This window comes from Pongo abelii, chromosome 7 (assembly GCF_028885655.2).
Source record: "Pongo abelii isolate AG06213 chromosome 7, NHGRI_mPonAbe1-v2.0_pri, whole genome shotgun sequence".
Classification (NCBI taxonomy): domain Eukaryota; kingdom Metazoa; phylum Chordata; class Mammalia; order Primates; family Hominidae; genus Pongo; species Pongo abelii.
This window is the reverse complement of record NC_071992.2, coordinates 1,835,766-1,949,289: the sequence shown is the minus strand read 5'-3', so window position 1 is coordinate 1,949,289 and position 113,524 is coordinate 1,835,766. Positions and strand designations below refer to the sequence as shown.

The following is a 113,524-nucleotide window of genomic DNA, read 5'->3' as shown; positions in this document are numbered from 1 at the left end:
AGTCATTGTGTAGGATCTCACCAGGGCACTAGCTTCTATGTGCTCATTTCTTAACTGTCCATCTTTGTTTTCTCTTTGACTTCACTTTCCTATGCCTTATGTTACTGTACTACACACATTATTTGAAAATTTGCCTCTGAACAGTTTTGAAATGAGGGAGAACATAGATTGACTGGGTGGTTGAATCATATATTATAGCTGATATAGATAGACAGATCAATAGATAGATGATAGATAGTAGTTAGATAGATAAGATGATAGATAGTAGATAGATGGATGGATAAATGGATGGATGAATGGATGGATAATAGACAGATGGATAGGTGGATGGATGGTAGATTAGATAGATAGATAATAGAATATTTAAGATGTTATTAATCATCTACACCTAAGTTGAAAAATATAAACCAATTTTTTACCATTGGTTACCAAGTTTGAGTTGAGGAAGAGAGTACGAGAGAGAATTGGAATAAAATTAAGCAGGAAATTAATCTTTATCACTCTCTAAAAATTTTTTTACAATAAGCACATGGTACCAGTACCATGCTGTTTTGGTTACTGTAGCCTTGTAGTATACTTTGAAGTCAGGTAGTGTGATGCCTCCAAGCTTTGTTCTTTTGGCTTAGGATTGACTTGGTGATGCGGGCTCTTTTTTGGTTCCATATGAACTTTAAAGTAGTTTTTTCCAATTCTGTGAAGAAAGTCATTGGTAGCTTGATGGGGATGGCATTGAATCTGTAAATTACCTTGGGCAGTATGGCCATTTTCATGATATTGATTCTTCCTAGCCATGAGCATGGAATATTCTTCCATTTGTTTGTATCCTCTTTTATTTCCTTGAGCAGTGGTTTGTAGTTCTCCTTGAAGAGGTCCTTCACATCCCTTATAAGTTGGATTCCTAGGTATTTTATTCTCTTTGAAGCAATTGTGAATGGGAGTTCACTCATGATTTGGCTCTCTGTTTGTCTGTTGTTGGTGTATAAGAATGCTTGTGATTTTTGTACATTGATTTTGTATCCTGAGACTTTGCTGAAGTTGCTTATCAGCTTAAGGAGATTTTGGGCTGAGATAATGGGGTTTTCTAGATATACAATCATGTCATCTGCAAACAGGGACAATTTGACTTCCTCTTTTCCTAATTGAATACCCTTTATTTCCTTCTCCTGCCTCATTGCCCTGGCCAGAACTTCCAACACTATGTTGAATAGAAGTGGTGAGAGAGGGCATCCCTGTCTTGTGCCAGTTTTCAAAGGGAATGCTTCCAGTTCTTGCCCATCCAGTATGATATTGGCTGTGGGTCTGTCATAGATAGCTCTTATTATTTTGAGATACGTCCCATCAATACCTAATTTATTGAGAGTTTTTAGCATGAAGGGTTGTCGAATTTTGTCAAAGGCCTTTTCTGCATCTATTGAGATAATCATGTGGTTTTTGTCTTTGGTTCTGTTTATATGCTGGATTACATTTATTGATTTGCATATATTGAACCAGGCTTGCATCCCAGGGATGAAGCCCACTCGATCATGGTGGATAAGCTTTTTGATGTGCTGCTGGATTCGGTTTGCCAGTATTTTATTGAGGATTTTTGCATCAATGTTCATCAAGGATATTGGTCTAAAATTCTCTTTTTTTGTTGTGTCTCTGCCAGGCTTTGGTATCAGGATGATGCTGGCCTCATAAAATGAGTCAGGGAGAATTCTCTCTTTTTCTATTGATTGGAATAGTTTCAGAAGGAATGGTACCAGTTCCTCCTTGTACCTCTGGTAGAATTCGGCTGTGAATCCATCTGGTCCTGGACTCTTTTTGGTTGGTAAGCTATTGATTATTGCCACAATTTCAGCTCCTGTTATTGGTCTATTCAGAGATTCAACTTCTTCCTGGTTTAGTCTTGGGAGAGTGTATGTGTCGAGGAATTTATCCATTTATTCTAGATTTTCTAGTTTATTTGCATAGAGGTGTTTGTAGTATTCTCTGAAAATCCTAGAAGAAAACCTAGGCATTACCATTCAGGACATAGGCATGGGCAAGGACTTCATGTCTAAAACACCAAAAGCAATGGCAACAAAAGCCAAAATTGACAAATGGGATCTAATTAAACTCAAGAGCTTCTGCACAGCAAAAGAAACTACCATCAGAGTGAACAGGCAACCTACAAAATGGGAGAAAATTTTCCCAACCTACTCATCTGACAAAGGGCTAATATCCAGAATCTACAATGAACTCCAACAAATTTACAAGAAAAAAACAAACCACCCCATCAAAAAGTGGGCAAAGGACATGAACAGACACTTCTCAAAAGAAGACATTTATGCAGCCAAAAAACACATGAAAAAATGCTCACCATCACTGGCCATCAGAGAAATGCAAATCAAAACCACAATGAGATACCATCTCACACCAGTTAGAATGGCAATCATTAAAAAGTCAGGAAACAACAGGTGCTGGAGAGGATGTGGAGAAATAGGAACACTTCTACACTGTTGGTGGGACTGTAAACTAGTTCAACCATTGTGGAAGTCAGTGTGGCGATTCCTCAGGGATCTAGAACTAGAAATTCCATTTGACCCAGCCATCCCATTACTGGGTATATACCCAAAGGACTATAAATCATGCTGCTATAAAGACACATGCACACGTATGTTTACTGAGGCATTATTCACAATAGCAAAAACTTGGAACCAACCCAAATGTCCAACAATGGTAGACTGGATTAAGAAAATGTGGCACATATACACCATGAAATACTATGCAGCCATAAAAAATGATGAGTTCATGTCCTTTGTAGGGACATGGATGAAATTGGAAATCATCATTCTCAGTAAACTATCGCAAGAACAAAAAACCAAACACCGCATATTCTCACTCATAGGTGGGAACTGAACAATGAGAACACATGGACACAGGAAGGGGAACATCACACTCTGGGGACTGTTGTGGGGTGGGGGGAGGGGGGAGGGATAGCACTGGGAGATATACCTAAGGCTAGATGACAAGTTAGTGGGTGCAGCACACCAGCATGGCACATGTATACATATGTAACTAACCTGCACATTGCGCACATGTACCCTAAAACCTAATGTATAATAATAATTAATTAATTAATTTTAAAAAAATCAAGAACAAAAACACGTAAAGTTTCTTATCCCATAGACCCTTTTACAAATAATGATGTTTCAGTGCATACAATAAATACTAAATTTATATGGAAAACACACACACACATTAAATATTTAAAAGAAGAGACAATGATTCAACAAAAAGAGATCTTGCCATGGCCAGGTGATGGTGGATGGCTTTGTGACAGGGCTAGATCCTGAACAGGCAGGTGCAGAAATTCCTCAGAATGCCAAAAAATACTGCATCTGCCCATGATTACAGCCAGTTTCCAGAGGCAAGGCACTGCATAGCCTTAACAGTTCCTCAGTGAGTGTAGGTACTCAGAAAATAACACTTTTTTAACCCACTGTTGTCAAATAATGTGCAAACATTTATTAAACTGAAATTGTGGGAACTTGACAAAAAATGACCTGTTCAATGGAACTATGAATTAAATTGTCATAATTGACATGTAAATAATACTGTAACTTTGACAAAGCTCTTCCACGAATATTTTTCTTATTCTAGATGCCAAATGCATTGAAGGGAATATAAATAAACTTGCTGAGACTTAGCCCAGATCTCTGCTACCCTGGTGGGATTTTTCTGTCTTTGAATAGATATGATAGTATTTGATGTATTCTTTCATCCCTTTGACCTTGCAAGTAATATTAGGTAACAACCACACCTTTGTCATGCATTGACAATTTTGCTCAAACATAATTATGTATGTAAATAAGAGTCTAAGTCCATCCTTTCTTTGGGAAGTCCTCATTTTACTTAGATTACTCAAGCAACCATCAAGTTCCACCTATTGGACATGGCAAACAATCTTGTCAAACTCTGGAGTGGCTAAGTTTACCATCCTGCGGATGAGAAAATGAGAGTCCCTGGCTCATACCTGACATTGCTGCCGTCTTTGAAACTCAAGACTTTCTGCTTCCAAAACCTCTGGACTTTGTCCTTGCCTTCACATTGGATGGCACCCAAACAGAAAAAATATTAAAATGTTGCAAAATGTTAATTTATACCACTCCTTAAGCTATTCTTATAAGGCAGGTCTAGTGGTGATAAGCTTCCTTAGGTTTTGTTTATCTGAGAAAGTCTTTATCTTTCATTTTTAAATGGCAGAATTGCTAAGCATACTATTCTTGAACAGAAGGTATTTTTTCTTTCATCACTTTGATTATATCATCACACTAACTTCTAGCCTGCAGAGTTTCTCCTTATAGTCTTATGAGAGTTCCTTTGTACACAGCAAGTCACTTTTTCTCACTGCTTTGAAAATTCTCCCTGTCTATTGGCAATTTGATTATAATATGTCTCAGTGTGGATCTCTGTATTCATCTGATTTGCTGTTTGACTTCTCAGATTGAGGTTTCTATTTCTTTCTCCATGTCTCAGAAGTGTTCAGCCATTGTTTTTGTGAATCTGCTTCCTGCCCTGTTCTCTTCTCCTTCTTGAACTCCAGTAATGTGTGCAACAACTTGATGGTGTCCCACAGGTCCCTTAAACTATCTCCACTCTTATTCCTTATTATTTTTTTCTCCTCAGATTGATTTCCAATGCACTCTCTTCAAGTTTGCTGATTCTCTCTTCTGATTGATATCATTTGCTGTTGAAGCCCTCTATCGAATATTTTAGTTCAGTTGTATTTTTAGCTCTATGATTTCCATTTGGCACTTTTTAATATTTCCTCTTTGTTGAAATTCTCACTTCGTGCATGCATTGCCCTCCTGACCCCAGTGAGCATTTTTATCACTGTTATTTCAAATTCTCTATTGGGTAAATCACTTGAGATAAGTGATTAGGCCTCATATCCTCATATCCTATAGCCACATAACCACCTCCTATAACCTATAACCACATAACCACTTGAGATTAGTGATTTACCCAACAGAGAATTTGAAATAAGTGATAAAAATGGAGATCATTTCATAAGGGTCAGTTTCTAAAAATGTATCTTGTTCTTTTATTTGGAACATATTTCCCTGTCTCTTTATTTTCCTCAACTCTCAGTGTTGGTTTCTGTGCATTGGATAAGGCAACTACCTCTCCCATTCTTGTCAGAATGGCCTTTTGTAGAAGATGGACCTCACCAATCAGCCTGATCAGAGATTCTATGTGCCTTTCAAAACTTTGTGCTTGTCTAGCTGCTCTCTTTGTTCATAATGGCCCTTATGAGATTAGTGTGTGCAACATCCTGTCAACCCCACAATAGGCAGGATAGAAGCTGGTCCCTCAAGACGCAGCTGGGAAAGCTAGAGTGGTAGATGTGTGCTCCAGTACTTTTGATCCTCAGGGAGAAGCTGAGAGCTGGAGTTTATCTCCCACTTATTCTGCATTAAGCCTGGAAGAGGATCTGTGGCCAATGGCTGCACACTCATTCACACCACACACTCTGATCCTAGGTGGTGTAGCCACTGGACATGCTTGCACACCTCTTTAAAACTCACACGTTTGTTCTCTGTGATCTAGGGAGACTTGCGAATTCAAGGTCCCTTTTGCTTGCAAAGCTAGGCAATTTAGGAGGCAGTTCCTCAGGTGGGAGCTGTAAAACTTAGGATAATCAATCTGTGAAGAAAAAAAAACTTCCACGGAGAATCTGAATTTATCACTAGAATGAGCCAGGGAAGAAGATGTAAAAGTTCACCCATTCCTGTTCAGGCTCCTTCACATCCTATTGTCTATCTGCCCTGTAGACTCTCAGATGCAGGCTACTGAAAGCCTGACCCTCAGGTATGTGCAGACAAGCCCCTCCCAGGAAGAAAATGGGAGTCGTGTATTTTAGTCTCTTCTCTGCACTAATTCTGGGGTGCATTGTCACTGAAAGTCCTCAAATGCTCACTTAAAACCACCTCTTTGCTCTCTGTGGTCTAGGAACGCTCACAAACGCCCAGTCCCTTTTGCTTTTAGAGCTAGGTGACTTATGAAACAAAGTCTCCAGGTGAACCATAAAAGCTAGAGCACCATATCTGTAGTGGAAGCCTTTCACTCCTCAGGCAGTAGTTGGGAGCTGGGGGTTCCTTTTTGATTATATTGCACAGTGCTTGGGGAGGGACTTGTGCCTAATACGGCTCAGCTTTTCCTACATGTTTTGATACAGATGTTTTCTCAGTGACTCATGGTGTAGGAGTATCTCAGCCAGTTTCTGAATTTTCTCAGAGGAAATGTTCCACATGTAGATGTTTATTCAGTGCACTCATGGGAGGAGGTAAAGCCAAGAGCCTCATTCTGCAATTCTCCTGACACCCTTCCTCCTGCTATATTTTTCAATTAGTGGAATTAGAGGCCTCTAAGCAGCATTTTTGTCTGTCTGTGTGGTTTGTTGTTGATGCTGTTGTTTGTTTTTGCTTTCTTTCTGATAAGACAGGTGATCCAGCCCCAGCAAACATTTAGGCAATGCCTACAGTGTGCCAAAGACCGCACTAAGCCCTCATATGCTTCTTCAGCAATAGTATCTCTTTAGTATAGAAAAAGACAAGATTCAGCTGATCATTTTTTTTTTCCTGTTGGGCAAGAAAATATTTAAGGCTTTATCTTCAGCTTACTCATATCTGGGAAGAGCGTTATCTTAAATCTTTCTTTTCTCTAGTTGAAAAAAAAATAGCCATGAAAAAGATTTCAATAACCCTTAGGTTTAATTTGTTCCCAGGTTAGTAATAGGTGTTCTATTGAGAATCCCCTTACTACAGTCTACCAAAAGAAACACTATTTATTATTTTCCTTCTATGTCTACGGTCAGCAAATTGGTGTTAAGAGTACCATATATATTTGCATTAATTTTAAAAAGCTATCCAACCTCAATGCAAATATCTGCAATAACCCGTTCCTATGGCATGGAGGTGGTTATGTGGTTATAGGACATGAGGATATGTGGCCTAATTTTCAGTCCTCACACAACTGACACGGAGCTGGCTCTGCGTTTGTGTAAAAGGGAGCTGACGGGAGATTGAGGAAGGTGGACCCCAGGCCTGCTCAAGGAAGCACACGCTTCCCCAGAGAAGTGCCTGGACATACAACTGATCCACTTCCACTTTCTCAGAGTTTAAATGGGAGAACAGGCCCCATCTCATGCAGTCATGAACCCCAACCACAGAGGTGACTTAAGGCTTCCACGGCCAGCCTGTCAGTGATGCAGCCCCTCCCGGGAGTCCTTCTGCTCTGCTGACCACTGGACATTACCTCCCGTGAGCAAGGGAGGTTCTCTCGGGTTGGCCTACTCTTTCCTTCCCTTTCTTCCCTTTCTTGCTCCTATTTTCATAAGGAGCAAGTTCAACCACACACCCAGGTAAACTTGTAGTAAGCATCAACCAAATATCCTGAATCTAAAATAAAAGTATGAATATATCTAAATATTTCAGTTCTCAAGTTTCCATTCACTTTTAGCAACTGGTGACTTGTTTCTTCTAACGTAGAGAATGTCTGATATTCCAATCGGGATAATTATTTAAAAGCAATGTTTATGGGATCCTATCATGTGACACACCCCAAGTTAAGTATTTTACAAATACAATCTCATATATTCCTCATGGAAATCAGAGGAAAAGGTGACATCAGCCCCTGTGTACAGTTAGGAGCCCGAGGCCAAAGAAAGAGGCCCGCAGCCCTGTTCACAAAGCCAACCAGATCAAAGCCAGCCTTGTCAACATGAATATCCACACGCTTTCACTGAAAAGTTTTGTTTTCTCACAGATCCAACTTCCCTGATTCATATTATTGTTTTGTGCTGGGTACCTAAATCACATTTCTTCTTTGCCAAGGCAAGAGTGAATTTTCACTGAAAATAAAGACAAGCTGACTTGAGGGCAAATCTTGAATCAGGCTAAGGGAAATACTGACCACCTATTATGGTCAAAACCTTAAATACATACAATTTTTATTTTTCAATTATACCTCAACAGAGCTGGAAAAATAAGATTACTACAACCTCAGCATCAATGTTTTACCCAATTCCAGTGAAGAACACATGATCCTTTAGACAGATAGATGGGGCACTAACTTTCTCTCTAGTAACGTTCATTTTTCTTCTGTATTTTTCCTTTATCTCAGTTTTGTTTACTTTTATGTAATTTTTATAATAACAGGAGCTCTTCTTGGAATAAATACATATGACAGATATGATAGCAACAACTTCTGGGAAGCTGCTTGCTGATCAAATGACTTATATTTATAGAATTCTGTTCAATTAATGCCATTTTGGTGCTTAATGTGTCACAGAAATATTTGAGGAAAGATAGCTGAATATCAAGGCATTTATGTTTTCTAAAGCTCCACAGTAAATAATGAACTCATAAATTAAAGCCACCTAAGGGGAATATTTGAGTCTGAACTGAAGGCAAATGACATGTTGATTGAGAGCACCTCCAATAAAAATCAATGAGAACAAATGTGTTCAAGGGAGCAGAAAACTCAATTGATCCCTGGAGGACCACACCCTCCAGCTCCCTCGGAGACGGATCATTTAGCTCAAACTTCTTATTTTCAATTACTGAGTAGTGTCATTGAGATACACTAAGTTACAATTTCTGTCTGCTACATGAAGTATTAATGTCCCCGCCCAAATCTCATGTCAAATTGTAATCCCTAATGTTGGAAGACGGGCCTGCTGGGAGGTGATTGAAACACAGGGGCAGATTTTTCCTTGCTGTTCTCGTGATAGTGAGTTCTCAGAAGAGCTGGTAGTTTAAAAGTGTGTAGCACCCTCCCCTGCCTTCACTCTCTTCCTCCTGCTCCAGCCATGTAGGACGTGCCTGCTTCCCCTTTGCCTTCTGCCATGATTGTAAGTTTCCTGAGGCCTCCCCAGCCATGCTTCCTGTACAACCTGAGGAACCGTGAGCCAATTAAACCTCTTTTCTTTATCAATTACCCAGTTTGGGGCATTTCTTGAGAGCAGTGTGAGAAAGGACTAATACAACACCTTTCATCCACCAGGTCAGCACCATTATCCAGTAGATACTTGGGACCAGCTGATGTAGTTCATTTGTGGGATTATCACTGGGTCTTTATTTTCTATCTTCACAAACTATAATAAGATTTAGTCAAATGTTATATATATTACATATATTTATATAATTAATAAATATTTTTATATTATTATATATATTTTATAAATATATAAATTATATTTCTATAATTTTTGAAATAGATGCACTTATTGGAATATGTATATACACAACAGTGCCTATTATTTCAAAAATTATGTAAAAGTAAACAAGAAAACAGATAAAGGGAAAACAGGATAGAAGAAAAATGAACAGTACTAGGGAGACAGTTAGTGCCCCACATATCTGTCTAAAGGATGTGTTCTTCACTGGAATTGGGTAGAAACATTGATGCTGAGGTTATAGTAACCAAATCTTATTTTTCCAGCTTTGTTGAAGTATAATTGTATAATTGAAAAATAAAAATTATATATATTTAAGGTGAACAACTTTACATTTTATGTGCATGTACTCCGTGAGGTAATTACCATGCTCAAGCCAATTAACATATCCATCCCCTCACATGGTCACCATTTCCTGGTTTTTAGGGTGAATAATTAAGTTTTAAATGGCCATTTGTTTGTAAAGAAAGCAATTACTGTGTTAGCATATTGATAGACCTCAATGGAATCCATGATTACAATTTTGAAAAGAAACCCCATTTTCTTTATCAGATTAACTTGAGACAACATCACCTTGGAAAAGCTGCTGGTTGGCTTGAACATAGAAATCAGAAGTATGTTCCCAGAAAAAAAAAATAAAGGAGATAGCAGTGAAACCTCAGGAAAATAGATTCAAAACATGGGGAAAAAAGCACATATATGAAAAAAATTAGTCTTCCCCAGCCCTAAATGTGGGCAGGGCATGAATGAGATAAGCAAGACAGATGGAGATGGATTTGAATTCTAAGACTTTTCAGCTTCTTCGTGTTGTCCTCTAAATAGGGATCTTTTCAGGTGACAGACCCAGTAAAATCTGGCAGATGGCATTCCAAAGACACGTGGTTCTGTGAAAGCAGTTACATGAGGAACCAACAGTGAGCTGAGAGCCAGGTTCTCCTGGTCTGACTGACCCCTCCCAGAGGCTACGATCCTGCCACCCTGAGGCACAGAGGATGCTCAGACAGGTCCCAGAACCTCTCCTGAACTGAGTCAAGGGGAACGGGTCTTAACATCGGGCAGGTCCCCAGAAGCTCTCCTGAACTGAGTTGAGGGGAGCGGGGCTTAACATCGGACAGGTCCCAGAACCTCTCCTGAACTGAGTTGAGGGGAGTGGGGCTTAACATCGGACAGGTCCCCAGAACCTCTCCTGAACTGAGTTGAGGGGAGCGGAGGATAACGTACAAAGTACAGAAAAGATACAGAATGGCGAAAAGAAGTGGGAAGATCACAGAAGTCTGTCTCATCTGAGGTCTTCCATGCTGCTCCGTCTCGTGTCCCCTTAGAAAACGCAGCTCTCCTTTCAGAAATAGCACAGCTTCAGGGAACAGACGTCCCTTTGAAGGATAGCATTATCAACATAGGAGGGAAATTGCCTAACAAGTAGAATCCTATAGTTCAATAACATACACTTTGATAGCTTAGAAAGTAAGCTCCGTACAGAAACTGATGCTCATCTTTGGGGAGTGTCTTGGACACATATCAGGGTTAAAGAACACATATGCCAGACATTGCTACTAGAAACCATGTCTTCAGCCTAGAAAATAGAACTAACTGGACTGCTGCAAGCACCATGTCCCCCCATGAAGGAGTCTGGATGTATGAATAAAGATGCCTCTGCCTCACCCTTCAAAAACCCACTACTTAATGAAAGACACACATTCACACATCCCTTTCCCATAAACATTCCCGATGCTTCCCCTTTGAGGAAAATGGCAGACAAGGATAGTATAGAAAAATTCTTCCTACAAACAGCTAGAAATGCTATTACTTCAGTGGTTTGGTTTTTGTTTGCTTGTTTTGTGATACTTGAAAGACTGAAGTTCTCAGTGGTAGGAGAGAGGGTTGGAGCAGGAAGAGCTGAGAATGTCAGCTGAGCCAAGCTCGCTGGGCTACGTGGCCGACCAAGATATGCTAACAGGATCCTATGGCCAAAAAGGGCAGGTCAGCATTACATGCCAATTAGAAGGGGGCCAAAGTCCAGACACTGGCAACCCCTACTGCTGGCGGGGATGTGGAGCAGCAGGAGCTCTCACCCACTGCCATGGGAATGCAAAATGGGGCGGCCACTGTGGAAGACAGTATGGCTTCTTACAAATCTAAATAGACTTATACCATACAATCCAGCAGTCCCACCATACACTCTGGCAATCACACCATTCAATCCGGCAGTCACACCATACAATCTGGCAGTCGCACCACACACTCTGGCAATTACACCATTCAATCCGGGAATCACACCACACACTCCGGCAGTCACACCACACACTCTGGCAATTACACCATTCAATCCGGGAATCACACCACACACTCTGGCAGTCACACCACACACTCCGGCAGTCACACCACACACTCCGGCAGTCCCACCACACACTCCAGCAGTCACACCACACACTCCGGCAGTCACACCACACACTCCAGCAGTCACACCACACACTCCGGCAGTCACATCATTCAATCTGGCAGTCACACCACACACTCCAGCAGTCACACCACACACTCCAGCAGTCCCACCACACACTCCGGCAGTCACACCACACACTCCAGCAGTCACACCACACACTCCAGCAGTCACACCATTCAATCTGGCAGTCACACCACACACTCCAGCAGTCCCACCACACACTCCGGCAGTCACACCACACACTCCGGCAGTCACACCACACACTCCAGCAGTCCCACCATACACTCCGGCAGTCCCACCACACACTCTGGCAGTCCCACCACACACTCCGGCAGTCGCACCATACAATCTGGCAGTCACACCACACACTCCGGCAGTCACACGCCTTGGTGTTTACCCAAAGGAAGTGAAACATATTAACACAAAAACCTGCCCATGGATGTTTCTATGCGTATTTAGAATTATGACAGTTTCCTGTTGGAATAGTCCTTTTACCATTGTATAATATCCCTCTTTGTCTTTCTTAACTGTTGTTGCTTTAAAGGTTGTCTGATATAAGAATAGCTGCTTCTACTTGCTTTTGGTGTCCATTTGCATAGAATATCTTTTTCCATCCCTTTTAAGTGTATGTGAGTCCTATGTGTTAGGTGAGTCTCCTGAAGACAGCAGAAAGAATATAAAATTTTTAAATCACAAGACAATACTATGGAAATTCAATTGTAATGAGTTGGGTAAACCTATACAAAATGATCATTTTAAAAATATATTATAATTGTCTCAAAATAAATAAAAAGAATAACTAGTCCTATAACCTTTTGTGAAAGCAAACCACAAAACAACATAAGCCCTAGATCACATTACAAGTGATTTCCACCAAACTTTCAAGGAAGACCTAATCTATGATTGATGCCAAAACCAGAAACGGTAGAACTTTAATTACAGGAAAGATAAATGCAAACATTTCCAATAAAACATTTGCAAATATGTCAGCAACATTTATACATACATCATGAGCCCAATAGTTTAACAAGAGTATCCATGAATATAATTTAATACATTAACCAGACTAAAAGAGAAAATAGGAAGATAAGTATTGCAGTAGCTCTGATAAAATATTGAAGAAATTTAATGACCATTTGCCACTTTTAAATGAACACAAGCAACTCTTAGCCACTAGGAGCAGGAAGGAACTCAATTATCCTAACGAGTGGAACCACCAAAAGCTTACCAGGAGCCTCACTCTAGCTAAACGTCAGAAACATCCCCCAGGTGTGCTTGGTGCAATATTCTCTCCTTTTGGAGGTTGCCAAGCTTACCAAAAGCTTACCAGGAGCCTCCCTCTAGCCAAATGTCAAAAACATCCCCCAGGTATGCTTGCTGCAATGCTGTCTCCCATTGGCTGTTACCAAGCTTACCAAAAGCTTACCAGGAGCCTCCCTCTAGCCAAACATCATCAGAAACATCCCCCAGGTGTGCTTGCTGCAACACTCTCTCCTCTTGGCTGTTACCAAGCTTATCAAAAGCTTACCAGGAGCCTCACTGTAGCCAAACACCAGAAACATCCCCCAGCTGTGCTTGCTACAATACTCTCTCCTCTTGGCTGTTACCAAGCTTATCAAAAGCTTACCAGGAGCCTCCCTCTAGCCAAACATCATCAGAAACATCCCCCAGGTATGCTTGCTGCAACACTCTCTCCTCTTGGCTGTTACCAAGCTTATCAAAAGCTTACCAGGAGCCTCACTGTAGCCAAACATCAGAAACATCCCCCAGGTGTGCTTGCTGCAACACTGTCTCCTCTTGGCTGTTGCCAAGCTTACCAAAAGCTTACCAGGAGCCTCCCACTAGCCAAACATCATCAGAAACATCCACCAGGTGTGCTTGCTGCAATACTCTGTCCTCTTGGCTGTTGCACTGGACATTTAACCTGAGAATGTAACACAAAAAATAAAACTCAGGAGAATTGTAAAGAAAGAAAGGAAATTGTTATTTGCAGTCGATATGGTCATCGACATAGAAAAGCAAAGCAGATCAAAAGTCATTAGCCCTAACGACAGAGTAAAGCAACGACAAGGACAACGCCATCCCAGAGTCATCACCCGAGTCACACGCGTCCACTGTGTTCAAAAATGCAGAGACCTCTGTTGCACACAGAGCAGCACAGGGGCCACAGGAGAAACTTCACAGCCTTTCCAGAGAGCAATTCGGCAATCCCTGCTGAAGCTGGCGCATCATTTCTTCCACCCAGCAGTTCCGCGTTTACACTTAGAAAACTCTCATAAATATTCACAAAGAGGTGTTAATAAAGATGTTTGCTGAATTCTACTTACGGTATCAAAATTAGAAACAACCTAATTATTTCTCAGTAGAAAAATATAGAACTACTTAGGCGGATAAAGAATAAAAAGAGGGCTGGGCGTGGTGGCTCACGCCTGTAATCCCAGCACTTTGGGAGGCCAAGGCGGGCAGATCACCTGAGGTCAGGAGTTTGAGACCAGCCTGGCCAACTTGGCAAAACCCCGTCTCTACTAAAAATACAAAAATTAGCATGGTGTGGTGGCGGTCGCCTGTAATCCCAGCTACGCAGGAGACTGAGGCAGGAGTATCGCTTAAACCCAGGAGACAGAGGTTACAGTGAGCCAAAATCTTGCAACTGCACTTCAGCCTGGGCAACAGAGCGAGAATCTGTCAGGAAGGGAAGGGAAGGCGGGGCCAGGGGCCGGGGGCAGAGAAGGAAGAGGCAAGAGAATGTTATGTACCAACTTCAAGCAAGACAGTGGTAAATTCTGGAGTGGAAGAGGGAAAGGATAGGCGTCCAGGTTTAACGACTTCGAATATTTAAGTGTGAACACACGTGCCTGTGCATTTCCCTGTCACGTTTTTCTGAAGTGTTCTAAGTGTTTTTAAATTTTTAATTATAAAACTATCAAACTAAAATAGATCAATGCATAGCAAACACGGATGGGAGAGAAGGAGAAATGGAGGGAAGAAAAACAAAGAGAAGAGAGTACCCCAGCAAAAATTTCCAAAATTATCCTTTAGAATTTACAAAGTGGCACAGTTGTTCTTGATTTGGTTATATACAGACAGAACAAGCTCATCTGGGTTGATAAATTATAATATATGCAGCAGTGTTTGCTTTAATATGTACCAGGGCTGATTTACAGGTTATTTTTAACTAGATATTTCCTCAAATGTCTCTAGTCCTGCCAGGTGGGCTAATAAGAACGAATCTAGCAGAGGCTCTGACGTGATTTGCTTCGATTTGTTTATACTTTAGGTAATATTGATGAAGCACCTGTCGTGGGCCAGGCAGAACTCTCAGAGCAAAGATGCAGCCGTGAAGAACACAGGTGTGCTGCCCTCATGGAGCCACGGTGCATAAATAGTAAGGATGGTGTGTGTTAACTGCCTGCATGTTTGCAATAGTGCTGTAAGCTAACTGGAAAACAGAGTTAGTCAGTGTAAACATTTCTTCTATGACCTTGTTCACATTCACTCTTTTGCTCAGTAAATCCTTTGCTCATTAATAATTCTAAACAAAATTTACCTTGGTGCCAAACTAAGTTATCTCACATTTCACATTAAAGGGCCCAAAGAAAGTGAGATTGTGCCAGCATTGTGCATATCAGTTAATAACGTGAACTCTTGCTGTAATAACGCAGTGTCCACCCACTGATGTATTGCTTGATTCCAACCCCTAGTGAGCAGCTATTCTGTGCACTGGTAGCACTAAGAGGCAGAGGAGCCCAGGGCTGGGTGGCCTCAAATGCTCAGGGAATGAGCGATGGAATGAATGAATGGTGTCACTGCTTGGATAGAGGTAGGAAGTATTTTCTCAAAACACTGTAAAGCAGGTAGCAATGGTGTAGACATGGAACATTTTTTACAAGCAAGACATCTTTTACAAGACATGGAACATTTTTTACATGGAACATTTTTTACAACATTTCTAAAAGCAGCACATCTTTCTCTCCAGCCCTCCACCCACTGCTTTCCCCTGGCTGTTCTCTGTCTGTCTTTGAGCAGGCTCTGGCTCCGGGGTAACGTGGGGTGTGCATCTCTGAGGGTGGTTGTGAGGTTTAAATGCACTAATTCTGGCCGGGTGTAGACATGGAACATTTTTTACAAGCTTGCTTATGGCCAGGCGGGGTGGCTAACACCTGTAATCCCAGCACCTTGAGAGGTCGAGGCCAGCAGATGGCTTCAGCCCAGGAGAGACCAGCCTGGGAAACATGGTGAAACCCTATCTTTACTAAAAATACAAGAACTAGCCGGGCATGGTGGTGCGTGCCGGTAATCCCAGCTACTCTGGAGGCTGAGGCATGAGGATGGCTTAAGCCTGGGAGGCAGAGGTTGCAGGGAGCCCAGACTGAGCCCCTGCACTCCAGCCTGGGCAACAGAGGGAGACTCTGTCTCAAAATAAACAAATAAATTTAAAAATAAAAGCCTCCTTGTACTCAGGTAGCCTAGTTGACAGATAAATAGAAGGACTTGGGTTTTTTTCCTCTTTGTTTCAATGTTTAAAAGAAAAACATGGAAATACATACCTGCAAGTTTTCCTCTATTTGGGCAAAAGAACTGAAGCCATACTGAAAACAGCCACTCTGTGACAGCAAACGGCAGCCTGGAGGTGGGGTTGGAAGGTTCCCACTTCCGGAGCGGGCTCTGCCCATTTGATGGAGCAGGCTCTGCTGATGCAGGCCCCACCCACCTGGTGGAGCTTGCCACGCCCACCCAACAGAGGGCCACGCCCACCCGCTGAGGCAAGTTTCTAGGTTCCCTGTCCCTCTGGCTGGCTGCAGCCTGCCTTAGGCTACCACAACAAGCATACAATCCCTTTCCCAGCAAGAAGGTCTGTACTGGGCCCAGGCTCCCTTCTGTGCCTCCAGGGAGCTTTGAGGTCGCTGGTGCCAGAGCTCCAGAAGATTTAGTCTTATTTTGCTCCTAGGTCTACACCCTGTTGCTGTCCCCACTGTCCTGACATCCAGTCTGGCACTTCCTCAGCACCTGGCTGGGAGGCACTCTCTGCCTCATTAGCGAGCTCACCTGGGCTGGGTCCTGGGTGCTTCTCCCTCTTGTCTGGGCCTGATTTCTGCCGGTTGCAGGTGAGTCCTGCAATATTAGGATTTACCTGCTCAAATACCACCACTTCTTAGTTTCTCACTGAGTGGGGGCTCCAAGACCAGCCATCCTCATTAGTATGGTGACCTGTTGCTTTAAACGTTGTTAATGATTTGACTAGGATATGGGAATGAAGAGGAAACAGACAAATGGTGAGGGCTGCTGTTACAGTCGTGTGTCTGAACTGATGGTGCAGCCTCTGTTACCACTGAACCAAGAGAAGATCTCTAATGGACTTGAGAGTTCTGCAAACTGATTTGGACAAGGAGCCATGAGTGGTCAGTGCAGAAGACCAAGGGCATGGGGTGTGTTTATTCCCAGACACCTACCTGATGGGCACAGCTGCGTTCAGCCCTCAGCACATCTAAAGGTTAGGAGCAGAGACTTTGAATTAGCTAGTCATCAAAATGAGAAAGACAAATTATAATGCCTTAAAATTTTAGATCTGAGAAGTAGCTTAGAAAACCTTTGAACCACGTGATTCTACCTGAAAAACAAAGACCCGAGAACCTTTGGGAGAGGACTCTTGTGGGAAAGAGCAACATACAAGCCGAAACCCGAGCCTGTGACCAAGAGGTGTGACCGGGGGCTGTGACTGGGGAGTGTGACCGAGGGGTGTGGGGGGTTGGGGGCCACAGCGGGGGAAAGCAGAGTTCCCTTGGGCACATGAATGGAGCTCAATTTGAGAACTGCTGACCCAACTTTTACAGAGAAGAAAACTGAGGCACAGAAAAAGAAAAGCAATTTGTCCAAGGGTGTGGTATTTGTCTGTTTTCATACTGCTATGAGGACTGCCTGAGACTGGGTAATTTATAAAGGAAAATGGTTGAATTGCCTCACAGTTCATCATGGCTGGGGAGGCCTCAGGACACTTACAATCATGGCAGAAGGCAAAGGGGAAGCAAGGTGCCTTCTTCACAAGGCAGCAGGAAGGAGAAGTGCTGAGTGAAGGGGGAAGAGCCCCTTGTAAAATCATCAGATCTCATGAGAACTCACTATCAGGAGAACAGCATGGGGGAAACCAACCCCATGATTCAATCACCTCCACCTGGTCCCTCCCTTGACACGTGGGGACTATGGGGATTCTGGGGATGACAATTCAAGATGAGATTTGGGTGGGGACACAAAGCTGAACCCTATCAGGTGCACAGCCAAGCCTCCAACAGAGCCAGGACCAAAGCTGGATTCTGTGTTCTTCCTGGTGCAGTCTGGGTTCATTGCTTTTTGACAGCAATATATTAAAAGAAATTATGTTTGTGTTACTGGGAAGTAGACTCACATCTTACTAACATAAAAGCAGGTATGAATGAATGTGAATGATGAACCAGACTGGAAGCAAAGAATTAAAGCAGCACGGAGGCAGTGAGGGGCTGGGTGTTTCTTTTGGTGTCATAAAGTTCAATCAGTTTGGGATCGTGTATTTTAATTTTCATTCTAATGTACCTTTTAAATATTCCCTTTTATTATTCCCCTTCAATACACCTTTTAAATATGACCCCTTTAAGAAATATGGTCATGATCCTACAGGTAAAATGATGTCTAAATAAGATATTCATCTATTTTTAAGCCAGTGAAAAATGAGACTATTATATGCAATCTTTCCCTCCATTCATTATTTAACTGCAGCTCAAAAAGGCAATTAAAAAAATAAAGATCATAAGTGTTGACCATGTTTAGCCTCTACAAAACAAAGGATAAGAGAAGTTTCTAATGGCTCCCAACCACTGCTTTTTCCCAAACATGAGAAAGTCTTTATGAAAATTGAGAGGCAGAACCACCACGGAGAAAATGCCCAAGGACAGATCAGGACACCGGGGTGAACACAGCTCCCTGAAGACCCAGAAACTCCTGACTCAGGTCCTGCCTCACCCTGTGATAGCTTTGCAGTATCATATGCTTAATGTGAAATATTTCAATGCTGTAATTTACTGCTTTGAAAAATGAGTGAGCCCGCTCCCTTTGACATGCCTCTTTGAAACATGGAATATTTAAAATTCATACCCAAACTTAATGTATAGATAGATCACGCATTTTTATGACTTTACTGATGTAATAAGAGCCTTGTAATATCTCAAAAGATATGTTTTATCCCTCCTAATGTGTATCATGTGCAGATTAAGAATCTATATTATTGCCTTCAAAATGACCTGCTATTTCCTGGAAACTGTAATTTGCTGGACCTGTCCTTGTCACTGGGGTAAGTATAATGCCTTTAATAATCTCCCACTCACTAAGTGATGTGTTTGCATCAAAAAGACGGATCTGGCTTGGCGGCGGGGCAGGCGCTCCGTGTCTGTTCTCCCAGTGACATCTAGAGGCTTCACAGAGCCTGGAGCAGAGTGCAGCAGGTTAGAGGACTTTTCTCCAGGTTCACTGAATTTAGTCATAAGAATGTTTTAAAGGCTGAGAATGAGAGCATTTCAGGGCATGATTGCCCTATAGCATGACTCCCAAGGGGGGCAGACAGAAACCGGGTGAGAGGCAGCATCCACAGGAAAGGGTCTGGCCGAATCCTATGAAGACACAGAGAAGCCACTGAGAGCTTTCCCATAAACTACCACCCTCAGTTGAGCTCAAAACTCCAAGCCACTGCGAACCAGCCTCGGGAAGGCTTTTATACAGAGTTCCTTTTCTAACAAGGTAGGCATCAAAGGTGATCTAAGAGAAGCAAGTGTGTTTTAAAAAACACCCTCATGCCTGTAATCCCAGCACTTTGGGAGCTGTAGGCAGGTGGATCACCTGAGGTCAGGAGTTGAAGACCAGCCTGGCCAACGTGGTGAAACCCCATCTCTACTAAAAATGCAAAAAATTAGCCAGGTGTGGGGGCGGGCCCCTGTAATCCCAGCTACTTGGGAAGCTGAGGCAGAAGAATCACTTGAACCCAGGAGGCAGAGGTTGCAGTGAGCCGAGATCATGCACTCCAGCCTAGGCGACAGAGTGAGACTGTCAAAAAAAGAAAAAACAACAAAACAACAACAACAACAACAAAAAACCCACCCCAGGTGGCCCATGCTTTCAGCCCGAGAGTCTCAGAAGAAAGCGCAGAGGCCTGTGTGATTGGCCAACATCCAGCCCACCTGCCCCAGGCCACACTGTGCTTGAGAGAGAGAGCCGGAGCGGCCGGCAGGGGCATCTCAGCACCAGGGGCATCAGCTGCAGTTGACTCGACAGACTGCACACTGCCAGCCGAGGGCTCCACATTGAGTCACCTCCTGTGTGTTGTGGTGCGCATGTGCCCCTGATAGACAAAGGTAAACCTGGGTGTTGGTGATTTACTTTATATGGGAATCACAAATGCCATCTATAGTTTTATCTAGACATATGTGATGGAGATACATACTTTGACCAGTTGTGTTAATTATTGCCAGCAATGTATGCAAAAGTCAACTTTCTACTCCTAGGGGGACAAAACAATTTTGAAAGCAATGAGGAACAAGCCCAACTTTCCAACAGCCTCATTTTAAAAAGTGAATGTGGAGAGGAGGCCTAAAGACAGAACAGATATATCCCTCAACATCTATAAGACCACATACAAGTGGGACAGGAGGAGAGACCCGCACTCCACATAAAAACTTCCATGAAGATAAACGGTAAACAGCGAAACAGGAGAGGGAGCCCAGAAACACACCCGTGCACGTATGGTTGACGGTGTTTGACAAAGGTGCTGAAAACACACAATGGAGAAAGGACAGTGTCCTCAATCAACGGTGTTGGGGAAACTGGATCTCCACAGGCAGAGGGTGAAATTGTCCGTTCTCAGACACCATATTCAAAAATCAACTCAAAATAGATTAAAGACTTCAACGTAAGACCTGAAACTTACATTTCAGGTACAGCTTATGTGAAGCTCTAAAAAGAAAACAGGGGAAAGCTCCATGACACTGGTCCAGGCAAAGATGTTTTTGGATATGACCCCAAAAGCACAGGAAACAAAAGCAAACATAAACAAATGAGATTACATCAAACGGAAAAGCTTCTGCACAGCAAAGGAAACAACAGAACAAAGAGGCTGAGGTGGGTGGATCACCTGAGATCAGGAGTTAAAGACCAGCCTGGCCAATATGGTGAAACCCCGTCTCTGCTAAAAATACAAAATTTAGCTGAGCATGGTGGCAGGTGCCTGTAGTCCCAGCTACTTGGGAGGCTGAGACAGAAGAATCACTTGAACCTGGGAGGTGGAGGTTGCAGTGAGACATCATAGTGCCACTGCACTCCAGCCTGGGTGACAGAGTGAGACTCTATCTCAAAAAAAAGGAAAAAATATTATCCAAAAATACATAAGGAACTCAAACACCTCAATAACAATAAAAGAAATAACTCAATTAAAAACTGGGGCAAAGGCTCAGAACAGACATATCTCAAAAGAAGATATCAGAATGGCCAATCTGAAAAAATGCTCAACATCACTAATCATCAGGGAAATGCAAATTAAAACCATAATGCACTGTCACACACACCTGTTCAGACGCTGTTGTCGAAAAGAGATGCCACGTGTTGGTGAGGGTGTGCAAAAGAGGAACCCCTTGTGCTTTGTTAGCAGGGATGTAAATTAATACAGCCATCCTGAGGAGCAGTGTGGAAATTCCTCAAAACACTACAAATAGGATTACCATACAACCCAGCAACCCCACCTCTGGCTATGTACCCAAAGGAAATAAAATGAGTGACTGGAAAAGAACCTGCACCCCCGTGTTCATGGAGTGCTGTTCACAGTACCCAAGATAGAAAAATCAACCTCAGTGTCTATCAAGGGATGAAAGGATAATGGAAATGTAGAAATGGAATACCAAAGTGAGCCTTAAAAAAGAAGGAACTCCTGTCCTTTGCGGCAACATGGATAAGCCTGGAAGACATTCTGCTAAGTGAAATAAGTCAGGCTGAGAAAGACAAATACCACATCTTCTCATTCATATGTGGAATCTAAAAAAAGTCAGACTCATACAAGTAGAGGGTATAATGGTGGTTAAATGGTGGTTACTAGAGGCTGGAGCGAGGGCTGGATGGAGAAAGGAGAGATGACGGTCACAGGGTACAAAGTTTCAGTAGGACAGGAGGGCTAAGCTTAGAGATTGATCTCACAGAGTGGTCAGTATAAGAGATAATAATGCATTGTGTATTTCAAAATTGCTGAAAGAGCAGAATTTCAGTGTTTTCACCACAAAAAAAAGGTCAGTATGTGAGGTGATGGATGTGTGAATTAGCCTGATTTAGTCATTCCACATTGTAAACATATAGCAAAACTTCACAGTTCACCCTATAAATATATACTAGTTATTATTTGTCAATTAAAAATAAAATATTAAAAAATAATCATGTAGACAAACACGCACAAAGAGGAATGGTAAAGAATGGCCTAAAATTGGGAGGCTGAGGTGGATGGATCACTTGAAGTCAGGAGTTCGAGACCAGCCTGGCCAGCATGGTGAAACCCTGTCTCTACTAAAAATACAAAAATTAGCCGGGCATGGTGGTAGATGCCTGTAATCCCAGACACTTGGCAGGCTGAGGCAGGAGTATCGCTTGAACCCGGGAGACAGAGGTTGCAGTGAGCTGAGATTATACTACTGCACTCCTGCCTGGGTGACAAAGTAAGAATTTGTCTTAAAAAAAAAAAAAGAAAAAAAAAGTTCTGTTCCTTTGTTGAATGTTGAATGTCATCATTACTGTAAGTGTACTTTTATGAAATTTAATTTCTAAATCTGCTTATGGTTTTTAATTTTCTAAGTCCTTAAAGTTCCCATGATGACTCCTACTGTACTCCTGGGTTAAAGGTTTTGTGGGAAAAAAAAAAAAAAAATGCAAGCTTGGCCAGGCACAGTGGCTCACATCTGTAATCCCAGCACTTTGGGAGGCCGAGGTGAGCAGATCATTTGAGGTCAGGAGTTCGAGACCAGCCTGGCCAGCACAGCAAAACCCCGTCTCTACTAAAAACATGAAAATCAGCTAGGCATGGTGGTGCTACCTGGGAGGCTGAGGCAGGAAAATGGCTTGAACCCAGGAGGCACAGATTGCAGTGAGCCCAGATCAATCATGCCATTGCACTCCAGCCTGGGCGACAGAGTGAGACACCATCTCACACACACACACACACACACACACACACACACACACACAAAGAAACAAAGAAAGAAAAAAGAAAAAAAAATTCACACTCTGCCATCAGCCACATATTTGTCACCCATGGAGTGAGGCTGGCGTGGTCCATACAAGCCCTGTCCATGGTGCATGTTTTCACTCTCAGCCATCGAAACACATACAGAATGATCCTCCTTTTCCGAAAATGTAAGTGCAGTTGTGATACAGCATAAGGAATAGGTCTTGGCTTAATGTTTGTACAGTAAAGAAACCTTGTGTGAATCCTTTAGAAAGTAGCCAATTTTAAAATAAATGGTATAAATGCCTCTTCGTTTATCTGCGGTACATCTCCCTGTTCCATATCCATCTAACATAAAGTGAGGTCTACTTAATCTTACAAAATAAATGGTGCCTCTGTTCCTGGGTCTCTCTCGGCACAAAGCAGCACTTCCTTCAACATGTCCTTCTGAGGCTTGAAAAACAACGTGGTTCCCAGTAAGGGATCTTGGGGTCATTTTCTAACCTTGCACAATTTCATTCTGGCCTGAGAAGGTCGAGTTGAAACAAATTAATTGGCTTCAAAATTATTCCTTAAAAATGGGATATGATCACTTCTCTGCCTTTGACTAAAATCAAGCATAAAAATTAGTCCATGAGCAGTCTTACTTTTATAAAATGCAAAATCCTTCTATTTCTCACATGAGCTGAACACACTAGCACATTCTCCAGGTAATAAGCAGGAATGAGTTAGTCTGCAAAAAATGTTTGTCTCACTCGTTAGCCCTCGCCTCCACTTTGGAAGCCAATGACTCCTAACATTGTTAGTTTGATGAACTATTGTTTTTTTTCATGCTGAGTCAAATTTCCACCATTTACACTCCCACAGACACAACCTTTACTCTCTTGGGCTCAGCATCTCCCAGGAAGATAACTTCTTCAGCTGGGCGCCAGCAATTTTTATCTAACAATTCTCAAGAGGTGGCCACAGAAGCTGTTGAACTGATAGACATTTTTCACAGATATTTGATTTATTTAAAAAGCCTCACTTCCACCCCCATGCCCCATATTTCATAATCCTGTGAATGCCGAACTCGTTCTTTCTGTAACTGAGCTCTCAGCATACACGTGCAGTCACACACCCGGGATGTGCAGTCACACCCCCAGACACAAAGTCACACCCCCAGGACGCGCAGCACCGATGGAGTCAGGAGAGCCCTCAGCAGGCCCCCAAAGGAGAACTGCTCCGTGGAACAGCTGGCCTGCGCTCTCCAAAATTACCCGCATCACTAATGACAAAGAAGGGTCTTCCAGAGAAGTAAAGCTGTGGCAACTACCCACCCAACACGTGAGCCCAAACCGCATCCTGGACTCCAGCTGGGGAACCCCTCCAGGGACATTATCGGGATGACTGGCAAGGTTAGCATATGGACTGCAGATCACGCCGCTGTGTGACGGTCGGGTCCCTCAACTTTAAGAGCTGTGCTGTGGAAACACAAGGGAACACTCTGCTCCTTGTTCTCGGGAAACAACCAAAGCACTAAGGGACAGAGAAGTGCGATGCCGACAACGTATGAAATGTATTTCCAAATGGCTCTAGGAAAATTTAATTTTTTCACAGAATCAATACCTCGGCAAATGACTGTGTACCCTCCCGGTGTCTTCCCGTTCCTTGCTTTGTGTCATCCTCACAGCTGTCAAATGAAACGACTCAGGCGACGAGCTCCGACCACCGCCCGCCCCATGCTGGGCGTTCGCTGCCTCCACTGCCACACGCACAGATTCTTAAAAAGCGATGAAAGGGCGGAACACTTCCTCCGAGAGAGGTAAGCCCGTTACTTCCAGGGAGAGGCAGTGGGCGACCTAGATGTCTTCCCAGGTGCTCAGTTCTCTGCATTCTGCCCTGAGGGAGCCAGGGGTGATCCAACTGGCATCACATATCTTGAGACATTCATTTGCATAAACACAGCGGCACCCAGATCTCGGCTTCTAATCCCGCCCTGCAGTAAAAGGAACCAGGGTCCTTGGAGAAATGGGTCTAGGACTGGGGCAGGGAACACACAGATGAGCCTGGGTGTCCTGCAGCGCCAGAAAATCAGGCTGTGCCCAAAGAGGCAGCTGTGAACAGACACAGGAGGCCGGCAGAAAGGGCTCCCTGTGGCCAACACTGGAAAAACCTGAGCAAGAAAGTAGGCCGGGCGCAGTGGCTCACGCCTGTAATCCCAGCACTTTGGGAGGCCGAGGCAGGTGGATCACCTGAGGTCAGGAGTTAAAGAACAGCCTGGCCAACATGGTGAAACCCCGTCTCTACTAAATATACACAAATTAGCTGGGCATGGTGGCAGGTGCCTGTAATCCCAGGTACTGAGGAGCCTGAGGCAGGAGAATTGCTTGAACCTGGGAGGCAGAGGTTGCAGTAAGCCGAGATTGCGCCACTGCACTTCAGCCTCAGCAACAAAGGGAGACTCTGTCTCAAATAAAAAAGAAAGAAAGAAAGAAAGAAAATGCACGGCGGAACGTGGGTCACATCCCAGAGATGAAATAGAGCACGAGAGTCCATGCAGATGTCAGTAAATGATGGGATAAATAAATAAATAGGGAGAGGAGACAATCTTTCTTGCAGAAGAATTACAAATAGCAGAGGTAGATGCTCCTGCTCCGAGAGGTGAACGTGATTCCACGCTCTTGCTTCTTTGAGGGTGGCCTGGGCTGAGACAGGCTCCCAAGGAACAGAAGGAGAAGAGGAAAAAGCAGGCATTTCATGGGAGACAGCAGGCAGACATCACCTGAGCAAGTGATGAAGGTTAGCCGATGTCGGGCACCCCACGTGACTCCTCTTCCCAAAAGCACACACCCCCAATCTCATCGCAGGAAGATCGTCTTCCCTGGACTGGGGACCTGGATTGGGGAACATCCTACAAGATAACCAGCAAGCCTCTTCAAAGCCACTCAGGTCATGAAAGGCAAGGACAGACAGAAACTGTCGCAGGCTGGAGGGGCTGGGAGACGTGAACAGCAAATGCATCTGGTGTCCTCGATGGGTCCTGGGACACAGAGAGGGCACTGGGGGAAACCCAGCAAGGTCTGAAGTCCACCTGGAGGTGAGGCCATCGTCTCGCCCCACAGCAACATGAGAGGTGAACACACAGTCTTGTGTGGAGTCCACTGGGGCTCTCTGCGCTGTTGTAAAGACACTTTGCTGCATGTCTAAGACTATTTCATTATTTAAAAAAAAAAAACTTCTTTTAAAAAAATTATAACTCAAAACCAGGGAGGCAGTAAAATGCTCAGCGGTTGAAGGGAAGATTTTTAGGGCAGAGAAAAGACTGTGCATGATGCAACAATAGTGGACCTGAGTCCTGATCACCTGACCAAACCCACAGAGCCAACAGCACCAGGAGTGAGCCCAGGGTAAACTCCAGCCCCTGGCAATGGTGACACGTCAGTGTGTGTGCAGTGATTGTAACAAGCGCCAGAAGCGAGCCCAGGGTAAACTCCAGCCTGTGGCGATGGTGACGTGTCAGTGTGGGTGCAGTGATTGTAACAAGCGCCAGAAGCGAGCCCAGGGTAAACTCCAGCCTGTGGCGATGGTGACGTGTCAGTGTGGGTGCAGCGGTTGTAACAAGTGCTGGGGGTGAGCCCAGGGTAAACTCCAGGCTGTGGCGATGGTGACATGTCAGTGTGGGTGCAGCGGTTGTAACAAGTGCTGGGGGTGAGCCCAGGGTAAACTCCAGCCTGTGGCGATGGTGATGTGTCAGTGTGGGTGCAGTGGTTGTAACAAGCGCCGGGGGTGAGCCCAGGGTAAACTCCAGCCTGCGGCAATGGTGACGTGTCAGTGTGGGTGCAGCGGTTGTAACAAGCACCGGGGGTGAGCCCAGGGTAAACTGTGGCCCCTGGCGATGGTGGCACTTCAGTGTGGGTGCAGCAGTTGTAACAAGCACCAAGAGCAAGCCCAGGATAAACTGGCTTGCAGCGACGGTGACGTGTCAGTGTGGGTGCAGCGGTTGTAACAAGCCCACCCCTCTGGTGGGAGGTGTTGGTAGTGGGGGAAGCTGTGGTGGGGTAGGGGTTGGAGTGGAGATCTCTACCTTCCTTTTAACTTTGCTGTGAACCCAAAACTGCTCAAAAAGGGGGTCTATTAAAAATAGTACATACGGCTTCAAGAAATTCACAACCATTTGAATTCTTTCCCATGAACCACGACTGCTAAACAAAAATGACTGTTTAAACTGGAAAATAAACAAAATCTGTTTAACTAAATCAAGGTCAAATTGAGACTGTCTGTGCCTACCCTTGCCAAGCTTTGGAAAATGCGGCTCCACCACGCAATAAGAACAAACTCCGCTAAAGTTCACCTGCACGACAGACAAGGGAGAAATAATAAAAATAAAATTCTTGCTGATACTCACTTTACTGCCATGGAAACCAGCTCAGCCAGCTTTATGTTATTGAGGACACATTTAATTCTCAGGATTTGTATTATTACCTTAGAAAAATATAACAAAATCTCATAAAATTTGGATTGCCCTTAATGACACAGAAAGGTAAAACATTCTTAATTATCAAAGCTTTTTCTGTTATAAAGCAACAATAAAACCAAAATATTGAAATGGGATTTTTATGCCAGAAGAATTTCAGCCTCTTTCCAAACAAAGGAAGAAAAAGTTCAAAGAGAGGGTATGTTCCTCCTAAGCATGTTTTTTAACTTCACCAAGAGGCCTTGTGTAGGCAGCCAAGTTTTTATTTTTCCTCCATGACTACTACAGTGATCATTCCAAATGAGTGCCTTCTTTCTTTTGAAATCCCTTCCTAATTCATTAGCACACTAAAAAAGAACAGAGCCATCTATGCATTTTGTTTTCCTCTACAGAGACTTTTAGATGCATGGTATTTCTAAGCCTTGCACAAAACGCACACTTCTTAGGACTGGCATGTCTTGGGTGCCGCTGGGGGCCGACAGCCCAGCCTCGTGGGTCGGAGGGGCTTTGGGGGTGTGATTCACCATGCCCTGCTCTCTGGAGTGTGAGTGCGCTGTCTGCACCTCACCAGCCGTGAAAGTGCATGATAACCCATAATTAAACAAGCCAGGAGGGTGAGCAGGTGCAGGTAGGTGTGATTTGGTACAGGAAAACCACAACAAGGTGATTTTTAAAGTTTTATTTGCCTAAAGCAAGAGAAAACAAGCTTAACCAGGTAACACATGCTTCAAAGGCTCCACAGCCAGGATTTCAGAGATGCTAGATCTCGCGGCCCCCAAAGAGAAGCACGGTAGCTTCACACAGACCGCCACATGCTGCACACGTCCGGGTGCCACGCCCATGTGCCCACACCCGTGAAAACGCTAGTGTGTTGTCTGCCAACCCATTCTGTCAGGCATCTGCCATCCACCCTCGTGTAAATACACGTTGTTCAGTCTTGTGGAAAACATTAGCTTTCTCCCTTAGACGGGTATAAAATATTCATCACCAAATGCAAAAATCAAAAGCACAATGTGTGATCAACTATCAGCCCATACAGGACGCCACTGGGACGCCGGCCGCTCCTTTGGAACAAGCACACAGCATTCCTGTCTCTGCCAAGCATATTTTCCCATCTCCAGGCTAGGAAAATGCCTTCACTGGCCTGGCGCTGAGGCAGACGCCGGGATGAGCTTGGGCTTGGCTTGCTGGGGCGGGGCCATGTCTGGGATCTTCTCCCCGTATTTGTACACGCTCACCGTCACGTCAATCTTCTCCCCGCCATACTTGTTCTTGATGTTGATGCTGTACTTGCCCGAGTCCTCGGAGGTCACGCCTTTGATGGTCATGCTGACGTACTTGGCCTGCTCCACCTTCACTGAGAAGTGCTCACTGAGCTGGATGTCCTGGTCGTTCTTGAACCAAACCACTTCGGGGTCAGGGTTTCCAAACACCGTGCAGGTTAGATTCAAGGTCTTTGGAAGGAAGAGGTTGGTGGAGAAGGAAGAGTTAGAAAAAGGAAAGTCATATCACCCCCTCAGACGGTGCGCTCCAGGTCACACTCAGTTATATTTATTGGTCCTTCAATCATTTGTTCAGCAACAAGGCTTTATGTACATGACAGCCGCTCTAGACAGAACAGCCAGAGGACAGCAGCGAACAGGTTCACCACTTCACAGGGGAGCTCATAAAAAAATCAGTGAGCATGTGTCCTATTCTTAGCTTTTATCCATAGCCCAAGTCAGCTAAAGAATTCGAAAGTAATTTAATTAAGCTCTATGTTTTATAGCAGATATATCCAGTCCGCTCCCAAATTTCCTTTCTATTTAGACTTATGGATCCCTCTTACCAGTTCCTCTGGCAAACCCAATGAATATATTGTTTTATAACCGGTAAATTGGAGGCAAAAAAAATGCATTCTTGAAGCTTAGTTAAAACATGCCTAGGATAAAGTAAAACGATTGCTAATTTCTCAATTACATCCTTAAGATGAGATCTCAAGAGCTCTCTAGGCTTCCTTTAGCTACTAAAGAAGAGGTCTATAAATTTTTGTCTTTTGGCCTAATAAAATTCTCTGAAGTATCTCTGTCCCTGTGACATTGAGTTAGACCCACTGAAGCAACCAGAGAAGTATCAATTAGATATCAATAATTCTCCTGACAGGCAACAAATTAAACTCCAATAAGTGGCTTCCACGATGTGTTCCACAATGACCTTGAGAATAGGAACAGAGATTTTTTTTCCTTCGTGTTGTAAAAGCTGTGCTGTTTCACACTGGAAGCGGGGGCTTGCACCTTCACACAGGCAGGCAGGTCATGGCGGGTGTGGCCACCTCATCCTGCAGTTGCTCCTCTGGGTGAATGGCCACAGGGGCAGGTGGCACTAGACCCTGGCAGACCCTGAGGGCCTAGAAACACCCACAGCCACAGCGCCTGCCTTGAGGTGCCTGAGTGGCACAATGTGTTCCTGTGAACACAGGTTTGTGGATTCGGAATGTTATGTGATTCCTTCCTTTGAGAATACAGGGGTTATTCCAAGCCATCCAGGAGAGGCAGGAAAGTTGGGGGGACTCTGGGTTCCCTGCAGGCTGAGTGAGGACACAGAAGCCCCTTACTGGGTTCCCTCTGCTGCGCCCCAAGTGGAAGGGTTGCGTCCATCGCACCGTGCTGACACCCCCACCCCGGCCGAGTTTAGAATCCTCACCTTCCCCTCCATGATGGTCACCACGTCAGGCAAGCCGCCAATCAACCTGCCCCGATCTGCAACAGGAAAGCACCTCGGTTAGGAAAACATCTGCGGGACGTTCCCGCGGAGCAGGGGCCATGTAAGCAGCAGTGGGTACCAAGGTGAACGTAGGGAGGAGCTTATGCTCAGGAGAGAGCGAGCACCAAAGAAAACGATGTATATGTTTACAGTTGAGGGATAAACCAAAGCCAAGGGAAGGTAGATGAGGAGAAAATAGACTCTGTGAAGGGGGGGGGGGGGTGAAACACTCCAGAGGAAATGTGAGATGGGGGCTGGGCTTGAAGGGTGAAGAATTCACCAAGCACAGATTCACCAAGGACAGAAGGCCTGGAGAGCCGCGTGTGTCCCTGAGTTGGGCAGAAAGTGACGGGGTCCTGGCCAGGTGCAGTGGCTCACGCCTGTAATCCCAACACTTTGGGAGGCCGAGGCAGGCAGATCATCTGAGGTCAGGAGTTAGAGACCAGCCTGGCCAACATGGTGAAACCCTGTCTCTACTAAAAATACAAAAATTAGCCGGGCATGATGGCGGGTTCCTGTAATCCCAGCTACTCAGGAAGTTGAGGCAGGAGAATCGCTTGAACCCAGGAGGCAGAGGTTGCAGTGGGCCGAGATCATGCCATTGCACTCTAGCCTGGGTGACAGAGCAAGACTCTGTCAAAAAAAAAAAAAGAATAAAGGAAGAAAGGGAGGGAGGGAGGGGAGGGGAGGCGAGGGACAAAGGGAGGGAAAGAAACTGAACAGGCCCTGGGTGTCTGGGCTGCAGGTTCTGCAAGGGAGGATGGAGGACAGGAGGGAGGGAGGGTGTCTGAGAGGTGACGGGGCTAAGGCTGAAAGCAGTGCAGGGACCAGTGGTGCAGGACATGGGGCTGCAGGACACGGTGCGGTGTTGGTGGCGTTGTTACTTCAGGGTGGGGGATTGCTGGTTATTATTTAATACACAAAGTTGGTACTCCAAAATATGGACCCTTTTGCCCCACCCAAAATAATTCACCATCCTGGTTACAATCTAACAAGTACTTACTCTTCTCTGCAAAAGCAGCAGCTCTAAAAGTTAAAGGAGGCAGAAAGGAGAGAATGAAAAGAGAGTATGAGAAAGTGCTTCCAACAAAATGCACAGCTGAGAGGCTCACTAGTGATGAGAGCAAAAGAAGAAGGAAATACGTTTGCATTCTCTTAGAAGAACATGTTCAGGTCACAGGATCCCAGGATGGATATCATCGATTTTTCCTCATGTTTCCCACTGCCCATTTGAGGTGGAAAATGCCCTATTATCCAGATGCTAAAACCCACAGAAAAGTTTAGCATTCCAGCTCACAGGTTGAAGAGATTTTTTTTTTCCACAAATTCACTAGATTGCACTGGAGACTTGAGATATTTTCGGAATTTGTCAGTTTCGCATCTATCTTGCTCGTCCCTGCACCCAGTCAACAAATCTTTATTAAATAAGCTAGCATGGGCCAAGGACTGCGGTCAGCTTCGGATATGCGAAAACTCGATGGTGCATTTGAAAACCCCAAATTTTCCTTAAAAAGTTGCTCTGTGTGATGTGCTGCTCTGATGATAATTGACAGAGCAGCAGCATCGCCATCTTTGACTAGCATCGCCATTTTAAGTTTTCCTTGATTAGAAACCGCCTAAGTCCAGCCCAAAAACATCAGCTTAAGGGCTAAGGTCAGCATGATCATAAACCACAAATGACACCTCCAACCAGAAACATACCAACCCTGGGATAACCTACCCTCCAATCAAAAACATTCCAACCCTGAGATAAGCTCCCCTCCAACCAGAGGCATTCCAACCTCACAATAAAACTCTCCTCCACACAGAAACATTCCCAGCCTGAGCCAGAACCCTTAAATACCCTTAGTCTGTAAGAGAAAGTGCTCCTGACCGAAATCGGCCAGAAGCCCCACTCAGGTTTATTCTCCAAAATAAACCTGTCTTTGACTGTTAATCTGCTTTGCGTGTTTCTTTCCTCTTTCTTCAACTCTCACAATAATGATTTCTGAAATTCATCCAGGGTTCCGATGACTCTGGACAGTCCGTTTATAAATGCATTTCTGGTTTAGGAGAATGCCCATCCCTCCACATACTGCACTGCTTAAACTTCTGTCCCAGGAACGGCTCTTTCTTTGGGTCACCCAGGCTTCCATACAGATTCCCACATGCAGCCAAAACGACTGGGACCCAACTGCCCCCAGGATGATACCATAGTAACTAAATACACAAATCTTACTTGAGTTGCTGGAATTCTGCAAATGCTTCATCAAAAGCTGTAAGGAAATAGTTCATACGTTACTAATCATTTCAGTGTTCGGATTTTATTTATTCACTCAAATATTCTACCACTGAATCTGGTTCATGAAAACTGATATATTAAAAAAATGAATAAACTCATGTTTTCATTTTCTCTAAATGAAAATCATAAATTCATAGTCTCCTGTATTCATATTGTATTCCCTCCCTTCAGCATCTAAATGGATTTTTAAGTAGGAAATTATTAAACGCTAAAGAATTCTCTTACCTTGTCCGGACAGGTCGAGGGAGCGTTGATGGTTATCTTTGCCATCAAAAATCTCAAAAGTGTATTTTCCTTTATCCTTCTCCGTCGGCTCACATATCTGCAGCCAGGCCATCTCTTCACTCCCCCCGATTCTCATACGCTCACTGGATGAGATCTTAGCATCTCTTTAAAATAGCAACAGGAACGTATCTGAGTTAAGAGTCTCCATGTCACACACACAATGTCTACAGGGCAATGTCCCTTTGCTGTGACAGCCTTCTCTAACTTGCTGATGCCAATGTCACAATAGATTATTCTGGCTGTTATGAATGTATTGACACATCAGTAACCCAGATCTGAAAACTTTCTAAAATTAAATGATACTTAATTTTTAAAGGTATATTATTTAATATATACTTGTCACAACATAATGGACTTAACATTACTCTATATAGTATGGTAGTTCCTCAAAAAATTAAAGCTAGAACTACTACATGATCCAGCAATCGCACTTGTGTAGATACCCCGAAGAACTGAACACGGGGTCTTGGAGAGAGATTGTCACACCCACATCCTTCGTAGCATCGTTCATGACTGCTCCGGTGGGGAAGCAGCCCAAACGTCCATTGGTGATGAACGGATCAATAGAATGTGGTCTGTAAATACATGAGGGAAATCCCAACAACTGCTGCAATGTGGATGAACTCTGAGGACATTTTGCTGAGTAAAATAAGCCTGTCACGAAGAGACAAATATGTACTCCTATGAAGGGCTTAGGGTAGTCAGATTCACAGAGACAGGAAGTAGAACTGTGGGTACTGGGGCTGGGGGAGGGGAATGGGGAGTGAGGGTTTAATGGGAACAGAGTTTCGGGTGGGAGGACGAAAAGGTCCTGGGTGGTGGTGGCTGCACAATGATGTGAATGTACTTAACACCACTGAACAGTACCCTTAAAGGTGGTTAAAATGCTAACTTTTACATTATGTGTATTATGCTACAATATTTTAAAGTTTAGACAAAAACAAGGTGCTCATACATTCCCGCCTTCTAAGGTTCCCACATCTGCAACATATACGGCCAAACTGTTTACTGCAGACAAAAGTGTATAAGTTATTTCCCAACATTATTTCAGTTTAGAGGGAGCCTGAGAGATCTGTGGAAGTCATAGTCAAGGGCGCAAGAAAACAGGACTGACTCCAGGGCCACACGAGAGCTGGAATGTGGACCTGTTTCTCTCAGGCACCAGCTCCAGAACAGCCGGAGCTCAGGGAAGTGGGCTGGGTGCACAGAGAGCCAGCTGTGCTGCTTGTGGCATCTTTCCTTACCCTTGCCGGCAACCAAGAATGCCTTGAGTTCCTCTGGGAAAAGGAATTCTCCAGCCCTCCTCACCATCATAGTCTTTTTCTCTGTTATTCTTTCCTTCAACAAATACATGTTAAGCCCATAATAAATGCATAGCTCAGGCCGGGTGTGGTGGCTCACACCTGTAACCCCAGCACTTTGGGAGGCGAAGGCAGGAGGAACACATGAGGCCAGGAGTTGGAGACCAGCCTGGACCACAAAGCAGACCCTGTCTCTACAAAAATACAAAAATTAGCCGGGTGTAGTGGCAAGCACCTGTAGTCTCAGCTACTCAGGAGGCTGAGGCAGGAGGACTGCCTGAGCCAGAGCCTGAGGAGGTCAAGGCTGCAGTGAGCTATGATCATACCACTGCACTCCAGCCTGGCCGACAGAGCGAGACCCTGTCTCAAAAAGTATTTATGTAAAAATAAATGCTTGGCTCTGTGTCCTGGTCTCTGGTGGTGGTGCTTGCAGTGTGTGTCGGAATCGAGTCTGTCCAGATAGAAAGTGGGAGTTCTGTGAAGGCACAGCAGGATCCTGGCGCACACCAAGCCGGAGTGACCGAAATGGCTGTTCCCAGGGATGGTTTTGTGGGATTGGCTTCAGCCTGAGACTTGGCCTCTCGGATCCTGGACAGAGAAGGGCGGATCTAACACTGCCCATGTGGGGTTGTTTTAGGAATCCAAGAAGATATGCTCAACATCTATTGAAGCAACTTTGGAACATAATTGATACACATTTGTCTACAATAATCAGGTTGGCCTCCCCTGTTACCGATGTGGGAGCGAGTTCATGCCGCCTTAGAAGGCAGGGCAGTGTGAGCACTTTGTTTCTATCTAAACTTTTAAAAACTGTGTTAGAATGCACATAATGTAAAAGTGACCCCTTTAGCCCTTCACAATATGTTAATTATCTCCCTTTTCCCGTAAGCTGCCCCTCCCCGGAAAGAGGCGGGAGAATCGGACCGGGCAATCCTTCAGGAATCTCTCAGTCCCGCATCTGCAATTCTGTACGTTGCTGACCCGGGAGCCTCACGAAGGCTGACCCCGCAGCAGAGCCCCAGGCTCTGCCAAGCTGCTCTCAGTCCACAGTCAGCACGGGATGCGTGGGGAGTAGGAGAGGGAAGGAGAAGCGATGAGGCCATGACCCCAGGATCCCAACACTCAGCAGCCAGAGCCGGCCGGGCCAAGAGTGCCATGTTTGCAAGCTGCAGGCTGGCGCTCACATTCGAGGTGACAGGGACTTGCCAGATTCTCCATCCGTGGTGTGGCTGAGGGCAGGTGAACATTAGTGGCCACACCAGCCGTCCTGTGAGCTCACAGCAGGTCGCTATTACTAAAGGGATTGATGGGCCATTCCAGCACTCAGACCTACTCATCCATGTATAAAAGGGAAATTAGACTTTACATGGTGATTCTCAGCTCTGCAGAAAAGAAAAACCTTGCACAGAACATATACCAGGCAGCGGATTAGCCACTCAATCCCAAACCCTGGCGTGCGAGGAGCAGCAAGAAGCCCATCTGTGCGGAGACCTGAAGGCAAAGAGACACTGACACACTGTAGGGACATCACAGCTTGACTAAGAAAGACTTCTTTATCCCCCCGGATGCACTTACAACTGGACACTTTACAGACCAATCAGCAAATTGGAAATTGCAGATCAATGGGGAACTGAGCCCACTGTAATCGTTTATTGACTAAATGTACCCCATCCAAGGAAACAGGGTTCAACAAGGGTGTGGAACTCTTCTGGTGAGAGTCAGAAAAACTTGTTTTGCCAACACTGATGGGCCTTAGTCATCTTGTCACCCTCTCTTGTTGGAACTGATGAGGGTCAAAGTTCAAACAAATGCACACACACACACACACGCACACAACCAGGCACGGCCAACTTGGCTATGTGTGCTTCCTGCACACACACAGATCCATGGGGCAGGATTCCAGCCTGAGCCTCCACACATCAGTAAGGCCCTCAGTCCTGCCAGGCGCCACTCTGCTTCCCTGCCCTGCAAAGCCTGGATACTGCTTGGGGATTTGTGATGAGCTCCCTGCTTGTGAAGAAGGGGATGATTTTCGTCATGCCTGGTGTCTTGCATCCTGCACGAAATGCTGTGTTCGTGCTGACGCTGGTCAGTCTCACCCAGAGGACGCAACAATCACTGCCTCCCTGTGTCAGCTCATCCCCCCGTGTCAGCTCATCCCCCCGTGTCAGCTCATCCCCCGGTGTCAGCTCATCCCCCCGTGTCAGCTCATCCCCCCGTGTGAGCTCATCCCCCCGTGTGAGCTCCTCCCCCCGTGTGAGCTCCTCCCCCCGTGTGAGCTCCTCCCCCCGTGTGAGCTCCTCCCCCTGTGTGAGCTCATCCCCGTGTGTGAGCTCATCCACCTGTGTGAGCTCATCCCCCCGTGTGAGCTCATCCTCCCACACGTCACGTGGGTGTTAGGGAGAAGACAATGTTTTCTTGATCTCCATTAACTCAAATATGTCTTCTTCAAAGAGCTAAATTATGTGTCAAAACTATTGTATCCTAGATGCATAGACGAAGATGTTCAAACCTCTGCTCTGTGTGTGTATATGTGTGTGTGTGTTTGTGTGTGTGTGTGAGAAAGAGAGAGAGACTAGAACTTCTTCCATGGGGTAAAATTGCAAACAGCCCCGAAATCTCACTGTTTAGACTCAGAGCCATGAAGAAAAGCTAGTGGAGTTTCCACCGTATCAGCCACAGCTTTGTCCAACAGGTGAAATTCACTGGGCCACAAAAGTTGCCTTGCAAATGCTTCATGAAGTGGCGGCGTTTTCGCCTTTGCGGCGTTTATGTTCTGCTGCACTATGTCCCATTCCAATGGTGATCCATTCTACTCACAAAATTAGTAGAAATTTGCTTATAGAAAAAAGAAACATAATTTTATTTTGACATAGGTGACAAGGGAAAAAGGTACACCTTCACATGATCATTCATAAAATAGCTGTAAATGTGTCCAACCAGCCTCCTGACTTTGGTGTAATGGGACACACTGGCTGGGGCTGCAGTGAAGACAAGGGCCCCACTGAAAACAATTGCTTCACTGGCCTCATGTTGACGGCCCTAGGCCTTTGGAGTGACTTATCATTCAAGTTTCACTTTTAAAAAGTGACCCTCTACTTCAACGAGAGATTCTTTACAACAGCCACACAATCTGGGGGAAGAATACTTGAACCCAAATCTCAGCCAGTGACGAAGGGTAAAAACCACTGTAATGAAGAAATGGTATCCACTGAACACCAAATCACACACTGGCCCACTTGGTGCCCTTGTGGGACCCCACATGCTTCTGGCCCCACCTCCTTCATCACAGCTGCCACCTCCGCTGCCACCCTGGGATCTGGGTAAACACATGCATGCATGCAAGATGCCCTGAGCCAGGACCCCACAGCCTGCAGCTGGGACACTACCCTTCCCTGAGCTGCAGTTGCAGAAAGGTAGCCATGAGCCAGGGATCAGGAACCTGCCTTAAACCCCAATCCCAGCCTCGAGCTGCCCATGTTGGTGTTCTGACCCCGGCTTCTCTTGCATCATACACACTTCTCTTGGACTGGGTTCTAATTCTGTTCCCTCGATATGACTCAGACAAAGCCACTCACAAAACATGGACAGCCATTAGCAGAGATTCCAGCAGAGGCTCCCGCTGTCCCTGACGTCTGCAACCCTGGCTGCTCACCTTGAGGGCAAATGCTGATTTCCAGCTTCCCACTCCCAGCTCCAGGGTCTCACCCTAGACCCCACGCCCTCTCATTTGGCTTCCCCAAATGAGCAACTTATAAGAGGGCCAAACACATCCTAGTGCTGAAAAATAGCGGTTAATTTCTTTGACTATCCAGTCGCTGAATTAATTATAACTGTTGCCTTACCTAGACAATGACTTGGACATATAGGGGTTTTAAAATTATTATTGTTGTTTAGAGACATAAATGGGCCAAATATGACAAAACCTCTTCTTTGTATTACTTGATTACAAAACATGACCAAATTCCTTCATTCCAAACTAAAGTTAAAATGGTTCATATTAATATAAGACAGCGAAGGATAGAAGAAAGCAAACGTTTCTGCTCCTTCATGCAAAAGCAACCAGCAGGTTGGTCGCCTGTGACAGGGTAGGTGGGAAGGAGACAGGTAAGGGGCATGGGGACAGGTGAGCAGGGAGGAGGGGAGAAGGTCTGGGCTCCAGTTCTGTAGATCAGACTCTTACAACCACACTGCCTTTCACATTTCCCAAAATAAATGAGGAACGCCAACCTGAAAGCAAGGGGAACCCAAAACAAAATATGAACAGTAACAAATGAACGTAACTATGTTGCAAATGAATTGCTTACCACCCAGAACGTAAAGACATAAAGTAACTTTGGAAAGCAATATTTTGATTTGATACTGTATGGCTAAAGATGAAAGGAATTAATTGCAGGAAACACTGAACTCTAGTTTGCACATTTGTTTCTCACAGAGATATGAGTTACTAATTCTGAAACTGCTTGATATAAACACTAGGACTGAAAAAACAACAACAATAGGTGAAAGCCAGGCTTCTCCCTGGTGAACCAAGTTACAGCTCAGGAAAAGGGGCAAGGCTTGAATGAAGCCTGTGGAGTTGGACTGGGATCCAATCAGATTCTAGTACACAGACGGTGAGATGCAGAAGTGGACACCGATAAGCGAGTGTGTGCCTCCGTGTGCACCCATATGTCACCCAGCCCTGTCTCCAGGGCATGTAAGACCCGCGGCTCCCTGAGACATCGATAGTCTCTGATGCCACCCTTTGTCCAGGAGCCAGGACTTCTGGGATTGTAGAAATGAGGCAGAAAATACAAGATGAGTTGGGAACGTTTTACAGGCCCAGAAAATAAGCCATTGCTCCTAAGATGCAGGCACGCACACTGGAGCAAGCAGGTGACAACCGGAAGGAGCTCCCAAGGGCCAGAGCTGGAACAATTTGAGCAAAGTAACAGCTCACAGAACAAAATCAGCATCCCTGAGTCCAAAAGGATACAGCCAAGCAGCTGAATGAGGAGATGCACAGAGGAGAGGCCAGCGCCTCCTAGCAGAACAAATGTAAAAGGAAAAGGGAACTAGAAAATCACCCTTTACCCAGCCCATCAGAAATCAGTGCTGAAGGCCAGATTCACTGCTGAACCTCAAATCCCAGCGCACAGGTCTGCGGAGGGACAAGAGACTTGCCAATTACTAAAGTATTTATTAATTACCAAGAGAAAAATAATAACATTCCCAGGAGGAGACACGGCAGACACTGCCTTAACCCAGTGGTCAGATATCAGCATGGCTTTTGTTGTATTCCAGCTAAAACTGAGTCACCAACCCAATCATGGGAAACACCAGATAAACCCAGATGGAGGGGCATGCTCCGAAGTGACTGACAGAAGGCTTCAAGGCACCCAGGCTGAGAGAGACGAGGAGAGCCTGAGGAACTGTCCTAGGCAGGGGCGGGGGGAAACCAGGAGCCAGGACACCTAATCACAACATGGGACCTGAGATTCAACACAGCAACATGGAAAAGGGCGTTCCTGGAAAAACAGGTGCAATCTGAATTGGTCTGTAGCAGAGTTCATAGTATTACATCATCATTCAGCTCCTAGTTTTGATGGTTATAAGGTGGCTACACAATACACTAACCTCAGGGGAAGAGGGTGGAGGTGGCTACACAAGGCATTAACCCCAGGGCAAGAGGGTGGAGGTGGCTACACAATACACTAACCTCAGGGGAAGAGGGTGGAGGTGGCTACACAAGGCATTAACCCCAGGGCAAGAGGGTGGAGGTGGCTACACAATACACTAACCTCAGGGGAAGAGGGTAGAGGTGGCTACATAAGATGTTAACCCCAGGGGAAGAGGGTGGAGGTGGCTACACAAGGCGTTAACCCCAGGGGAAGACGGTGGAGGATGTAAGGGAACTCCTTACTTTCTTCCCAACTTTTCTATGAGTCTAAAATTATTTCACAGGGAACGATTTAGAAATATTATATATTTGTAACTGAATATTATATACAGTAAAATAAATGGTTGGAAGTAACACAAGTGCAAAAATCTAAAAACTAAGTCTGAGATCAATAATGACTGACAGACCAGGTGCGGTGGCTCACGCCTGTAATCCCAACACTTTGGGAGGCCGAGGCAGGTGGATCACCTGAGGTCAGGAGTTCGAGACCAGCCTGGCCAACATGGTGAAATCCCATCTCTGCTAAATATACAAAAATTAGCCAGGCATGATGGCGCATGCCTGTAAACCCAGCTACTCAGGAGGCTGAGGTGGGAGAATCACTTGAACCCAGGAGGCAGAGGTTGCAGTGAGCCAAGATCATGCCACTGCACTCCAGCCTGGGCGACAGAGCAACACTCCGACTCTGTCGGAGGCAGGTAGATGGAAGCATAAGAACAGAGCCGGAGCCTCAGAGGCAGTGGTTCCGTCAAGTCCGCTGAAGGTTTCAATAGCACTGTGGTGTCTGAGCTCTTCTCAGTGTGGTCTGACATTCAAGTCAACTCCATCTAGATCTTGCTCCCCTTTTGAAGGGAAATGTAGATAAAAGGGAGAAATTCCCAAAAGCTAGGAAATATTTGCTTCTAGGCTGGCGAGGACAGTGTTGAGGAATGCAGACCTCCTTTGAGAAGAGCCCCACAAGATAGGACAGCCTGAGGGGACCTTAACATACCCAGCAGCCTTTTGCTACTGCTGTCTAAACAGTGAACATCAGAACACATGCAGAGAACTGGAGACACCCTGTGCTTTCTGAGGGGACTGGACACACCTGGAGCTCCCACCCCCGCAGCTGTCACAGACCAGGACCGCAAGGCACCCCACACAGCGGCTGAAGCCACGCCCAGGCCAGAGGGAAGGTCCCGTCACCGCCCCAGCCCTTCCCACTGGAGACACGGCCAGCCACGGCCCCTCCCATCCTGTGGACATAAGGACGAAGATGTGCCGGGGAAGCTGTCTGGGATGTCAGGCAGGCACCTCTCCCCCCAGTTAGTTCAAGAGTTAGCTGAGATTTTAGGAGAGCATTTACAAAGTCAGACTCTGCATGTGAAATCTCCTGAATTGAATTAAAATACACATTTGGAGTTTGAAGCATGCTCTTCTTTGTATGCCATAAAGACACTGTGAGGCACATGAGGTAGCCAAGGCAGGAGGATTGCTTGATCCCAGGAGGTCAGGGCTATGGTGACCTAGAATGGCACCACTGCTCTCCAGCCTGGGTACAGAACAAGACTCTGTCTCAAAAAGAGAGAGACAGACAGAAAGAAAAAGAGAGACTGAAAATTTTTTAGTTTCTGAGATACTTCCAAGACTTCAGTGGTCAATATGTTAAGAATTTGAGATCTAGCCATGTCTAGATGATATATTAATCTCACCTTTGAGTAACAGAACAAAATCTTTTTTCTGAAAAACATTTTTGCTGAATTCCTCTTTGCCTGCTTCTAACTCATGTTGAATAAGTTTCTAACCTTCCTTTAAAGTGACATTTTCTATAGCCTCTGATGTATTACTCAGCATTTTTAACTAAAGAACAATTGTCTTTGCTTACGTCCGCATTTCACAAAATTCTCATTGCACTCTATTGATTCCATGTCACCCATTAACACAAAATATTCCGGGACCCACAGCACCAGTCTTTGGCAGCTCCATTCCCTGGCTTCATAGGGTTTTGTGAAGTGGATTATTTAGCCTCAAATGGCTAAAGTATATTTCAACGAATTTTCCAACTAATTTTCATATTATTCTTTTTTTCCAGTTGCTATCTAATAAGAACGCATTTAGTCATTAAGCAGTGAATTACAATCATACATGATGACTACCTAATATAGTTTCATGTTGTTTAATAGTCAAACAGTAAGAAGTTAAGGTCTTAAGAGTTATGGTTTAGTTATAAAGGTGTTAAAGAAATGCCTGTTGGCCAGGCGCGGTGGCTCACGCCTGTAATCCCAGCACTTTGGGAGGCCGAGGTGGGTGGATCACGAGGTCAGGAGATTGAGACCATCCTGGCTAACAGCGAAACCCAGTCTCTACTAAAAATACAAAAAATTAGCCAGGCCTGGTGGTGGGCGCCTATAGTCCCCGCTACTCGAGAGGCTGAGGCAGGAGAATGGCATGAACCCGGGAGGTGGAGCTTGCAGTGAGCCGAGATCCCGCCACTGCACTCCAGCCTGGGTGACAGATTGAGATTCCATCTCAAAAAAAAAAAAAAAAAGAAATGCCTGTTTTGTTGTATAATGAATTTGTTTGGGGAAGAGAAAACATAGAAATAATGTTACTTTTACAAGTCTGTGGGATTTACAATAACACCTCCTTCTCTTTTTGTATCTAGGGATGCTTTCTTCTGATCCAGGGTCACTGATGAGTCAGATGTGTGAGCTGTGCCCCAATCTGCCTGCCTCTCTGGGACCCATCCTCTTCACTGGGCTTGGAGCTTCTCGGGAGAGCACTGATTAGAACCAGACAAGCCAGCATTCAAATCCCTGCTCTTTCACTTAGTAGGGGTGTGACTAACAAAATGACATGTTTCTCTCCCTGAACCCGTTTCCACATCTATAAAATGTGGGTATAAATACCTAACTCACAGGGCATTTGTGAGGATTAGATAAAAATAACATGTGTTGAATGTGTAACACAAAGTACCTGCTTGCTAACACTAACACAACCTATATATACACACGCATTTCCTGTGTGTTCACACACATACACAGGGCGTGTGTTTAATCCTGTGTGTGGGTGTGTGTTTAATCTCTGTAACCCCCAGACCCAGCACAGTGCATGGCCTGTACTACAAACCACACAAGGCTGAAGAGGGGGGTGGCCTCTCCCAGAAGATGAACATGTTTATGACGGATGGCAGGACACACATTGCAACTGTGTACAACTTACAGCAAGACAACACGCTGTAAATAAGAAGGAAGCTCAAACATGCTGATGATTAATTCTCCTTTTCCAGGGGAAAAGGAGATTCAGCTTGATTCAGCTAGACATACAGATTTACTCATTGTCCTACAAAATAAATCCTGATAAACAATTATATCACAAAACACACCAGAGTTCTAGTCCTGTAAGCTCCTGTTATCACAGTCCTTTAAAAAAAGACCCTGCCTTCAATACACTTTCCTAACAAATCCCTTAACATGGGATCTACAGTGACTCCATTTGAGTTTGAATACACCTGGCTACTAAAATTAAAGACGTGCGAGATTCCAAGCACAGATGTACCGACTCCATTGTAAGACGAAAGCACAGTATGTCAAAATTGAAATAGGAAAAAAGCTAAGAACATATATGCTTTCAACTCTTCAATTTACTTACAGTCACCTAAGCAAACCAGAGATATTAAAAGTGAAATAGTCATAACCATCGATTTTCCTTTGGAAATATTCATTAGATAACTATGATATCTAAAGGCAGGGTGTGGGCGCCCTGGGTATAGCGTACTGAGGGGCGTTAACTAAAGGCAGGGTGTGGGCACCCTGGGTATAGCGTACTGAGGGGTGTTAACTAAAGGCGCGGTGTGGGCGCCCTGAACATAGCGTACTGACGGGCGTTAGCTAAAGGCGTGGTTTGGGCATCCTGGGTATAGTGTACTAAGGGGCGTTAACTAAAGGCGCAGCGTGGGCATCCTGGGTATAGTGTACTAAGGGGTGTTAACATCTGGGTGCCTTGACACCATCAAATAATTGGCCTGAACACGTCGTCCTTTGGACAGCGAAGAGATCTATAAAAAGCCACCGTCCCTGCTCTGTCTGTCCTTCCCACCCACCTGAAGTCCACTTTTATCTGCGGTGATGTCTAAGGGGTTGGTGACCCTGACGCGAGTCCTGTTTTCGGGGACTCCTCATTCAGCCAGCAGTTTGCCTGGTTGTTTCAGATGTCGGCTTGTGCTTTGGCTGGGAAGGAGCCAGACCCCAGAGGCAGGGCAACAGGGACCTGCCCAGTACTATGGATTACATGAGAAGTCTCTGGTAGTTTTCTCAGTGATCCGTACCAACCCAGAGAAGCATGAAATACAGAAAACCGTGCTGTGTCTTCAGGCTTGGTCTTGTTTTCTTCCGTTTTTCATTTTAATGATTGGGCTTGTTTTGGTCCTTTTACTTTTAATCAAGTCTAGTGGAAAACCAACAGACTGGAAATTTGGAGTCTGGTTTCTACACATTATTTATTAGTTCTGCCTCAGCTCTCTGTTCGCTTCCAGAGAAAATGTGTGTTACTAGTAAAGCCACCTTTGGTGACTGAGACACTGGAGAAATTTGTCTGTAATACTATCAGGCATTTCTTCTCTGCCTCCTTCTTCCACGTCCTCCCCACTGCCGTGAGGGCCCCCTTCCCTGAGCTAAAGGTTGTCATCATTGCTCAAAATTATAAAACTTTGAGGGGAAATGGCCTTGATGTTCCCCAGGGAGCGCCTGGTCCCAGCCGTGCGCCCTGGACAGCCCCGTCTACGGCACGGCCCCCATCGGCTGCTGTCATACTTACTTGTGACACCAGTTCACTTTCATTTCTTCTGTAAAATACTTCATGAAACACTGAAGTCGTATTCCTTCTGGGGTGCAGATTACCTTCAGTGGCGAAGCAGATTTCCCTGCAGAAAATAAAACATCCTCAGATCTAGGAAAAGGAGTGCTTGCTGTGCGATCACAGAAGGCGTCGCTGTGGCAAGCCCTCCTGTCCCCACCTGCAATCCTGTTTTCACGTGTGTCTCTCATAAAGTCGGCCAGCCACAAATTCTTATACTTTATTCCCATGCTGTGTCCATTCATTAAACAAGCTCTTACCATGCTAGAATTATCTGAAAAGCTCTTTGCAGAATACTGTAAAAGATATACAACTGTCTAAAAAGATTCAACATCTGCCCCTCAGCAGCTTTGCTTAAGAAAAGGAGGCAAAATAACAACAGTGCATGGTAAATGCTACGTGAGTTGACCCCAAGCTGCAGTATTGTAGAAAATCTGCAAAAGGGACGTTAAGATTTAGCAGGACTCTTTCAGGTGGGAGTCAAGGAGATGGGAGCACCTCAGTTGGTTCTTCAAGACAAATGAAACTTAGGTCAGAGGAAGGAAAGCAGAAGAAACCCCAGGGGCAATAAGAAAATGCAATAAACGAGAACACACACAGTGTGCTTGGAATAAAAATGTAGACTAATTCGCTTGAGGTAGATGATCTATGGGTCAGAGGTCAGAAAGGAGAAGATAAGGAAGTAGCATTAATGAAGGCAGAAGCTCTGAACTGGAAGTAGAGATTGTTATCAGATACTCAACCTTTGGAAATTTACATTCACATACAGTTACCTAGAAGACTAGATTTACATAATTAGCACAGATAATGGAAAATAAGACGATCACCAACTGTTGCGGAGGATATTGCAACAAAGAGGCATTTTAAACAGTATTTTTTCATTTTGGGAAGCAGCTTGAAATTTATATTATGAATCTTAAAATTACTCTTAGTTTTCTACATAGTTATTGTGCTTCTAGGAGTTCAAAGAACATATTCCTAAATACTGAAAGAGGCTTTTTTTGCCCAAAGATGTGCACTGTACAATTATTTAAAATAATGAAAACTCATTAATTTCTCTATAGAAAAGAGCTTAAACCATGAGATTGTGATTCCATGAAATAATAAGTAATTATTTTTAAAAGTGAATGTGAATGTAACATCTATATAAAACAAAGAAAATTATTATAAAATATGTGGGGGAAAAAACAACATGAACGGTATTTGTGACTCCAACTATGTAAAGAAATAGAAACCAAAATAAAAACTGTTATGATGGTGAAGCTGTTTTCCTTTTATCCTTAAATGCATATGAGGAAAGAAAGAGCATCAGCCAAAAATAAATAAATAAAGGCCCCCTCCGTGACAGAGCTCAGGAAGAATGAAGAGATAGTGTGCGTGAAGCTCTCTCCGGCTGCGTCGCCGCGTCACGCCGAGGTACGGCCTACCTGCGGCTGCGTCACCGCGTCACGCCGAGGTACTGCCTGCCTGCGTCACCGGGTGACGCCGAGGTACTGCCTGCCTGCGTCACCGCGTCACGCCGAGGTACTGCCTGCCTGCGTCACCGCGTCACGCCGAGGTACTGCCTGCCTGCGTCACCGCGTCACGCCGAGGTACTGCCTGCCTGCGTCACCGCGTCACGCCGAGGTACTGCCTGCCTGCGTCACCGCGTCACGCCGAGGTACTGCCTGCCTGCGTCACCGCGTCACGCCGAGGTACTGCCTGCCTGCGGCTGCGTCGCCGTGTCACGCCGAGGTACTGCCTGCCTGCGTCACCGCGTCACGCCGAGGTACTGCCTGCCTGGACTTCCACACCTCCCTAAACCCTGCTAGTCCACTGCAAAGGAGGAAACCACCCAGGAACCTGAGGGACAACAGGGGAGGAAATGACAGAATTTGAGCCCATCCCCAGAGCTTCTGGAGGTGGAGGGAGGGGCATGAGGTCTAGCGAACTGTGCGGGGCTAAGAAAGCCAAAAAGTGCCCAGCGAACGGAGTGAGCTCAGGACTCCGAGGGTCCCTGCATCTGGGCCGGCAGCAGACAGGAGGGTTATTGAAAATCTGCAAGAGGCAGAGATCCCTGACCACCATCTCCCCTCCCTAGTCAGGTGGGACTCTGTTTCCTCTACTCGGAGACAGGAGTTCACCCTTCAAGGAATCACAACTTGAAAAACAGCTTGGGAACTGGGTGAAGTCAACACACTGCAGAGCCATATTCCCCCACCCGACCCCCCCTTCCCTCCGCTCAAATTCCCTGACACTGACTCATGAGACCAACACCACCCTAACCAGGCAGAACACGGGAGGGTCGGAGCAGCCTGAGAGCAAAGCACACAGACCAGAAGCAGCTCCCCCAGCCTCCATCAGCCTCTCTCGGTGCTCCCCCATCCTCCCCCAGTGTTCCCCCAGCCTCTATCAGCCTCTCCCAGTGCTCCCCCAGCCTCCGTCAGCCTCGCTCAGTGCTTCCCCATCCTCCCCCAGTGCTCCCCCAGCCTCCATCAGCCTCTCCCAGTGCTCCCCCAGACTTTATCAGCCTCCCCCAGTGCTCCCCCAGCCTCCATCAGCCTCTCCTAGTGCTCCCCCATCCTCCCCCAGTGCTCCCCCAGCCTCCATCAGCCTCTCCCGGTGCTCCCCCAGACTTTATCAGCATCCCCCAGTGCTCCTCCAGCCTCCATCAGCCTCTCCCAGTGCTTTCTTAGCCTGTATCAGCCTCCCCCAGTGCTCCCCCAGCCTCCCAGGGCTCCTGTGTATGAGTCTGTATGCATCAGTGTGTGAGAGTCCACATAAGTGTGTGCCCATATGAGTAAGTGTGTGTATGACTGTGTGTGCGTCAGTGTGAGTTCACGTGTAAGTGTGTGCATGTGTGAGTGTGTAGGGTGTGGGTACACTGGTGTGTGTGAGTGTGTGTGTATGTGTGAGTGGGAAATCGTGTGTGTGACTGCTGTGAGTGTGGGGATGTGAGTGTGTGGGTGTGAGTGTGTGGGTGTGAGTGTGTTGACAACATGGCTTCCACTTCTTCCATTCTGATATGTCGGGGAGAGACTCCAGCCCATGGTGTCCGGTTTCCCATGAGAATAAAGGCTCCCTATTGATGTGGGAAGTTCTGGGCCTGTCCCCTCTTGTCCCTATCCAACTCCCAACATAATGTGCGTGTCCCCTCAGCCACTGCGTCTCTGCCTCGAGGTGACAAGCACACGGTGAGGACTCTGCTTTTTGCATTTGCCTTATACACACTCACTCTTCAAGACCTTCTGGTCAGTTCTATTATCCATGAGTGGCCCTTGGACACATTATGAGATATTTTAACACAAAATAATTTCATGAGTATAACAGTAAAGCCACATTTTTACTACCCAAAGCAATCTAAAGATTTAATGCAATTCTTATCAAAATTTCGATGTTGTTTTTCACAGAAATAGAAAAATAATCCTTGTCCAGGCGCAGTGGCTCAAACATGTAATCCCAGCACTTAGGGAGGCCTTGGCGGGCGGATCACAAGGTCAGGAAATGGAGACCATCCTGGCCAGCATGGTGAAACCCCGTCTCTACTAAAAATGCAAAAAAATTAGCTGGGCATGGTGATGAGTGCCTGTAGTCCCAGCTATTCTGGAGACTGAGGTAGGAAAATCGCTTGAACCCGGGAGATGGAGGTTGCAGTGAGCCGAGATTCACCCACTGCACTACAGCCTGGCAACAGGGAAAGACTCCGTCTCAAAAAAAAAAAAAAAAAAAAAAAAAGGAAAAATAATCCTAAAAGTCATATGCAACCAGGAAAGCCTCTAATAGTCTAAACAATCCTTAGGAAAAAGAACAAAGCTGGAGTCATCGCACTCCTGATTTCAAAATATATAGTTACAGAAACCAAAACAGCATGGCACTGACATGAGAACAGACAGATTGGCCAATGGAACAGGATAAAGAGCCCAGAAATAAAACTAAATATTGATGGTCAATTGATTTTCAACAAAGATGCCAAGAAGACACAATAGGGAAAGACAGTCTCTTTAATAAATGGTGCTGGAAACACTGAATATCCACATGCAGAAGAGTGAAATTGGCGCTTTAACTTACGCCACATGGAAAAATCAACTCAAATTGGATAAAAGACTTAAACGTAAGACCTGAAACTGCGAAGCCACTGGAAGGAAGCTCGTGGGGAGATGCTTCGCCGCGTGGATCTGGGCAGTGATCGCTTGGATAGAACATCAAAAATACAGGCAACAAAAGCAAAAGTAAATAAATGGGACTGCACAAAACTAAAAAGCTTCTGCACAGCAAAGGAAACAATTGACAGAATGAAGAAAGAACCCATGGATTGGGAGAAAATATATTCAAGCTATGCATTGGCTAAGGGACTAATATTCAAAATCCATAAGGAACTGAACTCCACAGGAAGAAAACAACCCATTAAAAACGGGCAAAGGATCTGAACAGATATTTCTCAAAAGAAGACAGAAAAATGGCCAACAGATACATGAAAAATACTGAACATCTCTAATCATCAGGGAAATGCAAATTAAAACTGCAGTGAGATATCGTCTCACACCTGTTACAATGGCTATTATCAAAAAGACAAAAGATAAAACACTGGCAAGGAGAGAAGGGAATACTTGTGCACGGTTGGTGGCATGTAAATTAATATAGCCACTATAGAAAACAGTGTGGAGGTTCCTCCAAAAACAAGCTGAACTGACATGTGATCCAGCAATCCCACCTCTGGGCATTTATTTGTAAAGATAACATGGTTTAATGTGTACGACACAAAGTGAGAGGTTTAAAAATTCATTACGGCTATTCAACACATGTAAAAAGCTGCTCATAGCAATTATATACAAAGCAATCATGCCAATTAACCTAAGGCAGGATAGAAGAAATGGCTAATGAGGAAGCCCAAACTGAGTTTCTTAAAGTAAAACTCAGACTCCAGACAAAACTGAGGGAAGTCCTTTAAAAAGCCTCATCGGCAGCAGATCACCACCCTGCCCTTCCATCCAGGGCCTCGCACAGAACCCCCACCACAGCTCCATGGTGCACTCTTTTGCAGCAGTGACTGCCCGTCTCAGGAAATAGTGATTTCACCACCCCAAATGACTTGAAAATTAAAAGGCATTTACTTACCACAGACTCTACTCATTGCCAAAATCATATCATCATACACTGAAAACAAGAAGGGATACGCACCATTACGACATGTAATTTTAGCAGCATTTTCAATGTTTAATTAAATCGATACAGGAAATTGTAAGGTTCAGTTGAAAAATGAATCATTAAAATGGCAATATTTATCCATAAAAGGCTTATATGTGCGATAAATCCTTTTAACCTATTCACTTTTAAACAAGGATCAAGAACGTTTTACTCAACATAAATCCAACTCTACATTTAACTGAATCACTGCTTTAGTGTTTCCATCATTTTAACTGCATTAGTAATGCGTTGCTTGGCTTCTGATGATGGACCGAAATGACATTTCATATAAACCCAGAGTAATATCATACATTATTCTAAAACACTGAAAAAACTGAAGGCTACCAAAGAACAAATTTGTTTTTTTCTACAGTGTTACTGCTAAAGAAACAAGCTGTGCTATAGCTGAGGCTAGAGATAGACCTGCCTTCAGAACACATTGCATCCTGTTGGTGAAAGGAATTTCTTGTTCACAGAACAAAGGAGGTTTTCTTTTACCTTTGCCAGCTATTTCAAGGACGGACACATCTTGGCCTCTGTCATCTTTCAAGGTTGCCTTGTATTCACCATGGTTCTTCTTTGACAACTACAAAGAAAACACATTCCATATTTATGTAAAATCAATACTGCAATCTTAGAAAACGTAATAAACTCTAATACATTTTCTTTGCAAACCACCGAAATTCAGGATGCAAATTAGAGGAATGCAGAATTTACGAGTTATTTGAAAGTGCCGTTTTTGTTTTGCTTTCGTCTTGTGTTACTCAATGCCTGATACCTTTGGGATGAGCAGCTCACAGATTCCCCTCTCCAGGTTAGGCAATGTCTCTGTTTCATACAGAACGTCATCCTTGAGCCATTTGAAAATGGTTTCTTTCTTGGTGTTTGCAACCTATGAAGTGGAAATCTTCAGTTTAGTATGTAAATCATTCTGACTCATGAGAAAAAGAAAGTCTATTAGAATTTTAAATCACAGAGCCCCCCCCCTCAAAAAACCTTAGTTTTTACTATAGACAGTCTCAGACGAAGGCTTATGGAAAAGCTGTCGCTCCCAATAACGTCAAACACATTTCTAAATTCCAGCTTCTAAGATAATTAAGTCCTCACAGTTGCTCACAGAAGGATAAATGATTCTCGTCATTCTGGTCCATGAAATTAGATGGCGTAAAGATCTTTTGGTCTATATGAAATGTCATTAACAAAGACAAGTCTTAAGCAATATATATGAGGATTTCTAAATAATATAGAATATTCTGAGGGGTCTATAAAGCTGGTTGGCAGCTGCTGTTTTAGCAGCATCACATTTCAGGTACAGGGACACAAAGAAAATGAAATCTCAACACAAAAATGCCCACTAGAGGTGAGGACCTTCCCTATACTGAAATTCCTCACAATTTAGTCACTGGCTAGAAACTAAGCTTTGCGGAACTCCGAAGATAAATGAGCATTCCAATTCACATGCTCTGGCGTTGGTCTGAGGGATGAGGAAGAATTCTGATTCAGCATGGTAGAATGTATGATTCCCATGGGATTATACAAGTCTGACTATTCGACGTTCACATCCCGTGTGGATTCAAGAAGAGTGATGTTGATGACAAAAGATTGAAAATGATTCAACAGTGTGATCAGCTCTGCTAGGGTAACAGTGCAACACAGCTTAGAATTTCCACATCGGCTATGGGAAATGGCATCGTTCTTGACAGCACTGGGACTGAATCTCTGTGAAGCAGGGGTTTCGTCTGTTTCACTAACACCTGTCCCCGAGTGCATGGCTGCCTGCCTGGCACACAGAGGTTGTCCCATCAATGTTTGTGGAATACATAGATGGAAGGTATCCCACTGAGCTGCAAAGTAGGGTCTTCCTTCTAAAGTCAGAACCACTCCTTGATAACAAATCTTAGAATGGACTGTGGCTGAAGCTCCATGACTCTAGGAGATGATTCCCTTTACTTTAACATTTCAAAATTTTCTTTGGTGTCTATTTTCAATGCCAATCTATTTGCTTACTGTCTCTTAAGTCAATACTGTTTTCTCTTCCTCTCTTCTTCAAAAAAATTTTACATTGCTGGTCCTTTCCAATTTTACATTGCTGGTCCTTTCCAATAAATGCCTTTCCAATGACCTTCAATTTGTTTTCTAAAATAAATATATGTAATTAATGTATTTGTCCTATAAGTGGGGGAGGCGGTTCTAATTCCCCAAAATAACCCATTTGTTTCTTCTCTGCACTCCCTCAACTTCTATGTACCATAAACTCTTTAAAATATGGGCACCTAAACTGTACGTGAATGTCTAGGAAAGATGATTACATCACCTCTTAGGCTACATATGGCCCATGCCTGACTCACACTTCCTAACAGTCAGCGCTAATTCTCCACTTCCGCCGTGTAAGAAATGTTTAACAGATTTTCTTATGTTTATGATTATGGTTTCTCTGTGTCTTAAACTTTTAAAAATGGTTTTCTCTGAAGTTATAATGTGAATGTATCCTTGCATAAGTTTTTCTCCATCTATTTTTTCATGTTAATAATTTTTAAAATAACCATCTGCACCACATTATTAAATGAAAAGCCCTGTAGACAAAATGGTGCACAGAATCACAGGCTGGACAGGGACACAAGTATGTAAATCAAATGTATTAAATTGCACAAAAAACCCTCAAATCTCAAGTAATATTAGTTTTCCCAATATCTGTGTTTAAAGATTTATGAATCACTTTAGTCAGGGAACCTAAAATAATTTTAAATATTTATAGATGGTTCTATCCCACTAAGATGATATCAGAGCCCATGGAAAGCAGAACTCGGGGGTCTCACCACTGGCCTTGGGAGTGTACACACACCTTGTATGGCATGGTCAGAACAACAACAACAACAACAAAACGAATAAACCGATACCATAACCAAGTCACTCTGACTTGCTCTGGGCTTTGAGTTGCTGACTCCCTAAGGAACTGATTTTTGCAGTGCTGATGTCTAAAATTTGGAAGAAACATACCTTTCTGTGTAGGGTAAATAATTTGAGAAAGTTGTTTTTCCAGCATAAATGGACTACATACACAGGCTATCATCAGTCACCTGGCGGGATTCTTCCCTTTAAATATCCATTATGCTTTTCATTTGTTGAGCAAGACTTCTAAAGACCACCTCCCTTGCAGCTTCCTTGCAAGTAACCTTCTCTTCTTTTAAAAATGTTTTCATTTCTGAATCTTCCTTTTAAACACACTAGTGCAAGAAATTCACTACCAAAAATAAATCTAAGTATTTTTCTATAATAAATTTACCACAACCTTGACTATGTTATCGAACCTATCGAATCAAAGCCTTAGCTCTAGTTATCACTAATATATATATATAATATATCATCAATTATATATATATAAATTTCTTTCAAGAAGAAAGGAAGGGAAAACAGTATTGATTTAAGAGACAGTAAGCAATTAGATTGGCAATTAAAATATATATATATAATATATACAGGAAATCAAATTGCAAATTAATTGCCAATACTGAGGATGGTCAGAATAGTAAGAAAGGTTCCTTTCATCACACAAATTTCTAGGAGCAACCTGCACCTATCTAGGGTGTGTTCAACACCCACCTAGTTCCAAACCCCCATGCCCCATCCTCCTGCAAATCCCCGTGCCCTGGTCCACTCCCGAGTGCACTGCAGACCTCCGCTCCACAGGCACGCACTTCCTCTTCACGGCAGGTCCCCACCTGACACTTAAGCGCATCAACAAGCTCACACCCCAGTGTCCCCGCTGAGGTGGCTCAGTGGAGATCACCAAGGCTTAGCCCTGCCTCCTCTCCATTTATCCCGCCTGGCCTCACTTTCCTGCTTAACTTAGACAGCTGGTTGACCAACTAACGACAGTTAAGCGAGACCCAAAGTTCCTATTCCATCTTCCCTTCTTGCAACATCCATCCAGCAAGACCCCAATCATGAGTCTGTCCCCTGACTCACACCAGGTCACTGGCCACGTCTGGAAAAATCAACCCCAACGCCCCTATGTGGGCCACTACGAGCTATCTCCACGTTGGTGCACACAACAATGATTTCCATTCTTAATAAGGAGCTGCTGTCGTGCCTCCTTCAGTGGCAATCACAGCCCACTCCTTCCACTCCCCGCGCCGTGGGCTACCTTCCTCATCTTCAACACCTTCCAACCCTTCACTGGAAAAAGTGTGAAACCAACGGGCTGCACTGACGGATCTGCCGCTTGCTCTGCCCTGATTTTTGGCATTCCCGCCGCCCCCTCATTGTCCTTCACAGGGAGCTGCCCTGGGGGCCAAGCAGCCCCTTGCATGGCTGTGCTGACCTCCTGGTCTCATCCCCCTCCAGGCCAGCACTGCCCCTCCTGCACCCCCATGCCCTCGCCTTCCTTCACCTGTGACTCCTCTTCCACTGACCCCTCTGCCTATAAATAGGATTGAGTGTCCCCATCCAGAAAGAAAGACAAAGCCGCCCTGACTCCCCTCTCTCTCCCTCACTGCCAGCTGAGCACCTCAGAGGGCAGCGGGCTCCTGCTCGTATCCCCCCTTGTGTCCCATCTCCTCAGCCCACCACATAGAGACCCCATCTTGCCACGGAGTGGGGTTGGAAAGCCCAGCACCCAGCCTATGCTGCCTCCAGCCGCCCCTCCTCACCCGGCCATGCAGCGCTTCACTCCGAAGTCCCTCCCTGCCAGCGGCCACCAAGTCACTTGCTTTCCCTCTGACCTCTCTGAGAGTTTCTGCTCAATAATCCCGGAGCTGCTCTCCTCTTCTCCTCTGACAATCTGAATTTTCCAGAATGCCCCAATTGTTTGTGACGTTCCTATCTCTAAAGGCTGTCCTTTGGCAGCTTGACCCACTTGCATCATGTCCACAGCCAAGCATTCCCGGTACCTCATGAATCCACACACGGTATCTCATGAATCCACGTGCTCCAGTTGACTTTCCCATTGCTGCCAGGTTCACATGTCCTGTTGTGAGCTGGTTATGCCTTACTGCCCATTCCACAGATATAACTAAATCTTTGTGAAATTGAATGTATTCTCAAAACCCTGAAACTTGGCCCTCCCCATACAGTGCTGATCTCGAGTAATATCACACCCACTCGGTCCTCCAATACACTTCCCTCTCACCCACACCCAGCTACTTGCCAGCCCCTGCTGGTTTTAACTGCTGGATGTGTATCCTAAATCTCCTTCTCTCTGTGGATATGAAACTGCCCTGCTGGAGTTACCATCTCTCAGCAGCCTACTGAAGCATCATCCTCCAGCCCTGCCACCTCCAGCCTTCCTTGTCAGCAAGCAGCCCGTGTCACTGCACTAACAGCCCTCAGGTGCTCTGTACCCTCTCAGACCATGGCCAGCCTCTGGGTCCTGCAGGGGAATGCCCCACTTGCCCACCAGCCTTGGGTTTTTTATTGTTTTTATTTTTAAGTGCACAGTTCAGCTTCTCTGTCCCTCCCTGCTGCTGGATCTTCCTAGAACCATCTTTTCCCACTCACTGGCCTGCATAATTCTTAGTCCCCTTGGCACACGCAGCTCAGGAATCATCTCTTTATTGAAACTATCTGTTTACTTTTCTCTCTTATCCAGTAGACAATAAGAAACTAGTTGGGGGGTAAAAATAATGCATTATTGATCTTTTTCCCCCATCCCCTCATCCTGAGACAAATAGTAGGCAGTTATTAAATTGAAGGTTTGCTGCTTAAAAAACGGATTTTTATATTTAGTAATAAAACATATTTCATTACTACATTGTTAAATGAAACTGAAAGAAGTATCTTGTCTCCAAAGTATGCCTTTCCTTTCCTGATGAACTCATATGAGCAGCACTTCCAGGTGTATTTCGCCAGGGCACACTTTCTCATAAACTCACTTAATAATCGTTTAAGTAAAATTTTTATAATCCAACCTTCCGTTGCATCCCACTACACTGTAATCTTTTCATGAAGAAGAAAAGACAAGCACTGAAGTCCAAGTACTAAAAAGTCCATAGGACCCAAAAGCCACTCCACCCATCCACAGCTATGCAGACACCACACGTTTCCTCACCAGCATCGCAGATCTGGCCACAGCTGCTCCCTGAAAGGCCTCTCTGATGGGAACCAGAATGAGATTTATTGTTTCCCTGTTAGAACCGGGTTTCTCACCTTGCAAACAAGTCGAACTTCACATTCTTCGGTGACATCCCAGTGCAAGTACTCAGCAAAATGAGGGCCTAAGGAGGGAAAAAGGGAAAACAACGTTTAAAAAAGAAAAAGTAAACAAATAAATATATAGCTATTATATATATACCTACGCATATATGCATGGTGTGTATATATAATACATAAGAATGTGCATTTTTGGCAGAAGACAATAGCTGTGCAGAATGCAACTGAGATAGTTTTCAGGCCTGGGATGTTGACACGTGTTAACACTGATTCTCCACTGGAATCTGTGCTTCCTGGTAGGAGCGTACGTCTGATGGCTCTTTCTTACTGACATATCTATGCTCTTCAGAAAGGAGGCTATTGAAATAATTATATTTTGTTTCCCAAAGTATATGTCTAACTGAACATTTGATAACATGGTAAATAATACCTTTAAATAAGAGAATAGATATGAGATAAAGAAACAACAGTTTGACCTAGCAATTTTGTAAAACACATTTTCTTTAGATAGCATTCAAAATCAAAGACAGGTTTATATATGTCTTTAAAAAATGTTAATCATTTTTATTTAAAATACATATAGGAATAAGTCATACACTAATACCCTTTTGCCATTCAATGCAAAAATACAAAGCAGATTTGGAAAGTATGTGTTCACTTCTTTCATATACATAAATACATCCTACAAAGTTGGCCAAAAAATGTTCATAATGTAGAAATAAGTAAAATATTTGTGACTATTAGAAATAAAAACAATGAAAAATAATAAAAATTAATGTTTTGATTTTATGTTTCATACTTCATATTCTAATTTTTCTCAAGAAGTATAGAAGTCCCATATATAAAAATGTTTCTTGAGGCCGGGCGCGATGGATCACCCCTGTAATCCCAGCACTTTGGGAGGCCGAGGCAGGCAGATCACGAGGTCAGGAGATGGAGACCATCCTGGCTAACATGGTGAAACCCCGTCTCTACTAAAAATACAAAAAAAATTAGCTGGGCGTGGTGGTGGGCACCTGTAGTCACAGCTACTCGGGAGGCTGATACAGGAGAATGGTGTGAACCCAGGAGGCGGAGCTTGCAGTAAGCCGAGATCGCACCACCGCACTCCAGCCTGGGCAACAGAGCAAGACTCCATCTCAAAAAAAAAAAAAATTCTTTGAATAAATCCTTGGGGTATGTTTGAGAATCTAAAATGTATCCATTTTCCTTTGTATCTAGTTAACATGTATTTGTAAAAGCAATCTATTTAAAATATATTGTTTGTAGTTAGAAAGTTTAAAAGCTCCCACAATCTTAAGTAGAATGAACAATTTCCTGGTGATAGGAATAGCCTCTACTGCCTTCTCTACATTTCAAAGCCAAATGAAGCCCCCACCTCCTCCACCCCCATTCTTTATTCTTTTCATTAAAATTGCTGGACTTCGTCTGGACCTTAAAGCTAGAGGCACACTTTCCTCTTCACTCCCCGGCTATAAAGCAGGTTCCTTTCCTATGCAGTTGGTAAGCCCCACGCATCTATGAGGTGCTCAGCCTCATAAGAAATGTTAGGATTTCAACAAATGATGGAAGAGCCAGCCTGTCCTCCGAGTGCAGGGTAACATCCAGCCCCTCACAAAGGCTCAGAGCCCGTGAAAGGAACAGCCTGGGCCCCTGCAGCAGAGAAGGCCACAGGGAGATGGGAAGACCCACTTTGGACTTGGAATTGGAAAGACCTCAGGAGAGACAAGACGACAGAGACAGGGTGCCAGGAAAGGGGCAAGGTGAAGAAATCGGTCCAGCCCATCCAGGAGGTTGTCCTCATGGTGGGAAATAAGATCTGGCTAAGTGGTGGGTGCAGATTGTGGAAAGCCTGCGTTTATCTGGTGCATGCTTTATGGGGCTATTGAAGCATTTTATGCAAAGGGGCGCCTAAAAGAAATAAGTGTTTCGGAAGAACTGCCTCCCAGCAGCGTATAGAAGAGAGGAGTTAGCAAGTCAGCCACAGAGCCTGGTTAGATTGATGGTTTCTTTGACTTAAGACAATAACAGGAAATGTGAACATTAAACAGACGAGTCTGGGGCTTTTAAAGGTAGAAGCGTTTTTAAAAATGCAGGCAAAATACATGTAAACGACAAAGAACAGAAAAGTATACACATTTCTAGTGCTAAAAAATGGCAATGGTCTTTTTTTTTTTTTCTTTTGAGACGGGGTCTCACCTGTTGCCCAGGCTGAAGTGCAGTGGCACGATCATAGCTCATTCCAGCTTCAACCTTGGGATCAAGCTAGGACTACAGGCATGCACCAACATGCCCAGCTGCTTTTGATTTTTTTTTTTTTTTTTTTTTTTTAGACACAGGGTCTCCCTATGTTGCTCAGGCTGGTTTTGAACTCCTGGGCTCTGGTGATCCTCCCACCCCGGCCTCCCAAAATACTGGAATTACAAGCGTGAGCCACCAGGCCTGGCCTGGCCTAACCTCTTAATCATTTAAAACAGCCTTTAGGGTTGCTTGGGATCATGTAAGATCTGCTTCTGACAAACACTTCAATTGTAAGTCTTTGCTTTATGCTGGGGGCAGGAGAGCCGGTCAGTGACTCACCTTGTTTCCTGAGAAATTCTTTCCTTTGAAACTCAGCCTCTTCCAGCAGAGTCTTGAATGCTAAATTCAATATTTAAAAAAAATATATGAAACATATTTGCTTCTCTCCAGTCAAAAGAATTTCATTTGAATTATCTTGTATGGACATGTGGAAATATTCAATATAGCATACCATCTCCAATAAGAACTAGAGAAGACTGACTTTTGGCTTTCCCATCATGAATCTGCACAGTGTAGGTCCCCTCATTTTCAATACTAAATCGATCCATCACCATCTCAATAATGCCAGTAGCTTTGTCACATTTAATTCTGTGTATCTGCAAGGAAAACAAGGAAATGGAGAATTATACAAGGAAATCTCTCCTAGTTTTCCCTCACAACATTTAACAATAGCATCAGTCATGAGATCTTAAGGGATTATGACAGGAAGAAACCAAAATGAAATTTTATCAAGGAAACCTCTGGGTGAACAAGGATCAAACAGTGGGTATGAGCTGTCACTCAGTGACAAAGCCTGGCTATGTGAGGAGATCTGACAGTCCAAACCAGGGACCTTCTAGGCAGAGACTCCACACCTACCCAAGAATGAGTTAGTAACATGAAGCAGATAAAATTCACAGGAGAAAATAAAATGATATGCAATTGATATGAATTATAACGATCGCCAGCTGATGACAAAATCCCAGATGGATAGCAACAACAGGCAATCCCCACAGCCACTGTCATCTTCAGCTCCCGGGACACAGCACCCACAAGCCCCAGCCTGCTGTGGTCCATCAGGGTGCAGGGGTTTCAGGTGAGGAACAGATAAATGGACCTCCAACAGGTGTTGAGTTTTTTGATCACTTTTGATTTATTTTTTAAAATGTTTCATTTTATTCTACAGTACATGCACAGATACATACGAATGTGTTTTTTAGGTAATCCTACAAGTCAAAGAACAAGTGTTTCTCTAACACACAGATGAATTGAGCGAATTTGATCTTTTGTTTCCCTCTGATTTTGTGATGTTTATTTATTAACTTTTTAACTTCACTAAAACCATTTTCCCCTACCTTTATTAATGCTTAGTTCTCTTTTTTATGTTTTGTTTGTTTGTTTGTTTGTTTTTGCTGGTTTCCTTATTTGGGGGCTTGATATTTTTACCTTTTTGTGCCTCTTGATAATTATTAAAATTATTATAAATTAATATTAGTACTTAAATTTCACTTTTTCACTTAAATAACTCTAATTCTAATGAAACCTTTCAAAACATCAATCAGCCTGCGTAATTTTTAGAACTGTTTCAAACCAATTTCATATGGTATTGGTCTTTGCCAATATATGTTCTTAATATATTAGACCATCTCTTTTTTGTAATTCTGAAAACAAGTTTTCCTGTGTAGCAGTATATAAATGTGTCACATCCCTGTGGTCCCAGCTACAGAGAAGGCTGAGGCAAGAGGATCGCTTGGGCAACAGAGAAAGACCCTGTCTCAAAAAAAGAAAAAGAAAAAAGAAATTTTGTTGGGCTGGGTGCAGTGGCTCACACCTGTAATCCCAGCACTTTGGGAGGCCACGGTGGGCAGATCACGGAGTTCAAGACCAGCTTGGCCAACATGGTGAAACCCCATCTCTACTAAAAATACAAGAATTAGCCGGGCATGGTGGCGCATGCCTGTAATCCCAGCTACTCAGAAGGCTGAGGCATGAGAATTGCTTGAACTCGGGAGGCAGAGGTTGCAGTGAGTCGAGATCATGTCACTGCGCTCCAGCCTGGGCAACAGAGTGAGACTCTGTCTCAAAAAAAGGGGGAAAAAAGAAATTTTGTCATGTATAATGCATACAAACAAACTACAAACATTTGCCCACACAATTCCCCCTTCCTGCCTGCAGTGCAGCTATCTTGTTGCTAAGATGAGAGAAAGATTGGGAGGCTGTTGGTTGCTCTGAGAACATTAAATTGCATCGCTTCATGATTTCTAGGTTACACTGTATCACAGGAACAGTCCACAGAAGCCTGGACTACCTGCCTGTCTGCTGCTTTGGGGATGAATGCAGGGATACATGTCATTCCTTGCAGTTCCCTGAGGGCCATGCCCCACAGTTCTGAGCTTGCTGGCCTCTCTCCAACAGTGCAGCTTCTGCTCACCCTTGTCGTGGCCACCTCACCCGAATGCAGCCCTTGTGACTGGCTCCAAAGGAGACTTCCCTGACGCCCCGGGGTGAGGCTTGGTGTTTTCTGGGGTTTCCACAGCTCTGCCTCCCCTCCCCCAGCAGGACCCCTGCCCTCGGGAGCACCCTCCCCAGCCCACGTGTCCTCCTGCCATCTGTCTGTCTAGCTAGACAATGAGCCCCTGAGAGCAGGCACGGCCTTACTCATCCCTGCAGCCTCATGCCATGCCCAGCATCATGCCTGGCAGTGAGAAACACCAAACACACGTCCGTCAAGGTTCTGATGAGAAAGTCAGCTGGAGGGGGCTTAGCTCACCCTGCCATCTGTGGCGTTGAGGTGGCTGTGGTCTCTGACACTACTGAGTGGCACTGAGCAATTTTGGAAGACAATTATCCTTCTAGGTGAGAGCCCGCAAATGTGGTCAGGACCGGAGCGTCCTTCCTAGTGCAGACCTGAGAAGCCTTCTTGATCAACTGAGACCTTCCCCACCAGATCAGTCATCGGCTGAAACTATGAACCTGTCCCAGTCAGTCCTTCCTCCATCCCTGGTTACACCTGTCACCTCCCTTTCTTCAACAGCTAAACCCCTGTACCACCCTTTTTGACCTCCCTGCCCTGGTGCAGCCACACCCTGGGCACAGAAACCCCACCCCAGGCAGCATCTGGGGTAGAGGCCTCCCAAGGCCGTTGCCTGCTCCCAGCTCACCTTCCCCATGCCTCTGCTCACTCAGCGTTTGGGATGCGCTAACAGATACTGAAAGGTGTTATGGCTGCTAGTGGATTGCATTGTACTCCACCTGGATGATACAGTGTCTGACATCGAGCAGGGTCTTGACGGTAGAAGGACCACATCCCAGTGTGTGACTCGTCCTAAATGCAGCAGTAATGCAGGGCAGGACGGCGTCGAGGGCATCCAATGTCCAACGTGGGACTCGCCCCAGCCATGCCACCATAGAATCACGGGAGTGTGGATGCCCGGCCTCAGCTTCCTCGTGCCCAGCGTTAGCAATATGGCAGTCTCAGCTGCTGTCAATATTTTCTGCAGATCTGCATCTACCTGTCGGATCGATCTCAGCTGGAATTGGGGCAAAGGCTTTCCAGCCTGAATAATGATCTTACCCAGGACCCAGGGAGGCTCTTGGAGCCACATGAGCAAAACAAAAAACTAATAACCTGTGGTGCTCAGCAAATGAGGCAGGCGTAGCGGGAGGAGACCCCGTCAGCCCTTGGAACCACACTCCTCTTACAGCCCTTGCCTTAGCAGCAATACTACAGAGAATTTCTATCGGCAGGTGACAACGTAAGTTTAGCCAGAAAATCAGCAACCTTCTTCTGATAAATCACGTGCATTTATTTTCACAATGTTCTTCTTTATCTCTGAGTTTACATTTCTGTTTTGATATTGCAAATGCTAGTGCCAATGGAGAGGCTTTAGAAGATGAATATTAGCAAACTGGCCACTTGGTTCAGTTTCTCTGTGTTCATTTTCTTCAGCATTGTTTCTAAGTTCTTCTGCCTGACATTCAAAGTCTGTATCTTCCGACCCCATTCCTATTCCCCAACAATATTTCCTAAGATCACTCAGGCAAACAGCCCCCTCCGTTGAGCCCACCCCTCCACTTCCCTGTGTCACTATTCCCTGATCATTCCCCACTCTCTGTGCACTTGAGCAGCTTGGAATGTCTCATTCTCTCCCTCCCATCCCTGACCCCCACCCCCCCGACCCACCATTTCTACCTCCTTAACACCCATTTCAATAACCATCTACCCTTGAAATCTTTCCTGACTGCTTCAGCCTCTTCAACTCTCTGCCTTCTCTGAATTCTGAGAGTGTTTACTCTACTGTTTTAATATAACCTGGGTTCCATCTTTCTTCTCTGTCCTCCTCTAATTGAAGGTGTATTTCTTCGACTCCATGACAGTCTCTGTAAGGGCAACTTCACATCTGACTGTTCTGTCGCTGCTGGTGCATTGGCTAAGTGGATATTCAACAGGTGATGTACAGGTTAGGTGCTGCCGTCCACTGGGAAAGGAAGAGGACCGCCCAAGCTCCCAACAGTTCCTGGGGATGCTGCAATTTTTGTTTAACTGAATCTGACCTTCAGGCTTTACGTGTGAATAAAGTCTGCTCCACTCCTACCCCAGGTTTTGATTTCCCATAAACACAAAAATCACCTTCACAATTAGAAATTCCAATATTATATCAGAGATGTAGATCACACAATGTATACTTGTGTAAGATCACTGAGACTTTTTCTAAACAGAAAACTGGCACAGGAAATTGGTACATCTACAATGATAGAAAGAGACAGAAATGAATGAGAAGGCATGACCTCAGACTGTTTTTGAGGGAGGGAGATTATTTTAAGAAATGGCTCAACTGCAGGAAGCACAACAACTTTGTCCCCATCCCTGGAGACTGACGTCGCTTTTGGAGGTGCCATGAGCAGGACAGGGACCTGAGATTCCAGTGGATACACCGTCCCGTGGACCTTGGGTTTCTTTACAGTGTGGAGTGTTTACTTCCGAATATCAAGAGTAAACTTCAGGTTGATCAGATAAATGCACTGTCCTTATTCGTATGACATTATCCTCACCTCAAACATCTATGAGTAGAGAATGAATGATAGGAACTCACTTTAACTGGCTCTGAGTAAGAAAAAGGTATGATTCTTACTGAGTAGATTCTTAGCAATATAGCAGCTTTTTCCATTTTCTTAGCTGCTGTGCTGCAATGTCTGGGCAGGTTTTAGAAAATAATTAGGCTTCTTGCTAATGCCATTATGCGGCAAGATGAAGTTGAATGATTTTATGAGTGCCATAAATACAGGCTTTTATATGGCTTCCACAAAACAGCATCAATCTTCAAATGTAAAAGTCACCTGTGGATTGCTAATTAAAGAAGTGAAATAGTACAGCCATATTCCAAAAAATTAGCCATGGAGCCAGGGCACCCATCCTGAAAGCAAGCTCTATATAGCAGGCAGGAAGTGTTCATCAAAAGATATCCTGCAAATAAAATGCAATTCCCCTAAATTCCATTTCATTTCATAGCATGGTCTCTGCTCAAAGAAGATTTCTCCAATTACCTGGATCAGACAGTAAGTCTCCCATAGGCAATAGTTATACCATTGGCTTTTTTGCAGCCCAAAAGAAGCTAGATGTTTTCTACTTTCCAGCCAACTCTCCCATGTAGGAGTGAGTCTTAAAGTGTGTCATGATTCTCATGGGAAAGACTGACTGGAGAAGAAAATTCTATGATCCTTACCACGCAAGACTTCTGTCTGATCAACATTCATCTAACTGAGTCCTGCTAAGTGCCCATCAGACACAAAGGCTGGACTGCAATGAGGGGTCCAGCTTAGAAATATGGTAGGTGGGCTGCCCGGGAGCATGAGAGGCTCCTGCATCCCACAGTTCCCCTAAAACTTGTGTAATGAACAAACCAATCAACACTGAGGACTTAGTACACAGCTAAGGTTGCCAACCACAGTCTACACTGGGCATTAAGGGAAAAAGGCAGAAGCAGTAAAATGGGGGCTCTGAGAGAGCCCCAAGCCACCACTGAACAATACAGTCCCCATGAAATCGGGCTGTCCTTTAACCGGGTCCCAGGCATGCTGTAATTAGAAAAGAGGAAATGTATCGAAACACAACCATTGGCTTCTCAAATATTCTCCAGACAAATAAGGAGTACCTGACATAATTGTTAAGATTCATTTTATACAATCGAAAGCAGAACCGAGGCTGTGTCTGGACCATGACAGAGCATGTGCCTTTTTTGTTGTTGTTTTTTTGAGACAGAGCCTTGCTGTCTCACAGGCTAGAGTGCAGTAGTTCTATCATAATTCACTGCAGCTCGGACCTCTCAGGCTCCAGTGATCCTCCCACATCAGCCTCCTAAGTAGCTGGGACTACAGGTGAGCACCACCATGCCCAACTAATTTCTTAAGTTTTTGTAGAGATGGGATCTCCTTATGTTGCCCAGGCTGGTCTTGAACTCCTGGGATCAAGCAATCCCCCCATCTTGGCCTCCCAAAGTGCCGAGATTACAGGTGAGAGCCGCCATGCCTGGCCAGAACATCACTCTTTACAGCCACACTGTCAGATCAGTCTGCCACACCAAGATTGCTGCCCAAACAGGCAGAGAAGCCACAGAAACTTATTCCCCATAGATGCCTTCCATGGGAAGCTGTCGGTGGGGGGAGAATGCAGGGAGGCCTCTCTCACGATAGAGCAAAAAATAGATACCTTCAAAACCATTATCAAGAATAAGTGAACTGATTCATCAAGAATATTTTCCCCCACCTGACCTGAACCTTTTCACAAAAACAAGCTCAAAGTCATTTTTAATTCCAACAGGCTCAGATTTTAAAGACTCTTGATGTCTCCTGTAACCCAGATCAAACCTTTGAACATTGTAAGTAAGAATCAACCATCTCCATTCATCTTGTCAACCTTCCACGCCCCAATCTTTAAGGCTCAAAAAGGGATGGAAACAGACAGAGAGTGTTGATATTCAGTAACTGACCTACCACAACAAAAGTGGGCTCCCTGCAAAGCCAGAGATCACTCACACAGGAACTCACCTCGCTGTCAGAGACTTCTCTGTCATTAACAATAAATCGGTAGCTGGCATCTGGTGATAAGCGCTCAGCCTGGAGCCAGAAGCGAACCCGCCCCTTATCAAAAATCTCATAAGCTAATTCCGATTTCAGAGGAATTGCTACAGGAAGAAAAGAAATCGCAAGTCAATAATGCATGAATCCTTGTGAGGAAGAATACATGCAAATTGTAGGGAAATATCAATCCTAGTTATTAAATTTTTGAGAATTTGAAACCCTGGAGTATTAGATTATGGAAGCCAAAAATAAAAAATAAAACTTGAGTTGGCCTGTTGTTGCCTCTAAAGCCTCGTATCACGTGAGTTCTCAGTTAGCTTTCCGGATGTGTTCGATGAGTAAAGATGCCTGGATTCTTTCTATATTTAATGCAATTCAATAACAGAAGATTTCACTTGATAGGAAATGAAATCTTGGATCTCACTTGGATTAGGAACAGCTATACTAAACCCAAAATTCTAATCATTCTGTATGCAATACAAGTTTCAACAAGCTATAATATAAGCTAATATTTGTTTTAAATCAATAGGTTTCAATCCTGTAAGCTGGGATCAGGAAATGAGGACATCCTTTCCCCAAAGCTGTTCCTTCAAGAGCTCATGCATTAATGAACACGGCCCTCCAGCCAGCAGCTGCAAGCAGAGGGGCAGGGCTGGAGGCTTACTTACTGGGGTTCTTTATTTCATTGCTCAATGCCATCAAACGCTCGAGCTCTAAAACGAAGAAAAAGTATTTCAATTCATCTGGACCTGCACATAGAGAAGTTTGTAGACAACAGCAAGGCTACACACGAGCAAGATTGGAAACCCCCAGGATTTAATTGGAGGACACGAAAGGAATTTAAACTACAAGTCTGAGGGACATAGAGGACAGCTTTAACCTTCACCATTTAAAGAACCCACCTAGTACAGGGGCAGCTGAGGACAAGGCAGGGCACAGTCATGGGGGCAAAGAAATTGGGGGCAGGGGTAGGTATATCCCTGGAATATGGGAGGATTTGGAAGACGAAAGGTTAAAGGGAGTCTTTTCCAGATCCTTGCACTTAATGTGAGCTCTTTCCTAAAATTGATTGGACTGGCTGAGAACATGCTTGTGGCCTGTGACTTTCCTTCCCCTCTCAAGATTTCCTTCTTCAATCTCATTAAAGAAAGATATACATGCCGCTCATTTCATCACTATAGTGTATTACCATGAATTTGAAAAAAACAGGAAGGAAGAATGAAAACAAAAAGATAAATAAATAAACAAAATACACTGCATTTTGCAATCCTGAGAAAGTCCCAAGAGCAAGGTAAGAAAATCTGGGCTCTAAGCCACTTCATTTTTTCTCCTTCCTTCTTAAAATTAGAATCAGAAACAAGATGGTGGTCTCCAAGGCCTTCAAGAACATGTCTATTCAAAATGGAAAAATGAAGTTAGGTTTTTCTGACCAAAAGTAAATTCACATTGGCAGCTGGTTTCACAGGGAGGACTGGCTTTCCCAGTTCAATCTTCTGGTAGGAATTTCCATACATGGAATGAGCTAAATCTTCAACTGCAAAGTTTTGCCTCAAATATATTTGAAGTATATATACACAATATATACACAATATAAGAGAAGGTGGAATTTTTTCTTTTGCAAATATTTAAAATAGTTAAAATTAAGATGGAAACTTTGAAATGGTGCAGAGGAATGCAAAGCTTTTCAGAATTCCTTCAGGATGTTGTGAAGGTACAAAACTGGGTCAAGACCCTGGAAGCAGGGCCAGCAGAGGCTGCTTTAAAAGCATGCAAGTGGATTTTGGGTCTTTCCCCGCCATGCCTGTGAGTGGTGAACTGAGGACCCCAGAAAGGTGAGACAGTGCAGCCTCCTCATTTGTCCGGCTGTGTCTTGTTAAATGTGCATGAGTTTTCCCGAATTTCACCAACATTGAGCCAGACCTGCACACTCCAGAAGCCGAGAGTGTGATTCTGGCTGCCCCCTCCGTGGGTACCTGCCCAGCCCACAGCACCCATCCTGGGTCGGATGCTCTCAGATCACAGCCTCTGCATGATATCAACCAGGACAGTGATTGATAACTAAAGGATCTGCTTGTAAATCATAGGGCATCCCTGGAGATCATTTATGCCATCCCTGGAGAGCACTTTAATAGAAAACTTTTGGAAACTCAAATGCCTTAAAGACCCAAAGAAACCCAGAGATCTGCGGATACCATCCAGCCCTATGAGTTCACGCTGCATCACTGCCCCTTCATTTAAAAATGTCTAAGGCTGACGCTGCCCTGTGGGTGGGGAAAATGAGGGGCCACACAAATACACGTGATGCCAGGCAGTTTAAAAAAATCAGCCCTGCCTGCCTGAGACTGTGTGCCTGGTGAACTCAGACCTGTGAACCTACCTAAGAAAACTATTGTTTTTCCCCTTGATTACCAAACAGACTTTTCTCACTTTTCTCTGCTGTCTTCCATATGTAAGAGAGCAGCAGGTTTTCACTTTGGCAGTTAAAATTATTTTACATGCATAAAAAAATTTTTCTTTGATTATCAGACTTCTCAGTGTTGGAAGGAAGGGAAGACTCTTCCATCCGTAGGTCTCTCATTAATTTCATGGATTTCTTAGCTAATATGTTACCCTCTGCATACCAAACGATTAAAATGTGGCTAAGACTCAACTTTAAACGTACAAGTTGAAGGCTATACAAGCAATATATCAGGAACAGAGACTACTTGGTGGAAACAGTATAAACTTTAGAGTTTGTTTAATTTCTAAAGTAAGTTTTGGCTTATATACATAGCCCCCACCGCCAGCCTCCTGCAAACATACGTCTTTTTTCTAAGCAAGTAAGTCTTTTCTATGTTGGTGTCAATCTTTGAAAGTGTGATAAAACCAAAACAGGCAAGGTTCTGCCATATAAATATTACCTTCTGGGTCCAGAACAAAACTGGAGGACACTCCGTCTGTATCACTTACAGACACAGAGTAAGTCCCTAAATCTTCCTTATCCGGATTCTTTAAGTACAGCTTGGAGCTAAAAAGGAAGAAGAGTAGGTGAATGTCGATCATTTCTGTTTGCAGGAACTTCTAAAAGTTTCCAGTATCCAACTTCCAGGCCTGACTTACTGATCCCCCACGGTTTCGATTTTAAACCTCTCATCATCTGCAATCTCCTCGTAGGATTTACACCAGGTGAACTGAGACGCGTCTGTCATTTCCTGGCAGTCGAAGCCCAGGTAGATGTTGCCTTGTTCATCGACACCGGCACTGATTTCCTTGGTGCCTGCATAAGAAGAGTATGAGGTGAGTGGCTTAGGGACACGGTGTTGTTTCAACTCTCTTGTGGGAGAGGGTGATATGGTTTGGCTTCGTGTCCACACCCAAATCTCATTCGAATTGTAATCCCCAAGTGTCGAGGGAGTGAGGTGATTGGATCACGGGGGTGGTTTCCCCCATGCTGTCCTCATGATAGTGACTGAGTCTCATGAGATCTGATGGTTTTAGAAGCACCTGGTATTTCCCCTGCTGGCACTCACTCTGTCCTGCCGCCCTGTGAAGAGGTGCCTTCTGCCATGACTGTAAGTTTCCTGAGGCCTCCCAAGCCATGAGGAACTGTGAGTCAATTAAGCCTCTTTTCTTTATAAGTCACCCAGTCTCAGATATTTCTTCATAGCAGCGTGAGAACGGACTAACACCGAGGGGGTACCCAAAGCAGAAACCTCATCTTACACCAAATCATCAGTTGCATTTAATGACCCAGGACTGATCAGAGAATCATGAGAGAGAAAACACTTTAGGGAGGACCTGGAGGGGCTTGGTTGTTTTGTCATTGCTTTTTTTTTTTTTTAATTTATCACATTTCTGCACAGTTCCTTCTCTGCATCTCATATAACTGCAGAAAACCTCTCAGGGCTGCCTCTCCAGGCCCTGAAGATCCTGTTCTCTCTGCAATCTCCTCCTCTGACCCCCAGGGGAAGCCCAGCAGCCATGTGCCCACCATGGAGCTCCCCCTTCACACAGCTCTGCCTTCTCCATGGGGCCTTGCCTTGTCTTGTTTGGGAGCAGGGGTTGTTTGTGGTTTATTTGCTACTTTTTGACCCAGGTGAACATCTGGCCCTGTGCAAGGCAGAATCTCTCTCTTAGGAATTAGGAATTGAATGAGACACATCTTAGCCTCTGCTGGTGTGTGGGACTGAGGCCATGAAGTGTCAGTGCTCTCGAGTTATGAAGAAGACACAGATGCAAGGAAAGCCAGGTGGCAGGGTGAGATGACGAGGCCACCACACACAGCCATCAGGATCTTCACAGTCTGAGGCTGCACTGCTTCCTGACACTTAGGTCACACTCTGGAGCTGTGGTTTAGATGTGGATGATCTCCTCAAAACTCGTGTTGAAGCGTAAAAGCCAGTGCAATGATGTTGGGAGGTGGGGCCTTTAAGAGGTGATTAATGACTGGGGGCAGCACTCATGCCTGTAATCCCAGCACTTTGGGAGGCCGAGGTCAGAGGATCGCTTGAGCTTAGGAGTTCAAGACCAGCCTGGACAACATGGTGAGATCCTGTCTCTATAAAAAATAGAATAATAAAAAATCTTTTAAAAATAGGTGATGAGGTTGTTAAGATAGACTCATGTCTTTCTGGAAGGACTGGGTAGATTCTTGCTAATAACCACGGCTGCTGGTTGGTTAAACTGGAATGGACTAGTTCCAGTGAGAGTAAATGTTATAAAGCAAGGCTGCCTCCCGTGCTAGGTCCGTTTCCGCACACGCCCAGTTCTCTACCATGTTGTGGGGCAGCAGGAGGCCCTCACTGGAGCCGCTGGAGCCACCATAGCAGATCCCGGCACTGTGCTTCTTAGACTTCCCGCCTCCAGAATCATGAGCCAAATAAACTTTTTTTTTTCTTTTTTTAAATGGAGTCTCACTCCGTCACCCAGGCTAGAGTGCAGTGGCGCGATCTCGGCTCACTCCACCTCCCAGGTTCACCCCATTCTCCCGCCTCAGCCTCCCGAGTAGCTGGGACTACAGGCGCCCACCACCATGCCCAGCTAATTCTTTGTATTTTTTAGTAGAGACGGGGTTTCATTGTGTTAGCCAGGATGGTCTCGATCTCCTGACCTCGTGATCCGCCGGCCTCAGCTTCCCAAAGTGCTGGGATTACAGGCTTGAGCCACCACACCCACGCCCCAATAAACTTTTAAAAACAAATTACCCAGCCTCAGTGTTCTGTTACAGCAACACAAAATAGACTGTGTATCCTATGGGTGTGTGTCCTGCCTTCAGAAGTATTTGCCCTTTTAAGGTTGACTCCAGGGAAGTTTTATTCACTGAAACCAAGATAATTACCAACAGCTTTAAAATTTTTCCGATAAAAATCCAGCAGTAATATTTTAAAAATGCCCTCCTTCCTGCACGTGGCTTGACCATTCCAAGAACAACCCCTGCCAACCATGAAGATGACCCAATGTGCTCCCTTTCTCATCCAGGGCCATTAGTGCACAGGCAGAGATTTAAGTGCATACTTCATTTGCCCATCCAAATCTTTTTAAAATAACGACAAGACATCTATTCATTTATCCGTGCACCCATCCATACATGCACACATAACACATGCACACTCTCCCACTCACTTATCCATATACCTATACATACATACACATATACATATAACACATGCATACTCTCCCACTCATTTATCCATACACCCATCCATACATACACATATACACATAATACATGCACACTCTCCCACTCATTTATCCATATACCTATACATACATATACACATATACACATAATACATGCATACTCTCCCACTCATTTATCCATACACCCATCCATACATACACATATACACATAATACATGCACACTCTCCCACTCATTTATCCATATACCCATACTTACATACACATATACACATAACACATGCACACTCTCCCACTCATTTATCCATACACCCATACTTACATACACATATACACATAACACATGCACACTCTCCCACTCATTTATCCATACACCCATACTTACATACAGATATAAACATAATACGTGCATAATCTCCCACTCATTTATCCATACACCCATCCATACATACACATATACACATAATACATGCACACTCTCCCACTCATTTATCCATATACCTATACATACATATACACATATACACATAATACATGCATACTCTCCCACTCATTTATCCATACACCCATCCATACATACACATATACACATAATACATGCACACTCTCCCACTCGTTTATCCGTATACCCATACTTACATACACATATACACATAACACATGCACACTCTCCCACTCATTTATCCATACACCCATACTTACATACACATATACACATAACACATGCACACTCTCCCACTCATTTATCCATACACCCATACTTACATACAGATATAAACATAATACGTGCATAATCTCCCACTCATTTATCTATACACCCATCCATACATACACATATACACATAACACATGCACACTCTCCCACTCATTTATCCATACACCCATACTTACATACACATATAAACATAATACATGCACAATCTCCCATTCATTTATCTATACATCCATACTACATACATACATTATACATGCACTCTCTCCCATTAATTTATCCACACACCCATCCCATTAGTGCATGCATAATACAGGTACATTCTCCCATTGATTTATCCACACACCCATACATAAACACATAATATATGCACATTCTCCCATTTATTTATCCACACCTATCTCATTCATACATACATAATACATGTACACTCTCCCATTAATTTATCCACATACCCATACATAACACATAATATATGCACACTCTCCCACTCATTTATCCACACACCCATCCATACATACATACACAGTACATGTACACTCTTCTATTCATTTATCCACACACCCATCCATATATACACACATAATACATGCACACTCTCCCATTCATTTATCCACACAGCCATCCATACATGCACACATAATGCATGCATTTATCCATACACCCATCCACACATCCACACATAATACATGTACACTGTCCCACTCATTTATCCATATACCCATCCATCCATGCACACATAATACATGCACACTCTCCCACTCATTTCTCCACACACCCATCCATCCATACACACAATACATGCACACTCTCCCATTCATTTACACACACACCCATCCATACATGAACACATAATACATGCATTTATCCATACACCCATCCACACATCCACACATAATACATGTACACTCTCCCACTCATTTATTCACACACCCATACATAAACACATAATCCATGCACACTCTCCCATATTTATCCACACACCCATACATACATGCACACATAACACATGCACACTCTCCCATTCATTTATCTACAGACCCATCCACACATACACACATAATACATGTACACTCTCCCACTCATTTATCCACACACCCCCATCCATACATATATAATACATGCACACTCTCCCCCCAAATCATTGCTGTTCTGTAGTTTTTGTTGTAAGCCTTACCTGGTCTTGCCTCTACCAGCACGGGCTCCGACGTGTCCGAGGGCTTCCCCACGCCATTTGCATTGACTGCCCGGACCCTGAAGACATAGGTCTTGCCTTGCTGCAGGTCAGAGACCTCGAAACAACAGCGGAAACACCAGATGTGTGGAGGTAAAATAAAGATGACTTTGGAGTTTTTCACATTTTATTGTGAATAGGGCCTTTTCAAAAATAGCTTATTTTTCCAGTTGGAAAAATGATACTTAATGAGCTAGAAAAGGAGGGAAGAGGAGATTCACAGTGGTGCAGAATGTGACTTTGGAGGAATAAATGCATTCGCTACCAATCTGATAGAACCTCTTTCATTTTTTTATCTCTGCATATTTTAAAGCAGAAGTAAAATCATACTGACTAGTCTATAATCTGGTGTTTATATTTAACATAATTCTATGGAACTAAATACTATTTTAACTGTGATATTTAACTGTGTAAAAATCATCATTGGGGCATCAAAATTAAATCCATCTCTACTTGTACATACATGGGTTATTCCTATTAAAACCTGCTTGGATAAACATCAATATATATTTACTAAGCTTCTAGTTGATTTATGTAGCTGATTCTTAGAAGCTGACCAATTCATTCTAAAGAAACTGGCTGTTTTCTGTCATCAAAGGGTTTCCGGAAGGTGTCACCCGTGGAAGGCCCTCTCGGCCTGTGCTCAGGTGCCGGACCCAGACGTGGCTGTGCTTTAGGGAAGGACGCAGGCCCGCCCCACCACAGGGCACAGCACCTAGAGAGGAAAACCTCTGGGTTAAGGCAGTTGGCAACTCAGCTGGAGCATGTAGGCCTCCTGGCTCAGTCCTTACACCTGACCCAGACACTGAGGAATCACAAGTGCTAAAAACAGAAACATTTTGAGAAAGAGGCTGGAGGACGTGACACATGATAGTTTTGCTCCATGTGTGAAAACCGTGAGTATATCTGTGTGTGGTGTTTATTAAATGGACCTCAGCGATTACATGAATTAAGTAAATTAAATGCAGGGCATGAAGTGGAAGGACATAGTACAATATGCATCATCCCTGTGGAAAGCACACAGATATAGCCCATGAACAGACAATTAACAGCTTTTAGACTGCAATGTGGAAGAAAACAGGTGTGTCTGTGCAGTTCCCCAGGAGCGAACAGCATGTTGGTGTGAATGGAAGGAGGGCGCTGCGTCCTCAAGGCACTGTTCTGCCATCTGCTGGGCCTCACAATGGCATGGTGGCTGCATCCTCAGCAGCCACACCCCGGTCATTTGAACAGGTTCACCTTGGGGCTCAGTGCTGGCTTGTGCAGAGATCAATAGCACTTTCACACAGAGGGAAATGCCAAGACAAAAGACTTACCTTTATTTTTTGTTGTTAATTTGTTTTATTTTGTTTTTTGTGTTTTGTTTTTGAGACAGAGTCTCTCTCTGTCACCCAGGCTGGAGTGCAGTGGCTCAATCTCAGCTCACTGCAACCTCTGCCTCCCGGGTTCAAGCAATTCTCCTGCCTCAGCTTCCCGAGTAGCTGGGATTACAGGTGCCTGCCACAGTGCCACGCTCGGCTAATTTTTTTGTATTTTTAGTAGAGACGGGGCTTCTCCATGTTGGCCAGGCTGGTTTCAAACTCCTGACCTCAAGTGATTGGCCCGCCTCTACCTCCCAAAGTGCTGGGATTACAGGCATGAGCCACCACAGCCGGCCAAGACTTACCTTTAAATAACGGTTGGCCGTTGTCGTCTGATTGACAGTGATCCACTCTCCAGCATCCTCCTCCCTGAAGTCCACGAAATATCCAGAAACAGGGCTGCTGCCGGAGTACACGGGGGCCTTCCACAGCATGACCAAGGATGTGTCCCTGACCTCACAGAACGTCAAGTCGTAGGCAGGACCTGCGAAGTCAGATGCCACCTTGCTTCTGCGCACATAGCCAGTCCAACACACCCACCACCCAACCCGGCCCCAGGGACCCACTGCTCCTCTGGGACGCCCCCAGCAAGGCCCATCCGTTATCTCTTCCCCATCTGATGTTTATCAGCCTCTCTTGGAGAGCGGGGTAAGGAGGGTGCTCAGTGTGATGTTGGGGGTCGGGGAGGAGGGCGCAGCCTAATGCTCCTGCCGCCCCCTCTGTGGGCATCAGGGCCATTGTGGATCTACATAGAATCATTCAGAAGTCCACACTGCATTCTCAGGACCAGCAGATGCTATCACAGAGAGGAAACGGTGTCCAGAAAAGGACAGGTTCTCAAGTTACCCTACACAGGGCTGGACACCTGGCAGTCACAGTCACTCAGGGAGCCTGCCCACCTGGCCGGAAGCACATCACTGCAGCCCTGTCCTCTACAAACACCCATGGCAACTCTGAGGGCATGTGGTGCAGAGGCCCAGGTCCAGGCAAGCACTAAGCGGTGCAGGGGAACAGAGAGGCAGCCCCGCCCCATCCTCAGCCAGTCTCACTGCGGCCTTGAGCCTTGAGAGGCCGTCTCCTATCAACCCTCAAAAAAGGCTCGGGAAACTAGAATGACTTTTTCTTCTGTTGGTTTTCTAAGGTCCAAAATTTAATTTCATTAAAACAAGAAACGTAGGAAGGCAAGAAAGAAGGCGGGAGGGAGGGAGGGAAGGAAAGAAGGAAGGAAGGAAGGAAGGAAGGAAGGAAAGAAGGAAGGAAAGAAGGAAGGAAGGAAAGAAGGAAGGAAGAAGGAAGGAATTTTCTAATTGACTTATTCATCTGGATTCTTAGCAGCTGATTTGCTAAGTCAAAAGATGCTGACTGAAAGGAAAAAGGCAGTATACTCTGGCCATAACATTGGAAAACACTCTGAACTTTGAACTTTTTCAGCTTCAACTTTCAAGATTTACTTTGTCAAAGTATGAGCATATTATCCATTGCATTTGATTCCTGATAGGTTAGAGACAAAGAAATCAACATCTGGTACTTGAGAACTTGTGAAAACAGAGAGAAAATGTTAGCAGGGCATGATGACGTGAACCTGTGGTCCCAGCTACTCATGAGGCTGAGGCAGGCAGATGGCTTGAGCCCAGGAGTTCAAGACCAGCCTGGGCAACACAGAGAGACCTCATCTCAAAACAAAAAATCGGTAGAGTGCGAGCTAAATAAATGCAGATCTGCAACAATTATGCCTTTTAGAACTGGAAGCCCCAAGATCCCCAGATGGCCTGAGAGGACAGCAGGAGCTAACCCACGAATGAGAACCCTGTCGTGCCTCCCAGCTGGGGCCGGGCTAGCACTTTCCCCTCCACTGTGACTCTCTCTGCCTGCTCCTTTGGGGTAGGTGACCTGGGCCAAATCCGTGTCACAGGTCAGGGGGTGCATGGGGAGCTGTCCCTCTCCCCACAGTCTGGGTCCTCCTGTGCTCCCTCCCACCTCACCCTCAGGGCCTCCTACTCCACCCTCATCACTGGCCTCTGGACCATGCACAGCCCAAACTAGATGCAGGGTCTACCTGATTCACAGCCCTGCACAGTGCCTGGCGCATGGTGGCTCTGCGGCTGCAGGTGTCACAGGAACAGACATGCTGTGAAGGCTGGCGAGGCCGGAGCCACAGCCACAGAGGCCCCTTCCCAGCCAGCCTGTGCACTAGAAGGCAGGTGTCCTGGGGGCAGTGACTCACCGGGCTCCGGCATGGTCCAGGCCTCACATTTGAAGTGCTCACTGGGATCCGAGGGCTCCCCGATGCCGGCCAGGTTGACGGCGGCGATTTTGAACTCGTAGAGTGAGCCTTCCGTCAAGCCGTCCACCTATTCAGATTTTGTTTAAATTAATACATGAGATAAAGGATGCATTACAGCCGACTGAGGGGGAGGAGCTCTTATAACTGGCTTGTGAAATAAAATATGAGAGGAAGGAACCTTGTCGGGAAATTGGACCAAATATTTCAGGAAGGCCCTTGATGTGCCCAACAAGCTGCAGCCGCATGAAACCTTATGTGTCCTTCACTCAATCCCCAAAGGCTCCTGCGGGGGCGGGGGACAGGTGATACCCCAGCGGCAGGTAAGGAAACTGAGGCCCAGAGAGGCAACGGTCGCCCAGGGCCAACTCAAGGGCAGAGGCCTGGAGGAGACACGCACTCAGGCCACATACTGTCCCCTGAGCAGGCCCTGCCCTGGACCCAAGGGGGGTCACCCTGGAGACAGAGCCCACCACGTCCCCTATACTCGGACTCTGCAGGACAAGAGCCCCCGGGCTGCCCAGGTCCCTGGGGTGCTGCAGTCCGGGGCCACCCACCGGGCCCTCAGGGACGCTGCCTGGCTGGGGGACAAAGCACTAGGAAGGCCTTTGGCCAACACTACGAGCCTCAACTCCCCAGGGCTAGTGGGACAAAAACACTATCTGGGTAAACACTGTCTCAAAAAATAGCTTCCAAAGTAAGATATCTGAGGATAAACGGCTTCAGTCGGTGGTGACGGCCTTCATCCTCCTCACTGGACTAGCTGTGAAGCATTCAGAGAGTAAGCAGGTACTTTTCTCAGGAATCTCGGACCAAATAAAGAACTGTTGTGCTGAGCGAGATGACCCAGGGACAAAAGGACAGACACTGTGTGATCTCACTCAGATGTGGAATCTGAAACAGTAGCACTCACAAAGACAGGGAGCTGAGGGGTGGGTGCCGGGTCGGGAGGCGCTGGGCAGAGGGACAAAGTTCCAGCAGGAACAGGAGGGGCTAGTTCTGGCGCTTCCTGCACAGTGCGGTGATGATTTAGCCCATAATAATGTGTTGTAGATGTATTTCAAAAAAAATTTTTAAATAGGTTTTAGGCAGGGCATGGTGACTCATGCCTGTAATCCCCGCACTTTGGGAGGCCAAGGCAGGCAGATCACCTGAGGTCAGGAGTTCCAGATCAACCTGGGCAACATGATGAAACCCCGTCTCTACTAAAATAATACGAAAATTAGCCAGGCGTGGTGGTGGGCACCTGTAATCCCAGCTACTCAGGAGGCTAAGGCAGGAGAATTGCTTGAACCCAGGAGGCGGAGCTTGCAGTGAGCTGAGATGGTGCCACTGCACTCCAGCCTGGGTGACAGAGTGAGACTCTGTCTCAAAAAATAAATAAATATATAAATAAATAGATTTTAAATGTTCTTATCACAAAAAATTATAAGTACTGGGAGGCAATGGAGATGTTAATTAGCTTGATTTAATCATTCCATAATGCAAACATATATTAAAATATCACATTTTACCCCATTTATAGGTACAATTATTATTTGTCAATTAAAAATAAAATAATTTTTAAGTTGAGAACATTTAGACATTGGAAGAGGTCAGAACAGAGGTTGAACGTGGGCGAAATATCAATAATGTCACAACAAACTGGAAAGTTGCCTATATATCATCATACGTATATAAAATATTAAAATGTAAAGAGATAGATTTATAAGGCAGAATTTTCTAGTAGACAAAGATTAGATCTTCTAAGGCCTTACCCCCTCCAAAAAAGAAAGCCCTCCTGTTGGAGTGTAAGTGACTCCCCTGGGGTCTGTGGCTCCCCAGGGTCGGGACGGGAGCTGCAGTGTGAGATGAGGGTCATTCATCCATGCTCAGATGAGGGGTCAAGGGCCAGACAGGGAAACAGGACGATGGCTGCCAAGGGTGGGTCTGGATCTGACCCCGGATCTCTGAGCTCCAAGTTGATGTCCTTGCCACTCTCTGCGCCTGAGCACCAGAGGCACTGCAACAAGGGACTCTCTGGGAGGCTTGAAATGCAACAACGTCTCAGGGAATCAGTTGGGTGACAAGCAGAGAGCCAACGTCACTCTTCCTAAACAGACATTCAGCGTGACCCCCCCTCAGCCACACACGTGAGACTCCGTCCCTGCCCTCAAGGCCTCAGAGCCTGGAACAAGGGACACGGTTACCACTGGTACTGGGACCAGATGCTGGTCACACCAGAGGTCATGGACTCATTGTCAGACCCACTCCATCACTGAGCTCCCTTCTTCACTGCTTCTCAGAAAGAAAAAGAATATGATTCCTAGGATCTTTTTAGCTCCAAAACTTCCTGATCTCAAGATGCTATTTTTTAATCCATTTTTGTGTCTGTATCGAATTATCTAATGTCATCAAATGCAGAAACAGTGCCCAAAATGTAAAGAACCACCCAGGCAAAAATAGACGAAGAAATAAAAACCAACTGACCGTTAGGATTGTCGGTTTGCTGGGTGAAGAATTGACCTCGTGCCAGTTTTTATGGTGAACTTCACGCTTGTCCAGGTAGTAGCCCAGGATGGGCGACCCACCGCTGAATTTCGGGACCTTCCAGCCGAGGGTCATGGAGTGGCCGTCACAGTTGAGGAGTGTTATCCCATAAGGATGGGACGGTACGGCTGCAAGGAAGCACGGCCGTGGAGTTACCGAGGGCCTCAGCTGGGGCTTTGTCCCTGGGGCAGCCAGCTCCAGCGTGGCAGAGGGAGGGGGAAGCACCGTGGAGACGGGCCTGAACACTGAGCCCTCTGATCCCTCTCAACCTACACTTAACCACCTTGGTCTTTACACCTTTTTAAAGGGGATGAGTACAAAAATAAACAAAAATTTATCTCATATATATATATTACTATTTCTAAGTGTATCTACTAAGGTTTCCATAGGATGAACGGTTTAAATCTGGTATGAACATCTGACCCAGCAGAAGATGTCCTGTCTTCTCTGTCCCCTGAAAGAAGCTTGGAGAAGGAGCTTTCACTTTTACAACCATAAGGAAACTACTCTGCATCTGTGGCCAGAGATGACAGATACGATTCCAGTTTGTTTCAATTTCCTGCACAGTTACAGGAACTTCAGGTTCCTTCAAATCAGTGTGAATTCATGTTTCCCTGTTTGAGCAGGGCATTTGAAACGGACCACCTTCTCCTAACAGGTCGAGAACGGATGGGCCTGAGTCTGCTTTGCCCCAGCTCTGAGTCACCTCGATGTGGCCATCCTCTGTAACCTGAGACACAGGTGACTAGAATTAAGTGATTCTTATCGCAGAATAAAAACAGGCCGGGTGCGGTGGCTCATGCCTGTAGTCCCAGCACTTTGGCAGACCGAGGTAGGATTGCTTGAGCTCCTGAGTTTGAGATCAGCTTGGGCAACATGGTAAAACCCCATCTCTACAAAAAATCAAAAAATTTGCTGGGCATGGTGGTGGTGCCTGTGGTCCCAGCTAATCAGGAGGCTGAGGCATGAGGATCACTTGAGCCCAAAAGCTCAAGGCTGCAGGGAGCTGCGATTGCACCACTGCACTCCAGCCTGAGCAACAGAGCGAGACTCTATGTCAAAAAAAAAAAAAAGTAACTGGTTTTCTTTTAGTAGGAATGACTTTAAAAAGAAAATGGGAATGTTTGAAAGTCCCTCCTGGAAAAAATTGGGAGGAGATTACTCTTAAAACAAAAGAGTCAGCGCTATTGTACCCAGCTAGGTGTTATCAGATTTGACATTCCTTGGAAATCCAACAGCAATATCATTAGAAGATAAATTTTAATTTCTGAAAATGTTGCAAATTTAGTCGAAGATGAAAAATCATCAACGAGGAACACAGTTCCCTCTGAAGTGGGAAGATAATACTGTGAATCTGAGTGTGCCATATGTGGCATTTGTGTTTCAAAATGTTTCTGAGTATGTGCACTTACTTGGTGTGGTGCATTTCGTGAGAAAACAGAAAGCCATGAGGCTGCAGCACAGCTTGATACAGCAACTATTCTAGGGACGGTCCCTGAGATTTAGGATCCCAATTGTCTCGTTTGATCAAAATAATAAAAACTGTTAAACACCACTATTTACCAACAAAGTCACAAAGTTACATAAATGTGACATTCTCTGAAGTGACTAAAGTTCCTTGAACTGAGAACAGCTAAAAAGGCCATTGATGTCGCTGTATTTTAGCACATATTTTGAAAAGAGAAATGTATCCCCTATAGCATACATATATATATATATTTATATATATATATATATTTTTTTTTTTTTTGAGACGGAGTCTTGCTCTGTCCCCCCAGGCTGGAGTACAGTGGCACGATCTTGGCTCACTGCAACCTCCGCCTCCCAGGTTAGGTGATTCTCCTGCCTCAGCCTACCGAGTAGCTAGGACTACAGGCACATACCAGCACACCTGGCTAATTTTTGTATTTTTAGTAGCGACGGGGTTTCACCATGTTGGCCAGGATGGTCTCAATCTCTTGACCCCATGATCCAGCCACCTTGCCCTCCCAAAGTGCTGGGATTACAGGCTATGAGCCATGGCGCCTAGCCTACAGCATATATTTTAACATGAGTACAGGTATTTGGCAACACATGTAACCTCTAATAATGTTTTCTATTTTTAATTCACGTTTTATTAGTATATTATCATTTCTCCCTCTCACACTGTCATTTCCAAGACAAGCAGCCAACCGAGAGGCTTCAAAGAAACTCATGTTCTCTGTTCAAAAATTTAGTCCCCTTTTCCCCTTCAATAACATTCCAAATGGCATCACAAATGTTTATTCATGCAGAAATGACAGTGTTGGGAGCAATCGGCACAGAACAGCCTGTGAGTGACTTACTGAGTGCGGCCTGCACTTTTATGACGTCCGATTCCTGGGAATTTTCACTCATCCCCACGGCATTGACTGCCTTGACTCGGAAGATGTACTGCTCTCCCGTGGTTAAGCCGTGCACCACGAACCTGAGAAACACAGGGATCAGGGTCAGAACTGCCAGGCTCCACTTTTTCTCTCCTGCAGCAGAAGCAAAAATCACCCTGAACGCGCCATGAAAAAATTTTATGGATAACATACATCCTTCATTTTCAATTCTAGTTAATTAGCTCAACATTTAGAGTCTGAAAGTAAGGTCACACAGCACCCAATTATAGCAGGAGCTGACTACACGTGGTGTCAAAGCCACTTGTTCTGTGAGTTCACCTTTGCTTTTGTACTTTCTGGGCCTCCTCTGGATCAGAGGTCTATTATCCAACAGTATGCCATTCCTTATCTAAAAGAACTCGTGTATGTAAAACTTAATGAGCAGTAATCACACTGCAGTGGTTAAAGGCCAAGACTTGGAAGTCAGATGGACTAGGCTCGAATACTGGCTTTGACACCTCACAGATTTTTGGCCTTCATCAAGCTCCTTAACCCCTGTAAGACTTTGTTTTTCTATTTGTAAGATGGGGATGATAATTCCTACCCCACAGCACTGTTGCAGGCACTACATGGAAAACTCTAGGTGGAGAACTTAGCACAGATGCCTTGTGTATGATATTCAGTCCGTGTAAGCAATTATTATTTATCACATATAGTCAATAAATATTCACTAACCATTTCCCTGTACTGGAATCATGTTTTAAGTTTCTTATTCTGATCGATCTTTCTGCATTTGGTGTGGGCTGTGAAGAACATCTAATTGTTATTCTTTTCAATGACATCTCTTCTTGTTAGCCACCACTTTTCACAGTGTATTTTTTTTCAGATTTTAAAAGGAGAAATGGCTGAGCCATAATTGATCATCTATCCACAAGGGTGGTTCTGACAGCTGCCGACATTTTCCTAAGACGCATATCGCAGAGAAGCCTAATAACCTCAGACATCTCTGCACACTCAGCAGGCAGTAGAAGCAAGTTTCTCTCTAAAGGCAGGGTCACTGGCTTTCCTCTGCAAAGCAACCAGCATCCCCCCGGCTGTCCCTACCACAAGCGAAGAGTCAGCGCCTGGTGGGGTCTCCATCAGGTGCTGGAGAATAGAACTACCAGGCACGTGAACAAAGCAACTTTCAAGTTCAAAAAATCAATACAAAAAAATAAAACGACTTTCACATCGTAGTCACTATTTTTAACTCTGCTATTCAAAGAAAAGGCCTAAGTGCTAACTATGTCTGGAAAAAAAAACAGGTTCTGGAACTCTCCTTTCATCTATAAATAAATCGTTTCGGTCGAGATGAGCAAGTGCAGTAACTAGCTCATCCAAGTGGTCAAACTTTAAAATTATACAGCCCTCGTGTGTGGCTAAGACAGACTCATTTATGCAGAAGCCTTGTGGCCATGGTACTCCCTGTGCCAGGGCCACAGGGGCCTCAATGGTCTTGCTTCTCCTGCAAGGCTGACTCCAGGGCTGGGGAGGAAGGCCGCACCTGTTGTATCCGATGGGCTTGTGGTTGCAGGGCTCCCAGAGGTTGGTTCCGGCCACACAGCAGTCCACGTAGTAGCCCAGCAGGTCCTCCTCATGCTTGGGTCGGTCCCACTGCACCACCACCGACGTCTTGGTGTTTCGGGAAGCAAGAACCCGACCCGGAGCAGAAGGGACAACTTTTCGTAGGAGACAAAAGGAGTCGGTGAAATGGCATCAGAACTTTGGAAGCTACACCAGAGATCTTCCGGCCCTTTTCACAGGGAACTGGACAGCCAGACTGGGGGCTTTGGAAGAAATTCAGACAAGGGGTCCAGGAGCAGGAGAGGAGCCCCGGGCCGACCACCCGAGGGCCACTGGGAGGTGCTGGTCTCTTTGATCTCTTCCCAGGCTCCACACAACTCCTAGAGACACAGGATGACATCCATCCTGAAGCCTCCTGTCTCCCACCAGAGCTGTTAAAAAGATCCTCTGTTGGCAGCAGGGATGGGGCTACCTGGGTAACAACTATTTTTTGGACTGGAAATTAACCAATTTTAAGAAAGTAAGACTCAGTTTTATCAGATCTGTTGGAATCTCCCAGGGGTACTCAAAATTCAATCATGACCTGACCATCAGATCCTCTCATCTGGTGCCAGGCCCCACTAGTGGACTGTGGACTGAGGTCAGGTAAGGCCTTGGGGCCACCTGTGTCCTCCATGCCGGCCACCTGGGCCATGCCCCACAGTGTTTCTCAATGATGTACACTGTCATTTTTCATATGTGTCATAAAGCACAAGAAGGCTGGGCCTTACTGAGGGACAGCTAGTCTCATCAAGCCTGGGTTCTGGGTAAGAGTTTTAAGAGCTTCAGTTAAAACCAGAGCCAGATAGAAACTTGAGGATGCCCTGGAGGCAGCCGGCCTCGTGACCTTGTTCATTTCCATATCTGGCTTTCTCAGGAAACACCATAGAGAGAGAGAGGGTGGAGGGCACACCCAGGCACTCGGAACTGCGTTCCTGACACCAACGTGCCTCCCGTGAAGGCTTCTGGGGATTTCCGGGGTGCCTCCACTTACATGCTAGTTAATTGCCATCCATGAAGGACTTATGACTCCAGGGATTGCAATTCAAAATTTCTGTAATTTGTATTTGAAACCTTCCAAGAGGGACCTTCAAGCCAGATGGGCAAGAAACTCTAGTGCCTGGCTGGGCACCCTGGCTCACGCCTGGAATCCCAACGTTTTGAGAGGCCAAGGTGGGAGGATCCCTTGAGTTCAGGAGTTCGAGACTGTCCTGGGCAATATGGTGAAACTCTATCTCTACAAAACAAAATTTTTTTAAAAAGCACTAATTAAAAAAAACCAACAACAAAAACCCTATTGCACTTAAAATTTGAATTACTTTAAAAGTGACCATTGCAGAGAAAAGGGAACACTTAAACACTGTTGGTGGGAATGTAAATTAGTTCAACTATTGTGGAAAGCAGTGTCATGATTCCTCAAAGAGCTAAAAAAAAAAAAAAGAACTATCATTCAACCTAGCAATCCCAGTACTGGGTATATATCCAGAGGAATATAAATCATTCTACCATAAAGACTTATGGATGTGAATGTTCATTGCAGCACTATTCACACAATAGCAAAGACATGGAATCAACTCAAATGCCTATCAATGACATTGGATAGAGAAAATGTGGTACATATATACCATGGAATACTATGCAGCCATAAAAAAGAACAAGACCATGTCCTTTGCAGGAATATGAGTGAAGCTGGGGGCCATTATCCTTAGCAAACTAATGCAGGAATAGAAAACCAAATACCAAATGTTCTCACTCATAAGTGGGAGCTAAATGATGAGAACACATGGACACATAGATGGAAATAACACACACTGGGGACTATCAGAGGGTCTAGGTTGTGAGGAGGGAGAGGAGCAGGCAAAGTCACCAATGGCTACTAGGCTTGGTACCTGGGTGACAAAATAATCTTTACAACAAACCCCCATGACACAAGTTTACCTATGTAAGAAGCCTACACATGGACCCCGAACCTAAAATAAAAGTTTTTTTAAAAGTTTAAATAAAACAATAAAAGTGACCGTTTCCTAAACATATTTCTCAACTCACTTACTGGTTTCATGAAAAGAAGATGGAGCTTTGGAGAAATGTCAAGAACCAAACAAAACATGGCAGAGAGCTCTTAATCTCTCGTAAAGTGAAGTTTTAAGTCAACTTGAACTTCAACTCGTTAATAACATTAATGTCTTTATTCACACAATTTAAGGCTATTTGGTGTCACCCCACTCTTAGCCCATCCTGACTTGGGGCCACCCAGTGTGACAGCTCACCGGTCACGTCCTGGGGCTGAATGGGGGACGTTATCTCCGAAGGCTCGCTCAGGCCATGCCGGTTTGCTGACAGCACTCGGAACACGTATGACTTCCCTTCCATGAGGTCAAACACGGCATATCTCGGGGATCTCACAGCCGTCTGGGCATTGACTCTCTGCCAGCTGCCGCTCCCCACCACGGACTTCAAAGAGAAACAGAAATGAGACTGGCAGTGAAAACCACGAGGTCCCCAGAGGCGTGTGAAGGAGGAAGAAATGCTCTGTTCTCACTAACCCAGGTCCACCAGGCGCACCCGCTGCGTCTCGCACACAAAGGATGGTCATGCATCTTTTTTGAGTTTTATGAAACATTATGCCAATTTGGAGAAGGAAGTCACAAATTACCCAAAGTTGATCATGTTTACTAATAAATTTTTTTCCATTAAAGTAAATAATTAAACCATAGAAAACATAAGGGAATCAATACATAGGTAGTAGTTTTAGCAAAATAGAATTAACCTGCAAATAATGAAAGATAATTTAGAAGTATATTCATAAAATTCCATCATAACTCAGTGATTCGCATTTCAATTTAAAATTATTACCATATTGCAGCTACTTGCGGTAGTGATTAAATGACAGCAATCTAAATGGCTATCAATATGGTCAGACATATGATGATATGTTCATAGATTAAAAACCTCATGGCCACTTAAATTATTGTATAAAGATCTTCAGTCTAATAAGAGGAATTATGTTATTTTCTGAAATGTAATACAGAATGCAAATTGTATGATACAACAAGGACATTAAAATCTATGGAGAAAAATACTATAAATATATGTACCACACAATATGGCTTTTATATGGTGGAATTATTGTTCATTTTAATTGTATTCCATGTAACTTCTCTCTTTCCCAAATTTTATATACTGCTTGTTTAATTTTTATCTTTTGTAATTACTTTAAAAACCTTGATTACATGTTTTATTTTATTTTTTCACATAGAGATAAAACTCCTTTTTCGAAAGTAGTTTTGTGGTAGTAAAAGTAGGATATACACTGACCCTGGTAAGCCTGCTGAAAATTTCAGATAGCAACCCAGACTTCTAGAAATCAGACTCATATTTGAAGGAGTTTTCTCTCATTTTGGTGAAAGTAGAAAGTCGCTATTTTGCATCTGCCCTGGGCGTTTGTGGTGGGAACCCCCACGGCGTCATGGGCCTGAGGCCCTCACGACCCCAAGCAACCACAGTCCAGGTGTCTATAGGAGAGCTTCCTCTCCTATATCAGAATGTGGGTCCACAAAGGGAAGTCTTATCCACTGCTGGGGGAATGTCATTAGCTCAGTCTCTGTGGAAAGCAGTTTAGAGACTTCTCAAAGAACTTAAAGCAGAACTACCATTCCATCCAGCAATCCCATTACTGGGTATATGCCCAAAGGAAAATATATCATTCTACCAGAAGATGTGTGCACTTGTATGTTCATCACAGCACAGTTCTCAACAGTAAAGATATGGACTCAACCCTGCAATGGCGGACTGCAGAGAGAAAATGTGGTGCCTCCACACCATGGAATACTACACAGCCATAAAGAGGAAAGAAATCATGTCCTGTGCAGCCACATGGGTGCAGCTGGAGGCTGTTATCCTAAGTGAATTAACACAGGAACAGAAAAGCAAATACTGCATGTTCTCACTTATAAGCGGGAGCTAAACACTGGGTATGCATGCACACAAAGAATGCAATGATAGACACCAAGGCCTACCAGACAGGGCAAGGGCTGAAAAACCACCTATGGGGTGCTATGCTCACTACCTGGGTGATGAGATCAACTGTACCTCGAAATCAGTATCACACAATATACCCTTGTCAGAACTTGCACAGGTACCCCCTGAAGCTAAAATAAAAGTTGAAATTACATTTTCTTAAAAATGTGTGTTTGCTGCAAAGGCATAAGAATGACACAATAGACTCTGGGGACTTGGGGGAAAGAGTGGGAGGGAGGCGAGGGATAAAAGACAACAAATATGGTGCAGCATATACTGCTTGGGTAATGGATGCACCAAAATCTCTCAAATCACCACTGAAGAGCTTACTCATGTAACCAAATACCCCCTGTACCCCAATAACTAATAGAAAAATAAAATAATAAAAATTCCAAAAATAAGTGTGTCTACCATGTCATCAGTACTGACAGCAGGTAGTTCTGCCCACACACTGGCTCCATGGTAGAGTCCTCTCTCTAACAATGTGTTTGCAGGACAGGTGTTGTGGCTCACCTGGCCTGCAAACACACTAAAGTGTCTGTAATCCCAGCACTTTGGGAGGCTGAGGCAGGAAGATTGTTTGTGCCAGGAATTTGAGACCAGCCTGGGCAACATGGCAAGACCTTGTCTCTACAAAAAAAATTTAAAAATCAGTGGGTGTGGTGGCGCACACCTGTGGTCCCAGATACTCTGGGGGTTAGGGGGCTGGGGCAGAAGGACTGCTTGAGCCCAGGAGGTGGGGACTGCAGTGAGCCATGATTGTGCCACTGCACTGTAGCCTGAGTGACAAAATGAGACCTGGTCTCAAAAATAAAAATAAAAGTGTGTTTGCAAACTTGGTGTTTTTGTATTGGTGGAAGATGAGGGGAATGAGGGGCCTGAGAAAATACCTTCCACCCTAGGAGAGCCCCACAGAGGGACTGACCACCTGTATTTTCGTAATGCAAATAACTATATTTTGTCACCCAGAATTAATAATGTAATGCTTTACCCTGAAATAATTCCAGTTTCTACCCCCTAGATAACATATATTGCAAATAAGCAGAGAAGGCCAGAGGGTCCTCCTCCATGCTGGGGTCTGAAATGTGGTTCATTTCCATTTCTGTTTCCGCCACGCTGCATTGAGTCGTGCTAGATGTGATTATTGTATTAGGTGGCATAAGCTTCTATATGTTATATTCTCTGTCACGTGCATACTACATATTGTATTACATATTATATATAAATTTTGTATCACAAAACCCTAGTTACAGCCTTTGTAGGACATTGGAGGCTTATGCAACTATGGCCTACAACCCAATAGAGGGTCGTCACCAAGTCAAATTAGTGGGTCACAACTTGTGCCTTTAATGTCACAGGACAGGCTAAAAAGAGAATGTGTGCTGGATGAGGTTATCATTTGTGAAATTCTATAGGTTACATACATATACGTGTGTGTAATTGCAGAACCGCAATATACAATGTCTTTTGCATTTCTTTCTATGCATTCAGGGGGGAAAAAAAAGCCTTCTATTGGATATCTGGCGATTCTAACCCTTCTCCGTCTTGTGTGCATTTCCTCTACACGATTGCCACCCAGTGGCCATACGGCTTGTGCACAAGCATGGCCAGCGAAGAATCTGGAATCCCTAGCACGTAGGCGCCTGGAATGTTGCAGCAGGAAGGAGACGGTAGAACCTTCAAGGTCAGTCCTCCACAGGGCAGTGGAGAACGCGGGCGCCCAGAGAGGGAAGCGACTCCCTGCTCACACCGAGGGGCAATGCCCGGCTAGGATGCAACCCAGCCCCCTGGTGCCAATTTCCGCCCCTGCTGCCGTGTGACCATGGCCCTAACCTCATCATCCCCAGCAACAGTGCAGGGTCTGGACCCACTGATGAACTAGCAAGTCATCTTTAAAACACAGCAAACACGACAGTATGGGGACACGCGGAGATCACGACAGTGGGGGCCGCACATTGATGGCGACAGTGGGGGGACGCACAGAGATCTGCCTTTCCAGGACACAGGCCCAGAGTTTACCTTCTCGATGAAGTACATGAGCGGGTCCTTGCCACGGGGAGTGGGTGGCTCCCAGCTGAGGACGACATAGTTTCTGCTGATCTCCGAGGCGTGCACATCGGTGGGAGGCCCTGGAACCTGGGCGTCACCTGGAGGAATAATAAACTCGGTGAGTGCTGGAGGACCCCCGTCAGCCTCGCTGCAGCCCACCTCGGGGCACTGGAGGACTCTGCCACTTGGGTGTTGCACTTGTTTTGTTTCTATTTGGGGAAAGCAAACAAATCTCAAAGATGCTTCCTTGGAAGCAGAGGATAAGGCACCACTAAAGATCAGCCAGTTAGTTTTGCTTCCAATACAGATATAAGCTTGTTCATAGGAAAGGAATCTCATCCGAAAATCTTCCAGAGATTCTGTTGGAAGAGTGGGAAGGATTTACCAGAAGAAACCAGGCATTGCACCCGAAATGGAGCTCTGACTGTGTTGGGAATCTGCGCAGAGAACGTATTCACAGTCTGTCTTCTGAAATACAGCAGCACTGCAGAACGAGGTGGCCCCACCTCTAAGGATCCCCTCTGGGTTCTTTCTTTATACCGTGAGCCCTCAGAGCACTTAAATTACGCATCTACTTCAAAAGCACCTTGCCTGCCCCTCCCTCAGAATCTCAGTACCATATTCACAGGCACTGTATTCTATGTCTGTATGTTTGAATTCTGGAGTGATGTCAATAAGCCTTTTGCAAATAACTTATGCTAGAATATTTGCAGTCAGAGATGCTCCATAAGCCTCTCTTCTGACATACATCTTTTTAAAATATACTATGAGGTGTGGGGATTTTTTTTTTAATTTATAGGAGATTCTCATAAGGAGTGGAGGTGGAGGTTTTTCCAGACCCACAGTTCTTGAAATTGTGATAAAAAATATTATGAACCTTCAATTAGATTAGCACATGATTAAAACGGTCTGAAACCTCCCTGGGACATCTCTGAGCCATTCTCAAAATCCAGTTGCTCCCTCAGGACTCTGTGGCAGGCCAGGAACTGAACATGGAAATAGCACAAAGCAAGACTGGGTTTTGTTTCCTGAGCCCCGTTGCACAGCGCATTACGTGTCAGAGGCAACGCAGGCTGAACCGGGGTCATTCTGGTAAGGTGCTGAATTTTACACAAGGAGTCAGCGTGTCTCTGGAAAGTGCAGAGGGTAACTGGGGCGGGGGACACCCCACAGGCCTGCTCTCCACCCGTGCACCGTGTCCACACCTCAAGACCCACAGAAAAAAGCATTCCAGAGAGAAGACGCAGCAAACTCATCTTCCTGTAACACACGCCGAAATTCCAAAACTGAATCCTGGTTTATTTCAGAGGCGCTGATGAGGGAAGCAAACTAAGGGGACAGAAGGAACAAGGCAACGAACAGAAGCAGTGAGCAGGTGTGAGCCGCTGAAGCAGCATCTCGTTCACACTTTCGGAACTGTCTTGCTGCCTTTGCCCCTGCACGTAGCAAAAGGCCCCAAGAAAGTGGAGTGAGAGACAGTTCCTTTGATGACAAGGTGAGAAGGAAGAACACAGCTTTGTCAGCAGGGGATCCCCGGCTGGGGCAAGACATCTGAGTTATTCTTCACATCTTCATCATCTTGGGCAATGTGAGCACAGGAGCCTTGCGGATTTGCAGATGTTCCAACCATGGAGAGAGGAGAAAAGGGTTCAAAAGGGTCCCACGAGCCAGGGAGAGGGAAGCACAGGTGTGGGCACGAGTGATGACCCTGCCCTGAGAGGGGAGCCGAGGGAAAGCAAATGAACGTGGAGCACACACGAGACACCACTAAGCACACGTGAGATGCTGCTAGGCACATGCAAGATGGCACTAAGCACATATGAGACACCACTAGGCACATGTAAGATACTGCTAAGCACACGAGAGACACCGCTAAGCACATGCGAGACACCACTAGGCACATGCAAGATGCCGCTAAGCACATGTGAGATGCTGCTAGTCACATACGAGATGCCATTAGGCATATGCGAGATGCTGCTAAGCACATGCAAGATGCCGCTAAGCACACATGAGACACCACTAAGCACACGTGAGATGCCACTAGGCATATGTGAGATACCACTAAGCACACACAAGATACTGGTAAGCACACGTGACACACTGCTAAGTACACACAAGATGCCGCTAAGCACACGTGAGATGCCACTAGGCACATGCAAGATGCCGCTAAGCACATGCAAGATGCCGCTAAGCACACATGAGACACCACTAAGCACACGTGAGATGCCACTAGGCATATGTGAGATACCACTAAGCACACACAAGATACTGGTAAGCACACGTGACACACTGCTAAGTACACACAAGATGCCGCTAAGCACACGTGAGATGCCACTAGGCACATGCAAGATGCTGCTAAGCACATGCTAGATGCCACTACGCACACACAAGATACCGCTAAGCACACGTGAGACACTGCTAAACACACATGAGACACTGCTAAGCACAGGCTAGACACTGGCCAATGGTTCTACCCCCAGGGCACTGACGCTGCCCTCACCTCTGCTTCAGCCCTGAAGGCTCCCCAGCCCTGTTCCAATGGGCCAAGTCAATACTAAATGAAACAGTGAGAGATACATACACACATATGCTTTTTGTATTATTATATGTTATATGCATTATTAATATATAATATATATGATTGTTTTAAAATGCTTTCACATTCAATATCTTATTTTGGGCTCTGTTCATGTATGGAGGAAGATACTATTGGTTTCCTCCACTTAAAAATCCAGAAATTGAGCTCATAAAAACATATCACTTTCCTAAGATCGCACAGCTACTGGGTGGCTGAATTGGGGTCCAGGCTTAGGTCTTCTGGTTCCAACTTCTGTATTTTGTTCCCTCATCCACCTAAGGAAACTACAACCTCCCCAGGAGATTTTTCTCTAAGTAAATGAAACACCAAGTTTATTTTAGATTTGACAGAATTGAAGGGTCCTGCACAGCACAGAGCAAATGACTGAGCATGTGGGCTGCAAATGCCCCGGCCCAGGACAGCACAGCCAACGCTTGCATACATAATTAGGAGCGAATAACACGGTAGAACAGTAGAGTAAAAACGCTCTCATTATATTCTGTGAGAGTCTATTCTGGCCTTTCCAAGAATACAGTGTCCATTTTTCAACGGAGCAATTCAAGAAATACTGGGCAAGTTGGGTTGATGGTAAGGAAAGTGCATGGATAGCCGTTTAAATGTGTGAAGGAAGACATTGCCCAAGATTAAAATGATGAGAAAAACTCAGCAAAAAGTCAAAAATAGCAGAGGAGCCATTTTTAGCCAGCAACAGTAATGAGTTTTTGTTTCATTAAAACAAGGGGCATTTACCAAGTATTTTCTAGCTAAAGCAATGGTAAAAGAAAAAATATCAGCTGAAGAAAAAAGACACAGGTAGAAAAGGGAACTTCCTAATAGCAAATTCTTGAATCCCGAAATGGTTCGCTTCGAAACATTATAGATCTCTTTCTTTGGCTAAAGATTTTTTTAAGTTAGAGGACATATTCCTTGTTTAAAATGGCTGAGGTGAACAGATAAACTTTCCAAAACCCCATATCAACACAGCAGAATTTCAATTTCATACCCAGTTTGTTTCTGACCATGGAAATTGCCTGTTCAGTGCACACAAAGCGTCACGTCAGAGAACTGAAGTCGGGGAGGCTGAGCCTCAGGCAGTGTCCACATCCCGTCAAGCAATTTTCCATCTAAGAGTCTCACCCTCAGCCTCCCATAACCCACCGCATAAACATAGACTTGGAAAAGTCCCCTGAGGATGAATAAATCCTGCCACATTCACAACCGCCTCCAACGGAGGAGGACACAGGCCCAGCCAGCCAGAAACCTGCCTTGCTGAAAGCAAGGAAAACACGAGACCATGGAAAATAGCATCTGTGTCTTTACTCCAGCGGGAAATGAGAGCTACTGTGTCTGGACACCAAACTTCCACTTTATCAACTGGCAAACCAAGCCTCAGGACACGCACTCTTTCTTCATTTGACACGTCATGAACAGCAGGCTTCATATATCCCACCACAACCATGTCTCACTAGAAAGATAGACTCTCTCTCCAAAAAGGCAGGGCTTCTGCCCTGGGGAAGTTTCATTCCATTACATGATTTCCCTTCCCCAGTGCTCTTCTCAATGGCCTTTACAGAAGGCAAATTTCATCACAGATACGTGACATTTATAAAGCAAGTTACACCTTCTCACCGTGGGTCATTTTTGCCAGGCTGGAATCCTACACATCCACTCAGTGTGGTTTGGGCTGCCCGTCTCCTCCCTGATCTGTCTGCCCTTAAGGAGTGAGAAGGAGGACGGCCTGTTCCTCCCACGTGCCAGAACCAAACCTCATTCTGCGCGGGCTGGTGGGCCTGTTCCTCCCGCAGGCCAGAACCAAACCTCATTCTGCGCGGGCTGGTGGGCCTGTTCCTCCCGCAGGCCAAAACCAAACCTCATTCTACACGGGCTGGTGGGCCTGTTCCTCGCACGTGCCAGAACCAAACCTCATTCTAGGCTGCCTGGGCTGCCTGTTCCTCCTGCAGGCCAGAACCAGCCTCATTCTAAACAAATTCTCTTCTAACAGAATTTGGAGCCATTTTTCGGTCATTCAAATATCCATGTTTTAATCATCTGGAAAACGGGGAGGGTTTATCATGCATGAGACAGAATACTAGGCTGAGTCAAAAAGCCAGATGCCCGAGACTGCAAGAAGTTGCCCTCCCCAAATCCCTCACTTTCATTCCTTATGTATTGAGTGTACTTCCTGAGTTCTAGGTCCTTCTGGAGCCAGAGGATTTGACTAAGGCTTAAAGGTTACCTTGGCTTGACCAGAACTCTTAACGGTCTTCTTTTGGGAGTTTATGTCCCTCATGGGACACATTGGGACATACGTTTGTTTTGAGATCCTAGAGAAAAATCTTCACGTGGCAGAAAATGCAATGTGTGGATACTAGTTGGGGATCTATCTGCTTCAGATGTAGAAAACTAATCCAGAAAACGCTTTTGAGTCTGCAGCTCTAGGAGAGAGAACACGGCTGTGATTTTAAAGAGCAGCTCAAAATCACCTCTCCTTAGCCATTGGCTCCACACTGATTTGAAATCTTTCTTTTTAAGTTTTCACCCATGGCACTCTACGAACTCTAATTATAAGTCCAATTAAAATCTTTTGATTTCTAGTTAATAATGTTGGATTCTCCTTAACACATCATTCTTTCTAAAGCCCTCTAAAAGGAATATCAGGGAGAAGAAATATCCACAAAATCAAATATACATAAGGACCAAGAACATCATTTGGCAGGAAAGACTCAATCCATTTCAGTTAAAATGTCAGGAATAAAATTTTTGCTTAGAAAATGTAAAATGAAATCGATTTCACAATGCAATCTGTGAGAAAGGATCTTACATCACCCAGGAACCAAGTCTTAGCTTTAGTTTGGTTTCTTCTCTACAAATCCCTGAAAGAACGCCTTTGTAAACCCCAAATGAAAGGTGAGTCTGAGACTCACCACTCCTTCACCCTTTCTCCCACCCTCTCCCTCTGTCTTGCTTGATTTTTTCTTTTTTTAACTTCTGTGGACACTGGGCTTGCAGGCCTGACCTGCAGTTTTCATTTTTCCATGCAGAGGCCGTGCCCAGTAGGGGGCGTTCTCTGTCCATCTCTCCCATCTCTAATTATAACTCCAAATCCCCAGGGGCTGAGCAGCTGGGGTGATGAGGAGCACTTACCTTCAAGGTCATCCTGATAAATGGCAATCTCCTTCTCTCCCTCCAAATGAACGGCTGCAGAGAGAAAGGTTGACACTTGATTTGACATGCGAAGTTTTCCCCAAAAGCCCGTTTTCCCTGATTCTGTGCCAGCTCTGCATCTCCTCTGCATTAGGACTACAACCTGTGAGTCCTCTGGGGGCATCAGAGCTGTTTCTGGAAGTGTCCTGGTAACAGTTAGCACTTCTCAGCTTTTGGTGGTGGATGCAAAGGACCATGTGGGTAAGGAAAATATAGCGGCTCGCTTACAACCATAACGAAGGGCCCAGTCCCATTAAGGAATCTGTGTCATGCAAAATTAAAACTCCGAATAGGATGGCCTTCTAAGTGTCATTATGTGTTGAAATTATATCACCAATGGAATAAAAAAAGGTCTAATTCTGAGCCAATTTAACTGGATTCCAGCAAAGAGCTTTCTGGAGGAGAGGCACATTCATTTTAGAGTGTACGTCAGCCTGTTTTCATTCCTGCAGTGATGTTGGCAGAAATGTCAGAGAACAGTGAAACAGCCTGTGCTATGCTCTGCGCACAGGGCGTTCTCAGGGCTCACATCGAGTTGGGAGGGAAAGAGAGAACAAACCACACACAAAACAGCCAAAGCTTCCTGGGCACAGTGGATACTTAGGCGTGAGCAGCTTACCTTGTAACCTTCTGAGGTCCAAGGGGTCAAGTGCAGCCACCGCATCAGAGACCCTGGAGGGTCGGCTGATGCCCGCACTGTTCACTGCCCTCACTCGGAATATGTAAGACCTTCCTTCAAAAAGCCCTGTGACCGGGTATTTGCAGATTTTCACTGGTGCATCATTGCACTGCACCCAATTATTCGTTCCTACTTCACATCTTCAAGTTAAAAAAAGAAAAACAACAGAGAATAGCAAATGTGGCAACTTACTAAATATATATAGGTATATACATATATGCACACACTGATTATAACAGGACAATATCTCACACCAGTAAAATCTTTGCTGCTAAAATATTGACTTGTATAAACTTTAAAAAACAGAGCTATTTAGAAAATGCAATATATATATTATATGTAATATCTATTATATATGTAATATATGCCCATGAATCTTAATAATTTATAGCTGAAGATCAATTTCTGTCATCAAACACATTTAGGCAAAAATCTCCTCAAAAAGTTATTTTAGACATATCCTGAACAGTTCTTTTTCCAACTTATGTGACATAGTCACAGCACCCCTAAGCTGCGGCTTGGCCCGTCTGAGGCTCAGGCTGGGGAAACAGGCTCAGCCCACTCTGCCTCCAGCTCCCGTCCCACTATGTGGGACCGAGGGCCCAGGTCCCTGGGAAAGCTGGCTTACAGTCTCCTGGAATAACGTTAGGACATTTCTTTCTAGAATGCCTCTCGTGGAATTTAGAAGTCTTGAAAATATTAATTCCTGACCAGAAACCTGGAAATATAGGAAAGATTAACCTTTGTTTTTCACAGGTTGAAAAATGTAAGAAAAAAACCTTCACGTTAAATCCCCAGGAGAAAAGAGCCAGTTCAGAAAATCAGTGATGGGAGGGAGCACTTCAACCCCAAAGTGGTGCCTTCATCTGGGAAAGAACCAGCTCTCCCGCTAAGTATCCAGCACTTTTAATGAAAGCTCTCTGATCCACATGTCATGGGCTGTTTTAGCCAAAGAGAACAACAAGGTCAAAACCAAAAGTCTGATGGGAAAACCTGCAACTTCAGGCAACAGCTGGCAAGTCGTAAGCCCAAAGGAAGGGCATAGGAGGAGCTGCACCCCCCACTTGCAAATGCACCCCCATTCCCAAAACGTTCCGTTGCTTTGAATTTCATGTTTGCTCTTTTTGTAATGAGGGGAGGAGTGTGGATTGTTAACTGAGACAGTGCAGGAAATGGTTTTTGTCAACATGGCGGGAAAACTTATCAGCTGTCCCAGGAAAAAAGAAGATCGTTTTGAGGGTTTGTTTTTCTTGCTGTTGTTGCTTAATTCAAGGTAAGCCCTGAACAGCACTCCCTGCAGAACTGTCTCTAGCATATCAAAATATTACTTTGATGGCAAATGTCTCAGCCAAACAAGTAGTTTTGTTGGAAGAGAAAAGAGAATTTAATCAGCATAAACAAACAAAAAAAAGCCAATTTCCTCATTTTTTCCTGAGATAATCACCTTATTTTTCTGTTTAATATACATATAAAATTTTGCATTTCTACCAGGAACCAACCTTTGTGTTTTTTTTTTTGTTTGTTTTTTGTTTTGTTTGCTGGTGGAGTCTCACTGTGTCGCCAGGCTGGAGTCCAGTGGCGCAATCTCGGCTCACTGCAAGCTGCGCCTCCCTGGTTCAAGAGATTCTCCTGCCTCAGCCTCCCAAGTAGCTGGGATTATAAGCACATGCCAGCACACCCAGCTAATTTTTGTATTTTTAGTAGAGACAGGGTTTCACCATGTTGGCCAGCATGCTCTTGATCTCCTGAACTCGTGATCCGCCCGCCTTGGCCTCCCAAAGTGCTGGGATTACAGGCGTGAGCCACCACGCCCAGCCAGAACCATCCTCTTATACTCTCGTCTAATTTCTAAATTCATTTTCTTCGACTATAATTTACTCCAAGAACTGGAATTTGTATTTAGGGCATAAATTGCACATCCAGTAAACCCAGTGGCTCTGCTCATACTCCCCAGGCTCCAAGCGCTGTCCCCAGTATGGGAAGTCAAAGAGTTCAAACTCCACTGGCTCCAATGATGACCTAAATATAAGTTATCAACTCAAACACAAACTCCAATATTTTGAAGCTCAAGATTTTTCACTTGGAAACAAGAAGAACACCTCATTCCTCAGTAGAGAAAAGGAAAGAACTTTGGTAGAAATGAGCTGGCATTCTTCGCAGCACTTTGTCTCTCAGGAGGGAAGGACAGTTCCAAACCTTAATTCTGCTAAAGCCAGGGCCCTCTCTGGTACGGGACACAGCCCGGACCTCAGCAGAACCACAGCGCGGGGCCCAGAGTGAGCCTGAAAACGTTGGTGGGATTGGTTACTGGGTGTGCAACAGGCAAACGAAGCCCCACTTTCAACAAAAAGAAACCCGGCGTGGTTATGCTGGGCTCAGCCTACTTGGCCGTATTTACCAATTACCTAAACAGGACCGTACACAACCAATTAGCCATGTACCTAGAGCCAGTCAAAAAATGGGAACGTCAACCTGCGTTGAGAAAGATTTCTCAATATATCATCGTCCATGGTAAGATTCCGTGCGGAACGTTCCCATCCCCGGGAGACTGCAAGACGCTCACCGGTCCACAAAATAGCCCATGACGGGGCTCTCGGTGGTGGTGTTGGGCGGCTTCCAGGTCACGATGACATAGTCTCGGTTGGCGTCGTGGCACTGCAAGTCCATGGGTGCACCGGGGGCCCCTGTGACCAGCGGGTCAGCATCTTGGGGCAGGGAGAGAAAAGGCACACGCCTGTCATTTAAAGGCTGGGGTCACTGCAAAGCCTGGTGACAGCTCCTCCAAGCTCCAATTCTATCCCCTTGATTTGATCCACTGTTTAATCCTCATGGTCAAAGTACTAGAATATTTCTTACTCTGGTGGGTGGGTGACAAGAAATATAAAATTATTTATGAATTAAAAAGCTTCAAAACATAGAATCCTTGATAAAACACTAAGTCTACCATTTTTCGTCATTAGATCCTGAATTACAGTTCATCTTCTCTTGGTCCTGCTATGTTGCATAACGGCACGTTGGCAAAAATGTGCGGACGAAACAGTGACAATAATTTGGCATTTCTAACACCTGAGAAATATCACCTGAGATACTCTTCTATTTCAAAATCCTTAGGAAATTGGGCGATTTACTCTTTTCGCCAACTTTGAGCAAATGTTTGGGACAATATTGTATCATTCGTTTCTCTGTCTATTGATGACCTTATTGCAATTAGGTTTAATTACAGCTGCATGAAAACCAACAGAGCAACTTAGAAAGTTAACACACTGAATGTGAACCTTCTTATCTAAACTATGTATTTATTCAGTAGCCCTGGCTGTCCTGTGACGCATGCTTAGCGGTGTAAGCACTATCCAGTTTCCTGCTCACATATCCTCAGGGTATTAAAAGCTGAGGATTTCCTGACATTGAGCCAAATCGTTTCCTCTCACATTCAAAAGCCTCAGAAAGCGATGAAAATGGTTAAACTCCCCACCCTCGACTTATTTTCTTCCTCTTGCTGGTGCTGAGTGAGCAAGGCGATTTGAGTTGTGTTGCATTTATTGCCTTTTTATGGGGCGGAGCGTCATACCAGCAGGCACATGCAGAGGATGGAAGGGACATTTAACGCCTGCCTAATAACAGCAGTGAAACTTGGTGGAAGTGTCTAACCTCACAGACTGGCAAGCTCAGGCTATCATGTGGGAAGTGAGGAGGCTGAGATACGTTTGGTTGACATTTCTTCTCTTTCTTTTCAGATGAAATATTCTTTAATGATATAGTCCTTCCTTTAAGCTCTGATCTAGCAGATGCAATGGAAAAATAATCATGAAGATGTATGGATGCGTCCTGCATCCCGCTGGAGCTGGAGGCAGGTGGGAAGGTGAGAACCTGGGCAGCAGGTAAGGACGCCCGGCTGATTGGGATGGAGCTGGGAGCCCGGGGACCCGGAGAGCAGCAGCAGCCACATGGCGCAGGAGCACTCCGACGCCTTCCTTGTGGGTCAGCTGTGCCTCAGCAAGGAGGCTGCCCCTAAATCCAGAGGCTGCTGAGGTGCAGCCCAGGGCAGAAGCAGGAGGGGAGTGAAACAGACATGGATAAAAGCGTAGGTGGGGCCGGGCACGTGGCTCACGCCTGTAATCCCAACACTTGGCAGGCAGAGGGGGGCCGATCACTTATGATCAAGAGTTCAAGACCAGCCTGGCCAACATGGTGAAATCCCGTCTCTACTAAAAATACAAAAATTAGCTGGGCGTGGTGGTGCGTGCCTGTAGTCCCAGCTACTGGGGAGGCTGAGGCAGGAGAATCGCTTGAACCCAGGAGGCAGAGGTTGCAGTGAGCAGAGGTAGCACCACTGCACTCCAGCCTGGGCGACAGAGTGTGAATCCGTCTCAAAAACAAAACCAAAATAAAAGGAGGAGTGGGAGTAGGTGGCCCCTTCTGCTCAGTCACATGATGCTAAAAACACTACAACGTTATAGCAGGAATTCAGGCTCCAGGCTCCAACAAAATTTAAATCCCAGCTTCTCTACCCTAGAGACATTTCTCCTGCCTCTGAGCCTCCATGGATTCATCTGGAAAGCTGAGAACAGTATTTCCTTTTGCTATTACTGTAAGAATTCTAGCTCATATATATATGGATGTTTATGTAAGTATAGACACATACATGCACACCTATAGGCTGTATACAATAGGCATTTTATAAATATATATATATCTGTAGATCACAAATGTTGTCTTTCTTTTCATAAATGGAATGAGTGAAGCTTCCCTAGTGAGTCTGTTGTGAAGACGAAATCTGTGTAGGACCCCAGCACACTGCCTGACATAAAGCTTCAGGTGATGATGGCTGTCATGGCCACAAGTGTCTTAAGCACGAGTTTCATTGAAGTGGGTGGTGGAAGTCACAGCACTGGCTGTCATCATCACGTCTCTCTCTCTTAAGCCAAAGTCCAGAGGGAATGAGTCTCTGGCAGGAGAGTAAGGAAGCTGTTCCCTGGGACTCCAACACTGTACCCCTCTTCATCCTCGGGCTACATTCCCTGAGAATGAGTAAATCTGGGGCACTCACTCTTGGGAATCATTTTTCAAAGGCTAATGAGTAGATGAACAATTAGAGAGACAAAAAATGATGATTCTAATCTATTCCGGATTGTGTCCCGATTCTTCTGTCTGCTCATCAGAAGGAAGCACCTGGCGTGCCCGTGCACTGAGGGAGAATCGGTGCCGCATGGGGTCTCCAAGGAGCAAAGTGGTCTCACACCCTCCGGACTCCTTTTCCCAGTGCCTCCCTCCTCCCAGGGCCACCTTCCCTCCCCTGGCACACACAAGGTCTGCACCCTGACAACCCTGCTGCCGCACCTCTGACAAACAGGAAGGCGCTGTGGTCGCTGATGCCGCCCCGAGACACGATGCGCAGGGTGTACAGGCCTTCGTCGTCCTTGTGCAGGTGGCTGAAGGACAGGGAGGCCTGGCCTTCTCCAAAGAACATCTTCGTCCACTTGGACTCTTTCAACAGCACATCTGAAAGAGCATTAACACGGAAGGTTTGCATCCGAAATCACCCCAGCAGGCAAAGAAAGCCTCGAGGACACCAGCGCCGTCTCAGAACGGGACAGGACAGTCGAGCTGGACACCACGGAGGGCAGAGCCTCAACCTGGTAAAATCCCAACACCTGCACTTCATGGAAGCACATGCGTGAACAGAGCACCCACAGCCCAGAACACAGGCTGCCACTTGAGTGGGTAAAGGTGGGACGTGCTGCGAGCGGCCGCCAGCTTTGTCCTCAGGTAAACTGGGTTCACCCGGGGGCTCGCTGCTTCTCTGCTGGACGGCCACTGCCTCAACCGGCTTCCTCCTGCCTGTAGGGGAACACAGGGATGTGCATCTGAAGGGGCTACTGTCACATCTCCAAAGAACCCAGCATAAACCCTCCATATCATCAAACTCTAAAACAAAATGACTGGATGGGAGGAAGAAAAGGATCTCAATACGACTAAGGTAGCATTTCTGTCTAGAGATAGTACACAAGCTGCTAACCAGCCCCTTGCATGCAGTAATGTGCATTAAACTGAATCTAAATAGCACGAGGTCATTCTTTCTGTCATTGTGCGAGCGGTCAGTCTCTAAGTGGCCGGTCTAGGTTCAGGGTCTCCCTCTCCAGGGTTCTCCTGGATGAAGTTCAAGGTTGACGCTGGGCCGCCAAGTCCTCTACGTCCCTCAGTTTGTTTGGCTGTCTGGAGCTGACTCAGTGGTAGAGACAAAAGCCACATCGACACCCACATTTAAAGGACATTTCTGTCCAAAAGCCTCCTGGTGTGTGCCCGGGTCTGGGCCGTGTCCTACTCACCGTCGCGGTACCACTCGGCTCGCGGCTGCACCCGCTTCAGGTCCGGCGTCACCAACAGGGTGCACTTGAGAGTGACCGTCTCGCCTTCCCTCCTGAAGGTGACCCCAAACTTCTCCAAAAACTGGACATCGAAGTGCGTGTACGGAATCACCGATGACAGGGGCACTGCACAGAAACGATGGAGCTTTCAGGTCCGAAGCGCAGACAGCATCTTTGACAGCAGACACACTCAGGCTGTCACCACAAAAGCACGTCTTCGTCACCGCCCCACAGCATGGAACACCCGTAGCCAGGTCCGTGCTCCAGACGGAATGTCTGTGTCCCCCCAGAATTCTAGTGTTGAATCCCTGACCCTCAATGGGACGGTGTAAGGAGGTGGGGCCTTTGGGAGGTGATGAGGGTGGGATGAGATCGTGAGAGTGGGACCCCAGGGGGGGATGAGCGCCCTTGGAAGAGGAGGAAGAGGCCAGACCTTCCTCCCTTCCACGCGAGGACGCCGTGAGCAGGTGCCGTCAGCAACCCAGGAGGAGGCTCCTCACCAGAAGCCATGCCTGCTGAGTGTCAGGCTTCTGCCTCCAGAACAGAGAGGATAAGTGTTTGCTGTTCGTAAACTGCCCTGGCCATGGTGTGTTGTTCCAGCAGCCGGAGCTGAGACAAGCCACTGCTGAAGAATTAAATGTCATAAAGTCGACTTTGTGGTGTCGTTAGAGGCAGGGCTGAGAACCTGATCGTGTGTGAAGACTAAAGGTTTAAGTCCAACCTCAGCCCCAGACTGTGGCTTCTGGCAAGTCACATGGACTTGGAGGCCATGGCTGCCTTCTCTTCAAAACAAACGGTGGTATTTGCATCCGTAGAGTTTAGAGTTCACCCAAATGAAGTAACTAGATCCAGAAGCGTCAGCCTGGTTAAATTTCAAAAATATGTGTGGTAGGGGGAGAAGTACATACATGTCAGGAAAAAATCTATACTGAATTTTTAAAACCAAAAAAAACTGTATGGTTTATAGATATATGCAAGTAGGGAAGTTTAAACAACAGTTGCAGGCAGGGTATGGTGGCTCATGCCTGTAATCCCAGCACTTTGGGAGGCGAAGGTGGGAGGATCACTGGAGCCCAGGAGTTCGAGACCAACCTGGGCAACATGGTGAAACCACATCTCTACAAAATACCAAAAAAAAAAAAAAAAACGAGCCAGGTTTGGTGACACACACCTGTAGTCCTAGCTATTTGGGAGGTTGAAGGAAAAGGATTCCTTGAGCCAGGGAGATCCAGGCTGCAGTGAGCCAAGATCGCACCACTGCACTCCAGCCTGGGCAACCGAGTGAGACCCTGTCTCAAAAATAAATAAATAAATAAAAATAAAAAATTTAAAAAGCCACTGCCAATGCCAGGACGGTGTGGGAGATGCGCAGGAGCAGCACTGGGTGCTTCCATCATCTCTGTCATTGTTTCTGTTCTTGGAAAATAATTGAAGCTACCCTGAGCCGTACACTGTACAATGGTTAATGTTGTGTTATGTAAATTTGACTTCAGCGAAAAACAACTGAAGCAAAAATAGCAAGATATTTCCCTCTGTCACACACAGGTGGTGAACACGTGAGCATTCTTCCATGGTGATCTATGCTGTAACTGCGCCACGGTTCTTATTGAGGAAGATAAAATGTTAATAGATAGGAGAAACCCTGGGATGGGACCAGGTGACTGCCAGGACCTGCCCAGCTCATCAGTACCTGGGGCAACTCTCCACATGGACTCTGCTCTGTCCTGAGGGCCAAAGCTACACACAGACGCCCAGATCTCCCGGCCTCCCCAGGCTCACCTTGGCCTGATCCCTGCCTGCCCTTTGGTGGTCTTGGGGGCTCACCGAGTGTTGGATGTAGCCCAGCAAAAAAAGTCACACAGAAATCGCAAGCAGAGGCCACGCCCACAGTGGCCAGCAGCTGCCAGGAGGCTCCACCCTCCATGGTCACTTCGGTCAACTCTCCACTCCCAGCATGTGGCCCAGAGCATCTAAGCCTCACATTACAGTAAAATCAGTGCTTCCATCGGAATGTACGGTTCCTTCCTGGGAAGTTCAGGCCAATTCTAAAACTCACTCCCAAGCCATAAACAAGTTGCATTGAAAGTGCATCCATCATGTCCCCATCCTCCAGATGCCCTCATGGGGACCTCCTCACCTCACCCAACATGGGTCACCCAGCACCATGGGACTGCTAGGGTGAAGCCAGCCCAGGGCCAGAGAGGGCTTTGCCTCATTACAAGGCCAAGGCAGGTCCTAGGCCTGGGGTGGGTCTCTGGGCCAAAGCCTGCTGCACTGCCCTCGTTTTGACCTGAAGTCATTTGTTACAAGGACCAAGAAACTTTTGGAGAAAAAAAAATCTCCTTAAACACAAAACAGCAACATGATGCATTCAGGTCAAGAATTTGGACGTGTCTCTTTTCTTCCAGATCAAAAAGGTAAAGTCTCTCCAAGTGATGTTTTCACCAGTCTAAAAATACCACCTAGCCATAGAATTACATGGGAACAAACTGTCAGCATGCTAACACTGGCCAGGAGAAACTTGGAGGAGTTCTCTGAAATATGATTTTTGTAAAAAAGATTTGATCCTTAGGTGTGAACCCGGGAGGCGGAGCTTACGGTGAGCCGAGATGGCACTACTGCACTCCAGCCTGGGTGACAGAGCGAGACTCTGTCTCAAAAAAAAAAAAAGATTTGGCCCTTAGGAAATCATGTTTTCAAATTGTCTGCTATGTCACTAAACATTTCACCACACAGAAAAGAAACGAAAACCCACTTACATCCAATTGGGAGTCCCACCGAACGGAATGGTTCCTCATCTCCCCGGAACCCTGCAAGACAGCGAAGTGAGTGCAGCAGAGAAAGAGAAAAGGAGGCGGGAGGTGCCCTGTGAAAGCCCACCCAGCACTCACTTCTCACCACCACTGCCGCGTTGGTGGACACTTGTCCGTGGGCATTGGTGGCCACTGCTGAGTACGTCGCGGTGTCGTCAAAGTCTGCCCTTGGAGAGAAAAAACAAGAGAAAGTCTGCGGGACTGTTGTGTAAAAGTCAGTGACCCAAATTGCACAAAAGCATTCCTCGAAAGCCAATCACATGTCGTGGGTTATTTGTTCGTGAGTGATTTGTGCAAGAACAATGCCAGCTCTGTCCTTGGAAAGGTGAGGCAGCACTCGGTACTAATGATAGACACAGATGAAGGCCTGATCCCAGACAATGGTGCAGCTTCAGCCTTAAGAATAAAAAGGTACTGGCACTCCTGAAAATCCTTTGTTCTTTCTCAAGGAGAAGTCCCTATTCCATTCTGGTCCTATTTTTTCTACCTCTATAGAATGCGGGGTTTCATCTTGTCAATGGATAGCCTCCCGTGACCTCAAGCTCCAGCAGAACCACTAGTGATGGGATGATACAGAGCCTGCCTGGGAGAGCCGTGGACTCGCTCTGTGTAGGAGCCAGGATGCTGCCAGAGGAAAAGGCAGAGTGCTACTTCAGGGAGGCCCTGAACCATGGCGGGGGAGTCCATTCCATGAGGGAGCTGTTCCCATGGGCCAGTCCATCCCATGCGAGTTCTAAGGTAGTCCGGGAGCTTGAGCTTTGCTCCACTCTCCCAGGTGATCCTGGTGCGCATGGGCATTGAAGAGCTGCGCCCGGGATGCTCTCCGCCTGGTGTGCACAGGCATTGAAGAGCTGCGCCCGGGATGCTGTCTGCCTGGGGCACATAGGCATTGAAGAGCTGCACCCGGGTTGCTCTCCACCTGGTGTGCATAGGCATTGAAGAGCTGTGCCCGGGATGCTCTCTGCCTGGTGCACACGGGCATTGAAGAGCTGCGCCCTGGATGCTCTCCATCCTTTAATGCCCCTGGGATGAGAATCCCGGGATGAAGCCACCGAAAACCCATCAAAGCCCTCAACACAGCTTGTGCCTGGCATACACAGAGGGTTCCAAGGTGCAAACAGAGACCGATTAACTCCTAAGTGACAAACTCCCTGTTCCAAAAGCAGATTCTGCAACCCTACCCAGCTCCTCAGTAGGATTCCCATGCTAATAAGAGGCTATGTCCAGAATCCCAAAGTAATATGATCCCAAGACATGAATCATCCACTGAAGGGTGTATTGAAATGTCTGAGTTGGACTCCACCTGAGACACTGATGTGTGTTTATCCCTGGGAAAAACAAACAAACAAACAAACAAAAACATGACTTAGGAATAGCCAGAGACCCCAAGCTCACAAAACCCAAGTCCGTGTGGGAGTGGTCGTCTGCTTCCCCATATCCATGGTACTAAAGCTAAAGCTTCTTTTCTTGGCTGTGAACGGTCTTCCCACCAGCTTCCCCAGGAAATGGAGACAAGAGGGGGTAAGGAAGAGGCGCTAAGATCAGCTGAGCTTTTACTCAACACCAAGCCCTCCTCAGGTCACTTCACATCAGCATTTCCATGTTCATCCTCAAGTAGCCTGGAAAACAGATGTCGCTATCCCACTAGGATGGTGAGAAATCAACACAGTAAGGTAAGAAGCTAGGTAAACAAGGTCCACGTGACTCCAAAATTGCATTCTTTCTGGTAGCTCCTTTCCAAGCCACGGACACCTGAGCAGAATCTTAATCTGGGAAAAGAAACAACACAAAAAGTCCCCACTTTTGAGAAAAGCAAGAGTTACTCAAGTCTGACTTTTCAAATGCATTAAGAAGCCAGTGCCTCCAGAGACAAAATCCATTCCTGCGAAGTCATTAGTAATTTTATTTTCTTCTCTGTTCCACTATAGGAGCTGAAAATATTTTCTTAGACCAAAAATTTCTGTTTCTCCAGCAAAAGTGAAAGAACGTGTCCGAGAACTGTGCTATCTACTGAGAATTCTTTCCCCTCCTCCTGAAGTTCAAATCCAGTTTCAATATGTCAGAGAAAACCATCTGGCCTCCCTAACTGCCACTGCTCAAGGGACAGATCACACACCAGAGCCCAGTCTGGGTAGATTTTCAAACCAAGAACATTATCTTCTAGTTCACCGTGGAGGAATACAAGCCGAACTACAAAGCCATCAGCAAAGCTACAATTCTAGCCTGAACTCATTAGAAGCTACGCTGCTATGCTATTTCCAGATTCACCACAGGTACAGCCATGTCCCCAGGTGCAAAGCAATAGTATGTGTAAAACACATAAAAATCCCAAAAGTAGAGGCTTTCTCCAATGCTAAGCATTAACAACCTGTGCTAATCTACCCGTAAAATTCACACATAATACTCGCATACACATTCCCACAGGGAGCGCAATGTGCTGCTGCCTCTCAGAACATGCCTGGGACAGGGTCCGGGGTGGAAGGAGCTGCTTCTCTGCAGGACCCGTGGGCATTGCTGCATTTTGTTTGTTTGTTTACTTTGTGCTCATGTTACTTCTTCTAATTAATAAAACCATTATGTTTTCATAAATGCATTCTCCAAACCCAAAGATATTCTTCTTTTGGGATTCGTCCTAACCCTTCCTCTACAACAATCCCACCCCCACTAGCAATAACACAACAGATGAGAGAAACAAGGGGGACAGCCTCCCACAGGCACCACTGGAAGGATTCGGATGCCAGGGTATATGGAAGTGAGCAAGGCGGTCTATAAAATCTGCTTGATTGGAATCTGCTGACCTGGAGCCTGTCCTGCAAACGTACAAGCCAGGTGGACTCAGACTCTCAAGGAGGGAGCCATATACCAGAGAAGCACAGAGCAGGTGCACGGGCAGTTCCCGTGCAGGAACCGCCGGACGTGACCCTACTGGACCAGGGCAGGACTCACGGGATGTGACCCAGCTGGACCAGGGCATGGGCTGTCCCCAAGCCCAGCAAGTCACCGTCATGACCAGTTCCTCAGTGAGGAGGGGTGAATGCCTTGACCTACCCTTGTCCTTGAGGAGCGGGAGTGTGGGCTACATGGACAGGGCTCCAGCCAGTCCCCTCAAAAACCCTGCTGCTGCCTGTTAAGTAACATCAACGGCGTTCACACTGCACCCCACAGCTCTCAACTCTAATCTCCCCTGTGTGCTGCACATTTCTTCTTCCCTGTGTTTTAGCCATTTTTAAACTGTGGTATCAGTGTAGGCTCAGCACATCACACACCTGTCAGGCATGAAGCCCAACACGAACCTTATGCAGCCACTTAACTCATGGGTACCAGGGCCTCAGGCAGAGCTTCTCCTGCTACCTCTGTGTAATTGGATAATATTCTAGATGTCAAGGTAAAAATGTTTTCATTTGCAACTACTTGTCTTGGATTCAGGATTTTTTTCAATATTGGGCAATGAGAAGAATAGAGAATAAGAAGAAACATTGGGCAATAAGAAGAAATAAGAAGAAAATCCAGGGCAAAAATAGTTGCCGAGGCTCTTTTTTGTTGAGACGGAGTCTTGCGCTGTCGCCCGGGCTGAAGTGCAGTGGCGCAATCTTGGCTCACTGAAACCTCCGCTTCCCAGGTTCAAGCAATTCTCCTGCCTCAGCCTCCTGAGTAGCTCGGATTACAGGTGCGCACCACCACACCCAGCTAATTTTTAGTATTTTTAGTGGAGACAGGGTTTCACCATGTTGGTCAAGCTGGTCTCGAACTCCTGACCTCGTGATTCACCTGCCTCGGCCTCCCAACGTGCTGGGATTACAGACATGAGCCACTGTGCCTGGCCTGCCAAGGCTCTTACACACCTGCAGCTGCCAGCCTCAAATTCTCCTTCCAAACTGGTGTCTTCATGAGACCAGCCTGATCATTCTTATCTACTGACTTTATAATAAACACATCGTGGGTATTTTAGACTTCTAGAATGCATGTGTTGAGCACCCACACTTGACTAGGGTGACTTTGATGATTAAATAAAACAATGTACTTGAAAAAATTTTGTGGTTTTATCATATAATGTTAAACTTATATATTAGTAACTAAGAGATAATAGCTGAATTCCTGAACCAAAAGTCCAAAGATGACTCCTTCTGGCCTCTCCTGCACGGAAATCCCTCCTTGCCCTTATAGTCCTATAAAGCAACACAATTTCTAAGTCTTTTGAGAACTGCAATGAATTGCTGTTTCACAGCTCCTGGGCAGGGGATAGCTGGGAGGGGTACAGGAAAGGGATAAAGCTTGTCTAAGAATGGAGGAAATAGGATCACTGGTGCCAGGAGAGGAGAAGGAGGAGGGGGATGTGTTTCCCGGGCCACGGTCCCCCTCGCCAGCCAGCAGCCTCTCCCAAAGGGCATGGAGCTTGTTTTTCAATTGACTTAAGGCATTAAGATCCCAGGGGAGTGCAGCCTCACGCATTAGCACTCATTAGCTCATCAAGTCACCAATTAGCACTTGGTGCTCAGAGGCAGGAGCGACTGGGGGAAGAAGCCCTCCATCCACTTCGCCTCCCTCAGCGACTACAAAACGCAAGGGCTCCTAAGCATTGATTCTGCACTCATTCCGAAGAAAGCGCTCTCCTTCCTTCTGTAAAGAAACCCGTCACCCGAGCAAAGATCCCGACCCACTGACGGCAGCGGTGGCCCCACTCCATGCAGGAGGCGCCCCGCTAAGGAGCTTGCAGTCACCCCCAGGGTGGGCACGGGTAAGTTAGGCCTTCTGTTTATGGTCCCCGCTGTCTCCCCTTTTCTATTTCTCTTTCGCCCTTGTTTCATACTGGATAAAGTATGTTGGAACACAGGTCCCTGTGTAGATTATAAACAAATGCACAGACCTGCCCTGGGAGGGAGGTGAGGGCACAGTGGGGTTTGATGGGGTTTGCCCCCTGCCTGCCCCCAGGCCGGGAAGCAGGGGGCCTGGGCAGACAACAGAGCAGACGCAGGAGGAAGGGTGGCCACTCTCGCGGAGACTTCCTCAGCTTAGCCTGTGTCCACTCGGGATTTGGAGGCAAATCACAGCTTTGGCCCATGGGCAGTTTCCATAGGACCCCCGTCTTCCTCCCCTTCCCGAGGTCCCACACAGACACTCAGCTCACCCCCAGTCTAATTCCAGCCTTTGCTTCATGCTGTGAGAACTTGCAAGCAAGTGAGGGAGAGGCAAGGGTTTTATTTCCTGTTCGGACAGGTTCCCAGAATAGACGGAGAGAGTCTTCCCTGGTCTCAATTTATACAAACTTCCATGGGGACCTTTGGCATCCCAGAGTCTCTGTTTAAAGGCCCCTAAAACAACCCCCTGGGAGAAGCTGGTTCTGTCCTATCTTAAAGATGGGCAGACATGAGGTTAAGTTCTGTATCAATTCTCATGGGCAGCTGGGGCCTCATGTCCTCAAATTATAAGTGGTGATGATGCTGGATTTATAATTTAATTAAATCAAAATTTAAATATCAAGCTCTAAAAATAAAGTACAAAAAACGTTTCCCCCTAAAATCATTCAGCAAGGAATGAATGCGGAGTGAGCATGTTACTTATAGAAAACCAGATAGATTGTTCTATTATAAATACTTTTATAAAAATATGAGAACATCATATTCTTTGAAGAATGAGGGCTCACATCATGAGTCCCATGAGAAAATCTTATGAGCATATAAAACAGTGTCAATTACAAACTTAAAATCAAATAGTACCAAGGGGGAGCTTCTTTTTCAGCACTTTAAGAATCCAGCTACCATGGCCAAGGAATATTCATAGGAATAAATGTCACTCATGTCACAGAAGGAAAAGCTCATTCCTGAGCCAATCAAGACGGGGTGCCAACACATTCCGCCACTGAAAATGGCCACAGATCGGATGACCAACGGCTCAGCAGTTTGGTATGAACAGCTGAGACAAGCTGTAATTTGTGGGTTTATCTCATTGCTCTTTTCCTGAAGAATATTAACATTTCATCTGTTTGGAACTTCCTAGGACCAACAAGAATACTGAGAGAAAAGGTGGTCTTGGAAGTTTCCTTTTCCCAAGTTTCCCAAATATTTGCATATTCAGGCAAAATCCAAGTCCATCAGAGGAGACCTATATTAGGGGATCATTGCGTTGCGGTACTCCAGGGCGGATTCAACAACTTTATCTCACAAATTAGTCCATTCCGTTCAAAGCCCATATGGTGCCCAATGTAAAGTTTAAATGTTGCCAACACCAGTGTCAACGTGACGTTTTTCATTCTTGAGAAAGGAATATCATTCTTTTCTTTTTAAAACAATTATCAGAACACAGCTTGGGAATAAGCTGATCTGGAACTCAGACCAACCTACTTACCCCTAAACAGTCACGGCACACACAGGGTAGAAAGCAGACAGCCCCACACACCCACGAGCTGTCCAAAATGAAGGCAGGTGGTCTCTTTCTAGACATGACGGCCTACGGTCTATTAAAACTCCCACAACTTTCGGAAATCCAAGGAGAGAAAGTTTCTCTCTGAAAAACTTGGAGATGGCCCCAGTCGAGGCATCCCATGCGGCCTGTGCCCAACTCCGCTGTCCACCCCAGCCTACCCTGCTGTGGCGGCCACAGCTCTGAGAATACTTGGACCGTCTCTTTCACTAACGCCCAATCGAGCCCAGCAGCAAATCCTGCTGGCTCTACCCTCAAAAGCTGCCCAGAGCACCCACTTCTTCCCGCTCCTCTGCTCCCTCCACTCCCAGGCCCGTGGTCCTTCCTGGACTCTGGCAACGGCTCCCACCAGGCCTGCCAGGCCCTGCAGCCTGTCTGCAGTCAGAGTGATCCTCTAGAGGTGAAGGTCACATCCTTCCTTCTCCCCTCAGCCCTCTGGGGTCTCTCCACCTCCCTCCAGCAAAGCCAGTGTCCTTACAATGGCCCACGGGGTCCCCATGATCTGCAGGGCCACTGGCTATGCCTGTGACAGCTTGTCCCCCGCCAACCCCCCAGCCCAGGACCCCCAATGCACCTCTCAGAGCCTCTGTGCCGGGGGCCCACCCACTCCACAGCTCTGGGTCCTCTACTGGCCTTCAAGCCTTGCTCATGTGACATCTCCATGAAGGTCCACCTGGCATCTATTTCACATCACAATGAGCCACAGCCCCCTCCCCGCGCCCAGCACTGCTGCTGTGGCTGGCTGTGTCCTTCACTCATTAATTGCCTCCTGATGCCAGAGAGTGGGACCTGGAAGGCCCCTGAAGCCTCTTGAACCTCCAGGACAGCACCAGGCACACAGCAAGCTCTCTGTGAGCAGGGCCGAGGAGCCCGCCAGAAGGAGAGCTTTCCTAGAGAAACCCGGATTTATCTGGAGAAACGAGGTAGGATGCCCTGCAAATTTCAATCTCAATTATTGCCTTTCAACAACCAACTCTAGTGAATCTGCAGAGGGTGGACCATTCCAGCAGGAGAAAGGCCCCAGGCCCCATGCAGGCTCCTGGGAGGAGGAGGCAGGAGGGAGTCCCACACACAGAGGAGCTGGTGGACCCCCTGATGCGGGGAGGGGCACCACTGGGCAGATGCCATGCTCAGGCCACCAGGATGAACATCAGGAAGAGCTGGCTGAAGCCACGGCCCCAGGCAGAGTCAGAAACAGGAGGAAGGGAAGGCAGGAAGAGGAAGAGTTGGTGAGGATGCTGGGGGAAGGCACAGGGCAGGAGCCAGGCAGAGGGAGAGAAGCCAGGCTCCTGACTTTCTGCCAGGCTGGACGGGGACAAAGACTAGTCCCTTACTAACCACCAGGCTGGAGGGGACAAAGATGCCCTCCCTCACTAAACACCAGGCTGGAGAGACAAAGACACCCTCCCTCACTAAACACCAGGCTGGAGGGGACAGAGACGCCCTCCCTCACTAAACGCTGGGCTGGATGGGGACAGAGACGCCCTCCCTCACTAAACACGAGGCTGGAGGGGACAAAGACGCCCTCCCTCACTAAACACCGGGCTGGACAGGGACAGAGATGCCCTCCCTCACTAAACACCTGGCTGGATGGGGACAGAGACGCCCTCCCTCACTAAACACTGGGCAGGACGGGGACAGAGATGCCCTCCCTCACTAAATACTGGGCTGGACGGGAACAGAGATGCCCTCCCTCACTAAACCGGAGATAGCTCCTTGCAACCCTCTTCCCAACCAGGTCCCAGGCTCGGTAGGCCCTCAAGAGTAAGAATCCCACCAGCTCAGCCCAACTCAAGCCCGTCCCTCGATAGCAGACGGGCTCCTCACCCCTCCATCCCCAGGGATGTCTGATGGCCCCAGCCTGCCTTCAGCCAGAACCCTGCTGGGGAGGCTTGGCCGGAACCCCCTCACCCCCATCTCCTCTTAGTAATTTCCCATCCACCCTACCCTGCTCCTTGATATCACTCCCACTTTCCTGCTGTACTCAGAGCTGAGCCCGGTTTCTCTCCCCCAGGGCAAGAATCCCTCCCTGTGGTCCTTGAAGGGAGTCTTTCTTAATGTCCTTAACAAGTGTCAGGATAACTTTTTAACAGGATCCAATGTATAAAAGCTTAAAAAAACAAAAAACAAACAAACAAAAAACCAAGACTTTCATTCTAAGCAGGCTTCTGGGGAGAAGAGGGAGGGATGATCAATCAACGTTTGCGTTCACCCTCCTGAGCTCCTCCAAGCTCCCTCTGGGAATTAGCAGGCACCATTTCCTCTAAAGAAACGAGGCCTAACAATGATGCACTCACTGCTTTACAGTTTAGTCAGAATAAAATCAATAAAATCATATATTCCAATGTCTCACTTATTTTTTACCTTATTTATATTAACATCCCTCATGTTTTCCTAGAAGGGGTTTGATATAACTGACTACACACACAAGCACACACACCCCACACCTCCCGTTATATATATAAACATATATAAACACAACGTGCATCTTCTTATTGGAGTCTCACAGTAACTCTGTTAGTCCTATAGAGAAGATAAAATTGTTACTATCTGTCTCTTGATAATTGTTTTCAGGAGGCATTAATGGCTTATCCAAAGTCACAAGGTAAATGTGGCCTTCTGGCTCCTGGACAAGG

General features: G+C 45.5%; 1 protein-coding gene across 1 annotated transcript; it reads right to left on the bottom strand.

The window, feature by feature from the left end:
- Nucleotides 1–27,977: 27,977 nt before the first annotated feature.
- MYOM2 (myomesin 2) lies at nt 27,978–111,552 on the bottom strand. Its single transcript, XM_054561155.2, has 32 exons — nt 111,463–111,552; nt 104,550–104,638; nt 104,418–104,468; nt 101,620–101,784; nt 100,631–100,792; nt 97,857–97,998; nt 95,234–95,433; nt 94,555–94,608; nt 88,803–88,930; nt 85,034–85,217; nt 82,708–82,882; nt 81,144–81,265; nt 78,760–78,947; nt 76,234–76,360; nt 74,315–74,493; nt 72,592–72,706; nt 68,184–68,340; nt 67,985–68,091; nt 65,753–65,797; nt 65,052–65,188; nt 58,480–58,624; nt 58,308–58,367; nt 55,725–55,792; nt 50,359–50,472; nt 50,079–50,166; nt 49,512–49,550; nt 44,379–44,484; nt 32,562–32,725; nt 32,274–32,310; nt 31,059–31,081; nt 29,996–30,051; nt 27,978–28,767 (listed from the first exon to the last, which is right to left on the bottom strand). The coding sequence occupies exons 1-32, from the start codon at nt 111,549–111,551 to the stop codon at nt 28,450–28,452; spliced, it is 3,834 nt and encodes a 1,277-aa protein (XP_054417130.2). The 5' UTR covers nt 111,552; the 3' UTR covers nt 27,978–28,449.
- Between the last annotated feature and the right edge of the window lie 1,972 nt (nt 111,553–113,524).

Excerpts from the sequence above, each read along its gene's own strand:
- MYOM2 (XM_054561155.2), bottom strand. The coding sequence starts at position 111,551 with ATGGAGATGTCACATGAGCAAGGCTTGAAGGCCAGTAGAGGACCCAGA. Across the intron at positions 100,793-101,619 it reads AGCCGAGTGGTACCGCGACG|ATGTGCTGTTGAAAGAGTCC; the intron begins GTGAGTAGGACA and ends ATGCTCTTTCAG. Across the intron at positions 31,082-32,273 it reads GCAGAATTCCAGCAACTCAA|AGCTGCTGCTTTTGCAGAGA; the intron begins GTAAGATTTGTG and ends TTTAACTTTTAG.